Consider the following 138,709-nt stretch of genomic DNA (forward strand, 5'->3'; position numbering starts at 1 on the left):
TTTAATAACTTTACGAATATTAATCGTACGATTTAATAATTAGTACCGTTAAATCCGTTAGGTAAAGGGGAATCCAGAGGTATTTTTTACTATTTTTTATAAAATTTATTAAGCGAGATATTAAGCAATACGCTAAAGGGGCGCTAAGCAAGGATTAATTTAGCGCTTACTTTAGCGTATTGCTTAATAACTCCGCGAATATAAGTCGTAAAAGTTAGTAAGTGGTACCGTTAAATAGCTCTTTTTATTACGAATCTAATGGTACATTTTATTATTTTATACGATTAGTATTCATAGAGTTATTAAATTATCACGTGATTAGCGCACCGACGTTATTTGTATGGGCTAGGGGGGTGGTCAGGTCAATTGGGTGGCCAGGTCAAGTGGGAGATGCGTTATAAATTAAGGTTTAATTTTTTAATTAATTAAAAAGTAGTTATATCTTTATAAAAGTCCGTTATTAATATTATTATATACTTTATTTAATGTTTATAATTATTTAATTTAAAAAGGGGTAATTTAAAAATAATATTTTATATTAAAAGGCTTTTTACTTCTTTAAAAATAATAAGTTATTTTAATTATATTTATTAACTATATTAATTTTTTACCTTTTAAGGCCTTTTTATACCCTTTCCCTTTATTTCGACTTAACTTTTTCCGAATTCCTTACTTTATATAAGATTTTAAATATATATAAAAGTTGGAAAAGGCTTATAGGTGTATGGTATTTTTAAAGGATAGCCTTTCGGCCCATGGTCTAAAGATTTTAGCAATACAGCCGTACGAGGAGCATTATCAAGGGGGCATTACTATAGCTATAATTAAAAGTTCAATCTAATATACTATAATACATCTATTTAACCTTAATTAATTAATTAATTAATTATTTAATATATTATAATATATTTATTTAACCTTAATTAATTGATTAATTAATTATTTAATATATTATAATATACTTATTTAACCTTTATTAATTAATTAATTAATTATTTAATATATTATAATATACCTATTTAACCTTAATTAATTAATTAATTAATTATTTAATATATTATAATACACCTGTTTAACCTTTATTAATTAATTAATTAATTAATTAATTAATTATTTAATATATTATAATAACGCATCTCCCACTTGACCTGGCCACCCAATTGACCTGGCCACCCCACTAGCCCATACAAAAAGCATCGGTGCGTTAATCACGTGATAATTTAATAACTTTACGAATATTGGTTGTATAAAATAATAAAATATACCATTGGATTCGTAATAGAAAGAGCTATTCAACGGTACCCCTTACTAATTTTTACGATCTTTATTCGCGGAGTTATTAAGCAATACGCTAAAGTAAGCGCTAAATTAATCCTTGCTTAGCGCCCCTTTAGCGTATTGCTTAATATCTCGCTTAATAAATTTTATAAAAAATAGTAAAAAGTACCGTTGGATTCCCCTTTGAATAACGAATTTAACGGTACTAATTATTAAATCGTACGATTAATATTCGTAAAGTTATTAAAGATTGAAACAATGGGATTTTATATAGGTTATTAGAGTGGCCAGGTTAATTGGGTGGCCAGGTCAAGTGGGAGATGCGTTACACCTATTTAACTTTAATTAATTAATTAATTAATTATTTAATATATTATAATATACCTATTTAACCTTTATTAATTAATTAATTAATTATTTAATATATTATAATATATTTATTTAACCTTAATTAATTAATTAATTAATTATTTAATATATTATAATATACCTATTTAACCTTAATTAATTAATTAATTAATTAATTATTTAATATATTATAATATACCTATTTAACCTTAATTAATTAATTAATTAATTAATTATTTAATGTATTATAATATAATTATTTAACTTTAATTAATTAACCCTTATTAAATTTTAAAGATACTTTTTAACCTTTATATATATTTAAAATTAAATACTTATACTTTTAATATTAATCCTATTTCTTTTAATAGAAAGTTATACCTTAAACTATTAAGCTATTGGATTTTAAAGTATATTACTATTAATATAAATAGAAATAGGTAGGCTATTTTAGCCCTATTATTTTAAAACTATTACTTCATTATATAGCAATTATAATTTCTATTTATATATAATTGCTATATAATTTAAAATGCTTTAATTAAAGTGTTTAAATATTTATACTTAAACCTATTATATAAATATTAATATAGGTTAATCCTTTTATTTATTTAAATATATAAGTAATAATAATAAAATTTTATAGGATCTTTTAATTTAACTTTAATATTTAACATTTAATATTTAATAAAGCTATATAGCTCCTTTAATTTATAATATAAAAACATTAAGTAATGTTATAAGTTAAGCTTACTTAATTAAAGGGTTTAAAGTCCTTAAAGTAAAGATAATAGTAATAAATATATATAGTATTCCCCTTCCCTTTAACCGGTTAATAGATACACTTCGGTAGTTAACTATTTAGCTATAAGAGGTTATAACCGGGCTTAGCCCACTTTTTACTTTTTATATATTAAATAAAATTAATATACCTATAGGCCTTAAATATATTGCTAGGATTTAGCCTATAGTATAAATTATATACTATTTATATAATGTGGCTATTTTAATTCAAATGGAGTGGATGTGCGGCCAACGTAGGGTACATGTGCGGCCAACCTAGGTAGCCTGGCAAATCCAGTAGACTAAAAAGGGACTAGGTAAAGAGCAATTGTGTGTATAAGTACCAGGGTTGCGATACCTTCACATGTCAAAAACGAAGACTTCGCGACTCGGAAGTGGCAAGCTCATATTCTAGGTACTAAGCCCAGCCTACCACGAGCTTCTGCCCGAGCTATAAACTTCCTGCCAAGCCTAATTCACATTTGAGGCTCGCTCAGCCCACTGATGCGGCGAGATACTAGACCTTGCGACAAAAAAAAAAATTAAAAAAAAAATTTCTGCATCCAAATACGTGCAGCGCGTTATCACATGCCTCTCGAAACCCCCGTAGCATTTTCGCGACCGCCCCTCCAACGCCCTTGTTTCTGTTAAATGAGCCGGCGTGGCCTGACATTCCACCCTATAGTATCTTCCTCCTTGAATAGAAGCGGACGTCGATGCCACCTACATGCAGTACCTAAATATGCAGCGACGCGAGGTTACAATTAGGTGCCGTGGCAGACAATGCAACCGTAAGACGAGCCGTCTAACGGGCTTGCATGTGTTCACTCTCTCTGTTTTACCCCCTATGCCTTAAAGTGATACTTCCGCCTCGCCGCGCGTTCGATTAATGATGGCCAGATATAGTACAGGTGGTGCGCGAGGGCATACGGGATCCAAGGTAGAACTACGTTGCCGCCCGTCCCCCGGTCTACGGCATCGGCACATTTGCCGGCTACATATTCCACCGCGAGGCCCTTTTTATTCGCCGGGCCAGTCCTCATCGACGGGTCCACGTCGACGGCCGAAGATCGAAAGTTGCCCTGGATCGTGGCCGGCAGCATGCATGTGAATGAGATCTCGGGGTGCTCGATGGCGAGAGACTGGAAGAACTTCAGAGCAGCCGCTTTCGTCGCGGCGTAGAGAGCACGCGTCGGCGCTGGTATGACGGCGGCGACCGAGGACACTAGTAAGATGGCGGGCGAGGCCGAAGTGCGCTTCATCATTGGGATGAACGTCGTTGCGGCGACGAGCGGTCCGACGACGTTGCCCTGCGTTGCTTGGCCTGCGATTTCCACGGCTCGCTTGACGCCGGCAACATCGGGTCCGTCCTCGCCTGTCTGGTAACCGGCCAGCGCCATCGCAGGCTGCACCGCAGAAACGCCAGCGCAGATGTGTAATGTGTCGAGACCGTCCCATTCTTGCAGTATTTTCCTCCGTAATCTCTCCATGTCCGCCGGGGAGGTGAAATCGCCGGTGAATGGCGTACACTGACTGCCGCATTCCTTGACTAGCTCCTGAAGCAGCTCCTCTCGTCGCGCAACAGGACAGACCCTAGCACCGCGGGCGGCATAGTGTTTTGTGAGCGCCCGGCCGACGCCACTTGATGCCCCGAGAATGATGACACGCTCCTTGTCCGGATGAATCCGTGTTGTTCTCTTTCTTTTCGCCTTGGTGATATGACGTGATACGACGACGTGAAGTAGAAGGACGAGCAGAGCAACTGCACTCCACAGATGCCTAGATGTAGGCATCGTAGAGAAGGACAGCGTTTGTCGCAAGTAATCTGCAATTGATTGCGCAAATCACTGGGGTGACAGCCCTCTAGATGAAAGCTTGACTATTGAAATAGCAACTTAAAAACTAGTATAGGTATTTCCGTCAGGTTGGAATGAATGAGATCCTTCCACTTGAATCCCTCAAGCAGCTTGAAGCTCGCATCCGAGTCTTCGCTTAAAATTACCAGACTGGGCAGGCAATTGCTTTTCATGGTTAAATACATAACCCCGAGTAGTGCACACCCACACCAAACCACACCAACAAAGTCGATGGAATTCTGTGAGAAGACAGTCTCTCGTGTTAACATCCTACGGTCTTCAGCTTAACCACACATGAAAGTATACGGAAATACCTACATTAGACTTGTCCACCCCCATTAGCTGTCCTCATATTAGCAGGCTTATACAAATGAACAACGGTTGAAGAGTCATTTCTACCATCTATTGGTCTGATAGCTAGTATACATGTCATCGAAACCGATACCCAGAGGTAGCACCCGAGCTACAGCAACTCCTGCTCGGCAGAAGATTATTGTCGTCATCTTTTGTTTCCAGCGGAAAAGAAAACCGTCGTGCCAATGATATCCTCATCTTGAAAGGATCTCACGTAAGGCTCTGGGATACTGCCATAAGTACGGCTCTGTGATCCCTAATCACATGTCCATATGAGATCCTACATAAAGCAAAACCAAACATCGAAACATACCTTGGTATTATCTCTTGTATCCCACGGATACCAGTAAAACCTAGAGAGGTAACTATGCTATACCAGACACAGAGCGAAATCACATGATATACATAGTCATTGCACAGCCATGAGGGCTAGACAGACCACCTCTTGATCAAAGCTGCGCAGCACAGAGTACATCGCATGATTACCACCCTGCAGAAATCTAATTCTTCATTACAGTCCATTTTCCGCCCAAGTCATCTTATCTTCACAAGTCTCCACAGTCCAGATTACATTGGAATACTCCCGGATATAACATGCATATCAGAGCGCTTATTTCACCCACACGAAGCAAGGATGACACAACATGGCAGCAAATAGTCATAGATAGAACCGATTATATGGCGATGAACTCGGTTAGTACCTTGGAAATTTAAGAGAAACGAGTCTTCTTCTTGCTACTCCTACATAGAAAATCCTTACCAAGAGTTGCGAGAGGGGAACTGCAGCACTGTCTTTTGCTGTCTTAATCTAATACAACAGAGTAGTTGTCAGGTATCATATATAATGACTATATATTATGACTATGAATAGTGTTCTATATAACCGTAACTGGTATTAATTATATATCGTTTATCCTAAGTACTAAACCCTCCTTGACGACGAGCCGCTTAACAAAGTCCCGGAGACCCTGGCCCACGGCTCTGTTTAAATATGATATTTCAGAACAAGCACCAGTTAGACCAATTTCTCGATTAATCATGTACAGTAGTCTGGCAAACATGAACTGCAGAATCTAAGAAGGCTCAAGGCCTCATGATATATATTAATATTCTCAGTAAGAAAGCAGTGTGTCAGACCTCCGAAGTGGTCCTCAAGTTGATGACGCAGCGGCGCCTATTTTAATATTCTGCGCCCGCTGCTAGGGGTATCTTCCTGTATCCTTACTAACCGAGCCCGTCTATCCTCGGTTTCCTATCACTTTGTTTGTGACTATCAATGAAAACTATATTGCAATGCTCCTAGTCGATACGCTTTCATTACCGAAACCAGCAGGTGACCAAACGCCGTCGCATTGCAGTGTCTTAATTCACAACATAAACGAATAAACAAGAAGTAAGACAGAATCCAAGATTTAAAGCGTCCAAAGCCCACTGCGGCGTTTTCCAAGAGGGTAAATAATGAGAGCACTTAGGAAAAGGCCAAGCGTGATGCCGATGGCGATCTGGATCATCGATCCGGCCACGTTGAAGACAACATAGCTTACGTTACTAGCGGCATCATCAATGGGGACCTGACATACATGTTAATAGGAGATACATATCTGTGCCATGGGAATTTTACACTTACAGTTGATGTTCCGTTTATGGGCTGGTTGTGATTGTTAATTTGATTGGCAGCATTCAACCCGCTCAGTAGACTTCCGGTCGCTGCAAGACCACTAGGCACTTGTACAAATATTGCTGGTAGGAGCGCGGTGACCGCAACTCCATGTCTCAGTCTTGAGTATAGGTTGGCACATACACCGACCGTGAAAGCTCCAAGAGTGTTGGCAATTTGGGGAGCAGCCTGAAATTTCGGGGAACTGAAAAAGTTCACTAAATAGCCGGCAAAAGAGATGAGGACCATCACTGGAAGTTGCTTCCATTTGGCTTGGTTGACTACCGCCAAACAGATGGTAAACAGGGGTACGAATATAAATGCGAGGTGCGGGTTCATTGTGTTGGTGCAAGTGGTCGCAGATGTGGCGTTCGAATCAAAGAGCCCATATAGAACGGTGCCGACCGTGATACCGAAACCGAGGAACAATGAATAGATAATAGCATAGACTAGGCGGATTGAGCCTGGCACCAGGGCCCGCGATTGTAGCTCAAGGGCCGAGCTTACTAGATAGAAGTCAGTAAACATAAGATGTTATGGTAGTAGAAAAAGGCGACTTACAAACAAACCAACCTGGAAGAATCAGCGCTATCGAACTTTGTGCCATAGCAGAAAAGCAGAACAACTCTCCACCCCTGATACTTCCAAATGCCCTAGCAAGAAAACTCGTCAAGATGGCGGCGCTTATCTCGAATAGGTTGTTGTAGAGGGCAGACCTTGGAGCCACAATGATCTGCAAGGCTCCTACCATTGACCCGAGGAGAAAGCAAAGAGGCAAATCGATCCATCTTCCCCCAAATGCAAAAGGCGCCACAGCCGCACTAGCCAGGCCGAATACGAGCACACGAAGCCACGGGTGGAACTTATCCTTCGCGGCCATGATGGAGGAGATCCTCCCTGTCGCCTCATCAACACTGTAAACATCGTGAAGCACAGACTTGTAAATTTCGTGAATATCCTTGAGCTTGCCAAGGTCAATTCCTTGGGCTGACCTCACAATTTTCACCTCGGTTGTATGTGTTTGTTTGTCATCAAAGGATATAATCATGCAGCCTGGCAAGTAAAGGAACTGCCCATCGATTTCGAGAACTCTCGCCGTCATCGTCAGATATTCTTCGAGGCGGTGCGTCGGAGCCCCATAGATCATGAGAGCTTTACACATTTTGATGATGTACTTCTGACGGCTCAGTGTTTCGGCAATGTTGATCGTGATACGAATTTCATCCTCAACGCGCGGACGGCCCAGCTTCAAGAGGCGGGAACTAGGGCTTCGTTTGTACTTCGGTCGTTTCGGGCGTTTCGGGGGCGCTCCTGAGGCGGGCGATTCAGTGCCTGCAGTGGCACTAACTAGGCGAGCAGATGCTTCCACAAGATTCGCCAGAGTATCAGTGGATTTATTTTTGTCGTTGTTCTTGTCGTACCATTTCCGCGTGGGTGTAGCTGTTCCCGAGGAGCCTGGCGTAGTAGTTCCACTGACATCTGAATGTGGGTAGCTAGGCGGCTGGTCGTCGTTCTGTCTGTAAAGTTTCAACAGATGCGAGAGTGCGCTGCCACGAAACTGTTTAGGCGGAGGTACCCAAAGTTCCGCATCTCTTTCTTCCGTAGGCGTGACTTGAGGAGAGGACCTTGCGGTAGTATTGTGGTCCGCCTTTTCAAGGTCATAAGTATCCCTATGCCGATGGCTATAAGATTGAACAATGTCGTAGGCCTCTTTGCTGTGGGAGCGTCGCAGTTCTCCAGACGTTTTCTCGTGGTTCTCCTGGTGATTGTCTCCATGTCCAGCAAACGGCAAGTTTCCCAACTTATGAGCAAGGTCGTGAAGAAGACTGCTACGACGCCTAGGGTGATCTTCAGGATTGCCATGAACCGCATTGTGTGTGTTATCTTCCTTGCCTTCCCGATTATCCTGATCGCCGTTCAATGTTTCGTTGTCAGAATTGATCGAAGCTGTTTCAGAGTCTGCCGTGGAGTGAGACCCGAGAACCATAGCAGCGATATACTGAGCACGTTCCTGAGCAGCACGGGCCGACATTGCTTCATCAGAGTTTGGATCGTGTTCCTCACCTGCATTTGGAAAATCAAGTACCGAGTTATATGAGTTTCCACGCAAGACTGATGGCCTGGGCTTAAGTGGAGTCGCGTCTTGAGATTCTTTTGATGCTCTCAACTGTTGTAGCATCACTGGCGGCTCGATATCGGCGGTGCTGTTGAAACGTACTCGCCCCTTCTCTTTCTTGGCCGTCGTTCCATTGCTAGGGGGCGTAGTGTTCTGTACTGCGTCTGAAGAACCGCTGGAAGATGGGCGGTCATTTTCCGATGAAGATTGCTGTCCGGCTTCCATAACCACCGAAGCCCTCTAATTATGTATGAGGGGTTCGGACCAAGGTAGGGAACAAAGGACAGAGATTTGTAATCAGCGGGTAAGAGATATATAACCAATGGCCAGATGGCCAGTTAGAGCAGATCTGGGGGACGAATGTATTGTTCTATACGTTCCAGGGGTAGATCTACTCAAAATATGGTATGGTTAGGAAGTAAGAGAGGCTTTGAAGTATAACACGAAATGCAAAAGCTGAGTTAGAGGAAAGAGAGGCGCTGACGAGTAAAAGGGGTGAGGTATGGCAATGACGCAGAGACAAAGGATAGAGTTTGAATTATGACTCTGAATACGTCAAGACTTAACTGTTGACAAAAGAACGCCCACTCTCTAGACAGTGCATGGATAACAACTGGCTCTTAAACTGGAGCTCAAGCTAGAGTTAGGTGACTGGAAAACTTCGCCCAATCCTTACCTACCTAACCAACCGACCTCGCCCAGTGCTCGACTTCTCGACCATCTTGGCAATATCGTGAAAGTGGTTTGTGGGCTGACGGACGGGAAAGCTCCAAAATAGTGTGGATACAGCGACTGTGGTAGCGCCGTGATGGTCGGACCAGGATATTTGGAAGGACGATTGGCAGGCGGATGCTTCCAGGTTCCCAGATCCCATCCCGGGTCGTGGATTCTGGCCATGTTGGTGTGCTGTCTTATCTCGACTTCTCCACCAAATTGGTAGCCTACTACCTAGGTAGTTAGTAAAGGGCCGATCCAGTACAGCCAACCATCTTAAGATTACCAACCAGCTCCTGGTGGAAACGAGGGCGATACCCCCCGTGAGACATACATGTAGTGTAGAGAGTTCAGATACAGTTTGTTGTGATGATATAAGTATGCATGGGATCTGGTGTGATGTGAAGTGATTATCTAGGCTTCCCAACTCGTACTCTGCTCGTATTACCTGGGTTGATAATTCCGTGGCCATAACTACCTAGGCTATGTAGATTTACGCGTAATGTCAGGTCGCAAGAGAAGCTCTAAGAAGATGTCGAAAGATGCCGAAGGATGATGTCGACGAAGGTTGGCACGGAGTTGGCATAACGCGTAATACCTACTCTATGCCGATGCCGTCCATGTCCATGTCCATGTGCTGGATTGGTCACAGAGCCGCAGAGCGGATGCAGGGACAGGGAATCTCTTGGAACGCCACCTACCTTGGTACTACGAAGTAAGTATGTACCTATAGTACATATAGTACCTAAATGTACTACAGGTATGTACTATAAGGCATAGTAGGTACCTCTTATAGTGCACCTTCCACTGCTAGAAGTGCTACCAAATCCCGCCATTTGCCTCCCGAGGTCGTCATAGTACCCACTATTAGTATCATAGGTAGGTACTATAAGCAGGTACTATCCATGGATGCATGTACATCATGCAGCCTAATCGGCGGATCTACACTGCAAGCTCTTTGCTCGGCAGCGCTCGCCGCTCGCCTGTTCGGGTAGCACAGCAAGACACCTTTAGTGCAGGGAGCTACCTATACCTATATCTAATAGGCTTGTTATTCTAGGCTTGCTCGGCTTGCTAGGCTTCTGCTCGGGCTACCGGCATGGGTATACTATCTACAGTAGGTATGTATTATAGGTAGGTACGTAGATGGCTCGGATGGTACCTACCTACATACTTTTCTGGTTGTGGGTGACGCATGGAAGCGTCCTGGCGCCTTGACTGGCTGTTTTCCTGGTATCGAACACGGCAGTGGCGTTTCTAGCTCGCACAGACTCGCATGAAGCCATCCATCCATCCTTGGGGAGTTTCGGGCTGCAATTGGCTATCTGCATCAGCTTATATAGCTTGCACTAATGTTTCCGTTAGAGCACTTGTGGGAACAGCTATCTCGAGGTCGGCGGCACGGCAGAGTGGGTTAGCAAAAATTTATCTCTGCTGGTGTTCGATAAGACGCTCAGTTCTCTCAGGGTTTTTTCTCCTGACCTTTTTTGCTATGTCTTTCGCTGTTCAATATATACATGTACCTAGTAGTAGGCATTCGCAGCTGGCTTGGCCACATGCAAGCTGCCTGGATATGTATATACGTTGGTCAAAATCAACATACATACAGTACCTGTAGATATGTGTATATGTTTATATTTGTGCTTAGTAAATTCCAGGAGGTGCGTAAGTGGCTAAATAAGTAAGCAAGTACGCTACCTACATGCGGGATTGTGTTAATGGGTATCATTATTGTGTCAACTTCATATGCGAATTTGCAACAACCCATACCGTCTGAAGCCTTTTGAGAACAAATCGAATCAATGAGTAGGCGGCTCAAACCCAGGGAACAGGCGTGAGACATATCGTGAAATCTTTCCATCTCCTTATTAAATCTTACGGTAAACCACATCCCCAGTTCTGCAAGACTGGTTCCGTCAAAGCCTTCAAGCCGATCAAAATAGTCGGACCTAGATCTGCACTATCTTTTACGGAATACGTCTAGGCGAAATCTTCACGTCGAGTTGTGGCCCCCGGGAAACCCCAGTTTGTTCTAGTCAATCTAAATGATCTAGTTAGATAGGTACTCTACAGTACGCTATCAAGTCTCGTGTAGGCATATCAACCCACTTTGTGGGATAGCGACGATGGCTGTGCTTGGAGATTCGTAAGCTCACATCGCATCTGAGAGTGGCAATATGTCTCATCGTCGTAAAGGAAGAGAAAGGGAGGGTGAAAACCCCCCTCAGCATTCTGATACTGCGAGCTGACAGCTGTGAACCCCCACGGCTGCTCGCGGCTCGCAGGATTTGGCTCTCATCCGTGTTATTTCGGCATTTTAGCGTTTTTGCTACCTATATTTGGAAGTGCGTGTAGGGAACCGATACTCACGCCAGCTACACTAAACCGTGACCCGGTCGACTCCCTAGTGTAGGCTAGATCTGTGTGTACTACACTAGGCATCGTAGCATATAGTAAACAGACCATGGGTAGATAATAAGAGTCTCGAACAGCCTTAGTTCTTCTGGTGCCCCTCTAGGCATCAATGGCGCTCAGTCAGCTACCGGGCCTCCGGGTTGGGCTTCAACAATAAGATTGCTCAAGCAAAACTTTTCTTGCCCTCGTGCTCTGCTCGTGACCCATACTACTCCCTTTCGGAGTTGGTGATAATGAGTCCCTACCTATATAAACTACTCACTTACTACAGTAAGTAGACAAATAGGTAGCCTCTATCCACTGAGGCCATTGACCTATAGGCGTTTCGCCATAAGAACGTGAGCCAAGGAGGCTGGCGGAAAGGTCGACTAGGCTGAAAGAGGTATTCCGAGCGAAACCTGCCCCTCCTCTGCCAATAATTCTTCAGCAGACCCGTGCGCAACACTTGCTCAAGGTTGTGAATGCTTACAGCGATGGTCACAACTGGCGATGTCAATTGTCCATCGGTATTATGGCGTGGAACTCGATGGTTTCTTAGTTCACCACCATCGTCACCACCTGTGTCAAGCAGCTTCTGAACCACCTATCATGGGACCGCCTTCTTCGTTGTCGTGGGAACAGAGAGATAGGGGAAGCAGCCGAATGCGACTCCGCCGATCCAAAGCCATGCAACAAACAGAAGCAGATCACGATACTGTGTGATTCGGCTTTTCCTTCTTCTGAAACGTCACCGAGTGGCAAATAATGTAGTTGTGGGACCTGACGCTATTCCGAAAGACCTTATCTCTCCTGTATTGCAACTATCGGGCCCCATCTACACGGCGGGCTCCATGAACATGATATAATATTATGTGTGCACACGAACTCGGTCTCGGGATTTGCGCGGTGCACAGTCGTCCATGCTTCCTCTGTATCAGCATGTTTCGTTTTCTGGAACCTGATGCTCGTCGATATACAGAACAGAGACACTGTGATATCAAAGGCCACTGGAAGCAAAGCTTACCTTGCAGCTGGAGCGGACCTATAATAGGGGAAACCCACCCCTTTGCTCTGGCAAATTGTTAATCACCATAATATAAAGTTTTCTTAAGGCCCAAGAAATGATCATTGTTCTTCTACTTATCGTTTCGGACCTCAATGCTGTACAGCAGCCAGATCCCTAAGGGTGTCCCACTGTGAAAAGAGCGGTGAGCGTCCAAATTCGATCATCGTGTATGGTACAGACAAAGACACCGACTAGTTAGAAGAAATATGTGTATACTTGCAATCAAAGAATGGAATATGTAATGATGACAGATTTCTCAGCAGCAACTCATGTGCTACAGTGATAACCCCGATGGCTGCTCCGGATTTAACGGGCACGGAATTAGTAGTTTCCTGATAAGGACTGGGTTGAACCGAAAACATGAGGCCAAACAAATGTTAACTTGATATCCCAATGAAGACTACCGTCTCATGTTGAGGGAACGCTAGTAACTCGAGTTCATTTTTTTATATCTACTCTAATGTATCTAGTTGTAGATACCGCTTGGTACGCTGCACCCCAACTCACGACCGTGCCTACATCACATCACTACGTAGTGTGCTTTGGGCCGCGTATCTACATTCCATTAATTACGCCTCATCGGGTCCAACCTGTAAAACTAGTTCGTTCACCCTGTCGCATCATACTGTTCGCGTTGACCTGTTACCGGAAGATTCAGATAGACCAACGGTGAATTTTATGTAGAGTTAAGCTCTGAGCTAGATATATATCTCGGCCTGGCTTTAGACCAAAGAGGCATTTGATGTCAGATATCTGATCTTCCCGGTATGCAACCACGCGGCGCACCCACGGCCTGGACATAACTAGAAATGAACCCTCTACGCCTCTGATTGACAGCAGTCTGTGCTGGTATAGGAGCGGCTGTGAAGAGAAATAGTCTTCGGATGATTCAGGCTTGTGAACAGCTCTCTTTGCATGCTACCTTCCCCTCTCGTGCAGGGCACGGGGTAACGATATGGGGAGTATAGATTGATGCGGAGATGGTGGAGTAGCTCGCCTGGTTTTGCTCGTGGTGTTAATAAACTGACCAGCTTCCCCTCTTGACCATAGGTAACTGCCGGCAGAGCTCATGGCTCGAGAGGGGAAATAGGGCTGACGATCTTCCCCTCGGTCTAGCTACGGCGACGCAATGGGCCGACATGTAGCTTCGTGCTCGACAATATCCCGTCCACCCAGCTAGTACCATATGAACTCTCCGTGACTCTCTGCCGTTACTTATAAATAAAAGTTCCATAGATTTGTGCCCAGCGTGAGAAAAGGTCTTGGGACCGTAGTAAAATACATCATGGTCGCCAAAAAATTAGCCTTGGGCCTGCTCCCGACATGGGCATTAGGCCAAAGCAATGTGAAATGTAAGCACTCTTCCTCGAATCTTACAGTAGATTGGCAGCATGTTCAGTTACATCGCGCACCCAGTTGATATCATATTGCGCCCAATTGATAACCCAATTCTCACCAATTGACTTCAGGGATAACTGTGGAGGATGGCCCAGCACCGTCCTTCTCATTGGCTTCATCCGGTATCTCATATCAGTTCCACGTCGACCCTTACACGTTAGATCTGATTCATGATCACTGGGGCGGCTATGCCGCAGAGACCGTCCCCCAAGACACTGGTAACAGGAATGGATGGGGTGGTCCATACACCTACCGGCTTCGTGAATTTCCCGATTCCGGCCGAGGCGACTTCCGTACGCCGGCGATCCACATTCAACATGCAACCGGGGACACCGTTTCCGCCTTCGCGTACACCGGCTACGAGGTGAAAGCCGGTAAACCCGGGCTGCCCGGGCTCCCGGCCACTTATGGAAATGAAGACGACGTTTCTACACTTATAGTGCATCTATATGACGAATATTCAGCCATCTCAGCGGACCTTTACTACTCAATCTTCCCAAAGCACAATTCTATCGCACGTAGCTTCCGTCTTACAAACAAGGGGAACAACACGGCGACTGTGCAAAGGGCAAGTAGCTGGAGCATCGACATGCCTAACGAAGAACTTGATCTAATTGATCTTCGGGGAGACTGGGCTGGTGAGGCTCATATAAACAGACGCTCAGTGGGATTTGGAGAGCAAGGGTAGGCCATGTCTCATCTCATTGTTGCTAGCATATATTGATTAATTTTTTGCTTTCATAGCTTCCGGTCAACGGCTGGTTACTCGTCCCATTTCCACAATCCATTTTTTGCACTTGCTCCTCCTAGCACCACGGAATTACAAGGGCCTGCAACGGGGTACGCCCTTCTGTACACAGGTTCGTTCGCCGCAAACGTAGAACGATGGTCAACAGGCTGGGTGCGGGTACTACTTGGTCTTAACCCATTGCATTTATCATGGCCTCTCGAGCCGGGCGATACCTTCATCTCTCCGGAGGTAGTCTCTGCATACTCCTATAGAGGCTTTAGTGGAATGTCACAGTCATTGCACTCTTTGTTCAAAAACCAACTATCGCGCGCTAACCAGACGTTGGAAACCCGGCCAGCTCTCCTAAACTCCTGGGAAGGTCTCAAGTTCGATTATAACAGCACTTCCATGGTGGAACTAGCCAAAGGAGCTGCAGATCTAGGCTGTAGACTATTTGTGAACGACGATGGCTGGTTTGGTACAGACTACCCGCGTGATAATGACAGCCTCGGTTTAGGCGACTGGGTTCCTCAGGAGAAGAAGTTCCCCGAAGGCCTGGGTCCCTACGTCGACGATGTGAATGCGATCACTGTAGCTAATTCGTCTGATAAGATGATATTTGGCTTATGGTTTGAGCCAGAAATGGTGAACCCGAATTCGGATCTTTACGCTGAACACCCTGATTGGGTTCTTCATGCAGGATCCCACAATCGCACTCTACTGCGTTCCCAGCTAGTACTCAACCTCGGACTACCAGAGGTGCAGGAATACATCATCACTACGGTCGGAGGAATCCTTGATTCGGCTAATATCAAGTACGTCAAATGGGATAATAACCGCGGACAGCACGAGCTCCCGTCGCCCGCTGCTAACCACGCCTACATGTTAGGTTTGTACCGCGTGATAGACAATCTCACAAGCGCACACCCTGACGTCCTATGGGAAGGCTGCGCTTCAGGCGGAGGCCGCTTTGACGCAGGACTGCTGCACTACTGGCCACAGACCTGGACATCGGATAACACGGACGGCCTCAGCCGGCTACAGATCCAATTCGGAACATCATACGCGTACCCGCCCTCGTCAATGGGCTGTCACGTCAGCGCCGTTCCCAACGACCAGATCGGCCGCATAACACCCCTCGCTTTCCGATCAGCTGTGGCGAGTATGTGCGGCTCGTATGGTCTAGAGCTAGACCCCAAGGATCTAACGCAGGAAGAGCGGGACATGATCCCGGGCATGATCTCCCTCCAGCAAGAGATCAACCCGCTCGTGATCAACGGGGACTTTTACCGCCTTGCGCTTCCGGAGCAGTCGAACTGGCCGGCCGCTATGTTCGCGCTGCCCGACGCGAGCGCGGGCGTGCTATTTGCGTTCCGGATTCGATCCGAGACGAAACCCCTGCCACCACCGGTGAAACTGCGAGGTCTGGATGCCGATGCTAAGTATAAGCTCACCGGGGGTTCGTTCAACGCTACGTTCTCTGGATCTACGCTTATGAACACGGGGCTTAGCTTGAAGTGGCCGAATGGGGATTATCAGAGCTATATTATCAAATTAGAGAGGGTAGAGGGTGGATGATATAGGAAGAATGGAGGAATGAGATCGAAAAGGAGTTAATGACAAGATGTCGTATTAGCTGATAATAGGTAATACTAATAACGAGCTAATAAATCCAACATGTTTTCACATAATCTGGGCAGGTGAAAAGTAGTTGATGACATCGTCAATATTGCACGACTGTTATGCTACCAAGCGCCGCAAACAGTAGATGTTACTATACAATGGATTACTATTACTATACTTTACATCTTAATACATGTATGCACCAGAGGCCTATAACCGTATGTTACAGCTCCCATGATCAAATCTTTATACAAATGTTGCTTCGTCGATCGCTTAATCAAGTCTCCAGGACAGATCCCAGCACACTCCCCAACACGCCGCGGACCCTGTTCCGGTTCTCACGGACGCAGGTAAACACAACAGCCGTGCTGAACGCGAAGACAAACGTCTCCCTCCACTGCTTTTCGAGCGGATAGCGTCGAGGCAAGAGCGTAGCCAGGGCCCTCGGTGCTACGAAAAGCGCCATATCTTTCCGCCGTGACGCTGCCTCGAAGAATATGCTCCACCCGCACATGAAGCAGCCACAGCCCACACAAACGCCGGCATCGATGGTCTGACGGGTCCCGACGTCGTGTTTATCACCCAGATGAGGCCCGACTCGCGTCCGCGCGAGACAGACGCCGTAGTAGAACAGCGCGATAAAGGTCGCGAGGAACGAAGAGGAGCGCGCGGCGGAGGTGAGAGCCCGCCGGAAGCCCGTGGGGTTCTTGCTTCGGGCGAGAATGTTTAGGGGTAGATATGTTGCCATGGACCACTTGAAGGAGCGGACAAAGCGGGATAGGGCGTGGTATTCGCAGGATGGGCCGCATCCCATGTGCACCATCTCGCAGGGGAACGGCACCGTCCTCGCAGGGTCGCCCCATTCTAAGGGCCACTTGAAATCTTTGCACATGGCTTGTAAGAGCGGCGCTTGACCGGTCTCCTCGCCGTAGCGCAGCTCGCCTTTACGACACCGCCGTAGAGCCTCGATGAGTCGCGCGTCGACGGCGGCGGCGGAGCTGATCCATTTGTTGTAGGATTGGGGCAGCCCCGAGGGTGCGTAGAACCAGGCCCACATTATCAGTGCGCAGGACACTGCGAATATGGACGGGTCGGCCATGTTTGATATGAACGAGTCAAGCTGTGCGGCTTAGTGAGATGCTCGGGGTAGGGCTCGTTTAGGGGCACTCACCCACGACCATCGACCAGCGGCGACGCGGCGCTGCCGTCTTTGCGACCATAATTCGCCAACTACGACGTCGACAGCTCTGGTAGCGGCGAAGAGGGTGAGGTCAAGCGTTCGTCCTGCATACTGGATGATTCTCTGCTTGCCACTTTCTGTGGCGTTAGTTTTGGCTGCGTATGCCTCGGTTTTCTTAGATTGTAGAAGCCGCAGGCTCAGCCAGCCGGCAATGAATGATGAGACCCATATCGAAAGTCTGTAGACGGGTTAGATACGGCTGAGAATAAGCAATGATAAGAATAGTATGGTGGCATAGAATATTGAATATCCATGAAGACATCGAGATTGGAAAGTGGTGGTGCTGTTGTTGTCTTACCTTCGTCTAGCTACAGCTGACAGCTTTGTTTTCAAGCGATTTATTAGTCTTCTAACAAGAATCTATGCACACTCCATGTCAGTTATGCCTCGTTGACTTGACGTGAGGAGCAATGTCTCACATCTAAGAGTGTAGTACCGCCAACCAGGGCAGCACAAAAAGTCGGAAAGCGTTGAGGGTCGAGTCCGCTACAAAGCACATGTCTTAGGGATGCAGCAAATGAGTCTCGCTGTGGCTGGGCGTTGTCCTTCTTCAGACCCCTGCCTTTCCTCCACCTCGCTCCATGTTGTAGAATCAACGTCAGAACCCGCGGTGCGACGGCCGATGCATACCCCAGGACATAGGCTCTAAGCGCCGGCCGTAAAATCGGCGGGACAGCCTTATTCAGCCTCTCTTGGACTTGACGGGGCCTTTGGAGGAGCGGAGTGGACGATGTCATTGTTGAAAGTGATGATGGGGATAGCACGTGCCACGCGCATCCGTCTCGACGCGTGCTTTTTGGCCGAGACTTCCAGACCGTCCGGGAGAGAGAATATAGCACATAAGTAGATAATTGATGCAGGTACCAATTGTGGCTAGCCCATTGCAGGGGGAATATGCGAGTCCATGCAGGTCAACGGTCAAGTTCGAGATTCCTTGACGACGATTGAGCATCAATCGCAACCTCGGCTTCGCAAGCAGTTATTATGTACCTATTACTAGGTGCCTACATATGTAGCTTTTGGTATGTATTACAGGGCCGATATGTAGGCGCTAAACTACCCAACCTTACAGCTAGATTAGTGCACTGTAGCTCTTTAGCGTCCAGTGGTTTGGTACTGGAGATACAAGATACATATTAAAGGGGGCGGGTCTTGACAACGGGGAAGGAAAACGAGTGAGCTGTATCTCTTGATCTCTCTGTTAAACAGAGCTGCTATGTGATGATGATGATGATATAATCATAGGATAATTATTGAAATGGCGGAGAGTTTTTAAGTGCTTGAATTCGTGTTTGTCGACAGTTTAAATCGGTTGATTCGAGTACATGTAGAACATCTTAAACCATAGTAGGCACTTAATCAGCTTCAACGCTTAATACTTGGTATTGTAAACCAAGATGGAGCTATCAGAGGCGAACTAAACGAACGTTATAGTCTCATATTGCTACTGTAGATAGCAAACATGGCTGAGAATCACGACCGCCTCGCCTAGGGGATTTCAATATAGCCGGAGCAATGGACGGCTTCTTTACGAGTTCAGTTTGAAGCAGAACAGAGCAAGTTTAAAACAGCACGTTCCAATAATGTATGTTAGTATTACCCCGCATCCCACGACGGCACGTCTTGGTACAAAAGGTGGATTATGACAAAGTTATTCCCTTCTACCAATCTACTCATAGGTATTTGGTATATAGTTAGTCCTCATACGTACGTGGGGTTCTGGAAGCGTCCTGTTGGAGAAGACAGACAAGATCTCCGCCCTCCATGTGAATAGATAGTAGGTACTATAGAGATATATAAATCTAACTTGGCAGTAAATCGCGATCTGGCATACAATTTAGTACATAGCTCCAAGTGTATGTATAGTAGTAGGTAGTCTTGTGCCTGACAGTAGGAGACCCTTGCTTGTACCACGATCACGTTACGTTACGTACATACTGCGTACATATGTTGGGTGCCAACCTCCCGCATCAAGGATAGGTAGTATCTGGGGACACTGCACACTATACATGCTTGTTCATCTATCTTGACCAACTATGTAAGACAGTTTTGGTGCCCGAACATGTACATATATATAACTTACGTTGAAGGTACGGTAGCATGCTATGTAGATCTCGCACTTGATAACCCCGAAGATTGAAAATAAAGGAAGCTGAAAAAATCGGATCAACGGCTGTGGGCCCAGAGTGCTGACATGTGATTGCGCCTAGAATAAATCCCATGAGCATTCACTACCTATTTAACTGAGACCAGTATTCGCAATACACAGGTTCATATCCACTTGAGCATTTTAGATAGTTGGTTACATACTTCATCCCCACCCTTCCAAGGTATGACAATCTCGACAATGTCCCATCTAAGAGCTGATGGGGACAATTGAGAATGCCAGATGCCAAATGTACGTGCATCCTGTGGTAGCGCTGGCCTGTCTATGGAGACACTACGCCAACTTCCCTGTTTCGTGCTTCTCACTTCTTCCCCTCAATGCTGTCATAATGGAACTTTGACAACATCGACTGGTTCTACCAGTACTCCGGACCCCAATGCACAAGAAACGTGTCTAATCAGGGAGCGAAGGGGCGAGAGGTCAAGTGACAAACAAGTGCAACCCGACTCTGCCCGACACTGAAATGGATGCCTCCTTCAAGTTATCATCCATCCAGGGTCCAGCAGCCTGAGCACCTCGGCAGGTTGGTTGAGTAGGTGGCATCTTACATACTGTAGATATCGATCAACTTGCAGCGCCATTGTCTCGCGCTAAGGTATACTGCAGATGATGCTAAATGAAGATATGAGCTGAATTTGATTCGTTCTTCGCCGCCATCATGGAATGCGCCAATTTCCGGAATTAGACAGGCTTTACTTCGTAGATGATGCACGCGCCTAGATACATCAACTACCTAGCTGTAATTGCTTAAGTCGTCTCCAGCCCCGAGTTTCGAGGTTGGAACCTACAAAAGCATCGGTGGCCAGTTTCTATCCATTGCGGGGTGCATGATTACTCACATACTGTACACTACATGCCGCTATACGACTCTTTTTCTTCATTCTATTAATCCCAGGTATTAGTTATTAAGTAGTTGGCGGCAATCTTAGGAGGCTATATGACCTTTGGAATTATTGCTCTAACTAGGTACTTAAGTAGGTAGGTTGCCGAGTGCTTTTCACCTAAAGCGAAGATGTCCGCATATTACACACATGATTCTGAAAGCACAACGAAGACTGCAGCTTAACTCTATACCTTGAAGCTTAATCCAAGCACTCGGTAGGACCCGAGCTGCAAAGGCCTTCAGCTATCTATAGGTAGTAACCCGGGTAGCAATCATCTGGTTATGCGGGCTTATAATATGTCGCCTTGATGCTATCCGTCAGATCGACCTTGGGGGCATGGCAAGATCACTAACCTACTATTATACCTTGTTATACCAGGTACCAGGTAACCCACCGGTAGTATTTTATTATTCTACCGACTCAAGGCCGTAGCGCCCTTCCAAGGCAAGGTTGCGAGGTCGTTTGCCCTACAGTATGTCCTATGCTTAATGTACCGTAGATGTACGTAGGTGTCAGGTATCTGTAAACGACGTTGCAGATGGCTGCTTGCAGGTATGTACTTACTTACCTGCCTACCTACATAGGTAGGGCCGGCCTAGAGCTGGCTTGCTGGGGTTCCCTGGAGTTCGCTGGAGCTTGCTGTAGGTAGCTTGCTGGAGCTCCGTGGCATAGGTACCTGCTCAGTTAGGCTGGCACCTGCTCGGCGGTACTTTTTGGGTACAGCCTGGTGTGGCCTCGGGTCCAGCTCTGTATCCCGCACCCCACACTTACCCGGGGTCGACTGCCATGAGAATCTGTCGTCGACGATCCTTCGTCCCATCCAAACTCTACCACTCGCGCACATTCGCACTTTTGCATATTTCTACGATATACGACCCCGTCTATGTTGGCTCAAGCTGACTTCTAGCTCGCAAACGGCTGCCCATAACCGCTTCTGGCCTCCACAACCACCTTCTTCGACCTCGCTTTCAACCTCGGCATTCGCCTCGCGTTGTCCACGACCGCCAGAGATTAGCCTCAACAATATGCGCTATTCGTAGGAACAACAGCCGCTCGATTGTTTCCGTCCAGCTTGCTGCGTCACCCGTCTCTCCTCCTCGACCAACTGTCTGGATATCCATCTACGTGACCTCTTAGTACCGAAGTTTCCCGCATTGTCCGGTCAACAGAACGATCCGAGCTATATCAACAATACAGACTGTCCATGTACTTATTCGCCTGTACTATGTAGCAAGCTTGGAACGGACAAACACGCTTTTTCTCGCATTTTATACTGTACATTTGTCCTGCTACGAAGCCACAATCGCCAAAATTGCGCCATATCTAATCATTCCCGTGCTTGTATCCGTACCTGTATCTGTATCCATCACTCGAACCGCTTCGACACTCCTCGATAAACGCCTATCCACATTCCCCCGATTGCCTCGATCGCAATAACATTGTATAGAAACGCGCAGACCTGCCTCTCGTAGCTTGTGTGGGTTGTGTGGTTCTGTTGCTCCTCGACAAGGGCTCGCAGGAAACCCCGCGGCCGAGGTCCGCCTGTGTTGCGCAAATAGGTACTCACAGATGAAGCACTCATGACCGCCGTGGCGTGTATACACCGTCCCAAGATGGGTTCGCCAGAGTTTGAGGGCGACTTGCCATTCGGCTGTAAGTGCTCCAGCGCCGCTATATTAGACCTCCGCAAGCTTGTGTTTCGACTCTTCCGCGTTCATGATTATCTAATTGTGATCTGCAGACCATCTGAATTTAGATGATACTGTTCAACCTCCACCCTCGCCTCATGGTATTCCCATATTAGACCCAACTGACAGTAATGTGTTGGGGACTTTCTTCAATCGCTTGAATAACTTACAGCCTAATGACTGGCCTATGCAGTCTTACGGCAATGGGCTGCCTTTCAATGAGAGTTGGATCAATCCTGTTGCGCCTAATCTACTCGGGCATTCGACATCTTTCGGGTCACAACCTCCACCTGATTTGGCCTCGGCAGCCATAACAGGGCAGTCTCCGGTGAACTTCCAGGATGGCTTCACATTTGTACCAACCATGCCACATATGATACCGCCGCCGCCGCCTCCCGAACTCCCGTTACAACAACAACAGGCCATGGCAACTCGCATCCATCCCCATCAGCAATCCCACCTTGACCAAAGATTATTGCACGCAATGGTTGAGCAAAATGCCCATACAGACGCAGCCGCCTCCTTAACGACTTTGCAGTCTGGTCATGCATATTCCTACTCACCTAATATGGCCAGTATCAATAGATTGCAGCAGTCACCCATCACACAACCTCCAAGAGACTATAGAAACTCTCTTTCACAATCTCATCCCATGCAAGGTCAAAATGCATTTGTGCGATCAACAAGAACCAATGAGCCCGAGACATTATTTAGAGACATGATGTTCGGAACTCAAGGATCGACAGCTCAACGTACAGAGGAACGCTCGGAGTTGCAATGGGGCTCTGATACCACATTTGGTATGTCTCAAGGATTTGTGCCACCACAGCATGAATCAAGTGAAGCTCTTGTGGAAAAGCGGATGGCTACGATGAGGGAAGCGTTGCACTTAACTAGTAGTGATCCAAACACTCGAGCTTCAAGCCCGGCCATGAACGATGAAGTAGCTACTCAGGCGCTCCTCGAGAACAGCAACGGGAATAATAAAGTGCAAGGAAATCCAGCAACACATAATAAGAAGCGGAAGACCAAGCCCAAGATTGAAGAAGAGGACGAAGTGGAGGATAAAGTACCAATTCCGCAAAAGCCTATAACGAAGAAGCGTAAATCTGGAATTGATTTGAATGAGTTGCCTGGCTCATCCTTAACACAGGAAGTGGCCGGAAAACGTCGGAAGTCAGGACCGAACCAACCCAAGCCACCGCGTGAAAACTTAACCGAGGCACAGAAGAGAGAAAATCACATCAAAAGCGAGCAAAAAAGACGACTTGCTATCAAAGAGGGATTTGAAGACCTTGCCTTCATTATTCCGAACCTACAGAACGGTGGCTATAGCAAAAGCACCACGCTGAATATGGCAGGAGAATGGATTGAGTCTCTCATAGAGGGCAATCAGAAGCTGAAGCGAATATTGTCGCCTTTTGATGGCGAGGAGGAAGCGGAAGCAGGTGAGGATATTGCGCCTTGATGTATACTTAGATAACATTTCTCGCGAGACTTCTTTTATCCGCGATTACATAGGTGTTTAAGGTGTTAGATGTTGGAGGTATATTTGGCACTAGTCGTGCTGGGGATCACTGGCGAGGTGTGGTGATGATCCCAGAGCCGGTACTTTGGGTGGCCTTGTTTCAATGATACCCGTGATTTTCAGCAAGGGGAGGGAGGGCGTCATCGGCGCAAAAGGGCTACCTACAGCTTTCAAAGCGTCAAAACGTATGATTACGACGTGAACGCGTTGCGGTCTAATGAGGTAACTGATCTGTAGCATATCTCGATAATAAAGCTCAACGGATCATCCGTTACTATGAAAGACCAGTGCTACCCTGCTTACCGCGTCTGGCAGCATTTGATTTTATATGGCACAATGAGCAAAGGGGTATCTATGATTTTATAAGAAGGCAAATAAACACCGGCTTGGTACAGTTGAGTAGATCATGGTCATCTATCTATGTGGGAACTATTTCATTCATTCATAGCGTGAAATCGCTCGTGCGCCGACATTGCGAACGCAGGAACCGCGTGTCCGCAGACCTGGCATCTGTGCGACTCCGACACTGCTTGGTCTTCTTCCCAGGTATCATCACCATCTTCATCCTCATCATCACCTTGATTTTTGTCAAGCAATGGGATGTTAGTGCTACTATTGTCCATAGCGACCTGTCGTCCTTGAAATTGCGCATCACATTCTTCGTCGTCTTCTTCTTCCTCCTCTGCCATTACGAGGTCTTCTACTGCTATGTCCTCTCCGGTTGGCGTGGTGTCTTTAATTACATTAGGCGCGGGATTAATATCAATATCAATTGAAGGAGCAAGAGGAAGAGGAGATGCAGCGGTGGCGGGAATAGAAGAAGTGTCATAGACCGTCCACTCGCGCAGCTTGTCTTCCTGCGCCCGAAACATCCGACCGATATCCCGGCCTGGCGCCATGCTAGACCCAGACACGGAGCCGGAGCTGGATTCGTCTCTAGCTACGAGAACCATGTTCGTCACGCAGATGTTCAGAAGCGCTAGATTCCAACCGCCGCTGCGCGAGGGATGCAGGCGGCGGAAAAGGGGCAGGAGAGATTCTGTTACGAGACGAGAAGCGATCTCCTCGCAGGAAAGGGTTGCCGGGGATGGATATGTCGATGTGGAAGGCAGTGAAGATGTAGATGGCGACGGTGGTGAGAAATGGAATACAAAACTTGGGAGTGGCGCGCTACGCGACGAACGGCTGAAATTGGGAACATCGGCGCCGTTCGTGCTTGCGCCGTCCGTGGGGATAGGTTGTTTAGTTTTGGTCCGCGTCGATAGACGCAGGGTCTTTGGGTAAGCCAACCAGCGCGGCGTTCCAGATGAGCTTGTGGCGTTTTGAACGGTTGGATGAATATCCGCCTCAGTAAGATCCACGCGCATGCGTCGGATCAGAGAAGTTGCAAGGGCATGCAGCTCCCGATTCACTTCGGCAGGTGTCTGTAGCGGCCTGGACATGTACGTGTCTTCGATGGAGATCTGCGTCGGGACGTCGCTGGCCTCCTTCACCTCCGATGGGTCTATCCCGTGCAGAAAGTTCCAGACTTTCTCACCACTGCCGCGCTCAGCGCCGGGGCGGTCGAGGATCTGCTCGAGGAGATCGGAGGACATGCCAGGATACCGCCGGGCCTCACCTACCGTTACGTTGTTTCCTTCGCGGTCACGCAGCTCAGCGGGTCTGGAAAGGAGGTATTCTTCCATCAGCTGCGCGATGCGCGACCCGATGCCCGGAACCTTGCGAATACTATGGGCATCCATGAATGCCTCGACCGCATCAGCGCCATTGCCATCTATCGCGAGGAGCGTCGTTTGATTATCCGGCTTGTTAACGCTGCCGGCAAGCTTCGCGAGAAGCTTGTTGGTGGATATCCCGCCGCTCGAGGTGTATCCGAAGTCCCCGTCGAGTCTATGCCGTAGATACCCCGCAAGATGCGAGGCGAGCATCAAGCGGACACAAAGAGGATTCTCAACATCCACGAACCCTCCTTTGGCCTTCGACTTATCATCAGGCTGTACACAGCCGTAGAACCTCGATCCGTCGAACGCAAACCCTTTCACCGGGTCGTTACTGTCAAGCTGGAAGAAGGAGGCTCCGAGCGCGTGCACGTTCAGCAGCTCTCGGTTGTACGCGATGACATCTGTGACGTCAAGAAAGACCTCATCGAGACCTAGACGCTCAACGCGACGGTTCCATGAATGCGCACGGAGGAACGCCCACAGCTTCTTCGAGACGTCGCGGAAACGCGTTAGATCCTCACCGTTCATCAATATCAGATCAGGACAAATCTTCTGCGCCTCTGAGATGAGCATCAATTTCTTGACGCCGCGCGCCCGTGCCACGTAGTTGCATGTTGCGAGGATGCTCTTCTGCTTTATGCCTAGGGGCTGTGACTTGAGAGACGGGTTCTCGTTCTCAAAGACGCTTGCGTAGAAGCAGTCGTAGTCCTAATTGTTTTGGGTCAGAAATGAGGGATTATTAATAGGCATATTGTTGGTTGTTTCGTTGTATTCGAAATTGGGAGTAAGAGTTATAAGTAGAAGATGAACATGTCTGGGCATCTATGCGCTACCCTTAAGAGACTTTGATACTGAAGGATTACAATGCAAGGCAGGGGCGGGACGATATAAGTTTATCCACTGTCCGTGCAGGTGTAGACGGTGTAGGAGACCAAAATAACGTGATACATGTCTGCTCGCGGCATGGACAAACGAAGGCGGAACATACGAAGTGCAAGATGATACGATCATCATTTCTCTTTGGGATCTTGATTGGTTTTGCAATATTGGGCGTCAAGCTTGTCGTCCTCATGTTGTTCCATGATCAGCTACCTGGATATATCGGCAGCTGGCGGTGGCGGGCAGAGCTGTAAATCAGCTTCAACCATGCTCCTTTAGGCAGCTCAGTCGGTTTACTATTGAGTGGCACGATTACACAGCTGGATAGGGCGTTGCCAGAACACGTCGCAAAGGATGCGAAATCGTCGTAGTCGCTAAAGACATGGTCCGTGATGATCTCGGAAGTTCCGATGCTGTGACAGTGCGTAGAGACCGGACACTGTGGCAACGTCGACTGTGCAGGTTTATTTTTGTCGCTCGACCGTTTTGCAGTGTAATTAGCGAATCCTAGCCCATGCCATGAGTAAACTCCTTCAAGCTTTTCGTACATATATTTAGGTATTTTTCTTCGCCCGCCCCATAATTCCTGTCATGTTAGTCAGGCGATAGCGGGAAGCAGGAAGTTAGTCAAGGATATAACCAACATTCGTTCATGGAAACCAACAGTTACTATTTCCTTGGCTGCCTACTCTACACCTAAATACATCGTTTACTTAAGATGTTCATTGTTAGTGTAGGAGCGCCGTTCCACCTTACTCGCCCACCGTTGACCCAACAATCGATCAGCCGTTTTTCGCTTCGCCGGTACGGGCACAGAAGCATAAGTAAGCCGGCAGGCAAGGGAGCTGAGCCAAGCCACCAACAGCTTGAAGATCAAATTTAGAACCCAGCAAGCTGAGTGTAAACGCAGAGTAGACGGACAGAGAGGCAAATATTGTATTGTCTATTGCTGGAAGGTCGATCCAGCTGCCGTGGGAACCTCTCCCCTAGGATTGAGCTGGAATGACGATGCTTCACACTAGACATTCAGGTGTGTTCTAGTGCCATAAACAGCTGTTTATCGACTCTCGGACCATCCGGCTTCTTACGTGGTAGGCTTGTTAGACTGCTAGTTCCTTCGCTTGTCTTTTGCCCAGGCGCAGAGTCACAATACTCGGTTCCGAATCGGCTTCTAGTCTCGGAAGGGTGGATCGCAGCAGAAAGTGATACTACAGAGAAGACTAGGTAGACTAAACCTAGCCGGTCGTGATGTGGCTATTGCGAACATGACCGGGCCGCAGTCTTACTTGAGTCTAGAGATAAGATGTCTAAGACATGCCGAGCTTCGATGTGACTTGAAGGTGAGGTTCGGCCCATCACGATGCACAATTCGATACACCATCGTCATCTTGATCTGCACCAGGTCATTTCGTGCCACTGAACGCGGGGGATGCAGGGTAGGCCGTTGGTTGAGGCGAGGGAATAGGCGCCGTACGAGCTAGTCCTACGCCCATACACGCGGTGAGAATTGATAGCCGACAGCGTCTTGGCCATAATTGGCCGTGGCTGACTGGGGGTTGCGCATCGCGGCCAGGATTAGTCGGCGCTTGCACACTTTCAACATCGCTTCCCTTGCTCCTGTCACCTTTTTATAGCCAACCAACAGTTGGCCCACTCCCTCTCCTTCGGACTCAACGTTCGTGAAGAAGTCCTTAGCATCCGTGTTCTCTGATCATGTCCGCATCTCATAACCTCATAACTCTTGATACCTCCTCTGACCTACCGTTAGAGACCCTGATGCCCCCCGGGTTCCCGGCTTCTTTGCATTAGCGTCATCCTTCCAACTGCTGTAATTGCCTGACTATTCATCATATTACACCTCCCACTCCCAGGGCAATATTATATAATTACCCTTTCTTCCCATCCTCTCGCCTGTATTCTGTTTCGCCAAGTTTTATTTATTATCTGGTACATTTTGGTTGGCTGGTAAGCCTCCTGGGTCTTAGTCTGTTCACTACATAGACTGGGGTATCCAAGTATCTATACCATAGCAACGATTCTTACTTCCCAAGGTCAAGGTCTCATCAAGGCGTGGTCGCCTCAAGTGGAATCATGTCACAACCAACACAATCAAGGAGACCGAGGTTGACTCTCCAGACTAGGCCTGTACATGGATCGGGTGTCAAATCTAGGCACACCTATGCCAATGTTGATATCAAGTCGCCGACGGCCCTCAACACACTATCAAACGTATATGCTACTGCAATCGAGAGGTCAACTCCTACTCAGACAACTCCCTTGACAGCGGTAAAACTTCATCCGCCACTCAAATTGAGGACTGATGTAGACACACTCCGGAGTCATCAGCAAAGAGTTCGCATATCATCCGCACCTCGACCAGATACCCCTTTATCGGACAATGCCACTTCTCCCCTTCAAAAGATGGAAGTCGTGTGCCCAAGCACTATGACTCCAACTCCACCATTATCAGCTGAGCCTGTCGACTCGGAACGCAGAGCGTTTACTTTTCCTTCCATGGAGATAGATCGTCATATCGTGCCACTATCACCAGGCTTGCCTCGTCGTTCTAATACTACTCTTGGTTTTGGCTCCCTCGCGACGGCACCATATAGTCACAATAGATCCCTCCACAGCATTCTACGCAATTCTCCTTTACAGCCATTCACTGCCAAGTCTCCTAGTGCGACAAGGAGGAAGTCAGTCCGGCTTCAAGAGAGAGTCTCGAGACGAGTGGGGTACGAGTCACCTTTGACCAAGATCATAACAACTGAAAAATACACGAAGTCGCACATTGACTTATTAGCTGAGGAAGCTTCTCCATATACGCCATCGCCAAGGCCAGAAGACTCTGATAGGGTGATTGATCTTGCCATGGCTTACCCGGGGGATGAAACAAAGGATGGTGGCCAGACCCCGGGGCCATTCGAAGAGATGAGGAGGAGGATGACAAGTCTTGCCACGGAGACACCTGTCCGTTCTCCGAGATCCGGCTCAGACGGGGTCCATAAGCGGAAACGAAAGGAGAAGAGGCGGAAGTGGGTTTGGACAATTGGGAAAGAGGATGAGGAGAGTGGAAGTGGAGAAATAGCGGCTGTCCGTGCCACGGGAGAGGCTTTCACATTCGGAGCCACTCGCGCGACGCTCCCCGTGCCTGTTCGGATCGATAGGTCTGAGACACCAGAGCCCGTGACAGCTATTAAAACCAGCGCCGAATGGTCTGAGTCAATATCAGACACATCGACTGAAACGGAATGGGACTGTATGGATGTCGATATTGCAGAAACGAGCAGTTTACACCCGAGCGAAATAACATCTCATGGTGTGGATCTTGACATTCAGACCCTGGTGGCGACTCACGACCTAGACTCACCCGAGTTGTTTTCGGCGAAAAGGCAACGACTCGATCATGACGTGACAATTCCCCCAACTCCCGTAGAGAGTTCAGAGGTTCCCATCGGATTTGAAGCCGAGAATAGGGTTGTAGCCGATCACAGTGAGGATGTGGATACCTTGATAAGAGAGGCATGATTCAATATTGGGTTAAACATAGGATGGGGGTTTTACACGCATATCGACCACACGGCGAAAAAGGTTCAAACGCATTGGGATCGGTTATTTTACTAGTTGAACTTTATATAGGTCTTTGGCGTTAGGTGACTACTATTGTAGGTCAAATGCGTATCATTTGCACGGACACCGTTATCGGTTTGTCCTTTGGTTATTTCGGCATGTATTATTAGTTTTAGCCATCATTGCGGCTATTTTCGCAGCACTGACTTGAATGAGAGCACGACAGTCACGATCACAATATTTGAAACAACATTTGATATACTTCGAACGACACGGTCGAATATAACGTCCATTCTTGGCATCCACTACTATCATATACCCCGGTGCCTAGACTCTTCCATATTACCGTGCTTATACGAAGACTGTCATAAAGCACTTCATATGCACTAAACTTGTGACACTTTCCTAGACATATGGGGTAGGCAAGAAAAAGTGATAAAAGAAAGCACATTGTTAGTTCCCGTCACCGGCGGAGCTCCGAGCGGAAAAGCTAACCGCCCAAAAAACGTCTTTCCCCGACGAACTACTATGTGCTATAATTACACTAAAGTGATTATAGATTTGCATAACTATGATATTCCAGTATTTCATGATTATCTGGACTTCCTCGATCAATCCCCGAGCTGATCCGACGATCCGTGCAGTGGAGGGGTTTGATGTGATCCAAATAACATCCATCAATCGGAAAAATCAGTGGAAACCCCGATAAGCGAAAAGATGCCAAGGCTACCACCAGGGTTATGACATCGACCAGAGATCGACCAGCTGCAGGGAGCAGTGGGTGGTAGGTGAGTCTCGGTCTGTCTCGGCAAGAAAACAAAGCACAAACGACAAACCACACAGCCGGATGATCTGTAACACGTTATGACGCAAGAGAGCTTTCAAGCTTCAGGACAGGTCGCCTACCTATTAGTACTGTACCTACTATGTAACTGACTTTGTTCTCTTGGGGCTAATTTTCTTGGCAATAAACTCAATTCATAGGACATCGATATCCTTTGTTAACTTCGAAAATAAAGTTAATTTTGAATTTAATTTTGAATACTGGATATTATATCCAAGGAGCATTGATGGAACATTTCGCGTGTTGGTCGTGATGAAGTGCAAGTCCCTATCAAGCAATCGGGCATGCTGTAGTGTACCAATGGACCCCCCTCTCTGCCCCCTATCACAGGCTTGTTGGTGGTATGCGTTCAAGGACCTTAGCGATCAAGGTCCCACTCCAGCCCTGCCCAAGCCCGTTGCACGCTGCCCCACTGACGTCATCGACATTGCGAAGAACACCTCCCGCTCTTTCAGCTATCAAAATTCCATGACACGACTCCTGCTTTGGATCGCTAATTCACCACACACAAAGACGAGATGCGTCTCGGCAGGTAGACACCTATGATGCAAGGCTGTCTTAGGCCGTCTTAGATCAAACAATCCTCGTCTAGGCTAGCCCACTAGTCGTCTGCCTACCAAGAGATACCGATAATCTTGCTCATCCATCCCTACCTCGAGTAATAAGCTAAGGTAGGACTGCATCATAGGCAAACCAGATCGCCAGAGGCCTGTCTGTATGCCAGTCTAGGCCCAAACATCGTCTATGTCTAGATAGAAGTTTAATAAACCTGATATATTGTCCCACTCTTCCCCCTTCTTCTTCTTATAGCCCATTGTTTCATTCCTATCCCGCCCGGTCTACATACGGGGAATACTCCTACGTCTCAACCTCCCCAAAGGACGGGGCTATTACAGGGCTGATACTTACTGCTATCCGTCCCTCGCCGTAGTCAACCATATCATCTCAAACACCCGGTTCACCGAGCAGGCCGTGTGCACGAGCGTGCGCTTCAAATCATGTCCGCCGAGCAAGAACACCATCACCCTGGTGGCCACTACTCAGGGCTTAACCGAATTCCCAACATTAAAGAATTCGCCGCTTCGCTTGATAGGGACAAGAAAGAACGTGATGCCAAGATCGACGCTGATCTCAGGGGAAACAAACACAATAATGAAATTACACAGCATGAAGTCGAAAAAGGCCATCTTGCCGGCCATGGGAGGGTCGTGACTGATCCCGTCACTGGTAAAGAAGTCCAGATAGATGATGTCAACAGCGACTTCAAGAAGGCCGTCGAGAACCCAACGGTATGTTCACTGAGCCCCAATTTCGTATCGCGTCTACTAATCGTGGGCTTCTCGTAGTTGTCCATACCAAATGCTAATCTAGGCAAAGACACACCAGTAAAGACCGAGGCAACTCAGTCTGGGGAGGAGTATCGGAAAAATCAAGACATCACGGCCCCGCCTGATCCCATAGTCGAAGGTGCTACATCAGATGTGCCAATTCACGGCGAGAAAACCAACGTTTTATTTCATCCAACCCCTTCTGTCAGCTATGAGCCCATGTACAATGTCATCGAGCAGCGCGCCAGTATACTATGCATTGCAATTTTCTTTTCAATCATCTTTTTTGGAAAAACGTTTGGAGGCAGACTACTCGGTCTTATTCCACTGTCCATATGCGTTACGTCCGGTGTCTTCCTCTGGATGAAGGATTTGGTTCGCCGCGGTCGTGACATAGAATGGTCAAGCGAGCAGAAGCGAGGTGAAACTGCCGTTGTGAATCTTATCCCCGAATCGGTTGAGTGGATGAACTCGCTACTTAGCATTATATGGGGCCTGATAAACCCTGAGATGTTTGCTTCAGTAGCTGATACCCTAGAGGTATGTTACGCCTAAACTGATTCATTGGCTGCAAGTCTAATTAGATTAGGATGTCATGCAAGCTTCGGTCCCTGGCATTATCGAGAACGTAAAAGTCGCCGACATTTCACAAGGGAACAACCCACTACGCATACTAAGCCTACGGGCCCTTCCCGATGGGCATATGAAAGAAATCAAAGATGAGATGCGCAAGAAGAACGAGAAAGATCAGGATCCACAAGAAATCGCCGCAAACGAAGAAGGTGGTGACTATTACAACCTTGAAGCTTCATTTGCGTATCATGCCAAACCGTCTTCACAAGCCGTGTCTTCCAAGGCTTCCAATATGGGCATGCAGTTGATCTTCTTCCTGGGTATCAAGGGACTCTTTGGTGTTCCATTGCCCATTTGTAAGTTTTAACGCGAGAATCAGTTACGATTGTACTTCAGACTAAACAATCCTAGGGGTGGAACTCAATGGTCTTGTTGGTACGGTGAGACTTAGGTTGCAGATGTCCCCTGAACCGCCCTTCCTCAAAGCCGTCACATTTACTTTGATGGGGGTTCCCAAAGTCGAAGCTAGCTGCACACCCATGATTGAGCGAGGTGTCAATATTCTTAACTTGCCTCTGATTTCGAACTTTGTCAACTGGGCTATCAAGACCGCTGCTAGTATGTATGTGGCCCCGAAGAGTATGACTCTTGATCTTGGTAAGATGCTTCAGGGCGACGATATTCTGAAAGAGACTGAGGCCTTGGGAATCCTCTTCATTCGTATCCACAAGGCTACTGGTCTATCAAAGCAGGATCGACGTGGATCCGAAGGTGGTGGTTCCGACCCCTACATCACCGTTAGCTTCTCTAAATTCGGCAAGCCTATGTATTGCACTCGCGTCATTCAAGATGACTTGAATCCGGTCTTTGAGGAGACCTGTGCTCTCATGGTTAATGCAGACCTCATCAAAGCTGATGAACAACTATCTATGGAACTTTGGGACAGTGATCGCTCAAGCGCAGACGATGTTGTCGGCAAGGTCGAGCTGTCGCTACAGAAGCTGATCCAGCATCCTGGAAAGATGTACCCACAGGTTTCTAAGCTCCGCGGTGTCAAGGCAGGAAGTGAAATGCCTGGTGAGCTGCACTGGGAAGTTGGATTTTTCGGTAAAACCCAATTCCGAAGTGCGTTGCGAACTGATGGTAAAAACGTCAACTTGCCCAAGGAACTCCGGGACAAGAAGGAGCTACAGGATGATAAGGGTGCTATTGAAAACGAGCAAGAAGATGCTGTCACCCATACGCCTCCCGACCCACTCTTCCCTTCGGGTATCCTGAGCATTGTGGTCCATCAGATAGTCGGCCTAGAACTGGCCAATGTGAAAGGTTCTCAGGGTGGAAAACGTAAAGGAGGCAAAGAATATGAACCCGCTAGAGATGCTGGCGAGATCAAGGAAGAATCTGCCAAAACTTTACCAAGTGCTTATTGCACCATCTGCTTGAATGACGAATTGGTTCGTGCACTCGACTCTATCCTACATGGTACAGATTTTGACTAATGAGACATACAGGCCTACAAGACAAGAACTAAGGTAGTTTCTTCCAAGCCAATTTTCAACGCTGGAACGGAACGATTTGTTCGTGACTGGCGATCTTCTATTGTTACAGTCACCGTTCGTGACTCCAGGAACAGGCAGCACGACCCAATTATCGGAGTAGTCCCTCTCAAGCTCTCGGATATCTTACAAACTAGCAGTCAGGTAAGTAAAATCCATTCCCTATATCTTACGGTCAAACAATTAACAGGTTGTAGTCGACTCGCTGGTACCCATTAGATGGAGGCATTGGTTATGGCCGTATTCGGATTTCACTCCTGTTCCGCTCTGTTGATCTGAAGTTACCCCCTCCACAGCTGGGCTGGGATGTCGGCACGTTCGAATTCAAGTCAGATAATCTCACGGCTACTGCTTTCACTGGGACAGGAAAGGGCAAAGTCAAACTTTCAATGAGAACCGGGGGTAGCTCCGCAACAATCAAGCGCGACCAGTGCGCTGTAGAAGGGGATATTGTGCGTTGGGATATCAGCGGCGTCACCAATAACCCCAGACCTCGGTTGCCTGTCAGATATCGCTACCGCTCGCCAATCTTCATCGAGTTCCATCTTCCCGGAAAGCGCCACGTCGAGTATTTCGCCGCTTTATGGCTGCTAGAGCTGATCGATAACGAGGAGCAAGACTTTGACATCCCCATCTGGAAGTGCAACCATGCCACACGGCTGTCGCAGAATTACATCACGGAAGAGAATTTCAAAGAAATCCCCGACATTCAGATGGAAGAAGTTGGTCGTCTGCGCTTCCGTGGCAGGTTCAAAGCTGGCACAGATCTTGACCATCTCCGTTTTGTGAGCGACAACAACTCGCGCGAGACAATAGAGACTTGGGAGGCTTGTTTCGCCGAGGGCGTCCGACAAGAAGAAGTTTCCAATGCCCTGCCCCCAACGATCCAGAAACTACACGATGAGTCAATGAACCAAGGTCGGGACGTACTGGCCGCCGCGCCAGCTGAGGAGAAGGAGAAGTGGCTCGCGAGGGACGGCACAGATTGGTCTGGCGCCTTCGGCAAAGACCCCGCTGAAAACATGGGCGGTGAGCGAGGAGCAGACGAGTCCACCGACCACTACGACGACTCCGACAGTGATGCAGACTCTCCTGTCGAGGGCATCGGGCACCAGTCCTCAGACTTAGGCGTCAAGGACGCTACTACATCTGGCGACGCCCACGGAGACGACCTCCATAAGGCCAGGACATCCTCCACGGGAGAGTCCGACTCGGGCGTCTCGGTCGATTCCAAGAGCAGCAAGAACCCCATTGCGCAGTACAAGGACTACAAGTCGCGCAGCCGCGACCTGCACCGCCAGCACCGTGGGCTCATGCAGTGGCGTCCCATGCGCAATGTGCAGTTCGCCAAGGACGAGGCCAAGTTCGCAGTCCGTCGGCTGACGAAGGTTGGCTCGTTGAGCGGACGGCAGCCGGATGTCGAGACTGAGATCTAGGGGATACAACCACATTGTGGTTGCTGATCAACTAATACTTGGAGACGAGGAATAATCAAAATAAGGATTCATGAATAGGATGGTATTGAATCATATATTTTTTTTGTGTAGTAGATAATTGGGTATTTGTAATTTTGTATTGATATGTGTATCACAGAATGAGATATGAAATATAGTCAATGTTTAATGAACAACCTTCTCTTACCGGATAGTACATTTGGACATGAAGATCATTCAGGCTACGCTTCATGTTACTACTTGCCATTCTCCCTGGCTAAGTGTTATGCTAGGCACACTTAAGAAGTAAGTAAAGAAATGATGAACCCTGGGAAACATGAAAGTAGATATGTCGACCTTAGAGAGAGTTGGAATAACCGGGTATATATCCCGCAGTCATCTGCAACTCCCCTGCTGGTCGTAAACATAGATGAAGACGTATGTTTACCGTCTTTCGGACGTTTTTCTTTTCCTTGACTTAAAATAGAAATAGGCCGTGGAGGAAATAGCCGGCTTATCTCAGAGTGTTGCAAGGGTGGGAAGATGTTTATGAGTTTTGAAGATTGGGTAATATGGATGGAAATGGAGGAGGACCTGGGGTGATTGGGGGCTCGGGGATTCTGAACATGAACTCTTGAAGAAAAAGAAAGGAACAAGTGTTAAAAAAAATACAAGTTATGCAAAGGAAAAAGAGCATGTCTTTGTATCTTATTAGCTGACCATATCCTGAATAGTTGGGGAAGAAAAACATACCAGAATTTATATGGAGCTCCCAGCGCAGAGTTTACTGCCTCAAAGCTCACACCATATTGCCAACGACTTCCTGTTGGAGTATTCGCTTATTTTCATTCATATCAGGCAGTGGTATATGTTTTATGTACAGAGCCACTTAGATCGTGCACCCTCGTCTTCCACGTCTATACAATACATGTATTTGTACAGACAAGCTCTTTGTTTCGGAAACCCTTCTTTAGGGCAGCTTGTTCGTCCTGGTAGGTCCTTCTGCCGGCTATTATGCTCGTACAGTTCGTGGCTTCGTAACGACCATTTCTTCTTTTCCTTACCCGGTAACTATTGCATGTTATAATTCTTTTTTTTACTGGTTCGCAGCCTTGATGGCTTCAGCTTCTTGCTTAGCGAGCGATAACATGCGCTCCTCGGACCGCTTGTCATCAATGTATTTCTTGACAATGGCGCGATCGATGGCTCCCCGCTCCTTGCGCTCTTCGACTTGTTTCATTTCGACTAACTCGTCAGGAGTAGGGTGGATGACTGTCGCATTGGTCTTTTCTAGGAATTCGCTGAGGATCACGTCTGAGTGCACGTTCTTCATGTCGATCGTCACGACTCGCTCGCCTTCCTCGGGCGGTGGGGCTGGATGTTCGTTTTCTATGCTCGAATGTGGTTGTTGAGCTAGAGGCAGCATGTTACGGACGAGTTCGGTCGTAGATATAGGATCTGAGGATGAGGAGTTTTGACGGAAGTAGATGGACATTGTCGCGGGGCCAGCTTGATTTTCGGACCGGTTCACTAGCATTGGAATCGCTGGGTTCCAGAATTTGAGACGCGGTAGACATGATCTCCAAAACTTCCTATGATGTGTTAGGGTATTCTTCTTTGCGCCTCGGGTATGGCTCGTTCGAATTGCTGGCATGGGCCATCGCTTGGGCCCCGCAGGTTGACAAGATGCATACCTTGGTCCTAAGTGTCCGTCATTCCATTTTGTCGCAAAATCCATATGTATCCTCGTTATCTCGGGTGGGAGTATCGCAGCGCCGGGGCCATGCCTTAATGCCAAAAGCTATCGGGGTTCGTCACGTCAGACCTTGTTTCGTCATCACTTGAAACAATTTGCGAATCGGAGGGTAGATAAAATGTACCTTCTGCTTCGATATTAGTCATTGGACCGGCCACTCAGCATGGTAGAAGACCTACGGCTTGTAATATGTTCATACGCTTTCCTGGGTTCACCATCTTGACGTAGCGCGAGCGTTGATGCTCGCTGTGGCGTCAAAAGGGATTCCTGCTGGTAGACTTCTGAGCTTAATTGAAGCCATCCTCATCCAGGTCCATGCTTCGATAAATTTCAAGTGGACCCTGGAGCGGCGGCCCGACGATGGCTCCGACGTACAGGACCCACTTGCTCTCAGCTGGCTGAGAGCTCCTCGCTCTTATTGGATTTTGGACACTCACCTAATGATCATTGATCACCAAATTGAAGGTCGGACTTCGTGAATACGTACAATATTTCCAATAATCAAGACTCACGAGGTACATTGGTCGTTGTGGCAGCTCGGCAGCGTCCTGTATACAAAAAAAAAAAAACACTTCCTCACAGCCTATGATCGGTATATTTTATATCGTACTATTTTCTACCAGTGTAAAGAGACCAATGATCTCAAAACTGCACCGAAGGCACTAGACTAGATATATGTAGGCATAAATTATAATTATAATTGAGGAGCAAAAGCGCTCAGCATCTACCTTTGATTGTCCGGCAACCACTGCGAACTGTTTCTTGGATACCTCTGACAATATACTAGACACCTATAGCCTCTCCGAACTCTGGCAAAGTCATGAAACGCGGCCTAGGTACCACCCGTTCCCCGCTACGGTCACACCAGCTGCGCCAGTCCTGCCAGTTCATCAACCGGCCTACAGCATATTTGAAGGGAAATAGATTCATAAGTTGAAGATACCCCTCCCAGCCCTTTTCAGCGATGACCGTGATATCTATTGTTGAATTGCATATGCGCGCAAAACTGCCGAACCTACCAAGGTACTCCGCTGGTATATATACTTCAAACAAATGTTGAGCATTAGGAAAAACTTTCCGGTGCTGTAGAAACACACTGAGATCATCCCGTGAAGGATTACCAAATCGTAGATTTTGAGGGCTGTATCCTTGGCCCTGATAGCTCCAAGAGGTCCTGTCTTCGCTTTCGGGTCTGTAATATGATATAATGCAGGCCTTTCGAACGCTTGGGGCTAGTTCGTATAGAATCTCAGGAGCGGTACCGCAAAACGAAACGCCTCGCCATCTAGCCTTCATTTCTGCAAATTCGCGCTGAGGATACTTAGCCTGATCTACGAAGTCAGGCCACTTGAATCCCCCACAGAAGGTATCGTATTCCGCGCTCAGGTAAACGTTCCCTACCGGAGAGCCGAATAGGAGACTATTTGTTATGAAACTGTCTCTCTTGGTAACCTCGTTTACATCAACTCGGTAAGAATAGAAGCGCTTCGCTCGCTCACGGCTTTCATGACTGACTAGCAAAAATGGCGAAACCAGAAGTTTCGTAGGGTATATCGCGCTGAAATTTGAATCAACGAGGACAACCCGGTTTTTTCCCTCATCAAGTAACGCGGCATCCCAAACAAATTGACGCAGCTCTGCCGGCAATTTGTTGAATGGTAACGCTGGCATCTTCGACAGTGGGTGAGCCAGCGTGCAACAAACCCTATGGGAAATAGATGCTACCGTTCAAGAGTGTGGTGGGAATAGTCGAAGTGAGTGGGTGAGCGTACCACAGTGGGGTTGCTTCTCATGGAATTCAGTTGCCCACGAAATCAACGGCGGAGGAAGGGTCTTGAGTAAGAAGGAAAAAGAAAGAAGAATAAAAGAGAAAAAGAGTACGAAATTGAGAAGATATACTGCCTGCCTAGTCACATCGTACTACCTAAAAGTACTATGCCCTTTCCACAGAGTTTGCTTCGTAAAACATCCATCCCTAGACAAACGATTAAATGGCCCATCGTAGTGCTACCGAGAACATGCAACAGAGCTCTCATTGGGAAACTGATTGGTCGGCGGATAGGGCAGTGGCCTTCATCAATAAGCGCCCCTAAATGATCAAAGCGCTCTGTGCACTCATTCATCACTTGTAATTCCATGCTCACACATTAAAAAGATAATGGTAGGTTATTAAACCGGCTGCAAGACGGTGCATTATAGTTGACCTGTATGGTTATCTTAAGGTTAAATCATCATCAAAAAGGGCATATGTCAATAGCAAGCGCACATGATTGGCAACATGTCTAATTGCTGGCTGGACCCAAGACCTAATTCTACATCGTGAGGTTGTCCCAGCCTCTCCTGTTTATTGGTAGCGCCACCCCTCAGTCTTCGTGTATAACTTAGGCATCGAGCTTCACCGGGAAGTTTCCAGCTTCTGCGATATAATCGGTCAGTCCTGTCATAGCCCATATAACTAGCGCGGGTCTGCACGAACCTCGCTGGTCATCCCACCGCTGATACCATCCACTAGGGCATAGGGATCGGTAGGCAAGGAAGAACTGGCGGCAAGGGGCAAAGTCCTCGCCCTTAGCGTTGATGCACTTGTGGTAGTCGACGTAGTTCTGCCAGCAGTGCTTGGTCTGGTTTTGGTTGGGGAATCGGGCATCGACACCTGGAAGATCTGTGGTCAGAGTCGTTGCATAGCAGCTATACGAACATGTAATTCGGGGACATTGTTCATTCGCTTCATGCGGTCGGTCGTGTTGGCGCAGAGGAGTTGCTTACCAGCTAGATAGAAAACAGTCAGCGTTCAATGGTCCTCGGCTAATGATGACGGATGAGGCAAATTCCGGGATGAACTTACCAGTGACGAACTTGAAAGGCTTGGTTTCGCGCTCCTCGTCAGACATCTTGGGCGGTTATCGGGCAACGATAGCTTCGGAGAGGTAGAGGAGACGGTGGGTTGCTCCGGGTCGAATTGCAGGAAGGACGATGATGATGTCGAGGAGCAAGAGGGCGTGAGTGAGCTCTCGAACAATTGTCGAATCATGGCAGGGCCGTTATGGACTGGTGGCATGCCAAATTTGGGATAGCTTACAGCATCCCCCACTCTTTCGTAAATACAGTGCGTTCAGTGGCCGAGGCGGCCGTTCCCACGCCCACGGACCACTGGAACTTGCTGCTGGCTGTTGCTGCTGCTGCTACTGCGGGCGCTGTCCAGCTCACAGCCTACCTAGGTAGCTAGCGCCGGGTCGGTTGAGTTCTCTCCTCAAACATCCAATTGCCAAAGAAAGACAGTCTGCTCTCGAGCTCACCTCCCAGCTTCACATCGCACCGAACGTAGACCGACCGTACCTCCCGGACCAATCTCCCCTCAATTCCTTCAAGATGTACGCCACTCGAGCTCTTCGCATGGCACCCACGAAGCGCCTGATGCGCGTTCCCGTCAGTAATCCCCACGGCGCTGTGGATGATGCAATGACGTTACTAACAGTCTGAACAGCACGAGGACCAGGGCGGTATGTCCATGCCTTCATTTCAGGCGCCTAGCACCCCGAATGTGTTTTACTCTCAATTCCACCATGAGATCAATGGACCGCCGAATACAGACAACATACGAACCTTAGCTAACACAGTTGGGACTATATAGCGCACACTATTTCCCAGCGTCTACGAAAGCTCCGACAGATCCCCGCTGAATTGATTCCCCTCGGTTAGTTAGTACTCGGTCGGAAGCTATCATCAGAGACTAATGGCAATGAAATAGGCGCCGTCGTTGTATTCGCCGTTGGTGCCGCCATCTACTCGAGCGGCCGCAAGTTCGTCGTGGACAAGAACCTTCGCCTTAGCCGTCAAGGCCGCAGACCCGAGCCTATCGAGCATGACGAGCACCACTAAGCCAGGGGGTTGTATCTGTTGCATGAAGGAACGTGGACGAGGTTAGACGAAGCTGGGTGATGCAGAATATTATTCCCTTTGTCAAGACAACGGCACATTGTATATGATAAGAACCCTCGAAGCTTAGCGGAAGAAAATGTTAAGATTGTGATATCAATTATGGTATAGACCACAGGGGAGGCAAATCCTGGACGTATTTTGGTCTCCCTTGAGCCTAATTGACCCCAACGACTACCCAGAAAACGCCAACGCTATGCGAGAAATATTACACGTTGCCCTAAGTCAGTCCCCAGCACTCTGTAGAGCTTCCCTTCATTCAGGTTTAGGACCCGCCACATCCAATCCCTCGAGACCTTGCATGGGATCATCTGGTCTCTCATCTTGAGCTCCCCTGTCGGCTCCGGAAGCTGCCAAGCGGTCTTCCTCACTGACAGCATGTTTGGCAAGCCACCCCTCCTAATCGAATCGTAAGCATACATGGACTTTTATGTACGGGTATTGTCATTAAGAACGAAAATTCTCTCACCTGTTCCCAGACTGCGGTTTTGCTTCCCAAACCTTCTTCTGCACTCTTGGGCGCCTTGGCGGCCGAAACTTTCAATATCCGGCCGAAGAATTCTGACTGATCCATGTTGTCGATGGCTTCCTTGGCGTCTTCGGCATCCTCAAATTCAACGTACGCAAACCCCCGGTGAGGTTCCGTAGCGTTGGGGGCATCGTTCTTGGGCATGGATATATCGGCAATCTCCCCAAACGGTATAAATGCGTCATGAAGATTTGCAGTCGTGGCCACCGGTGCAAGTCCACCGACGTAGACGGTGGCTTTCCAACGGGCGGCGTCGGTCATGGTTCCGACTCTGATCTCTCCCACAGCCCCTTAGCGATAGAGAGAGGTGATGAAAGAAAATATATCTATATGGCGCCTCACACAGCACAGCACAGCCCAGCCCAGGTTCGACACTTAAAATGTATTGACAGGTACCGTTTACTTGCGCGATAGTCTAGAGATGTCACGTGGTGGGGTGATTTACTCTTCGATTTGCATACGTATCGTATAACTTGTGTACCTGTGTGTACCTGTGCCTATCGAAGAAAGGTTGATGTGACATGACTCGGAGTTGGCTATGTCATGTTCGTCAGAGGTGAGCCGCAGGTGTCAGGTGGCTCGTGCCCCAATCAGTTTTCCGCCAGGCGAGGTATCTAAGAGGTACAGTTAACATGCAGAGCGAGTCTAATGATACCTAGATAGTACTACTGGTCCGGACCCCCCACAAATCAGAGCTTGAAAGAATGCCAATTGGATTTGCCTTGGCCGCACCAGGTCGATCGGGTCAAGTCAAGGTCTGTCTGTCAGTCTGTTTGAGGGAGCTCATACTAGTAGTTATAACGGGGCAATTCATCGCCTTGGTACTGCGTTATCTGGCATCAACTACCTACTTGGAAGCCTACGCCTAAGCTTACAGCGACGTAGCCTCCGACCAATGTTGTCATGGTCCTGTGTCCTGTGTCCTGATTTATGCTTCTGTGACTCTACCGCTTGTCTCGCAACATACCGCCTCTCGTCTGGGTTCTGAACCACTCAAGTTTCATCCCTAGCTGGCCTAGAGCGCTCAATGCCAGTTGGCATTCTGGCTCGCCCTCTTTAAACCCCCCTCTACCTCCATTTCCCTAGGTCACATTCTTCCTCGTCCAGTGTCTATCCACATTATACAATTATGGTCAGGCTACGCGAGATTCCTCGGACGGCGGCCTTCGCATGGTCGCCTGTTCCTGCGAGGCCTTTCCTCGTCACGGGAACAAGAGCTGGCGCTGTCGACGCCGACTTCTCCGATGAGACCAAACTGGAGCTCTGGGATCTGGACCTTGACGACCAAGAGCAGGGGCTCGAGCTCCAGCCCATTGCTAGCATCGCCGCTGATTCGAGGTAACTCATACTGCTGCCACCGTATCTTGTTCAGTATCGCTGACGACATCACCCCAGATTTTACGACATTGCTTGGGGCAAACCCTCCGAAGATTACCCCAAAGGCATCATTGCCGGCGCTCTCGAAAATGGATCCCTTGACCTTTGGGATGTCGACAAGCTTCTCAGGAACGACCCCGATGCCCTTATTTCGAGAACCACAAAACACACTGGTCCCATCAAGTCTTTGCAATTTAATCCCCTGCGCCCCCAGATTCTAGCCACGGCTGGCGCTAAAGGCGAGCTTTACATCTACGATGTCAATGATCCCTCAAACGCTTTCCGATTAGGTACAGCTGCTGCGAGGTCTGATGATTTAGAATGCGTGGCCTGGAACACCAAGGTCTCACACATTCTGGCGACTGGTGGAAGTGGGGGCTTTGTTACTGTATGGGATTTGAAGACCAAGAAGGCGTCACTAACACTCAATAACAATCGAAAGCCCGTCAGCTCCATTGCGTGGGACCCAAATAACTCCACTAAACTACTGACTGCCACGCCCGACGATATAACTCCCGTAATTCTCTTATGGGACTTGCGCAACTCCAATGCGCCTGAGAGAACTCTTCAGGGCCATGAGCAGGGTGTACTATCCGTTTCATGGTGTGAACAAGACAGCGATATTCTTCTCTCTTCTGGCAAGGATAATAAAACCCTGATTTGGAACCCGCAGACTGGGGAACGCTATGGAGAATTTCCCGAGGTTACGAACTGGACCTTCCTGACGCGGTTCCATCCTCATAACCCCAACCTTTCGGCTACAGCTGCATTTGACGGCAAGATCACTATTCAGACATTCCAAAACACCAATCCTGAAGCAGTGCAGAATACCACGCAGAGTAATCTTGATGGCGAGGACTTCTTTCGACAGGCTCAAACCCAACCACAAGGCGCTGCCTTCACGTTGAAGAAAGCGCCTAAGTGGTTTGAGACGCCTGTGGGCGTTTCCTTTGGTTTTGGCGGGAAACTAGTGATTTTCAAACAAAACCCCTCCCAGCCTGGTCAAAATCGTTCATCTCAAGTTCAAATATCTCAGTTCTCCGTAGATTCTGATATCACCTCAGCCACTGAGAAATTCGAGGAGTCCCTTAAGTCTGGAGACTTGGCCACTATTTGCGAGTCGCATAAAGAACAAGCCGACTCAGAGGAAGAGAAAGCTGACTGGCGTGTCATTGAGACACTTCTGGCTGATAACCCACGAAAGGGAATTGTCGATTATCTAGGCTTCAGCGACAAGGACATTGCTAACGGTACTATACCCGAAGAAAAGAAGGAAGAAAATGAGCCCAAAAAGCCCGCTTCTAATGTGAAAACTCACAAAAAGCGCATCTCGACTTTCTTTGCAGACGGCCCAGATGCCGATGAGGAGGATTTCCTAGCCAACCTATCGGCCACAAAGGGTGCAAAAACAGATAATCCTTTCCACCTGCTTGGTGAAAGCGATTCGCCCATAGAAAAACAGATTACCATGGCTCTGATGCTAGGCAATTTCGAGAAAGCTACCGAGATTTGCCTTGACGAGGGCCGCATGGCGGATGCTTTTATAATTGCCAACTGCGGAGGGAAAGACTTAGTAGACAGGGTACAATCGGCTTATTTGTCTCAAAAAACCGGCATGCCGAGCTATCTCCGTCTTCTAGGCTCGGTGATCGTAAAGAATCTCTGGGATGTTGTTTATAACGCGGACCTGGCTGACTGGAAAGAGACCATGGCGACTCTCTGCACATTTGCCGATCCAGCTGAATTCTCCGACCTCTGTGAAGCGCTAGGCGACCGGATTTATGAGGCGGGCGACCGAAAAGATGCTTCATTTTGTTATTTGGTCGGCTCCAAATTGGAGAAGGTCGTGGATATCTGGGTTACGGAGCTTGCAGAAGTGGAAAAGGCTGGTCTAGCTGAAAGCAGTGACTCTACGTTCTCTGTTCATGCCAGGGCGCTCCAACATTTCATCGAGAAGGTTACGGTGTTTCGCCACGTCGCGAAGTTCCGGGACACTGAGACTGATCTCACATCCGGGTGGAAGTTAGCGCTCCTATACGACAAGTATGTTGAATACGCCGACATCGTTGCCGCTCATGGTCAGCTAGATGTTGCCCAGAAGTATCTTAACCTCCTACCTACAAGCTACCCTGCTGCTGATATGGCTCGGGCCCGGGTCCAACGGGCTACTAAGAAAATTCCTGCCCAGCCCGCGCCGCGGCAGCCTGCCCAACACTCAGCACCATCTGGACGTGCTGCCTCTCGAACGCAGCAACCACCTATTGGAGGATATCAGCCATTCCAACCAGCGCCGATAAATTCAAACAACCCATATGGGCCCCCATCTACTCAGGCTCCTCCTGCTAACCCATATGGGCCGCCAGCCGGTACTACCCCTGTTCAGCCTGTGCCCAGTCCATATGCCCCTTCGACCGGAGCGAATATCTATACTCCCCAGGGATATCAGCCACCTCTATCCCAAATTTCACAGGTGCCTCCTCCCACCCAGTCATTTGGCCCCCCCCGATCTTCGACTCCATCGACAAGGCCTCCCCCGCCTAGGAATGCGGATGTAGGTAATTGGAACGATGTGCCGATGGTGACAAGACCTCCTCCTAGAAAGAATACACCAAGCGTGCAGCCTGTTGCGTCTCCTTTCCAGAATCAGGCCAGTCAACCACCTCCACCTCCTAAGGGCCCTCCAACGGCTCGCATGATGTCTCCCTTGGGTGGCCAAGCTCAACCTGGTCTGCCACCACCCCCACGTCCTGGATCATCAGCCTCTAGTTCATATGCACCGCCGGCTGCTATACCAACTCCAAGTGGTGGACCCGGTCTGCCACCTCCGCCCGCAGCGGGAAACTTCGTTCCAAGAACAGCTTCACCATATAACCCACCCCCGGCGGCAGGCCCCCCTTCGAACCGGTATGCTCCAGCTCCCGCACCACAACAAAGCAGCCAGCCACCTCATCCTGGGATGGCACCGCCGCCAGGTGTTAATCGGGTCGCACCTCCGCCCAATCCTTACGCCCCTCCGCCACAAGCGGCCCCGGTCCAGAATCAGTTCACACCCTCTCCATATGGAGCACCTCCAGTTCAACAGGGACCGCCACCCCCAGCCAGCGGAGCACCTCCAGCAGCAACAGGGTCTTCTGCGCCTCCACCAACACAGGCCACGCCGCCGCCACCAAAGCCCAAACACCCATCAGGAGATCGCTCTCACATCCCTGCCAGTGCTCAACAAATGGTCGACGTTTTCAGCCGTGACATGCAGAGAGTCGCGGCAAAAGCCCCAGCTTCATTTGCACCACAAGTAAAAGATACACAAAAGCGGTTGGGATTACTCTTCGACCATCTCAACAACGAAGAGCTTGTAAAACCAGATACGATTGAGCAGCTGACCAAGTTAGCCCTGGCACTAGAAGCCAAGGATTACCCAGAAGCTCAAAGACTCCAAGTGGAGATTCAGCGAGATAAGACAGACGAGTGTGGCAACTGGATGGTGAGTCAGGTACAGTTTCCTCCGTGTGGATCTTTCTGCTAACAGACCTTAGGTTGGTGTGAAGCGCTTAGTACAAATGAGCAAGGTTACGAACTAATTGACGTACTGGTCCCGCGCCACAACTAACCTGAAAGGCATTCGAAAAGTGGTCGCCTGTGTAGTCGTAGAACATGGAGTGAAGGCATAGCCTATATCAGAAGTATCCATCACATTACCATCAAAAATTATGATCTAAATAAATGAAAGTAATGGAATTTCACAACCGCGCAACCACCTTTGTGACTTAACGATATAAAGCTACCCGGGTACTTCTCGAGGATAAAGGCTCATATACATTAAAGCTATGCATGCTATTGAGCACTATGCGTTGATTTGCATGAGTAGACATAAGTGGCGTCAGCATCTCTTATTCTCGTGTGCCATAAAGCTGTGGAAAGTTATGATTGCGGATATTGCGGGGTTTAGAGGGAATTAGGTCGCAGATAAGCCACTAACGAACATGAACCTGTTCATCCTACAGCCTCATCTGCATCAGCCCTCTCCATAACTTTTTCTAGTTGATCCTTTGTATGATTTAGTCCATATGAGAGAATAGTAACTGCATCTCCCTTAGGAATTAATAGCCTGCCATGGAAACAGGGACTTCGCATTTACGCAATTTCCGTCCGGTGAACATGTCGTGGAACTAACCGGCAGAATGGGAAGGCTCACGGGGAAGGACACAGTTGTTTGAGAGTTTGAGACAGATATAAAGAAGTCTTCTGCTTCACTCAGTGTTAGTATCGTTAATGGTAGAAACATATCACAAGAGAGATATCAGTTGGCTCACTATTACACTCTTGGAGATCAAACAGAAACGTCTGTGAAGTACAATTTTATCTCAATTAACGCAGCTGTTCAATAACGATGGAGGCCAAGGATCTTTATACGCTCCCACCTGATGCGGTCTGGTTGAGTGAGTCTATCGTCAAGTTATCCCTGCTATATTATCCCATCCCCGATCTTCTTGCTCCACTCGGCCCCGGATCGGAGCTTTTAACCCAACGTCAGCGGACTATAGGTACTTAATACTAGAACTAACGTTTACTTTCGAAGTCACCGGCTGCTCGTCCGGCATTGGAGCAGGTCTCGCCGCACGGCTGGCCAAGCAGACGATGAACCGCGTCGTCGCAACAGCACGACAGGTCTCTGCGCTCTCGTACCTCGAGGACGACTCGCAGAAGGTGCTCAAGCTTGCTCTTGACGTCACGTCGCCTGCGGCCATCGATGAGGCATTCAGGAAAGCCGTGGAGCACTTCGGGCGTGTCGACGTGGTTGTGAACAATGCTGGGTACACTATCATGGGTGATACCGAGACTTCAACGCCGCTAGAAGCACGGACGCTTTTCGACACCAATTGTAAGTTTTAAGATACCCTCTTCTGTCAGGGGCCAGGGCCGGTTAATAGCAGATTCATGTACAATTTGTCTGGTAATTAACACGTATCGATGTAGTCTGGGGCGCAGTCGAAGTGACCAAGCGCGCGCTCGGAGTCATGCGGGACGAGAATCCGAAGACAGGGCAACGCGGCGGCGTGGTTTTCTTCGTGAGCTCTATGGGTGGCTTCGTCTCGACGCCGGGAAGCGCGTTCTACCACGCTTCCAAGTTCGCCATGGAAGGCTTCGCGGAGAGCGTGGCGAAGGAGGTGCATCCGGACTGGAATACACACTTCTGCATCCTCGAGCCCGGCGGCACGAGGACGGAGTACCTCGGGCGCAGCTTCAAGATGATGGGGACACGACACCCGGCGTATGCGGCGCCGGATATGCCGACGAATCAGATGCTGGCGCTCTTCGATAATAAGGAGATCAGGAAGGATTTTAGCTCCGCTGATGATATTGCTAGGGGTATGTGGGAGCTCGTTACGCGCGGGGAGAAGATCCCGATTAGAGTCCCGCTTGGGAATGATGCGTGGGCGGCCGTTGTTGATGAGGCTGGAAAAGTGAAGGAGGAACTTGAGGCATTGGGTCCGTTTAGCACTTCTTTTGGGGGCGCTTTGGGAGCTGAGGCGAGGGCGACTTTGGGACAATGGACGCAGTAAGACCATATGTGATATAGTCGATAGAGACCTTATGTTGGCGATATAGGTTCCTCGTCTAATGAAAGTAGCTTATACTGTGGCCATCCTGAAAAGTCGTGCGTCCAGACATCTGTTGCTCTCAAAGGAAAGACCCCTTAATATAAGGGTAAAAGCGACCTCAGCGTTCAGAATAACTGAACCTGCTCAGGCCAAATCTGATTGTATCGGAATAAGCACTTAGCTTCCACAGCCTGAGGACGATTGAGGCTATTAGCATTGTTTGAAATATAATATCCAGAATCAGTCGAATGTTCTCGCTGGATACTCTCGAGTATGACCATATGACGCATGAGTAGCATAGAACATTGGGTAGTCGAGGTGGTAAATTACGAACCGGTGAATTGTGAGAGAGTTGCTTAGATGGCAATTCTCTGTCTAAAGCACATTGTACCGTGCTGGTTGTTTAACGTAGAAGACTGTAACTTAACATATATGCCTGTGTCATACGGCCAAAGAGCCCTTGTCACAGCCTGTGTAGATAAACTAACTAAACCCGCGACCTAAAGGCTTTTACATGCCCTGGTAGCAGGATAACAACTTCTCATGCAATAAATTACCGACCTCTAGGCCATTCACCCGCCCCTTTATTGGTAATATGGGGTGTGACGTCGTCCTTTTGACCGTACAATGCGAAATACCTACCTAAGGAGCGAGGAAGAAGTCTATAGGAGTACATTACAAGGCAAAAGCAGTCAACGAGGTACATCACCGGAGCTCCAGGGGTACGTAGCTACTAGATGAAGCCGAAGTGGCAGCAAACTTGTACCTATTGCCACGGGAGACCAGAACATTGCTGCCCCCCTTATATATGACATTAACTACCCAGACCGTCAACCGGACCCCGCAACATAGGACGTACCCTGGGTGACTTGACGGTATGAACAAACTGCAGAGGTGTTTTCCGAATTGGAGCGGCGTCGTGCTTGCACTTGACAATCTAGAATTCACTGACGGTGTGGTTTTTCGTAAGACTTGGGATTCAATTCCAGGTCTAGCTTTTTTTTGTTTTTGTTTTTGTTTTTCTTTTCGTTTTTATACACGTATTCAGCAACACCTAACCCCTATCCTGATCTATCATGATCGAATGTCTTTTATCTTTCCAACTTAACGGATCCTCTTATGTGTCTCTTTTATTTCCTCCATCTTTTTTTCTAGCTCTTGTATATCTTGTTGGATCAGAGTGAAGGAAGTGCGCGTTGGTCACTGGTCATGATATGTTGGTGTGCGTGCCTGTGGCAGTTGGTACTTAGGTACATGTCAACCATAGCATTCTCTACCACTACCTTGTATTACAGGCGATCGAGGTACTATGGATGAAGCCCATAGATACGAAGAGGTTGATGTTCTGAGCGTGCCCTGAAACTATCAGATTATCACACCCCCAGGGTCGTGACAAGAAGACTCACTGTATATAGAGCTCAGACACCAAGGGAATGAAGCGACCTTGTACAACAACAAAAAACTGGATAGCATCCCCTATGGTAATAGCTCTGGTACAGCGAATCTACCTAGGTTTACCATACCCTCGCGGGAGGTAGGGAGTAAGATTCTAGAACTGAACTAGAATATATGGCAAGCCATCTTATCTTGGTCACATTATCCCTTGAAGTCGTCTCTATTTACACAGCACCTCTGCTCTCATACCGGCCGGGTACATACAAGAACTTGAGGAATTATCGAGGATGTCCCGTACCAAATGTTAATGGGCAAGGGTCAGAGACATAAATTCAGAGTTACACATTCTTTTGTGTGCACCAGAGAATTCAAAGTGGATTCCATGTAATATTTGCCAGTTGTTGCTGGACATTTTAGGAGACTGCCAGGGACCTCAAATAAATATTCAGAATTACAACGCTGGAAAGTTGAATCACTGGGACACTGGGACGCTCGATCCTTGCTAACTGTACATTGTGTATCACCGGTAATAGCCCAAATATATGGACTTATGAGCTCATTCTCGAACCCTATAGGACTGGACGCTGTCTATGTAAATAGTCCGCTAGATATGATGATGTGCACTAGAAATCTACTTCACTTGGTGAGGTGGGATACTCAGCCTGAAACGAGCCTCTGCGTTGTAATACTACAATGAGTAAGCGAAACAGCACAGTTGAGATAGGAGTATGCAATAAATTGACGTCACGGTCGGACACTGAGAGCACGCTTGGGTAGATAATTTCAAGTGAGTATTATTGCTATATGAACCCAAATCAACCCTCGTACTCGGCGCTGTGATATGGAAGTAGTGAGCATCGTTTTGTAGGGTCACAACGGCGGAGCGCCTACTGCCATTTCCTAGTAGCGTATGCCACTTGCAGAGATACTAATCCTGCGCAACGCGGTTTCCCTTATGTTTCCATTGCGCTTTTGACTTTTATAGCCTCGTTGCTTTTTGGTCCGGGGCGTGGGCTTACTACAACCGTCGCCTAAAGGATATACGATCCGGCAATGAAGGTGCATTACGCCTTGCAATTCACCCATAGGGCTACAATGACGACAGAGCCCTGTCTATGTAGAGAGAGTAAAGTTGGCTTTACTGATCTGGCTCCATCCAGTCTTTGGAACGAGCCATAGCCGCATTGATATACAAGTGCTGTGCTCCCGTTCTCACTTAGCATCATCGGTCTCGTCCTCATCCGACGAACTCATGAATTCGTCATCTTCGTCGAAACCCACGAAAGCGCGCGATGGTGGTTTTTTTGTCGGCACCTTCGTTGTAGGCGACGGCGACTTTGATTTGTCCGAATCTTTGACCGTATCATCGTCCCCACTTGTAGAATCGTCCTCAACTCCCTCAGTTGAAGTCGAGCTGTGAGATGTGCCAAGGAGGTTGTCTTTGTAATTTCCCCTTTTTATCGCGGCAAGGACAGCTTCTCGCGTGCGCTCACCGGCCTCCTCTTTATCCTCAACCCATTTGCCACTAAGCCGACCCTTGGTGTTATTCCTGATCTCATGCTCCTTCTCTTCCGCGGCGTTAACGATCTGTTGCCAACGTTCGCGACGTTTCTCCTTCTCCTTCTGCTCCATATCGGGTTTAATGGCGAGGTACTCAGCGAGTGCCTTGGCCTCGTTAATGGTCCTTAGTCGTCGTCCATCAAGATTCCTGCTGGAGCCGTTCTCATCGCCCTGATTCCTTTTTTTCTTTGAAGACATGCGACCACCAGCTGCTCGGAGCTGTGATCCAAAACCACCCTTGCCACCGCACAAGGGCAAGGATAAGCGTAGAGAAACGAAGTCATCGTTGACGTTGCAAAGATCGGAAAGGTATTTAGGTGAGCCAGCGGCAAGTTGCTTGTTCGAGATAGTCGTTAAAACGAGCCTCGAATCAGTCTGCGGCAACCTTTTAAAGACATGATCGCGTAGATCTGAAGTAGTTGATGTTGATGGGAAAGGAAAGGACAGTGTTGGAGGCAGACCCAATCCAGGGAACGTCGACACAAAGACGTTGAGGTTTTTTGTCGTCATCGCGTCGCAGGCTGTATCTAGATACCCGATAGCCCTTTGGATATTGCGATGATCAGGCAGGGTGACGGATCTTGATGATAAAATGAAGTATGTCTCTGAAGAATGGCGATGGCGGGAATGTTGCTAGCGTACAAGAGCCTCTAACTCCGATGCGCCTGGACGATGACAAGACAATCCCTGTTGCGCGGCTGTGTGGGGATCCAGATACCCACTCGGTACTGTTGGGGGTGATTTTGGCAGATGATTAGATAGCCGATAAGATAAGCCTAGGGGGGGTAGTGATCTTGCCGTTGGCCTGGTTATCCACCTACCTGACTTACTTATCTACATCCTTATCAAAATCTGACCACTCTGGATTGAACTCATACTGTTTCAGTACCTCTGTACAGACTCTGTACCTCGATCGGCTCACGGTTCGTTATCTTATCGGTATCCATGTGCTTATCGCTTATCGAGAAATCTCCCATCAGCCACACTGGAGAGAGAATCACAGCCACAGAGAGCCCACCCCCACTTGCTTTGTCAATTCACCTTATCAAGCCACTCGCGTAGGGTTTTTGCACACACCAAAAAATTGACTGGATCTCTCATTCATTGCAATCCCGGATCTTGAAGAGTGCCAGCGCCAGCCAACTTCACAATACACCACGCCCATCATCCCACTCCTCCCAACGTCTTGTCGCCCAACAACAAACCGCCAAGATGTTGATTCCCAAGGCTGACCGCAAGAAGATCCACGAGGTTAGAACAATTCACATCCATGCCTTATTTCATATGGCCGCCCGGCGAACACTGGTCAAATGCCGGCCCCCCGCGAAGTTGCCATGAATTCACGAAATATCTATCTCGGTCGCGCATTAGCTAACATTGTTTGTCCTAATCGTAGTACCTCTTCCGTGAGGGCGTGATGGTCGCAAAGAAGGACTACAACCTTCCCAAGCACCCCGATATCGACACCAAGAACCTCTACGTCGTTAAGGCCGCCCAATCCCTCACCTCGCGCGGTTACGTCAAGACCCAGTTCTCCTGGCAATACTACTACTACACCCTGACCCCCGAGGGTCTCGACTACCTCCGCGAGTGGCTACACCTCCCTGCCGAGATTGTCCCGGCTACACACATCAAGCAGCAGCGATCGCATGCTCCTCCCCGTGGAATGATGGGCGGCGAGGGCGAGCGTGAGCGCAGACCGTTCGGCCGTGGCCGTGGTGGTGACCGTGGTGACCGTGAGGGTGGATACCGACGACGGGATGCTGGAGAGGGCAAGGAGGGTGGTGCTCCTGGTGAATTCAACCCTCAATTGTGAGTTATGCCCCCTATCGATATGCTCGTCTCGACGATCGAATTACAGTATGCTGATACTTGCTGCTAGCCGTGGTGGATTCGGTCGTGGCCGTGGCGCTCCTCCTTCGTAAAATATAAGGAGGCTAAGTATCTTTTCTCTGAACGATTCCTTCGATGCACATGGTAGCCGGCATGGACATGTACTCTAGGGAATGGAGCTCCTGCATAATCACGCGATTTTGCATGCGTGATAGGACATGCGTGGTAGAAAATCAATAGGGCACAACCTCGGATGCACGGGTGGGAGTTATAAGGAGACCAAATCTCGGTACCGTCTTCTACGAATTTAAGGGTCATGTTTTTGCGCCAAACAAACGAATGATTGCAAAAAAAGAGTAATACGCGTTCTACCAAGCTGTGAGGCCCTTGTCGTGTTGTAAATGCGACCACGAAGGAATGACTGAGCTGGCATGAGAAACCATGTCAACCAAAACCGGAGATCTCCAGTAGCTCTGAAAAGCCAATTTAGACTTCAAATTCATGCTGAAATCATCTAAAGGGAAGTAAACTTGTCATTGTTCTGAAAGGGGACTATGGAGTTTCGACTTAGCGAATACACGCGCCCTTAAGTCCTCTGGTGAATAAGCTTTCCAAACTCCGTACAATAGGAAGGGGGCAAAGGGTTTCAAGGAGAGAGGAGTAACTCCGATTGGCAACCTGGGTTCCTGAGACCCTCACATACCTAGGCAACTGAACGGCGCAGCTGTGAATAGCTTACCCTTGGCTGACCGCTTCGTCAAATTGGGCATCTTTCCAGTTGTTTCGAACGCGGAGCCGGAGTCGGCATTTGCTTCGAGTCAATTGATGTAAAATCGAGTTGGTTTTTGTAAGCCTAACCTCCCCCTGGTGCCTTTTCAGACCGAACAGGAATTATAGCACGTTTAGGTAAGAAGACTTGGCCTTTATACCTGTCATCTAGAAGCTGATCGGGGGTTTTATTCCCCTCAATATTTCCCCAGCCCTTCCGGGGCGTAGATGAGGCTTATTTTCTGCTGGGGCCTTATGCTACAATAAAAAAAAAATCGTGGTGTCGTGCGGGCGTTCTAGCCAGAAAGCCGCACGCATGACGTCGCTTAGAAGAAGTACGGGTCAAATCTCGACCGTTACATTACCACAACTCCGGGCACGTCACACTGCATCTATACACTTTCAACTGCGTGATTAAAATTTTGATTGTCTCGTTTATGGATGATCACCTTTAACTTGTATGTAAGCAGTTTGGAAAAACGGCGCAGCCGTAATCGCGGGACAACGAATGCCCCCCAAACAGCGAGGTAAGGCTACAGCCCAAAGACCGCCCATTGGTCAGCATCAAGGCGTCCGGTGTCAGGACAATGCGCCTGGCTGAAGCTGAGTATTGGTCACCTTTTCTGCTGAATTGATATCGCACAACTAGCTTGATCAATGCCTTATGGCTTTCGTGGGTGGGGGCTGCAAGGGTTAGAAAGCAGCCATCCCAGTTTCCCCGTTGCTCACCTTCGAGAAGCCCACACAAGCAGCCTCTTAGCGTGCTCTCGTCATCCACTCTGGCTCTCGAACGCTGCGAAATGCTCGTGCTAGTTCAACATCGCGCGTCTGCACGGTGACTAAACCGGCGGGGCAACAGGTGAATGCCCCTCCCTTCCATCGACTTGGGCGTCCGAGGGCGTCATAGTCGTGGGTGATTCTTGGAAAGGTCACCAGTCCTAGGGCCAGCTTCTTTGTCTTTCTATGGGATGAATGATGCATTCTCTGGGGTCCTGGTCTTGGTGTAACATGCTGAGCATATAAGTATCTCATAGCCCGCCTAGTGTGCCTTTTCTTTGTCTCTCTTGTCTCATTGATTCCCGTGCAGCCCTGTTTTCCTATCCTTAGACAACTTCTTCCTGTTTCACAAGCTAGTATTCCCAAACGACACCATGGCTTCTCTTCCTAAGACGATGAAGGCTCTCAGGTGAGTGCCCGGGTTTCTCCGTTCCCTGCCAATGCCAGCCGCTGCCAGCTATTGGACCCCGCGTGGCTTACGAAAATGGACGCTTATCTGACTGTCTTGCTATTGTAGATATGAGAAGCCGGAAGTGTGGGATATCGTTAATGTCCCTCTTCCTACTCTTCGACCTGGTGATGTTCTCATCAAAGTCAAAGTAAGTCAATTGGAATTGCGACAGCCACCCCACGGTTAATTAACCAACTGGCTCACAGGCCTGCGGAGTCTGCGGCACCGATCTGCATATCCACGAAGGAGAATTCATTGCTGAATTCCCTCTTATCCCCGGACACGAGACAATTGGCGAAGTCGTCGGTAGGTGCATTGAGATCTTCCAAGTGAACTGCATCACTGAACAAGTCTAGGATTCTCGGACGATGTAAAGGGCTTCAAGATTGGTGATCGTGTTGCTGCTGATAACTCAGAACTTTGCGGCCATTGGTGCGTAGTGTGATCCTAGCAATGTGAAGTTACGTCGCTGACTCTTGTTCCAACAGCTTCTACTGCCGGAGAGGTGAAGAGTTGCTTTGCGAAGACTTCAAGGCTCACGGTGTGCTCGGTCTCGATGGTGGATTCGCCGAATACGTTCGTCCTGTCAATGACTCCTCGCTGCTTCTACCTCACTAACCAGCACTGTAGTGCTCATATCCACAAGGTCGTTTGTTTAAGATCGAAAACTTGAGCGACGTCGATGCGACATTAATCGAGCCCGCTTCCTGCGCTATGCATGGTTTGGAGAAGATCGCACCGAAACCTGGTTCACACGCCCTCCTCATCGGTGCTGGCCCTACTGGTCTTATGATGGCTCAGTTTTTGTACGTGGGAATATATTGTTTTTGATGACAACGGCTTACCGTGCTTCACAGGAAACACAGTGGTGTCTCTCGCCTTACCATCGCCGCCCCCGGTGGTCCCAAGATGGACCTTGCCAAGTCATTAGACGCTGCCGATTACTATGTTGCTCTTGATCGGAAGGACGCCACCCCACAGTGGGAACAGATCAAGAAGGACAACCCCTATGGCTTCGATATTGGTATTTAGAGCGTTCTCCTTGAGTGTTAATTTGTAGTTGATGCTAACGACGGGGGAACAGTTGTCGAGGCTTCCGGAAGTGCTAAGGTCCTCGAGGACGCTATCAACTATGTCCGCCGTGGTGGTAAGCTTGTGTGCTATGGTGTATACCCAAGTGCAGCTCGTGTGTCATGGCCTCCATCCAAGATCTTCGGTGATGGTAAGTTGAAAGCACTCCTCGCATATATCCACCGAGTCCCGCTAATCGTTACTAGAAATCACCATCATCGGCTCGTTCTCGGAGACGTTTATGTTCCCAGCCACCGTTGACTACCTCGACAGCGGCAAAGTCAAGACGAAGGGCATCGTTAACAAGACGTTCAAGCTTGAGCAGTGGGGCGAAGCTCTCGAGAGCATCCGAAACAAGTCTGCCATTAAGGCTGCCATTGTCTTCGACTAAAGAGAGAGAAGGGTTGGTGAAACGTTACAGTACGACTATTGAGCAAGGATGAAAAAGAGATCCCAGCGCATACGCGGAGAGGAAGCCTCAAGACTCACATCAACAAGGCGGAGTTGATTGGATATCAAGTGGCATAGAAGGCGGAAGATGTATACCTATTTTTTCCCTGCATTAAGCGAAACAAAACCTATACGACATCAATAGATAATCGAGTAGTATTTCCAAACCTGATGTGGAGTGACGTTGGTTTAAGACGTGCTGTGCCCCTTCCGCGCTTCCCCATTCGGTCTGCGAAACCACGGATGCTGCATGCAGTATGTGCGCAATTGAGCATGACTAGTCAATAAGCGAAAACTCGACCCTGAACCTGGGGTAACCTTGATATTTATGCAAACGAGAGATTCGAGAACGCAATCGTGACGCATTGTAAGGGCTGGGCGGAGCGGGCGGGTATCTCCTTTACTGATTGGGATCTTGACCCACGACCTTGATGGCTATACCTCTAACTCATCACGTCATGAGCGTTATGGCGGGATGGAGTTCTGGTAGATTGGCAGCTTGTCAGAAGCTTACCTCAGGCATGCTTGATGGCTGCATAGTTTAAACACTATATTCAAGTCAAGATAATAATTGCAATAAGACTACCTACTAGTACACAGACGTATTACGCAAAAGAGCGCTAGTATTGTACATTTTGAATTGCGTTTGCCCACTTACTATCCTATTGTTATTCCAGTGCGAACTTATCAATGGTGTAAGGTTTTACTTAAGAGCACATCCACATTCATCGTGTGTTAGACTTTCAGGATTGCCGTCTGTCTATGATAGTTAGAGCCGTAACGCTGGTATCTGTCGACCTAAACACTTGAATCGCAAAGGGAACGCGTTGATGGTTTCAGATTTATTGCTGCATGCCTATTAAATAGGTACTCAAGTCGGAGAGCTTGGGAGTCGTGTCTAAAGAATGCCCATCTCTAGCCCTGCAAATACGCAGAGATATTTATGCTACACAGAATATGGCACGTCTAGCTCGTGCAGGAACTATTCGATGCATATTTACCAATCAATTCGAGACAAATCTGATTGAATCTAGTTTGATCGGCCGCGTTCCGGAGCCTTACCCGGCGAAGCATGCGAGGCCCAGCCAGAACCCAGGTATCTGGTTAAAATCCACCCATCCCGCTGTCCAAATCCTACCCAAGACGAAGTGAGTAAGCCTCTATTTTAAGCAACCGTTACTATTAAGCGAGCACTTGAGCAATGCTGGATCAACTTCTGCATTACTGAGATACTAAAGCTTGGTGTTGCTCCTAGCGCAGAACTAGTTGAAGATGATGAGCTGAATTCATCAATCAATGCCTCTCGTCTCTGTGTAGCGCACGGTCCAGAAACACGAAGTCAGAGACGCGCCATTGCAGGCGTTAGGGCCAATAGTTAGAGTTGGTGGTTTGAGAATGCCACCTAACCTACCTTGTCAGTTGAGCCGGATCAGCGCTTGTACGACATTGCACTCTGCTTACAGGAAGGTGTGCTGACACTGTGTTATAAATACGCATTGTTTGCTTATGAAACAGGATTAGCAGAGAAGGGAGAATGTAGACATTGAGGAGAAAGACGGGAATCTTTTGAATCGTGGCAAGTCAAGACGCGATTGTCCATCTAGAAAACACCGAAACATTGACGGTTTATTTGAACTAGTGATGACGACTCATTGCCTGTTTTACGCTACGTAATTGAACTAGGGAGGAGAAACAGCAAATCCAGCTGTAGCCTGTAGATCGTTCGATCGACTATAATACGAACGAACCACTTCCCTGTAAGCCTTGGCGTCGAATGAAGGGTCTAGCATTGATAGAAAGGGAAGGGCTAATACTACCGTAGGTAGCGAGATACCGTAACCTCCGCTTAAAGATTTCTCCAAATCTTCATCAAGTCGCGTGCATCTGTGCATCTACACTCTTCAGATATTGGGTTCAGTTTGTGCTCGAATTTCTACTATTAACCTCACTGCCTTAGGGCATCTTGACCTAGGTCAAGGCTAAAAAAGAAGAGAAAAGTTTGTACAAAAACTGGGTTCGGTTTGGGTATTAGGATCAGCATCATAGGTTTGCTGGCGACGCAGAATCCTCACCGGGATGGAATGGGTCCATTGAGGATTTGACGACACCCGAAGACAGCAGCACCCTTACCAGAGCCGACTCTCATCTTTACTCTCCCTTTTAGACCCCAACGTAGCCTATTCAAACATATTCACCATTTTCTTTCCTTTACAATTAAATTTATCCGGCAGCACATTCGGAGAATGGGGCTAAAACCAGGCTTGCCGAGGAACCGACGGCAGCTTCTGAACTATATTGGAGCGCTGTTTCTGGTCATTGGTGGATATCATCTGCTGTCCGGATCCCATCATACTTCATCATTAATCAGCAGCAATTCCTTAACGCAACCATATGTTGGTGGTGAAAAAACTCCTCATGAAGACCCCTGTGCATCACTCAAAGGGCTTGAAGATGTCTTCGTCATCGTGAGGACGGGTTCAAATGAAGTCGGCGAGAAGATACCGCCACTTCTAAATACCACGTTGCCGTGCTTCCGGCATTACGGCATCTGGTCCGATATGGAAGAAAAATTTGCTGGACTTCATATCGCGGACGCCCTCGACGAGATCGACCCTGATCTCCTGGAAAAGCATTCTGATTTTGCGTACTACCGCCACCTGCGAGAAAAGGGCAAAGGCGGGCTCTCGGAGGACGAGCTTTCCGCCTGGGCAGACGCCCCCAACACCGCTTTTGGTCGTGACACGCCTGCTTGGAAGTTGGATAAGTGGAAGTTCCTCGAGGTAGCGAGCAAAGCCTATCGCCAGCACTCCACGAGCAAGTGGTATATCTTCCTCGAGGGCGACACGTATATCTTCTGGACTAGTCTTCTACCATGGTTGTCAGGCATCGACGCTTCGCGCGATTTGTATGTCGGTCGCCAGATGAATATCGGATCCGACGTGTTCGCCTATGGCGGTGCAGGCATCATTATTTCCAATACGGCAATGGAAAGGCTCATACAACAGCGCGATTCTGACGTCAAGGGTTACAACGAATTGACGCTGAATCAATGGGCCGGCGACTTCATCATGTCGAAAGTCATGTCCGATGCCGGCATAGACCTCTCAGCCGTCTGGCCGACTCTCGAAGGCGAGATGCCTTCGATGATGGACATGAAGACTATATCCACCAACGGCCGCCATCTCTGGTGTTACAATGCTGCTACATACCATCACATGACTGCCGACGATATCTACACGTACTACGATTTCGAGCGGAAGTGGAATGCAGAGGTAAGCTACAGAATCACGCTCGCCAAAACAATGAAAATGGGATAAGACGGCTAATTTAGAGATTGATCCTCAGAACTCCAAGTTCCCGCGTCATGGGGATATCTTCCGGGAGCTCGTCTATCCTCGCATCAAGTCCCAGATATCCAACTGGGACAATCTCTCGCAAGACGTGGTTGACGAGGACTTCTCGTTCGGGCAGTGTCGAGACTGGTGCGAGAAGCACGACGACTGTATACAGTTCTCCCTCACCGGCAGCACCTGTAAAACGATGAAGTCGGTCAAGCTAGGAAAGGAGCATCCGCTGACACACCAGTCTGACCATGTGCGGATCGACTCAGGTTGGATTCTGAGCCGCGTTCAGTCTTGGATGGAGGAAATGGAGTCGTCTTGTAACGGCCAGGACTGGATTACACCGTAATCTTGGGGCACATGTACTGCCGCTTCTTTTAAGGATATCTATCTAGCATATGCATTGGGGCGTTCGGGGGTACATCGGTATAACTTGTATAATCAAAAATAGAGGGCAATAGAGGAGAACAAGGGAGCACTTAGTCGTAGGCAGAACAGGCGTTGAATCGAAAGTTTGGGACTGGTGGAGTCGTCTATCTCTATCTATCCCTTTGGAACCAGATGGGGTATCTATCTTCCTGTCCTAACTCCCCAAATGCAGATAACCACTACAGCTGGACGTTGGCACCATGATACAACTCGTCCGGTTTATGAACTACGCTCCTTCTCTCACGGCGATACTATGCCATCGTCTACACCCAGCGCACGAAAGAGGCCTTCCGCGTTCTGGAGTGGCACATCAAGCCCCTTTATGGTCTCGTCGCACCACCCCGCACCAGGACAACGTTTACCCACCAGTCTAACTTGAGGGCAATGGCCGGTATTCTTGCCGGCCCTGCCTCTACTCCTCGCTGCCTCTCTCATATCAGCAGCTAACATCGCCATAGCCGCTTTATTCACGGTCCCTCGAAACGTGACCTCGAACTGACCGCGACGAATATCGAGACGGCCCTTGAGTTCCGCGAGGAGCTTGCCTTGGTGGTCTTGGATGTCGAAGGAGCACGTACCGAAGCTAATCTCAAGAGGGCTCGGATTTACTACCTGGAAAGTCACCGAAACAGTGTTCCCGCTGCTAGTGCTTAGGACGCTGGCTGTAGTAGCGCTGTGCGTGACGCCAGCGAGGCTTGCTGTGGTCGGCGACTCTGCTACGCCAGGGGGCGCACTGGGGATAAAGCTTGCCGCGTGGAAACTAATGGCTGGCCCGTTCACGCCTGGAAGAAAGATGTCCTTTTCGTAGACGATATCTCGTGGGCCGATGCCGAAGGCGGCTATGGCGGTCTGTCCGTCACGCAGAGAGAGCATCACGCCATCGCGAATCAGGGGTTGGATGAAAGCTTTGAGCGCTTTCTGGTCAATGATCTCAACTAGTTGGTTTGTCACAACGACGTCGGTGCCATTCCTCTGCGTCGTTACCGCGGGTAGCGTCACGTTGCCGAAGTGGCCTGACGGACCGCACAGCTTTACCGTCATGGCTGTGATGCCGGCGCTGGCAAGTCCCGTCTTGGTTATGCGCGCCTCGAGGGAGACGTGAAAGGAGCTGTGTGGGGGGTTAGTTAGTGAGATGGTGTGAAAGAGGCTTGTTGGCGGAGTGCCTGGTGGCTTACTCTTCCGTGACATTGGTGATGCGGAGCATGGATATGCTCAACTGGCTATACCGTATTATGGTGTCGACGAGGCTGCGGAAGGCGAAATCCATCTCGGAGGCGTGCTGCGTGACTAAGCCGAGAAAGCTGAAATCCATCGTACTAGGTCGTGGGCGGACGCCAGCGTTGCATGGCTGGGTATTTCAATCATGGATTTCCCACTTGATGAGGGTGGGGGAGGAGGAAGATTCGGGGTGCTGCCTGAGTATGTACCTACCAAGCTCGGCTAGCGATGACGAGGCCTGTGGATGTCGAGACGAGGCTACCTAAGGTAATGTCAGAATCGGGGTTGGGTGAGTTGTGAGTTGGGAGTTGAAGACAGGCAGGCAGGTAGTTAGTTGGCAATCGTTTCATGTCACATTAAGTTTGAAACACCAACTCTACTGCACCTAAGGAAATTGTGATACAAAGTCGTAATCGTATCCGAGCCGCAGTCTTCATGATAGTTCAAATACGATTAATGTACATAAAAAGACGTGCAAGAACGGCCGTGACTCAATAGTTGAGAGCAAGTACGTGAGTAAAATAGTGTTTCTTAAACCGGCTTGTAGCTACTTTCATCTTCACGGGGACGCAAACACAGCCGTGTGTGTGCCGGTTGATTCGGCTGCAGAGAGCCTCCGGATTGTGCACGAACAAAACAATCGGATGACACTGAAACACCTTCGGTCACGGTTGCCCAATGTTGCACATGTTTCGTAGGTACGAAGCTGTCCTCCTCCCCGGCACGAATTGGGCCGTGTAGAAATATGTCTTGAGCCAATCTAGACATGACAATTGTTCAATATTCTTGTACGCTTTTTTTCAGCTTGTTTGGAGGTGTGACTGAAGAAACTGGTGAGTGCCAAGACACCATCACATGCTCAATACTTAAGAAGTAGTTACTAGGTATGTAAGTAGCTAAACTACCTAAACTACCTAAACTACCTAAACTACCTAAACGGTTAGGTAATACACCCACGGCATGGCATAGTGATGGTGATCCCAATACCTACTCTGACCTACCTACTTTTAAACTGCTGCCTGCCAACACGGATTGATGCATGGTTCACAACATAAGGAAACAGTGGTTCAATTGGTTAGGTATTGTCCATGCTAGCTAGACTCGTGGCTCATCATCTCTCAGCCATGCACCACAGCATTTCGCAGCTTAGAAGGGATGAGTATATTTGGTAAAGCGTACTCACGAATACGAATACTTGCCGCGAGGAAACCATCTCCGGTTTTTCCCATCCAGAGAAAATGAGATTGAATGTTCCACCCCCGCAATTGATGGGGCTGTTCGGCCACGTTCGACAGTACGGTAGACTAGAGTTAGACCGCCGGCTTGCCCACAAGACTTCATGGCAAACTTTCGTTGACTAATCCGCACCAGATATGTCGCCGGTAGATATGTAGGATACGTGGCGTGGCTGGTAGAGGTGAGCCCACGCAAAGACCACAAATAGATTCATGTTCGAACGGAGATGGCATAAACCTAGGACTAACATTCAAGTGACAAATGACTGGTTATACTACATAAAGTCCATGAGCTCTTGCTTGCCAGTGACTTCTTCACACTAGGGCTGATGGCTGAGAGCTGAGGATAGACGCATAGTTAGTGAAAGATACTAATGGCTGGGGACCGGTTTGAGGGATAGATCGCATGAAAAGGCGGAGTGAAGCTGAGGAGAGCTGAGGTTAGCTCAGTCATTGCTAGGTAGGTCACCTATATCTTTGACAATCGTAGTGCACTCAGCTTCTACTAATGTAGGAGTCCTAGGTATACTACCAAATACTAAGTAAGCGGCCATCTACACGCTGTACGGTACCTAGATACATCAGAGGCTGAGAGACTCCTTGGCATTTCGATGACGAGAATATGCGTAAGGTTATTTCTGGCTGCTCGAGGTGCGTCACCACAGGCTCACGACCTGGGCTATATCCGCAAGTGTAGGGACGTTTCAATTCTTGCCGATCTAGCTTCAGTACCTTCGGTAGGTAGGTAGGTAGGTAGATCTTCAGTAGCAAGTGATTTTTGGGTTGCTAAAAGATCGGACTTCGGTGGTAGAGCTATGTTTGATTTATGCCGAATTTCGCACAAGAGCCGGGCCGCGACACGGCGAGGGCGGGACAGTGTGCGGGAAGATGTCCTTGACTCCTTGATGCTATTTCTTTCTTTCCGCCCTTTCTAAACAGCGTTGTTTGTCTACCTACCCTCGACCCCTGGGATAAGACGGCATGATCAATAGGCTGTCGGGAGAGCGCCCCCATACCTATATCAACTTTACCTCGTTGTCCCCTGCATTGTCCGCTCGAGCATTCTGATGCCGGTGTCAGATCTTTCCATTTACACCCCCCTGGCCTTCGACTGAGAACGGGACCCATTGCAAACCGAATGCCACCTGATCTATGCTGTACAACATAGCTACCTAAGCTACCTAGGTAAGCATGCAGCTGCTGGCAGTCTCCAAAGCGTGAGGGAGATAGACTGCACACCGTGGCATGAAGTAGTATCGAGATACAACTGGCTCTACATATACCTACCCACGATTCCCAATGACCGATCAGCTGGACTGAAGATGCTGGGGCGCATTTGAAGACGTAGTCCAGGTACAAGTTCAAATCTTTGAAGAGGGGGTTCAGGTTCGAGTTCGGTCCCTGGATCCAATGTCAAGTCTTGGGAAAAGGGCAATACCGCGATTGGCCATCGCAGCCGACACTTGCGAATAGCGTGGCCTGGTGTACCTACATGGTACCTACCTAAACCTTACCTAGCGCAACTGCTATGCAGCCCACCCCTCCATTACCCCCAAAAGGTACCTACGTTCTAACAGGGGGGTAGGATACGCTATCCCGGTACCTACCTCGCCTACATATAGGTACCTAGATATGTACTTAAGTACCCACCAGGCAGGCACTTACTTACTGTAGGTAGGTAGGGCTCGGTAGGTACACCAACTGAATCCTTTCCAAACAGCACAGTTGCTGGCGCTGTTGGTTGAGCAGAAACCACCCACATGTACCTACATATGTACTACGAAGTATGGACTGTAAGTACTTTGGTACTTTAAGCAGACAAAAGCAATTCAGTCGCCGAATACTTTTTGGCTTGCAACTTTACTTTCATGATTAGAAAGGCTGCCCATTCTGTTTCATGATATTTGCCATACCTACTTAGCATTCGCTGATGCTGATGCGGCTGTATCCATCTCCCCATCTCCCCCCAGATCCCCCTAACCTACCCTGCTACTAACTTTGTCGTGTCTGTCTGACCCTGTATGTACGTTATCTGCACCTAGCAGCGAAGATCAATTCCCCCCCAACCTCAACTCCACCCGTTTTCGGATCCCACGAGATAGCTCGCTCGCTCGTTCTTTTTATTAGTCTTATAATTCTAAACTCGTCATCCCACAAACATTTCTTCTTCTACGTCATAGCAACTCTTTGTAGCCTCCCGTAATCGTCGTCTTGGGCCGGCTGCGGCTCTGTCCTCGGGGCCTCATCTCCTGTCTTGCCTGGCTCTGCCTGGCTCCGTCCTGTCCCATACTGTCGGCCCCTTACTGTCTTGTGCTTGTTGTCAATTCGAGAAGCCGCGATCGCCAGTAGTGATATAACGTCCTTGCAACTCGCCAGTCAGCGTTGCAGATGTCCAGTCAATCACGACCCGCCTTTTCTGGCTGTTCCGTCTTCCAGTTTCCATCCCCGTGCAAGCCTATGCCACCGCAATGTTCGGCCGTTCAAACAGACCTTCCCTGGGCCAATATGATTTCACCATGCTCGATCCCGTTCTAAATGAGCCACCTACCCGATCGAGAGCGAATTCGAGATATCGTGAAGCCCAGCCCGCCCTCCGCAATCTTCAGCTCCTCCAAGGAGATTCGAGTAGTTCCGAAGACGACATCATTTCGAAACCGAAACCATTGAGCAAACACTCACGGTCAATGAGCCATCCATTCCCCTCTTTATTCTCTAGCAAGAAGAAAAAGAATGCAGCGGCCGACAGCGAGCACGGCTATGTCGATGATGTTGGTGACCGTGATTTTCACTCCAAAGTATATTCGAACTCGTCTCAAACCACCAACACCAGCAGGATAGCCACTGGGCCCGCCGAACTCGCCACAGGGAACTGTATGACATGTGCTGGCCTTGTACGGTGGCCCAAGGATCTTCAAGTCTTCAGATGCACTAAATGCTTGACGATAAACGACCTCAAGGTCTTTGCTCCCACTCCGCGTCCTACTATTCGAGCAGTCTCTCGTCCCGCTTCCAGAGTGCAATCAACTGCAGCCTCTCCGCTGGCGGCACCCATGAACACACGTTTGTAATTCGAGTTAATGCATCATTTGTGCAAAATGCTAACTTCTCCCTCAGCGAGTCTTATTTCTATCGAGCATACCAAAAGCCTAATCAGGACTTGTTTGCATTCTGCTTTGCAGCAATGGGGGTCAACAAATTCTGGTCAACAACCGAATATTGCGGAGGACTATTTCACTCTTCAAGACTTTTCGAATAAGCCTGACAGCTCGCCCTCTTCAGTCAACACACCGCCGACATCTCGTTTTAATGCAACCTTGGATGATTTTTCAAATCTAGACTTGGAGCCAAATCCCTTGAAATCTGGTTCGCATCACCCAAGGTCTTATTCGACGTCGTACCCTGAAGCTACGACTTCTTCGCGTGTTCCAACATTACAACCCGGGGAGAACAGTTCCTACACGAGCCCAAAGAAGTCTATTCTTGATGCTAAAGGGATGTTCAAGAAAGTGGAAGACTATCTCGTTCTGTGTTTTGGGACAAACTCAACATGTGTAAACAATTCGTTTATTCCTCGGCGAGTTAGTGTCAGTGGCAAGCCACTCCCTGACATTGTGAGACGACCGCCTGTGGAGACTAGAAGAGAGGTAACCTGCGAAGATGCGCCAATATCCGAGCTCGACCCAAAACTACTGCTACTTGGCGATTTCGCCGAGAACGGTTCATGGTGGACTGGTGGACAAGAGGAGGTCAATGTTTCAAGAACATCATCTCGGCGTTACGAGGATAAAACCTCAATCGTCACCTCTAGAACACCCCGGATTGACTGGGGTGCAGTGATGGAATGGTATCATATTGTGAACAATTCTGCGGAGACATGGACGCAGGTCTACGAAGAGCTACTCCAAGCTGAGGCAATGCAGAAGCTAGACGAAGCAGAATCGCAGCAATTCGAGCAGCTAGCTCTCCAAGCCCAGGAACATATACAGAGGTCCCTTTTCAAATGTACTGAGATGCTCTTAAAGAGACCTGGGCGCTTGATGGCTGAGCCTCAGGATGTACGTTTCTTGTTGGTCCTACTCGCGAATCCTCTGCTTGCCCCTGGATCTCAGTCGTATGCAGGACACCTTCCGCAATCAAACAAAGGGAAACACCAGGCCAATGCGGCTGATGCAGAAGAGCGACCATCTATTGGACGACATTCAGGAATTCTCAAAAGGGCGTTCGGTCTTTTAGCCAATTCATCTGAAGCTTGCCATCACCATCTGATAACCTGGCTGTCGAGACTTCCTGAACATATACTACTCCAGATGAAAGACCTGGCCAGCACATTCGTGACGCACAGGCTGACTCGACAGAACGAGAAAACGGTAGAGCCACGGGTTGATTTTACGGATGGCTTGATCCCACGGATGCCAAATGCACGCGCTAGCAACACTCCAGCTACACTACATGCGGCTCTAGAAGCTTCCAAATCACCAAGAAAGCAGAAACAGCCTGCTGAACCAAATCGTACGACATACACCGATGATTGGCAGATTAAAGTGGCTGCTAGGTTTATGGCTCTCATCTTTGCGGCAAATCGTTACACCTACGTCCGGCGGCATCACCCAAGTGACGGACGAATGTATGGGCCTCTATTCTTGACAAGCGATTTCTACAATACATTGGTCGATACCATTGATTTCAAGTCTGATTTTGAGCTTTGGGAATCGAAAAGGGGCAAGTTTACGTTTTGCCAGTATCCATTCTTCCTCAGCATCTGGGCGAAGATTCAGATCCTGGAATTCGATGCCAAACGCCAGATGGCGGGGAAAGCAAGGGAAGCATTTTTCGATAGCATCTTGACGCATAAGAACTACACACAGCATCTCCAGTTCAATGTGCGCCGAGAGTGTCTAGTGGACGACAGCCTTCAGCAAGTAAGCGAGGTTGTTGGAAGTGGCAGCGAGGACATCAAGAAAGCTTTGCGTATCGAATTTCGGGGAGAAGAAGGCGTAGATGGCGGTGGGCTTCGAAAGGAATGGTTCCTTCTTCTCGTGCGGGAAGTCTTCAACCCAGATCACGGTACGTGTAATCTCATTTGCTTTACGATAGCACGCTAACCTTGGTCCCTATCCAGGTCTCTTCGTTTACGACGAGGATTCGCAGTTTTGCTATTTCAACCCTCACACATTTGAAACGTCCGATCAATACTTTCTAGTTGGCGTTGTTTTAGGGCTCGCCATTTATAATTCCACAATCCTAGATGTTGCGTTCCCTCCATTTGCTTTTCGTAAACTGCTCGCAGCTGCTCCCGCTCCAGCAGCTGGCGCACCTGGCCACTCAAGGCCAATCATGAATTATACCCTGGACGACCTAGCCGAGTTTCGACCCGCTCTCGCGAGGGGTCTACGCCAGTTGCTCAATTTTGACGGCGACGTACAATCAACGTTTTGCCTAGACTTTGTGGTAGACGTTGAACGATACGGGACACGTGTTCGTGTACCTCTATGTCCAGGCGGGGAGGCAAAGATGGTGACAAACACCAACCGTAAGGAATACGTCGACCTCTATGTCAGATACCTGCTTGATACCTCTGTCGCTCGCCAATTCGAGCCCTTCAAAAGAGGCTTCTTCACGGTGTGTGCCGGCAACGCTTTGACGTTGTTCAAACCCGAAGAGATTGAATTACTGGTGCGAGGTTCGGATGAGCCTCTTGATATAGCATCTCTAAAAGCTGTCGCGGCCTACACCAACTGGCCCAGAGGAAGTAGTCCAAAAACTGAGCCTACTATTCTCTGGTTTTGGGAGGCGTTCGAAAATGCACTGCCCAAAGACCAGCGTAGGCTTTTATCTTTCATCACTGGTAGTGATCGAATTCCTGCCATGGGCGCGACATCCTTGGTTATCAAAATCAATTGCCTGGGCAACGATGAAGGAAGGTTCCCCTCAGCCAGGACCTGTTTTAATATCCTATCACTATACCGCTACCGCTCGCAGGAGAGGCTAGAGAACTGTCTCTGGCGGGCGGTGAATGAGAGTGAAGGATTTGGGCTGAAATAATGATCATGATAATGACGTGTGGGAACACAAACCAATTTAAGCAGGCATCGCATGGCGTTTTGGAAGGCCTTGAAGGATTATTATACCAAAGACAGTCTCATGTTACATAATCAAAACAAATCTCCGAAATGGAGCTTCGGAGGTATCTAGAATATATTAATCTTACCGCGACAAGATGTAACGGGTGCTGGTCTCCATGGTGCCCCCGTCGAGATTCGCGGATTTATGACAGTAAATAACATGTGTCCAAGGGGCAATAATCGTTGCGGGCAATTGCTTCACATAGGAATCGAGGATGAATTACAACATACTATCACTGAACGTCAGCGATATCATGGTCATGGCTATGGGTTGGAACAGCAGGGTGGCAAGCCCTGACTATGCACAAAGACTCTTAGGGGCTGTGGTAATCATTTCCTACCAAGTCCGATATCATCTTTGAGTTGCGTATATACTGATTATTTCACATTTGAAGATGGATGAGACCAAAGTGTAGAACATATTCAATATACTATACCGGTTATCTAGCGCCAGCGCTTGATACCCCGGAGTAAAAGCTATCAATTCGAAATTTAAACCCATTTCTTCCTCTTAACGCCTTTGATACCGTACCCCAGAACACAAACCCAATCGCTATAAAGTCATTTAGTTCCAGCGAGGCTGATCGCTCTATTTGGCTGTCACGATTGATTGTATGATGTTCGCAGCCTTATGGAAACACTCCTCATAGCTTCCGACCTTGTGTGCCTCGCCGACGATGGAGAGCGCCACACTGACACAAGAAGTTAATAAAATTTTCTTAGATGTAGGCGATGAAAGTGGGCAGGTTAGGACTTACTAGTTCTCTCGCACACGATTGCTGATCCAGATGCAGTCATTGCCCATGACATACCCCGCGGCATCCACAAATTCTCCTTCGTTGCGCACCTGGTACAAGTTTCCAGGGTACACTCTGTTGAAGACCTTGTTGGTGAACACGGCCGGCAGCTTCGCGTCCGGTCCCATGATCCTTGCCAGGGAGTCGGACCATTTCCAGTTTGCTAGCTGTTTCTCCGTGTAATGAACCACCTCGGTGCTTTGCTCCGGGGCAGGGCTGAGCTTCGCCAGTATGCCTAGCAAGGCCTCGGTACGCCGCAGGAAGCCCGATCCGTCCTGGGTGCGCCTTGTCGCGGCATCCCATTCTGTTGCTGCTTCGGCCAGAAGACGTCTCTTCTCGGCGACGGGCACATTCTCGTCGAGCGCTGCTTCACAGAATGTCACGACACTGCTTGAGACAGGCTGCCTTGGATCAGGCCGCCCACGGTGGAAGTGCTGCACGGATATCGGCTCCCATGCGGCTGGGTTATATCCGAAGTGCAGTCGCGCTGCAAGTTGTAGAGTGAAGTCGAGGCAATTCTTCGACGAGAAGCCGGTGCCTGCCGCCAGGCTCTGGCTCAGCGCCGTGGTCTTGATGTAGCGGTAGCCTCGGGTTGAGGTGATTTGTCGATACCGCTTGCGCACTTGATGTGCGTACTCATCTACCGCGGCAAATGTTTGAAGCGGGAAGTACTCTGGTAAGGCGGCTGCAGGTTTACTGCCCGCTCCACCTGGCCGATGAGAGATAATCGCATCATGAATGAATTCGGTCAAGCGCAGAGGCGTGGTACCGTCAATCATGGTATGGTCGGAGATGTGTGCGGAGCGGCCATTGGCATAGACAACAAACTGCATGGTCTTGTCGAACCAACGGTTGAAGCCATCGCCGGCGATACCCTGCGCTATTCTTTCTTCGTTCGTCTCGGGTACGCCTTGGTCTAGACAGACGACGAATGTTGCCTCTTCCACGGTCTTAAAGTAGGCAGAGTTGGCATCACTGAGCGCTATAATCTTCTCTCGGTTCTGCACGACTGTTAGTTAAGAAAAAGTTTACTTATTAGCTAGTACTCACTGAAGCCCAGATGTCACGGAAATCGGTTGTCAAAATGCTTGTCCAGGAATCCTCTCCCACATCGGCATCCAATATCGCCTGGAACATCCCTGTCAACTGCTCAAGTGACACATCGCCATGTTCGTCTTGCAGCGGTATCTTGAAGACGTGTCCCTTACGAAGCACGGCAACGTGTCTGCTCTCAGCGTATATCTTCATCTCATCGCAATGTAGACGAGGTCGGCGAACAGCGTTGAACATCCATTTCCAGTAGTACGAGCATAGCGGCCGCGGGCCCAACCAGTCATTACCGATCTCATTTCTTTCCATGCCCAGCAGAAACTGGAATGCCACGCTAGACAGCAGAGCAGCTCGCTCCGCCTGAGAATGGGGACTTGGGCTATCGTGATGTGTATGCATGAAGGCGTTCCACGGCGCAATGGGATGTCGGAAGTGCAAGAAGACGCTATTGGTTTGCGTGTCTGCTAGCCAACATTCGATATTCTCGTCGTTCGCTCGCTCGATCAAAGAGGAATATATTTTTGTTCCGAGGCTTCCAGGGGTCCGGAACTCCTCTAACGCCGTAGCCAGGCTCTCCCTTTCAGCATCGTTATGTGCGAATACTGCCACTGTCTGCCAGTAGCAGTCTAGGTAGTCCTCCATCGAGAACATTGGGAGTTTCGGAGGCGGTGTAACAACACAGCACTTGAAGTTGTCGAGACCAGCAACGTGAGTTTCATGGCCATTGACGCCATTCGTGCCATTTGCACCATTTGCGCCATTTGTGGTGGCCTCGCCACTCTTTCTTTTAGGCTTGTCTTGTGCATTCACTATTCGTGAGCGGTCCGTGGTCATGGCGGCCAAGGCAATGATGCTGGGTGCACCGGAGATCTCCGCCGTCTGCACTGGTGCGTCGAAGGTGCGCAAAAGCCAGTTCTTCAGTTCAATAGAGACTAGGGAGTCGAATCCTATTTCAGACAGCGGCTGGTTTTGCGAGATCTCCTCTACACCACAGCCCAAGAACGAGGCGCACTTGGCGATAACAGCCTCGGTGATGAGGGCATGGGCCTCTTCCACGGTCGAGCATTCACCAATGCGAGAAGTGATATCAGTGCTTCCTCCGTTACCTGTGCCAGCCTCGTCTTGAGCAGCTGGAAGGTGGCTGAAGATCGTGTTTTTCAACGAGCTTACATCACCTGCGTCGGCAAGTCCTTGTCTGGAAATGCCCATGATTGCGTGCGACAGCATATCCTGGTGAGCCTGAGGGCCCATGGCGTACTCTGCGCCGAGCAACAACTCGTCCATGGTGATGGATATACTCTTAAGCCGATTGCTCTGGGCTTCGGAAGTCGCTGCAACAGCTCGTGAGCCTTCAACAGCTCCTAGGTTGAGAGCGACGTATGTTGTCCCGTTGGCATTACCAGTCTTGGCATTCGCAAACCCATCTTGGAAGGCATTTGCTGCCGCGTAGTTTGCTTGGCTTCCATTGCCGATAATTGTGGCTGACGATGACAGCATGATGAAGAATTCGAGGTCTGGCGATGCGAAGGCCTTGTCTAGGTTCATTGTACCGTATACCTTCGGACCAAGAGGAGTAGTAAATTCTTCAAGTGTCATCTGGGCGAAAGGTCGATCACTGAGAACCATTCCACTATGTATCACACCCTTTACCAGTAATTGGTTCTTTTGGCAATATTCGGCACAGGTGGCGACATCTGACTCTTTGGTTATGTCACATTTGACGACATGAATGGTGCAGCCGAATGAAGCAACACTGAGGTCTATCTCCTGTTTGAGTTCTGGTTCCGCCGCACGACGAGAAAGAAGCACAACATGTTTTGCGCCACGCGATGCTAGTAGGACCGCAAGTCTCCTCCCGATATCTCCTAGACCGCCAGCAATAACGTAGGCTGCGTGTGCCGGTAGAACAAGCTGTGACCTCTCAGGAAGAGTAGCCCTAACGACTGATTGTTCTGGAGACTCCAAGACGATTTTGCCCGTGTGCTTTCGAGCTGCAATCAATCGGAACGCATCTTCAATTTGACCAATTGGATATGTGTTTATAGGATTCATTGGACGAAGTCGACCCTGCCCGAACATCTCAACAATGCTCTCGAGATGCGAATATACAGTCTCCGGTCGGCCCTGAGCGACGGCGACGAGGTCAACTGCAGCAAATGTAACACTTCGGTCGAAAGGATTCAGCCGGAGATGGCTCCCCTTGTAGATGTCTCCTTTTCCAATTTCGCAGAATGTTCCCAGCTTCGCAACACAGTCGAAAGCATCGATAAGCATGTCACCAGTCAGTGAGTTGAGGACTACATCCACGCCTCGCCCTTTGGTCAGACGAAGGATGCCCTGTTTGAAATCTAGCTTTCGGGACGAGAAGACGTGGCTCGCGGGAATACCATACGTGTCCATGACCAACTGCTTCTTTGATTTGGAACCCAGGGTGACGAAAATGTCACTTGCTCCTGCGTGCTGTGCTAGCTGAATCGCAGCTTGGCCGACACCTCCTGAGGCAGCCGTGATAAGAACTGATTGCCCTTTCCTCAGGCGAGCGACTTCGAAAAGACAATGGTATGCTGTTGTATAGACGCACGGGATTGTGGCCGCAATACTGAACTCCATGTCATTTGGTATCTTATGAGCGAGATTGCCATTGATGCGAGCGTTGCTGGCGAATGGTTTGGCGAAAAAGCCCATGACATGGTCACCGATAGTGTATCTATCCGCCATCTCTCGCCCGACGGCGGTGACGACACCGCTCATCTCTCCCACCATGGTAACAGAAGGCGGCATTTGGCCAAGTGATATGAAGACGTCCTTGAAGTTGATACCATGCGCTCGCGTCGAGACCTGGATTTCACATGGCTCCAGTTCCGCGGCTAATGGGTCATCAGTAAAGCGGATGCTATTGAGAAGGCCGGGTGTTTCGACCTCCAGCTGCAATGATCGACCTTGGTCATGATAGCTGACTTCGACGAGATTATCTTGTCCCTTGAGAGGAGCGCCAACACCTCTTAAGAATTTTTGGTCAACCTGCAAACGGGGTATCATGACATGCCCGTTACGATAGATGTACTCATTCTCTTGCTCTATATCCCTCTGACCGGCGCTCTTGGCGACAATGAGCTTTGAGAGGTGCTGGCAAATATCACTTGCGCTAGTGAGGGTGACTTGATCACCCACTTCAAAGGTTATCAGCGATGTGGTACCTTCGTTTTCTCGGCGGATAACTCTCGAAGCTCCCTGTATCATAGATCTCATTGACGTTGCTATCGGAGTGAACGTATCCTGGAGGGCGACCCAAATGATGTTGACATTCGCGTTGAGCAGCTCCCTAAGCCGTATAAAGACTTGAGGATCTTGGTTCAACAGCAATGTGTTTTCTGCAGTATCCAACACGATGTACGTCTCATTTGGATTGATAATGGTATTCTCGAGGATGTTGCAGGACCAGGTCCAATGTTGGCCATTTGGAGGTGTGGCTCCCATCAACCCTGATGCGATTGCCCGAGACGCGAGAGAATCCGATCCTTTGACTATATGCAAAGCCGTAGATGCGGCACTGCTCGAGGCGCTACTGGTGGTCTTTGTGGTGACTAGTATGAATGGAGTTTGTGCTTCTACCTGAAGACCATCGACTCTAATATCAGTACCACTGAATGAGTGCCCGTAGAAAACACTTTCTAGTTGCTCTACTGAAGGACTCGAGCCTGATGTGTTGATGAAAATCAATTTGCCGCCATCGCGCAACAGGCTGTGGAAGTTAGTCAGTTCAGTGCCGGCTGCTGTTGGAGTCAAGACATCCGTGGATACGACAATAGCATCATATTTCTTCTCTAGTTCCTCGGAAGAGAGATCGTTCGTGACGTCGAGTGGTCTCATGTTGATGTGCTTAAGCCACGGCTCCAACGCTTTATCTGTCTGTGCCGAGCTTGCGATGTCATAACAGTCTGGCCAGCAGTCTCTACCTTCCTTCATCAACGAGGAAAGGAGGGGTAGTGTAACGGTCTCTATTGTGCATCCTAGATCTTGTTAGATTCGATCTGAGCGAGGAACCATTGCAAACAAAACCTACCTATTTCAAGCAACTTCATGTGGGGGTTCTTGAATGCCACCAAATCTAGATACTCCGTTAATATGTCCTGAATACTTTTCGCTTCGCCTCCTTGGACTTCAATAGGATAGTTGTCGGAACGAAGGAAATCAACATCTGGTTGGCGGATAAGTGAGTAGACCTTCTTGTTCGAGAAAGGGCCGTCGTCTTTGCCGTCCGAGAAGACACTGAAAGCTCGATATGTAAAGGACGCGGACAATGCCGGCACCATATGGCCCTGCGCATTTTTCTGGAAAACGACAGACTGCGACTTAACTGCACGTGTACCCTCAGGCTGTTGGGTTGTTGCAAGGCATAGCTCGTTCCCGGCGACTTTGGTGAAGTCTGAAGAGATTATCATCTCGTTGATCTCTCCGACAACGATTGAAGCACCACGACAAGGTCTCTTAGCGAGGAAGGCGCCTATGTGGCAGAATGAATCAAGCAAAGAGGGATGAACAATGTGTGGTTGCATTTGGTGTCCAGGTAGTAGCTCTGCATAGTCGGGCATGACAACCTGGGACCACCCATGATCTTGACCCGTGTGGACGTCACCTAGCAGCGAGAAAGACTTGCCGTAGTTATTCCCTGAGGATGCGAGCTGAGTATAGAAGGTATCGCGATCCAACTCTTCCTCGGACTCGGACATGACAACCTTGAGCATCTCGAGCTGCTCTTCAGCTCGTAGGCTATCTTCGCTATTATCTTCAACTTCGTCGTTATCGGCTCCGGTCTCGCCTGCAATACGGCCATTGCAGTTCTCATACCATCGCTTGCTTGCTTTGTCGAATGATAATATCTTAAACTCACGCCAGCGCAACCCTGCTTTGCTCGGGCTTATAATTAACTGAAGCTCAGCCTCTGCATCTTGCTCCTCAAGTGATAGTGATACCGCTTGTGTAATTGTCATATCACGAATCACAAATCTCTTCACATCTGTTTTCGACTGTTGAATCTCAAGTAACTGCTTCATGGCTTCCACAACCATGCCGACAAAGCCTGACGCAGGAAATACGGCATCTCCATCTATGGCGTGATCCTTAAGCCAAGGGATAGCATCAAGGTTGAGGACATGGCGCCACCGTGGCTCATAAACACTGCTAGCAGGGTCTAAAAGGCCGCAAAGATCGTTGTAAGGGAATTTTCGGAAACGATGCGCCGCGCTAATGCGTGACTCGAACCAATGTGAAGATTCATCGAATGCATAGCCAGGTAAGTCTGATAGAACCTGGGGGCTATCGTGACTCGAGTTCGGTACAAGCTCAGAAATTAAGCCTAGATCGAGAGTGTGTCCAAGTTCGAATAGTTGTCCTATCATTGACAGGAAAGACTTGGAGGCGTCCGTTTTTCTGTTCAAGACTGATAAACAAGTATGTTTAAAATCAATAGCCGACAAGGTCTGTTTTGTAGGGCCCGCGAGTGCTCCTGTTGGGCCGATCTCCAGAAAGGTGAACTGAGGGTCGCCACTTGGTAAGGATTTCTTCATCTCCTGGGAAATAAGATGTAAACCATCTACGAATTGAACCTTTGACACAAGATTTTGCACCCAGTAGTCTGCCGTAAAACCATCTAGTTTTGGAGACCCTGTGACTGTAGAGCAGAATACGATATTGCTCTCCGTACTGCCAGTTTGGATATTAACCAGCGACTCTCGGTAGTCATCGGCTACGACTTGCATGTGGTGAGAGTGATATGCAGTGTCGACCCTAAGCCTTCTGGCAAATATGGATTCGGCGTCCAGCATTTGTTTCAGCTCGTCTAGAGCTTGTACGTCTCCTGATATAGTTGTGCTTTGAGGACTATTGACACATGCCACGCAGAGTCTCCCGCTTCTAATCTGCTTGATATACGGTTTAACACCGTCTTCACCAAGACCGACAGCAAGCATGGATCCTGGGGTTGTGTTTCTACGTTTGGCTCCTCCGGAGTGAACTCCACGTCGGTATGCCCTATTGTGCTGTTAGATAAGGATACTAAAGAGAACTCGGAGCACCTACGCCTCTATGGCAGACTCATGTGATAGAGCTCCAGCGGCATAAGCAGCTGCTATCTCTCCTGAGCTATGGCCGACTACACATGTCGGGCGTATTTTTAGACTTGACAATAGATCAACCAAGGCAATTTGCAAAGCAGTCGTTGCCGGTTGTGCCACTTCAGCTTCGTTGAGTCTTGAAGTTTGCTCGTCCGTGAATATCTCGTTCTTCAGATGCCAGTCGCAGCCCATTTCCAGGAGGAGGTTCTCCGATTTTGAGATAGAACGGTTAAAAGCCGAAAATTGGACAAGCTCTCTGCCCATTCCAATCCATTGAGCTCCCTGGCCAGTGAATATGAACGCAAGCCGACTGGTTTGTGCCGTTCTGACTGCGCGAGCGGTACGCAGCTTATCGGCTAAGTCGTTGGTGTCGGATGCTACTATGGTGTGACGCCAGGGCAGAAGTGACCTTCGGGTTAGAAGGGTGTGAGATATGTTAGCGAGACTTCTCTCAGACGGGTTGTGCTTAGCAATCCACGCGGATAATTTCTGTGCGTATGTTTTCAACGACACCTCCGTGTTGGCGCTCAAGGCAAACATCCGCAAAGGAGAGTGTGTAGCATGGCTGCCGTTTACGCCGTTAACTCCATTGGCTCCGTTCGTTCGATTGACTCCATTTACGCCATTGACTCCATTTACGCTATTTACGCCGTTTGTGCCATTTGCGCCATTTGTGCCATTTGTGCCATTTGTGCCATTTGTGCCATTTGTGCCATTTGTGTGGTTTATATGCGCGAGGGCGTTTCCGTTTACCTCGCCGTTGAGTCCGTTGGGCCGCCTATGAGATGTGCGGAGTCCTGCCGTCGGCCAATTTGAATTCTCCAAGAAGGAAGACAGCGATTCAATAATCACATGTGAGTTGGTACCTATTCGCGCCGTTCTGTCAGAGCGTTCGGTGAGTGTGATTACATCTTTCAGAACTCACCTCCATATCCAAAGCTGTTCACAGAAGCTCGGCAAGGCCCAGGTGGCAATTTGAATAGTTCTGTAGCGACCTGAAGATTACAGTGAGTGCATGATAGATAGTTAATGAAGAAGATTTGCTACCTTTATGTGTCTCTCGTCGAGTTTTAATTGCGGCTTAGGTTCGACGAAATGCAATTGTGGTGGGATTAACTTTGAGTTCAGTACGTTTATAGACTTTATCAAGCCAGCAAGGCCGGCTACAGCCTCAAGATGTCCTATGTTAGCTTTGACAGACCCAACGATGAGGTCGCTTTGCCGCTGCTTTCCTTCACAGAATACCTGATAGATGGACGATATCTCGTTCGTGTCACCTACCAACGATTGTCAGCTGACGAAAGGACAGGTCATTGTACAGAGAAAGTTGATAGGCACTCACCAGCTACTGTTCCCTATTTTCAATAAGTCAGTATTTGATATTTGAAATGCTTGTGGATCACAACTCACAGTGCCATGTGCCTCAACATATGGAGTTTCGTTAGGTTGTAACCCTACTTGACTATATACAGATCGCATCAAGTCCCTTTGCGCTTCACCACTTGGGGACATGAGGCTACCTGCTGATCTGCCATCTTGGTTAAGACCGGAATTAACAATCACTGTGTGAACCGGGTCACCATCGGCCAATGCTTCATCGAGACGCTTCAATATCAAAGTCGCAACGCCTTCGCCACGCCCGTAACCATGGCCACGGGAGTCAAACGCGTAGCAGTGGCCGTCGGCATTTAGCATTCTATACATCATCAGCCATCGAGGTGAAACATGTCTTAGAGTTGGTGAGACTATATGTACCCAAGAGTAGACATGTTTGTTGATTGATCCGGATCAATCAGAAGTTGCGCGCCTCCAACAATCGCCATGTCTGATTCACCAAGTCTCAAACTCTGGCAAGCTTGGTGAAGGGCGACGAGACCACCAGACTATTGGAAATAATTAGGGTTAGTCTCATTCCGACGGCACTTGTAATAGAAGTCAACTTACACAACCAGTGTCAAGGGTAAACGATGGCCCCTTGAGATCAAAAAAATATGAAAGCCGATTGGCCAAAATTGCAGGGCCAACGCTGGTGGTGTGAAATCCAGATAATACTTGCATATCCCTAAAACCCATGCGCTCGTAGTCATAGGTAAAGGTGCTCACGTACACAGAGGTCTTGCTACCTCGGACTCGCTCCATGGGAATGCCAGCATTCTCAAGAGCTTCGTACGTTGTCTGAAGCAATATCCTTTGCTTCGGATCAATAGTAGCAGCTTCCTGGCGAGATATCTGGAAGAAACGGGCATCGAAATGGGAAATGTCTTGTTGTAAGAAGTATCCATGTTTCGATGGTATCCCGCCTTTTGCATTTTGTTGAGTCGAATAGAATCCATCACGATTCCACCTATCTTCAGGGACAGGTACGAACCCGGAGCCTCCATTGTTGAGCAGGTGCTCGAGGTCTTCGAGATTTTCGGCACCTCCAGGTAGGCGGAAAGCAACACCAATAACAGCAATGGGGGTTGGTTGATACATGCTTCTCCCGCCTAAGCTGATGTGAGGTTTAAAAAATAAAATAAATATTAAGATGACTTGCAAGCCCACATTGACTTTAGTTGCAGGGCCTTGTACGTGACTAGGAGCGGATGGGTTTCTTATTTTACATATATGCCCACGATAACTGCAGCCCTCGCATTTTTATTTCCAGACTACCGGCATTTTTCAGATCGACAAAGATACACCAAGCACCAACACGATACTACTTGATACAAGACATAGATAGCACTGGACCACCTTACGCAACTAGTATATCGTGGTAAGTAGCCGGGCTACCTAGTACTTTCCTGGTATTATGGATCCATATTGAGGGTCATGTTCTAGCATGGTTCCTGGTGACTCTCAAATCCCTCGAGCCAAGACTACCAGAACGAGACATGAAGGATTCTCCGATTTGATAACCCTACCTCGCCTACCTACCTACTCCATACAGGCTGTCTTCCCTATGTGGGTGGTACTAGAGAACTATCGAATCGAGCTGTGACAAATATTGGGGGGGAAAGAGGATACCAGCTTATGCAGCCACACCACTCGGCGTAAGAATGACACGATGTCTTATCACAGACGCATGAAAAGTGAGAAGAAAAACAAGATTCGCGAGTCAGAGAATTACTAAATCTAAAGAAAATCTTGTTATACATGTTCACTATACTTGGTTGCACAGGCGTTCTCACGAGATACTACACTATGGCTGGGAAATCTTGTTATACACATGGGGGAATACTTGGTTACACAGATGCCTGCGCGGAATACTACACTACCTGTATGCCATTTCTCTCTGCCAGGAACGTCGTAGTCGATATTAAGATCTTCGCCCGAAAGGGACATGATCGACAGGGAAGACTATTTTAGCCCAGGAACCGTCAATCTCGGTATGTACCTCGCCGTCATTTCGGTACCCATTGCCTTGCTCTTGACGTTCACGTACTTAACCGAGGGGCCTGAGCTACCAGGTCTGAGCTACAGTGCAAGCCATACAGTGATCCGAAGTCACTCCTCGACCCGATTTACTGGTAAGTACCGGGGTCCACTCACGATCCTACTCAAGGCCAGGATCCATCCCTCCCTGGTAGTCTGTAGATCCTGTTACCAGCTTCGTGGCACTAAGCGAGCTAGATAGTGACAGGGAAGTGCGAATACGCTAGTACAGGGCCAATGTTGACTACTAGTCCACGACAGACAATATGCAATGTATCACCGTTTGACTCAACCATGCTGTGCCCTAAGAATGTGTGCAGATGCAGATATGAACATAGCACTTCCAGTCTGCTTGCACACGACCATCTCCTAGAATACAATGAAGCCATTCCATGTTGAACCACTTACAGCACTGATTTCCAACGTCCAATAACTTTCGTTGCTCTCGAATAAGCTTCGCAATGGTTGTTGTTCCTACCGAAAGGGTCTCCCCGCCCACGGTTCCTCCAGAAGAATACTGGCGAGAATCCTTAGCAGGCTGCGAGCATACACCATACCCTTCGCTCCCCTCGTTCATCGAATGCCCACAAGCAACGCAGATAGTGCAATACAGACTTCCTAATCTTGAGCGGCGCTCAAAGGGAATCAACACATCCACACTCATTCATGCAGCATGGGCACTGATTATTGGTCGTATGACTGATTCGGAAGATGTTGTCTTCGGCTCTATAGCACCTGAAGCAGGTGAACCCATTCCTTTCCGTATCCGATTGCAAGGCGGTGAGACTGTTGAACAATACTTGATGGCGATACAACAGCAAACAGTTGAAGCGGTCTCCTTTGCATCAATAGGGCTAGCCAGGATAGCCAAATTATCATCTGACTGCAGGGAAGCCTGCTCATTCCAAAGCGTACTAGATGTCACTGCAAAATCGGACCATGGCGGCCAGCTACGGAAACTCGAAAAGTACGGTCTTGCTATTCAGTTGGAAGTGAACGGTAGCCAAATGGACGCATCGGCCTCACTAGATCCGAGAATGATTGAGCCGGAGCTTGTTTATAAGCTTCTATATCGACTCGGATATTTCATACAACAGCTCGACTCCGCGAAGTCTGAAGCGGAGTTAGCAGATGTTGAGATGATTCCACCCCTAGAGTTGAGCTTAATCCAGGAATGGAACAGCGTTCTCCCGCCTGTCACCGAGGGGCGCATTCACGACGTTATCAAGCGTAACATGTTAGCTAGACCAACTGCGCCAGCAGTATGTGCTTGGGATGGGGAAATGAGTTATCAGGAGTTGGAAGACCTGTCCACGAGTGTTGCGCATCGTCTAATTGACGCGGGACTCGGCCCTGAGAAGGTTGTACCACTATGTTTTGAGAAATCAAAATGGACAGTTGTGGCGATGCTGTCTGTTCTCAAAGCTGGCGGTGCATTCATTCTGCTTGACGCAAGCTTACCTGCGGCTCGCATGCAGACTATATGCCAAAAAGTCAACGCAGAAATGTGCATAACATCTATTTCGTGCGAGTCTCAGTTGTCTCCCTTCGTGCGTCGAACTATAGTACTTTGCGACAAGACAGCTGAATATTCGGCATCAGATAGCCAGGTAGATCTTCTGCACACTGCAACCGTCGGCCCACGCAACGCTGCCTATATCATCTTCACTTCCGGCAGTACAGGCGAACCGAAAGGGTGCGTAGTTGAGCATCAGTCATATTGCTCGGCCGCCTCTGGGCACGGCAAGATTCTTGGCATGACCTCGGATACACGCGCTTTGCAGTTCGGCTCTTATAACTTTGCTGGAGCAATTATGGAGACACTAATGACACTGATGTACGGAGGCTGTGTGTGTATCCCGTCTGACGAGGATCGGACCACTGCCTTGGCCCAGGCTATTTGCAAGTTGGGCGCCAATTGGGCCTTTTTGACATCGACGGTACTGGCTCTCATCCACCCTGAGGACGTCCCAACTCTGCGGACAATTTGTGTCGGGGGCGAGCCGATTCGCAACTCTCAGATCAAGCAATGGGCGCCTAAGGTTCAACTGCGCCAGACCTATGGCAGTGCGGAAACGGCTGCTGTTGTCGCTTCCGCGGGCTTGGCAACATCATCTACAGTCAGCAGTGTCGGGAAGCCGACTACTGCAAGGTGCTGGCTTACTCACCCGACAGATGTCAATCGCCTTGTACCTATAGGCGCACCAGGAGAAGTAGTTTTCGAAGGGCCAACGATTGGTCGTGAATATATCGGTAATCCGGAGAAATCGGCGCAAGCCTTCATCAGTGCCCCAGCATGGCGCGCAGCCCTAGGGACACCAGCTGCGTCCGCGCGATTCTATCGAACAGGTGACATAGCAGTGTATAGAAGTGACGGGTCCCTCGAGCTTCAAGGGCGAAAAGACACCCAAGTCAAGATCAGGGGGCAGCGTGTTGAGCTTGGCGAGATCGAACACCAAGCACGGCTGGCCTCTTCAGAGTTAAAGGAAGTCGCAGTGGACATTTCAGTCGTTGACGGTTCACGCCCAACACTGATCTGCTTCCTGGTGACAACGTCTGACGTGGGTTCAGAAATCAAAGACACTATACAGACTGTTCGCACTCGACTTGATAGCATTCTTCCGCATTATATGGTTCCCTCATTGTTCTTGCCGCTTCCTGCGTTTCCACATACAATTTCTGGAAAGTTGGATCGGAAACGGTTACGAGAGCTGGGCTCGACGATGGCCACACAGGAACTCCAAAGATCACGTGCCATGGCTGGAAAACAACTGACGCAGCCATCAACGGAGATTGAAAGACAGTTACAGGAGATATGGTCAAAGGCGTTAAAGATAGAAAAGAGTTCCATTGGCGTTGAAACTAGCTTTTTTCAACTCGGCGGCGACTCTCTTACCGCCATGAAAGTTGTAGCAGAGACTAGAAACTCCGGCATGCGCTTGACAATGGCAGATATATTCCGGAGCGACACGATTGCAGGCTTGGCTCGTGAGCAATCACTGCGTGCCGAGTCTATTCCAGCACAGCCTCAAGGTGAGGTTCTCGACGAGTCGTCTGCCATATCCGTTCTTGACCAGATTGATCTGAAAGATACTGATCTTCAACGAAATGACGTCGAGGCTATTTATCCTCTCACAGGTGTGCAGGATCTTCTTGTAACTACTACCAAAGCCACGGGGATTTTGGCCGACTATTTTGTGCTTGATCTTGACCCCGAATTGGATATCACCAAATTGGAGAATGGTTGCAAGAAAGCCTTCCAAAATTTCCCCGTGTTGCGCGCGTGCTGGTTACGCCTTGAGGAGAAGTATTGGCAGGTTGTCTTGCATCAGGTTGATCAGCCATTCCGCGTCGTTGAAGCCTCAGGAAACATTGCGGAGTTCTGCCAGAGCTTCTGTCTTGCGAATATGCAGAGTCTTTTGCCTACTCAACCCACTGCAGCATGGTTCCTCCTTAAACATGAGACTGAAGGCATGAAGCTGATTCTTCGCATGTCCCACGCTCAATATGATGCCTTTAGCATGCCACTAATCTTTGAATCGGTCTTCGATGCTTACAATGGACGGAAATCTCCAAGTCAGCCAAATTTCCCGACTTACCTGTCTCGTATCTCGCGTTTACGTTCTCAATCCATCGAATACTGGAGTCAGGCGCTGAAAGGCTCTCGACTAACTCGAATCGTGCCCCATATAGCTCCATCTCTTGGGACTGTCGAGTCTACACCCAGTTTCGTTGCCAGTCAGGCCGAGGCTCATGTACCATCACGTCCCAAGAAGATTACCCCAGCAACGCTTGTGCGGGCTGCCTGGGCTATTCTTTTATCGGCGGTGACTAGTCTTAAGGACATTACATTCGGCCAAGTTATTGCTGGCCGTAACGCTGATATTCCGCAGATTGAGAAGATTGTGGGATGCTGTCTCAATATCGTACCTGAACGGGTCAACTTGTCATCATTCACCACGGTCACTGACTTGCTAAGCGGCAATCAAGAAGAGTTGCTGAAGATGGGTGATGCAGATTCACTGGATTCTAGAGATATTCTCAAGTGCTGTACGGATTGGCCATCTGAAGCGGCCTTTGATTCTATCCTTCATCACCGAGACGTAGATGCTGAGCCTGAGGTCCAAACCCCGAAGGGTGCTTCACATATCAAGACCCTGGCCATCCCACTCGTACCGCCGTTTCTGTTCATCGTCTCTGTATCGAAAGGCACCACAATGGGCCTTGAGGTTATTGGCAATACTCATCTGTTGACACAAGAAACAGCGCAAACCCTTGTTGATAAGCTTGCGTACATCACCGAAAAACTAAGCGCTCACCCGGACATGACGATAGCGTCATTGATAGATGAAGTGGGGTCAGTTGTATGATTTATTATTACCTAATGTATATCACATGGAGTTTTAGTCAGATAGTTTTCCATAATGAAGGTTCATCAAAAACAAACCGATTTGCATCGCAAGATATTCTCATAGCCTGTGATGGCGCACACCGCCATGTAGACTAACCACCATGCTTGGATCAATTTCGTGCTCGTGATATTTTCTCTAAAATTAGGCTCTGACGTCATCTGACAGAGAACCATAGCGGTGTGGGTTGATTCTATTATTCACATGCCAGTCCAGTCGGAAAATAGTTGGGAATATACATGAAGAACGGGCGCTCGCTTCTGCTCGCTCCTGTGGAAAGGTCACATCTCAGAGCTACGAAGTAAGGCTAGCTCTTACAGGAACGGAACCCCTATGCGTAAACGCCTATCAACCAATCATAGAAAATAGGGCTAATTTACACAAGTATCAGGCCATATCTCATGCCCTTGTTATCCCGCTTACAGTCCTAGCTGCCCCATCGGTTGCGCAGTTGCGTCGGCTTCCGGACAGCCTATCGTGTTTTAGTAATCCCTTTGACAAGAGTAGTTAGCTGCCCTGGTTGTGAGTTACGGGACCTGCCTGAATGGATTCATGGAGTTTGACAATGAAAGCTTGCACTGAAACCCTGCCGCATATGACGGCGAAAGTCAACTTCGCCTAAGTATGCGAACGGGCCTCCTATGACTCTGCTAACCTTGGAACTGCGCTACTACTCAGCTGGCAGCCCCAATGCCTGCCCCGGTTTTCAGGCTACGTGACTACCTTACAGGAGTCGGGAAAAGTGGATAGGAGTGGAATTATCTTGAATTCTGTTCTTTTTGTCGACCTTCGCACTTAATCTGGTACTACCTTGGCAGAGCTTGAAGCTGCTAGGATTGCTACGGCGATCAAGACCATGTGAGCAATAATTGCCGATGTGTAGAGCTGATAACCCTAGACCTGGGCGGTGCTCATTGAATCAGGGTTTAAATCCTCTTACATAGAAGACATTCAAGTTAAGGCATGCGGTTGAATCCTGGTAAGTGAATTACATTACAAGATCAGCAGCCAACAGAATCCTTTATCGCGATCTACCGAGAGGGACCTCCCAAAACGGCAAATCATTGTATGCATGGGTCTCTTGCGATTCAGAATCAGTGGAGGGCCAGTTCTAAGTATGTACTTAACTTCTCGGGCACCGGTAGTGTTCCCGATTAGGCATGGAAACGTAACAGAACTAGAGGTACTTACTATCACAGTGCGCTCTTTTCTCGCGTGTCATCCCTAAAAAGGTCTCCGAAGACAGGGCACCCAACCCAGCCAAGGGGTACGCTTACCTCTTCCAGCAATAGGATCGATGATCACAGATGCCCATCGACGTACTTTTACTTGAATACCAATGAAGAGCATCTCTCTACAACAGCTAGTATAATCAAGCTTAGATGATGTTGGCTTTGGTAAAGTCGCTCCATTCGTATCACATTGCCATGTCAGTGCGCCATCGGTGATCGTGACTCCAGTTTGCTCCTAGTTGCAGCGTGGCGTATTAGTAGGGGGCGATAGCATGTCTTACCAATTTCAAAAGCTAAACAATCAATGACTCTACTACATTCACCAAATGCCTACAGAATAACCTAGCATGGGAAGAGTCATCCTCGAGAATCTGGCCAAAGTGCCTGGATGTCTACGCGAATCCATAGCACGGTCTAAAGCGGAATATCGCAGGCTTGGAGATTCAGGCCTGAGGGTTTCAAATCCCATTTTGGGAGGATTGAGTCTGGGGAGCTCACGCTGGCTTCCTTGGGTCTTAGATGAGGACAAGGTACGTACATAATAAGTGATCAGTGATAACAATGATAACCATACCGCCGGCAATGATTGTGGATTTTTACTTATCTTGGCTAGGCACTTGGTATCCTCAAAACGGCTTATGACAACGGGATAAACACGGTATGTGCCCTCAACACCCACATCACTTGTTGTACCTAAAGCCTGACATTGTATAGTGGGATACAGCAAATGTCTACTCCAACGGTGAATCCGAAAGGGTCATGGGGAAGGCATTGAAGAAGTATAATATTCCACGTCAGAAGGTGGTTATCATGACGAAATGTTTCCGTGTCTTATGCGATCCCGAAAATTTTCATCATGAGTCTACCGTGACAATGCACCACGAAGCGGCAGACCGGAGCAAGGATTATGTAAATCAATGGGGTACGTGTTTCCACGCGTAAGGATCGGCCATACCTAATCATATATCAGGTCTTTCCCGTAAAGCGATTTTCAGTGCTGTCGAGGGATCTCTGGAGCGTCTCAATACTAGTTACATTGACGTTCTCCAGATACATCGCTTCGACCCGACTGTTTCCCCAAAAGAAACAATGCGCGCTCTGGACGACTTAGTGAGGGCCGGTATGATCCACTATATCGGTGCCAGCTCTATGTGGGCGCATGAGTTTGCCATGCTGCAAACTGTTGCTAAAGAAAACGGCTGGACACAGTTTATTTCGATGCAAAACCACTATAACCTGATATATCGCGAGGAAGAGCGTGAGATGAATCCCTATTGTAGGTTGACCGGCGTCGGCCTCATCCCGGTATTTCTACCACCATCTCTTATCCGGAGCTTAAAACATTAGTACTAACAAAAGGCCAATGTACTGTAGTGGGCTCCGTTGGCGTCAGGTAGATTGGCCCGAGATCCAACAGAGTCGAGCACAACTTCGAAGCGCGCTGGAACTAGCAAACTTGGGTCAATATACGACACAGGCGAGGATGTTATTCCCGATAAGATCATCATGCGAGTTAAGGAAGTCGCAATGAAACGCGGGTGGCCGATGAGCCATGTAGGCCTCGCTTGGCTCAACAAGCGAGTAACTGCCCCTGTTCTCGGTTTCAGCTCCGAAGAACGCATACTTGAGGCACTATCAGCCCGGGGTAAGGTACTATCAGATGAGGAAGAACGGTATTTAGAGGAACTTTATCGCCCTAGAGCTATTCAGGGCCATTCGTAATTCCAACCTCATATGCGTTGGATCAGTACAAAGCCGATTATTCCTGCTAATAAAGGACACTTAGTTTATAGGTCATTCAACTATGTTTTATATTAATGTTATCTAGGCGAAGATAGAAAACAATTAAATCGATGCACCACATGCTCTCATACGTTGTACGTGGGGTAAATAGATGAGTCATTCAGTTAACAGGCGTAAGTGATACAGAAGGATAAAGACCTGTCAATCTGGCTGTTAAGATTACAGGAGGTAGTCTGTCAATATATCAACCTATCTAGCGTCCCAGACTTTCCGCTATAGCTAGGAATGAACCCTATAGGTCACTACCCTACATCACTATTATTCATTAGGTAGTAAGTGAATAGCATGTGAACAGCCTGACTGACAAAGGAAACTGTATTTGATGACACTTGGATAGTGTCACTCACAACTGATGACCTTTCTGTGGTGGTGACCTTAAACAGTTGAGGCTCAGAACCCCAATTCTACTTGAATACTAGGCACACTGCTTGGATATCGGCGAGCATGGCCTATCAGACTCTTTCAATGACGCTCGACGATGATTATCAGAGCTACCATTCTGGCTGTAGTTTCACCATCAAAACAACAGCAATCTACCGGGCTTTCGTATTGCTACAATGTCACAAAAACCTATGAGCATAATATTTCCTTATCGCAATGAAGTAATGAGTCTTGAAGATCGCGGGGTTGCATCAAACTCTGGCACATAAAGTGTGACGAAGTAATGTCACGCAAAAGTCGAGAAACCTTCATATCACTATCAAATGCGCTGGGTAAGAATCGAACTGATGCATTGAGGAACCGTAAGTGAATTTCAAAGATACGGGTTTCTCTGCAGTATTCCATCGGAGTTATGATATTCAAAATACTTGAATCCAAAACAAACCAGAGAGGGGAAGTGTTACCCAGGGCGTAGGATGAAGGCAACCAAGCAATATATGAGACTAGGTAAGGAACAAGGTGGCCTTGAGGATAGGTTTCTAACTATCGGCCACGGGCGGTTATGAAGGCTGCCAGCGTGTCTCATCATAATAGCGGGGACTAAAAAGCATTAGCTGAGATAGTCTCGTATATTGCCGAGACCTGTGGTGTGATCGTCTCCCTGATAGCGAGTATTGAATATTGTCTGAGACTAGTGGACATGTATATCGGTACCGTCAATTGCCATTCGCATAGTAACTTTCATGTAGTCCTCGTCATACGTACAATGGGAGATAGATGACAGCCTACGATTCTAGAAGCAATACATCAGGTAGCACGGTTGATGTTACATGTCACAATTGAGCGAAGCTAAAGTGCGGCTCAACTGAGGTTCGAAGTTCGTGTATTCAAAACATACAACACACATTTGCCCATTATAGGCGAACTTCGATGGCTGGAGCATATAAAACCGCTTGAGGTGATACTGTAAGCGCTCCTGGTGGAGATACTGGTTATCACATTAAACGGAACATGATATTGAGAAATGTGGAATAACCAATTAGTTATTTCACTTAAATTTCCCTGTCTTCCCTATGAAACTATGACTACCATGTTTGCAAACTTCGTTATCCTAGTCAATGCCTCGAGTCTAGTAGTCCGCATATGACTTGGAAGGTCCCAAACACGTCGCTAATCATAGCGCCAATTACGGCGATACAATTCCAGGAAACAAGTCATTGAATGCTGCCCGAGAACGAAGAATTATTGAACACATACAGTTTCCATCTCGATATAAGGATTCCTAAACTATATGATGAGCAAAATCCGAGTAAATGCTGAAAAGTATTTGAACTTTGAACCTTCTAAGGCGGTATCGAATAATCTCTCTAGTCTTCTTGAGCATGAGAATTTCCACGTTAGAGGTGAGACTACCAACTCAAGTCTCACTTACAAGCCGCTATAGTTGTTGGCTTGCACTTAGGCATTTGATCACAGATCTTTTTGTTTGCTCCAGAGTACCACCTTAGATCTCTGTTGTAGTAGCTTACAATTCGTACAAAGAGTACAAAAGAACAAAGCCATTATAGCAGCCCCTTTCATACGCGCAACCACCTCTTTCAATGTTAACATTTGAGAATTTTCCCCTGCTTACACATCTATCTGGGCTTGATGACATGCATACTGTTTCGAAAACAGGTAATTGATGAAAAACTGAAGTTACAAAATCACTCGCTGTATAAGTTGCTAACGACTTTTCGTGACAACCCTCCTTTCGTCATTGTGTACACACTACGTTATCAAACCCTTCATAACACACTAACCAAGTCTCAAAGAAAATACGCCTAAAGAAAACCAAGCTCGAAATGTTCACAGATCCCAAGATGCATAACACGTATAGAGTTCAGGTGCTGATTGATCAGCCAATGATCATTCCCGAACCATGTGACATGGGAAGAAAGTGGCGTTGCTGTGCCTGTTCCAAGGAGAACCGCTACGAAGATACCTGTTGTGCTTCTTGTACCCATGGCCGATGTTGCAATTGCGTCATTGATTCTATCGAGTCCATTGCTTCCATCAAACATGATTTTGAAAGCGTTCCCCAGCCAAACTCTGCGCCTAAATGGTTATGCTGCGTTTGTTATGCTGCGAACAACCTTTCACAGAGGAGGTGTCAAACCTGCTACCACCCATCTTGTACACAGTGCAGATTTCGCGCGTAAGAGTGCCAAAACTTTGAATATGTATATTGAAGTAACCCTAGTCCCACGAATCCAGCGTGAGAAAAGGGGAGCTGTAGCTTATGTAGCTAAAAGACATCTAAGTAGTAACCAGATAGTAATATAACCCTTCTATAGACAAACGCCCGCTTAAATGCTGTTACGCTCTGGTGGTTCAATCCAAGTGCAAGGGAAAGGGTATCATATAGAACCCGTAGGTGTGATGTTAAATCTAGTCGCGAATGGGTCAAAGGTCTGAGGGTTTGGCACATACTCCTCGCGTCCCGTTACTGCGAAATATGAATTAGTTTGCTTTCTCAACCTGGAAAGAGCAGAGACTGTATCTTTCAAGGGACTTACCCAAATCAACCGCTTCCTGGCCCCAAATATGCTTGATCCAAGCAAAGGTAAGATCCATTCCCGCAGTAACCTAGAGATATTGTTAGCTTCTTAGACAAATATGATGTTGGGCCTGGAGAGAATCAAGAGAACAAAAGGCGGGAAAGGAGGTTGATTTGAGCAGAAAGGTTGTCAACTTACGCCAGAAGAACTCCAAATGTTCCCATCAACGACCCAGCGCGCAGGGCTCACCCATGTCGTATTCGGGCCATAGGATGTAATGGTAGCCCAAGATCCCTTATTTGTAGTCGCCTTTCTACCATCGAGCACACCAGATTTCGCGGCTAAGCCGGCTCCGGTGCACACCGTCAGGAGGTACTTCAGCTTTGGGTATCTGTCCCGGATGAAATCGGTGATGTGGGTGACATTCGGGGCGCGCACTCCAGGGCCACCTGGGACAATCAACACTTCAATATCATCGGGCGCATTATCGAAGGTATGCGTCGGGTTGATTGTGGGAAAGAAGGACGAATTGAATTTGTTCATTGAAGCCATCGCCGGCTCGGGGGTAACGGGATCCATGGTCTCGGCGAGAATATACAAGTTCATTGGGTTCTCAAGCGCCAGCACTTGGAGAGGGTCTATCACGCCAACCATGTCCTGCAGGAGCATGGCTCGAAACGTTACCACGGCAAAGTTCTTGGGGATGGTCTCGTTTGCGCCTGCTTAGTAAAAAATGTCAACCAGATTGAACAAAAAATGAAAAAAAATAAAAATAAAAATTAAAAAAATAGTTCGGATTGCAAGTCCTGTGATGATACACTTACATCTGGGCTTGATAGGAGGGTAACCGGGAGTGTGTCTAAGTGATCTAAGCGGGCCAGCCGCGTCGGCAACCAAGGCGGTGGCTAGCACCCATTGTAGGAAGTAAGGAACGAATGTTTTAAACATGGTGACTTTGATTTTGGATTTGATTGTGCGATCTGCGGTCCAGCCTTTGCGCGCGTGTATTGTTACCTAGGTAGGTAGGTAGGTAGGGAGGAGGAGAGGGAGTTGTGGTTGTTGCTGTCTAAGACTGCAGACGGGAGTCTTTATCCAATTTATATTGCGAGTAGATTCATCAAGATGGCGGACTCACCGCATCCCTGCATTGGGCGAAGCGGCCTCCCTGGATGCATAGATACCTATCCCATACCTATCCCATGTCCATCCCATGCCCATCCCATACCCATCCCATACCCATCCCATACCTCTGCGCTGGTTGCACGTTGCGGTGCACATCGCGGTCCACAGCCGTTGTGGGTGATCTTCCACCTTACACAGATTCCAAATCACGTGACTCCCCTTGACCCAATCAAGTGGCCAAGCTGGCGACAAGATAAAACATGCTGTTCGGATGTTTGTTTCAACCGGCTCCATAGCACGTGACCACGCCCCAATCCAGCAGTGATAGCCCATGATAGCCCACGATCGACCGGCACGGTTGGAACGATTGGCTCCGGCGAGCAAACAAATGAGCAAGTTCCCCATGTACGCCCAGGTACGCCTTACCCTGTGAGCGGCTACGGAACCAGGCCTCCGCCTCCGCACATAGCATGTCTGGCCCTTTGCGCCAATCGATCGTTGCATGTACCTGTCCAGCCCAGCCAGCGTAGCTTTCCGTGAAACAGGGGCCGGACGGCCGGCGCGAATCCAACGTCGGCCAACATCATCACGGAAGCAGATACTCCCCCCAAGTGAGGGGGCCATAGGCCACCGACGGAAGAATGGTCAAACGGGCTATTTGAGATTACCTTCAATGCGCGCCACATTCATTTCAACCGCTCTTTTATTTTTATTTTTTATTTTAGTTATATTATTTTATTTTTGATCTTATTTTTTTATGAGCTAGGCGTCAGCCCCAAGTTACTATATACATCCTGTTGCAACTTCCCTTGGCAGCGGTATCGTGATGAGGGGATGTCTCGCTTGTCCTGGAAGCCAATACACTTCCAGCACGTCAGTATGTTGTCGGGGTCGTATTTGGCCTTGATTTTGACAAGTTTTTCGTAATTCTCCCGTCCGTAATACGACTCCTGCCAGCCCGTCATGAAGGGGTTGGCTTCGTTGAAGTGCGAACCGGCGTCGGGACCTGCAAGAGCCTCGAGCTGCACAGTAGAGTTAGTTAGATTTGTGACAAAGTTGACACGATCCTCATATGAGCTGTTCCACGCCATCGATCCAATCGTCTGCAAATGCCACAACGAGCGGTACCAAGCTGGCGTGAGCGAGGTACCAAAAGTTCTTGTCGCAAAGCTCTCCGGATCCTGTAACCGCTGGTACGTGAAAGGCGTCGTCACGGGGGTGTAGAAGTTGACGGGGTTGAACCCGATCTCGGCAATTGATCGAAAGTAAGACATTATCTTCTCTTTACCTTCCTCCGTTGCGAATAGGTTATCGGGCAGCAAACGACTAGACCCCATGCCCATGTTCCCACCCTGCATCGTATCAAGAGGCAACAAGAATGCGTTCCAGATGTACAGCCAGTTCGGGTACACGGCTACATTGCTTGTGCCTCCGTGAGACAGCGCGAAACCCGTCACTCGTTGGAACGACGCCCGGGCCTTAGTCCCGTTGTCCGAGATGTAGTCTGAGGTGGGATTGAAGTGCGTCACGTATGTGCCGGCAACGTGACCGCCCCAGCCTTGGCGGCCCCATTCCAGGGATTCGTCGACCAGAAGCTTAATCCATTCCAGCGCAGTCTCGGAAGAGATGTTGGAAGGTAGATGCACGTCCGCGAAAGCAATAGGCTCGCGAGGTATGACGCTGTGGGTGGCGCTGAGGATAACACCAAAGCTACTACCGCCCCCTCCTCGCAGAGCAAAAAACAGGTCAGGATTCTGACACGCATTAACAGTGCGCTCTTTCTCATCAGGCGTCACAATCTGAAATTCGACGACGCGATCGGCCCCCATTCCATACACAGGGCCGAGAACGCCGTGGCCGCCTCCTACCAACCACCCACCAGAAACCGCTACAGTCGGTGAGTACGGGCCCAAGATGACGCTGTCGTGCATGTCGGCGAATACGTGTGCATCGCCGCTGGGTGCGCCAGCGCCGACGATCATGACTCTGCCGACATCTTCCTTGCACCCTTGAGGAACAAATGACTCGCGATATTCCATGTCTTGCAAGTTATGAGTCCAAAGACTAAGCGTGCCCTTTCCTGAGTTGCGCGTCATGTAATCATGGCTATAAAAGCGTGAGCGACCGCGTTTTCCGAACAGATGAGTCAAAGCTGAAGCTTCAACGTCTGTGAAGTGTAAACTTACCCAGAATTCTTGACGGAAAGCTTTACATTGTGTGCTCGCGCGAACTTGAGGGCTGCCGTGACATCCGAGCCGTTGGTGATCTCAATGTAATATGATGGTACGCTTCCCTGATTACAGGTGGCGTTGCTCGCGGGGATGCCGGCTGGAGTAACGGTATTGTCGATGAGGCATTGATCCAAGGGGTCCGACAAGCACGTTTCACTTTGCAAATTCATGAAAGCGCCTGGGAAATTTGTTCGCAACTGCCCTGTCTTCCAATCGTCCCTGACAATGCTACATCTCGGCTCGTCGACTGAATTCGCTCTGCCACTGTAGGATGAGAAACACGGCAAGGCTATCGGCTTCGAAGCCCTCAATCGACCCTCAACGGTGGCATTCAAAATGTGCCATGGCTGCGAGATGCATGATGCGCCCACCCCGACGAGAAGGCCCGCGATAGAAACAAGAGACTTCATGGCGACGGCATAAACGAATCTCGTCCACCCATGGAGAAAGGGTTCTTTAGGAACCGAAAACACTAGGTCGCTTCACTTAATATCGCTGGATGTCATGCCCGAGCCGGAGGCTGGGATGGAAGCTCAAAATGCTGCTATCCTCATTCTCGGCCTTGCTTACGCATATCATGATGCGATGTCTTGATGCCCTAGGCCAGATTAAGAAAGTGCCATTACTAAACATGTGCATGCTTAGGGCGTTAGCGGCGAAAATTACGATACTATGTTCTGTAGATCGAGAAGCGGTAAAGGGTAACTGTTAACTGCCCATGGACTCTTTCATAACGGGAGTGTAGCCCTGTTAGAGAGGGCAGTTGGTACATGTAATTAAGACAATGAGCGCCAAGCTCACCATTTTAACTAAACGTTTGTTGGGCATTGGTTTGGTAGCCAACGTTCATAACACACAGTCTAAACTGATTTCAACAAGTTAATGTCGTATTTTCTCTTGACAGCCAGCCAATCGAATGGGGGTATGGTTTGATTGGCTATTGGCAAGACTGGGTTTGAGTTCTCAACTCCGCATTACACATAGTAATGTGAGGTGCTAATACATACCTGCTAATTCAAGCGTACTCATCTAAAATATATGACAATAATTAATGGGTGATATACTAGTAAGCGTAGACTCGATATTCACCTTATTGAGCCCCTAGATAAGTGCGATGCGGTAAGATACAAGGGCCTAGGTACGTAGGCAAGCGATAATATTGTTGATGAACCGCCAGATCTGGCTCGGGGTGTGTATAGTAGCTCATTTACTTAAATCACTAAAAGCGGCATATGTGAAGGATAATTGCAATTTTGTCTTTCCTGGGAGGATACTCTTTGCCTATCAATTCCGATAGGTACTAAACGCGGAAGACCATATGTATATGTTAAGCCCTTAATATACGGGGGCCCGTTGTCAGCTGTCAACGCCCTGTCAGCAATATAGCTCATCAGCCACATTCAAGCGCACACCAAGCCATGTGCTTAGCCACCCCCTTTTAGCCACTCGAGTACCTAGATGAAGATATCATGAACAAAAAGGACAATTATAGGCAGAATTCTGTATTCTCAATTAAAATAAGAAGTTCTACCTGGGTTTCAATATAAAGGTACTTCATGTAATGAAATTCGAAACACTTACAATATACTGGAAGAACGCCACCACAAGAGCACGGTGCTTGTGGGCATCTCTCTGGACTGATAGTTGGCTCGTTAGCATTGCATTGAAACCTAGTTGAATAGAGGCCTTCAATGTAATGGCATTAATATTTCCCGAGCAATAGGTCAGCTTCCATGTCCCACGTTGGATTGATTTCATCACTTCCTAGGGTGACCTTTTCGCATCACGTGATAATAGAGTATTCAGTCACTGAATGAGACGCGACTCTGAATGCTTGGGGTAACAATCTCATCGCGATGAGGGTCGCTTTGGTGATTCCGGGGAAGATTTAGCTGGAATTATCAGATTATGCTAACGCACTCTGCGTCTTTGAGCCGCGGGTTTGACTCACAGCGCGACTGTCGGCCACGTTATACCGCTTCTCAGATAGAGGCTACTCTCTGTTGATGCAAGGAGTTTAGTTAACAGATTTCCAACTTCCAGGCAACAGGTGCTCATTTACAGATCAAAGTAGATCCTCGACTTAAGAAATGCCGGATGCAGCTAATGAAAGGACCTTGTATGGTAGAATATTTCTATCGATGCTAGAAGGGCTGACTCTAGGCAATCATATCAATCATGTTTCTTATTCATTTTTCATGAAATTGCGCCTGATATACGTTCCCTGATAATTAACGAGTCTCCATCCGCGATATTGGGATTAACCATATCCCGAAGGAAAAACACCGATCCTTGATGCTTATACCTATCATGATCACATTACAGTGATCTGTACCAGCCCGAAAACGCTGTGGCTAGGAAAATGATAAACTCATTCCTAGAAAATGGTATCTTTAGCCGCATACCGCAAATATTGAAGCTAGATATCCCTGTATGCGGATCATCTATTACCGTTTAGGTGAAAACCTCATACATCAGCTTTGATGGCGAGTTGAAATTAGATCATAACCAGTATTGGAGAAGATCGTGGTACCTTCGCCGAGCAGCTTTCTCTTCTTTAATTTCAGATTTCTCTCAGTGAGACTAGTACCGTAGCCTATAAAACTGCAGGCATTTGAGTTTTGTGAACAATGCACATTGATGTACTTGTAAATCTGCTGTTACTGTCAGCTTGGTTTCCGTATCTGATACTTTGTTCCTACGCCTGTGAGCTACCCTCTGAATTATCATTGGCCAGATCTTACGTTACTGACTGGGGTATTGCACTCTTAAGATCCTCTCACTGCCTGTCTATCCAGACAGAATAACGCCGCTGGCGCTTCATGTACTTCAGTCTTTAGCACTTCCCCCTCGAATTACTGCGCTTTTCGCATTAATCTCCTCTGAATACGCTTATGCAGGACTCAACTATACGTGCATCAGACTCTACCATCTCTGTCACGCTATATTTACGCTCCTTCAATCCAAATACTAGAAGCGAAAAAAACCTACTGCCCTGTAGATAGCCCTCCGAAGTCTCTATATCTAGACGCACACACTAGCTATACCTCTAGTGTTTCCAGTGCTCTTACGGAATTTCTAACTGCGAGGGTGGATGAATCAATGGCCAGAATGATTGAAACCAGTTCGGTCACACTCTTTAGCACTCACAGCTCGCTTTTCCCAGTGGGCACGGCTGCCCCCTTATCCGCCGGCGGTATAACTCTCTTAGTCGATACAACTTCGGCTCCAGATACTCCGGCAAATGTCACATATGACCAGTCATATAGCACAGTAACTACACGCGAGGGCTTGTCTCTTCTTGCGTGTGTCCCAGATGCCGTTCTTATCTGGCTTATGATGTTCGTTGCGGCATTAATAGCCTCATTATGAAGTCTGGTCCATCTACAAGAAGGGATATAGATGCAGCTTAGATCTATAGGCTATAGGAAATAACCTAGGCAATTATTTAATACACACTACTCACAAGGGTTGAATTCCAGGCTATTCACAATATAATAATCCGCTAGATCTGCAAAGGCCTCTGGGCCGCTAGGTCTCCTTCTTGCCTTTAGTTCCTGACTTTGACTCTATATACAATCGGTACGGCATTTCCCAACCTCGGTGATCCGTAGTCTCACGCCACCGAAGTCTATATAATCTCAGTCTTCGCAATACAGGCGCCGGTAGCCGTAGGGATCTGCATGATCGATCGTACGAGAGTGCAACACTTGGTGAAAATGCGAAGGACTTAGTTGAAATTCTTGATAATATATCAGAAAAGGGATGATTGCAGGATGGAACTATAGACTACACTAAACATTCTATTCTTATATCAATTCCGATTATCATTTGAATCATCGTTTGACATTATCTGTGCTCTTCCTGACCTGACGTCATTAGCTTGCAGATTTCGAGCTTCCTTCGTCCTATACTGCTTTGGTCTTTGGGACGTGAGGTAGGGGTCACAGCTAAGGAATTTCTCGTGAGGCACGAATGATTCGCGAGATAAGCTTTTTTTTCTAGCCCAACTTCCAGCCTTGAAAGGTTTTAATCAGAATAACCACCTTATTACGAGGCTACAAGACACCTACAAGACTGTAACAAAGAAGACTCCTCCTGTATATAGCTTCAGCTTTGCCCGCAAGAAGGTTGGGGGGGCCTGTGCGCAACAATAGAAGCCATTAGCCAGTATACCGGGTCCTGACACACCTCTCCGCAATATGTTGGAATAGGTATTCCACCCTGCTTCGAAAAGAGCAAAACAGACGTGCGGCTTAGTGCTAGTGTTGGATTACGTGAGAGCTCGCACATTGAGGTCGATCTGAACGTGAAGATGTTTCCCGCCATGAAGTATCACGAGGGCTAGTTGAGCGAGCGCCTTGTATCCCGTGACCGTATTGATCGGCAGCGTAGCTACACGGGCAAACTACCCCATTGTCTACCGCTGTACACGTCACGTACTAATTGGCTACATTCAGTTCTCATGCTGACTTGCTATATTGGGGTCACCGTGCCCAGAATTCTGCTGTTCTCGACACATATTTCTTTCGACATCTCCGTTGCGATGTCATCCTAGACGGCCTTCGACACCATACAACCTTCTTGCCCATAATAATAGAGATGATGAGATATGCCACTTATTGAACCTGTAAATGCTCGTGGGACGTCGACGATATCCTCGCTACCCTCTTAACTATTGTTGTTAATAGATAATGCGTGATAATACAACTTAACCATGACCTGACTCATTCCATTGGTATGTAGGTACCTGTATACCTAGTCAATCGTAGATTAGATAGTATGGACGAACAGTAAGTATACCGTGTATGTTCATATACGTCTAGGTACTAGATGATGGGCTAATTATCACTCTCGTTGCAGGTAATACTGTGCAAGTGGGGAGAAGAGTAGCTCAACAACAGATATTTCTGTCCCCGGATTTCAATACATGCTGTACGATTCCTGGGTACACAAGCTACTACAATAGTGTATTGTATTTAGATATCAAGCAACGCGTCACTTAAGGGCTCCGAGATCAGTATCAGCATAGGCAAAATATATTCAGATAATACATAACGCATATATAGTAACCATTGACAGCATTGATATAGCCATCGTTACATGATACGTTATCTCAAGTATATCATCTCAATCTTCAGATCCATCCACTCCAACTTCCTATTACACTCCAATCTGTCAATAGCGTAGAGTAGATCTAGCTTAGATCCTTTCACGCCCAATACATGCATAACTCCAAATCCATGCGAAAACCATGACAAAGGAAAACTAGAATACATGAAACCTCCCATACATAAGAAAAGTACCGTTACAGTCCAAGTTGCAATAATTCTGACAATCTGTTCTTAGCAGTGGACTGCACAGCTCGACGACTCTCATAGACATTAGTGCATGCGTGAGAGACGTTACTGTCGATCATTCACGCTTAGGGTCCGAATAAAACTCGGTCCAAGTCATCGTTGCCTTGCTCGAACAAGACCGCGCTGAAATCAACATGATCGAAGTCGAAGAAAGCCAATGGGTCGTCCTCATTATTGTTGAGGCTATTGTCGACGAACTGACTAGGAAGGTCATGGTCAATCGGACCTGCGAGGAAATCAAGTCAGCAAACTATACCACTTGCGCAATGAAATTAGGAGGACTAACCTGCATCGGACACGTTGGAGTGGTTACCATTCGCGACCGAGGATGCCTCAGCGCCCTGGATGATGGGGCTAGAAGCGACCTCTGGATTAAACCAGTTGTTGAAAAGCTCAGCGCCGTCCTCATCAGATACCGCCGCAATAGCTGTGGAAACTTCGTCTTGCTGGACGACATCTGGCATATCGTTTCTTGACACGGGGCTTTGTACGAGTGGCTCTTCTCGGTCGACGTTGTTAATAGCAGGATTTGCTACTGCGAATTGTGGTGAAGGGATAATAATGAGCTGCTCTTCTCGGTCGGCGTTGTCAACAGCAGGACTTGCTACTGCGGATTGTGGTGAACGGATAGGAATGAGCTGTTCTTCTTGGTTGGCGTTGTTAACAGCAGGATTTGCTACTGCGGATTGTGGTGAACGGATAAGAATGAGCTGTTCTTCTCGGTCGGCGTTGTTAACAGCAGGATTTGCTACTGCGGATTGTGGTGAACGGATAGGAGTGAGCTGTTCTTCACCACGTCGGAGCCTGGCAGCCTGATCGATGTATGGCTGTTTTTCCGCATCACTCAGTTTCTTCCACCAGTCGCTAGCAACTCTCGCTATTTACGCACATTAGGTTAGTTTTCCTCACACAAAATCGTGGGTGAAGAAGCTGGGACACTTACAAATCTGCCCGTTTTCGATGCCAGGGTGCGTGTTTTTGATTTGTGCTACCATAGCTCTGCGATAGCACATGAAGCAGTTTGGCTTTCCCACCTTTTTAGGGTCCTTTTGCTTCTTAGCCCTCTTGCGGGGATTCTCAACCTCTGGGGAGTCAACCTCTCGGGAGAGTTTTCGCTTGTTGTTGGCTGCTCCGTGGTTCTGTGCAGGCACACTCTGTGAGTGAACGTCGGGATTCTAGCCCAGGGCGTTCTGTCCCACATACGCGCCATACAGAACCGGAAACTGTGCAGCAGGAGGTGGAGGAATTGCTCGGAAAGGAGGATACGGCTGTTTCCAAATCCTAAATTAGCACTCATACAGTATGGTGGTAACATGAAGAAACAACAGGGTTAATACTGAATATGCAAAGCCATTCGTGGCCTCAAAACAAGGCAAAGTTCGGTAGTAACAAACACATAATACTCACCTGCATTGTGTATCCTGTTTGAAAGTAATCCCCATGGGGGAAGGCCGGTTGCGGCATCATGCCCATCGGATCATGGGCCATTGGCGCCATAAATGTAGGCCGATGACCTTGGTATAGATCCTGACGATCCAGAGGCGCAAAGTCGTATGGGAGGGCATTTACGTTGAGAGGGTTCTGAACAGGCATGGCAGTGGAATTCATATCAGCAGGTACCCTGAAATTGTCGTATTCATAGCCGACAGGGACACTTGCAGCCGGCATGGGAGCCACACTACACGGTTATGATTAGTATGACCACAAAAGAGGACGAAAAGCAAAGAAGCGTGACGTCTAGAAGCAATTGAAGGAAACTGGTCTGGCGTCGAAATCGGAGCATTCAGGTGGATGGATGATCGTGATACATGTAGAGAAGTGATCTTGATGTGAAGGTTCTGGGTTACTCACTTAAATTGATATTCGGCGTTTAGATCCATTGGTACATGGGCTGTGAAGCTTGACGAAGAGCTTGCAAGCGTTGTAGAATCGCTTCTGGTTCAAGGGGTTGCGAATCAAGCGACAGATGATGTTAAATGTAAGTACAGCGTAGTTGAGGCAGTATCTCGTGCAAAGGTGTGCAAAGTTGTGTGCAAGTAAGAAGCTGAAGAAGAGAGAAAAGAGAAACTCAAGTTGGTTGAGGAGGGGGAAGGTTTTATACCTTTTGGGTTGAGGCGGTGGGAGGTGGTGGGATGCGCACCGCACCCCGGCAACAGTTACCCGGCCATAGAATGTAACCCTCAATTGAAACCTCAATGGGCTTTCTAAGTGTTGTAGGAAGGTGGGAGGTCGGGTATTGTCGACATTGTTACCTAGGTACCGCCCAGACCGTTGCCCAGCCACCAGAGCGATGCACACACAAATTCTCTCGGTGAAAACCTAGAATTATATTATGAACCATCAGCGGAGATTGGAAGATAAAAATTAGTAACTCTTTTCTCATCAATGGCGTCAGGTGATAGAGTGACATGCAAATTCCTGTTTATTCACAGTGGGCGCCCAGACCGCGTACCATGTGATCGGTGGCAAATTTGAGCAACAGGTCCTTTGGTATTAATGAATATTCACTGATCGAAATTGACCAGGCTCTATATTTCTCGAGGTAACCATCATGTCAGTACATGGCCATGGCTGGAAGCGCGGTGATAAACGTTCTGTCTTATCTTCACAACTAATGACAGAGTTATCGGCATCTTTACTGACTTGAAATCTTTAGTATGGATAGCTTTTAATTAATTCTTTGTGATAACTAAACAACTACTCTGTTTCGTATACTATTGATATGCTGATATACATTATCAGTGTAACTCTACACCTCCTACATGTGATATGTTATTTCACGATATTACTTGGATCTAGCACCTCTATTCTAAGTGAGGATTATTGCACTACTATCTCACATATTATCAACAATTTGAAATTCTCCTAAGCTTCGCACAGATGCTAATCACATGAGATAATGATAGCTAGGAACGCTCGCTTTGGTTGACGAAGATAATAGACTTTTAGTGTAGGTGCGATTAATATGTTGTGAAGAAAGAATTCGTATATGTCAGATGTTGAGTGTTAAAGTACATGAGATTTATCGGCTCTTTCATTCTCCTTTTCTGTTCTTATACACTACTTCCACCAAATTACGCTGATTTGCTAGGAAGGAAACGATCTTAGACCGCGATTAGGACACAACGGCTTTAAGTCTTGTATTCCACAAATCCAGGTAACTAGTTTGACATGCTTGAAACGCAGCTGTTGAATGAATGTGTTCAATTAGAGGCTCCAAGGTTCGAAGCCGGCGTGCCGCGGTATGGAACGGGGCTGGGTACTATAATGCTCACACCGAAAACGCACAGACCCAATATATGCCAACCAGTTATTCCGCAGATGACCAACCTTTTCAATAAAAAGAAGTGCACAGACCAATGGCCTACGCGATAAACAATAGAATCATTAACTCATAGAAAACAAAGCGGAAGAGGATTTCCATTACGCGCCTGCATGAAAGCGGAGACACCATTGGGCCTTTGAGAACCATAACAATGCCATTCAAGTTTCTTTCAACAACATTAATCATTACAGCTAAAAATTAGTTTATTATATACATGACAAGCCCTCGCCAGTCGTAGCTTTGGACATCATCTCTCATGCGTTCGCCGCCTGCCGTATATCGAGGTGGCCCAGGTACCGAGTCAGCATGGCGAGCTTGACACTTCACGCCAAAAGAGCGAAACCCAAGGTAGGATTGTGATTCATCTTGTTGATTGGAAAGCCAACCGCCGCTGCAGTGGTAAAAATATTGTTGCAATACACCTCTACCCTGGACTAACCCGACAGAAGAGGTCTGACAATCTTCATTGGTTTTGTGATCGATTACGCGGGAAAACTTGACAGAAGGTAATAGCGGATGTGTAAAATCATCAAGATTCTTGTTAGAGCAGGAGCTCGAATTGACGTTCTATGTATGTAACGGCTCACTATGATCCGGAGGGGAAACAAAATAAGCCTAAGTCTGAGATAATTCAGAATTTGTTAGAGTTAGGTGCTTCACCACTGGTTAACTCTAGGGGTACCACCAAAGGAACGACGCTTTACGATCTTTTTTGAATAACTTGAAATAGGGCTGGTGTGTTCGGAATGAGGATTGGGCTATCATGCGTTTGAGATGGGACGAAAGGATGTGACATGTGCTTGAATCAATTAAATTGCTTCTTGACTGTGGTTCCAATATCAAACCAGAAAATGTGCTTTCTAATGTCGTGTTTTTATGCCCTGAGCTACAGACTGACTCGAAGGAGCTCTGGTGTACTCTTATTGCAAGGTGCTTGGTACCCACCATCGCAATGAATTCGCTCAGGCTTTCTTAGCCTATGTTATTTCACGTCAATTTGGAGAACAATCGCTTCAAGTTCAGTGCTGTAATCCTAGTCTATCAAAGGAGCAGAGCTAAATGGGCAGTTAGCCGTTTGTTTCCTGCTGTCAGTCATCTGCAGCTATGTTACACTATAAATTATACCGCTAAAATTAGTATGGCACGCTATGTAGCACCTATGTTGTTCGATGATCCTGGCTTGTTTTTGGCCCCTTTTTCACGAAAGTTGAAGGCGCGTGGAGTGGTTGATGGCAGAAAAGGTGAAGGTGTTGAAGTTAGAAGTGTGTGTGGGGCTGGTGATAGCTTCAAGGGACAGGTGCTGAACTCGAATCTGTTCATGATAGCGGCTTGACGCCTTCTCGCTACACTATTCTATATGGCGACTTCGATTCTTTCCAACTTTCAATTGAACTTGGTGCCATCGCGGCTAACCACGGTTTTGGCAAAGCTTTTAATTGCAGCGGGACCGTTCTACCGCGTGTAATAAGCGCAATTCTCACCACCTGGCCGAGTACTTGGCACGATTTGATGAATGGAACTCCCAAATTCTATAATCTCCCGACTCAAATCTCATCTTAATCTATCTGCTCGAATCAATGCATATTAAGAGATGAGCACGGAGTCTTAGTCAAGATTGCTGAGGCCCGGATGTTCTCTGTTAAAGGTTCTAATTCTGTCACACGGCCAAGACTTCAGAACCGAAGATAACCGATACTACCCCTAGAGGAAAGTGAGGCTATAAGCGATTGGATAAAGATAATCTGTTAGCTACAAAAAGACCAACAGTTAAGGCATGAATGCCTAACAGACAGAAGGGAGTCATAAATTGTATAAGGCCTAAATAAGCATAAATAGCTAAAAAATCTCCCATTCCAGGATAGGAGAAAGAAAAAGAAAGATTAAAGCTTTAAAAACCCCCTAATAAATTATTAATAAATATAATTAAGTTTTAAACCCTTTATAAAAGCTTTTATTATAAATAATTTATTATCCCCTTTAAAATATTTTAATATAGTTTAAACCTTTATATAATAAATAAGCTTTAATATTTTTATATAATATTATTTTAAACCTAAATCTTTATAAATATAGGATTACTTTAATAATCCCTTTATTTTAAATAAAAAGGTATTATAAACTTTAAGTTTTATATTTAATAATTTAAATGCTATATAATATAACCCTAATACCTTTATTTAAAGAATTAAAAGTAATTATTAAATATAATAAAAACTTAAAGCTTTAAATCTTTAATAAATAATAAATATACCTTAGCTTTAAAACTTTAATTTTATTTCCTATTATTTTAATAATAATAATTTTCCTTTATTATATAATAATTATTTTAAAAATAAATAATAAATAAATTATTCCCCTTTATTTTAATATATTTTTAAATCCTATTAATTTTTTATTAAGGATATTTTATCCTTTAATAATTTATAAATGGAGTTAAAATAAGTTAAATCTTTATTTAACATTTTTATTAATTTTAAATAAAACTTAATCTTTATTTTTAAATAAGCTTTAATTTTATTATTACCTATTATATTTAAACTTATTTATTTTAGCTAAATTATATTTCCTTTTTTAAAAGGATTACCTTTTTTAAAAAACCTTTTTTAATTTATTAATTAATTAACCTTATAATAAATACCTTTTATTATAATACTTAAATTACTATTTAATATTATAAAAATTACTTTTTATAATTTAATTATTTATAATAATATTAAAAAAGTAAAAATAAAATATATAAATATAATAATTTAAAACCCTTTATAATAAATTATAAATATTTATAATTATATAAATAAAACCTTTTAAATTGCTTAATCCTTATAAAAATATAAATAAAGAATACCCTTTAAATAAAAAGAAATATTTTAAAATATATATATTACTATTTATAATATATATAATATTTTAATTAATTTATATTATAATAGGGTTAAGAATAAGGGTATAAACATTATAGAAGAAAGAGTATAACGGACGCTTCACTTTAATTTTTTTTATTGCTTTTATATATATAAAATATAGGTTGCCCTAACGTAAGCTAAATAAAGGAGACCTAATAGATAAACTATAATATACCTTAAAAAATATATATTACTTTACCTTTTATATTTATTAATTAAAGCTTTTTATATATTATTTTATAATTTTTAATAAAAGGGTATAGGTTTATTAATTTATTATTATTACTTATTAATTATCCCCTTAGCTCCCTTTATATTAATGTTTTCAATAAAGCAAATAAAATTAAAACGTTTAATATTCCTTAAAATACAACTTATAATTAAAAGATTAATATTTTAACTAATAAAGCTTATAAAGATAAAATATTAAACATTTGCTTTTAAAAAGTTTATTACCTCCTTTTTTATTCTTTAAATCTTATTATCCGGATATAATACCCTATTAATTATTTTAATTCTTATTATATAAAATTATTTAAAATATAAAAACTAAAGAAATAATATAAAGTATTAAGCTAATATAAGCTTATTAAAATGGCCTATAAATTAAAAACAACTTAAAGAAAAATTATTAATTAAACTATTAATAAATATTAACTTAAAAATAATAAATTATAACTTATATTTCTTTTCTTTATTTTATTAAGTTCTTTTAATTAGTTTAATCATTTATAAAACATTATATAAACCTTTATAAATAAAGCTAAGTAAACTTTTACCTTATTATATAAATAAATAAAAGAATAAAAAATAAATAATAAAAGATAAAATAATTAAACCTTTATATTTAATTTTAAAAGTCTTTATTACTTTTATTTCTTTAAACTATTATAAAAGATATTTTTATAATATTATAAACTTATAATTAAAACTATTTCATTTATTTAATTTTTTTATATTATTAAATAAAAATCCTTAAATTTAAATAATATTATTTATATTAATATTTATTAATAATTATTTAATTAATAAACCTAATAATACTACTTTAAATAACTTAGAAATTAAAGGATCTACTTTTTTAAATTTATTATTTTATAAAATAATAGCTTTATAAAAGTTTATTTCTATAATTATTTATATTATTAGCTTTTTTATCCTTAACCTTATTTTATACTTTTAAAACCTTTTTAATAATAATAAGGTTATAAAATAGTTTAAAGGATTAAAATAGCTCTTTAAGTTTTATTAACTTCCTTTTAAAAAATAGGTTAATTAACTTCCTTATTAAATAAAAATAATAATTAAAAAGTATATAATTTAATACTTAATTAGTTTTATAATAAATTAAAATAAAATAAAAAGGATTTTTAAAAATAAATATAAAGTTAATAATTTAAAATAAACTTAATTTAAATAAAGATAACTTATATAATTATTTATTTAAGGATATATAACCTTATAGGATTATACTTATTTCTTTTTTTAATATATTATTATAGTTATTAAATTAAAGGAAGAAATCCCCTTTATTTTAAAGGTTTTTTATATATATAATTTAATTAAAGCTATCTTTATTAATTAATTATAATAAATCCTAATCTATAATATAATTATTAAGGATAAATTATAAAGTAAAGATTATAAGGAAGTTTTAATAATATTAAAGGAATAGGTTAATATTAAAGTATTTTTTTAATTTTAAAATAGCTTTATTATATTAATAGTTATTTTAAATATTAATTATTAATTGTTAAATGCTTTTATATACCCTCCTATATTTTTAACTATTAAAAGTTATTAAGCCCCTCCCCTTATAGTAGTATTATTATTAAACCTTATAAATAGTAATATTATAGCATTAGCCTTAATAACTTAAGGAAATTTATATATTAATTAATTAATTATATAAATCTAAAGCTTATTTATTAATTCTATATAAATAATAAAGTTTATTAATAAATTATTATAATTATTAATAAATTAAATTTAATATTATATACCTTTTAATTAATTATTATAATAGGAAGCAAATTAATAATAAAGCTAAAATATTAATAATTAATAAATATATATATATATTATTTAAATCTATTAACCTAAGCCCTATAAAAGAAATAATACTTAGAATAATAATAGGTATACCGGCCTTATTAATCTTAATAAATATAATACCGGATATAATTCCACCGGTAATAATAGGCCTAATAACTTTAACTATTATAAATATAAAAATATTATTTATTAAATATAAAATTGCTTAATTATATATAACGCATATTTATATAAAGCCTTTTATACTATAAATGGAAAAAAGGCTTTATATATTAAATCCTTTAATATATTATTATATATTTAATACTTTATAATTAATTAGGATAAAATAATAAAAGGAATTAATAAAAAAGGCTATATTATACTTATATTATTTTAAATCTTTTATAACTTTGCTAATAGCTACTTTCCTATTATTAAAGGCGCCTATTAAGCTTTATATAGGTATAAATTCCTTATAAAAAACCCTACTTTTAAATAAAAAATAATATAGGTAAACTTTAAATCTATTAAAAATATAAGGTTATTAAGGATAACTTAACTATAAAAACTAATATTAATTTTTAAATAATTAATGTAAAAAAAATAACTTATTAAATTAATTATAGCTTTTTAAATAAATTCCATTAATATAAAATAAAAAGGTATAAAAATCCTAAAATATAAGAATTATTTTAAATTTAAATAATGCATTTCCCATTTAACCTGGCTACCTAATTAACCTGGCTACATTTTTGACCTTTGTATACGTATTTAAAAATATCTTAATAACTATTTATACGATTGACTTAAATTAATTTAAATTTAAATTATTAAACGTTTTTATAACATTTTTGTAAGTTTATACATTATAGCTGGGTTTGCTATAAGTTCTATAACGCTAGGTATAAATTTCCTTTTTCCTTATATAACGATTACTTTAACGTACGATGCGATTTTCTGCCTTAAAAATACCCCGTACCTTTATTTAATCCCTAATATCTTTAATAATAAAAGATCCTTTACTTTATAATTTAGTTTTTTTTATATAATAACATTTATTAAACTTATAATTTACTTTATAAAAGCTTTTAACCTTTCCTTTTAATAATATAAAATAATATATAATATTAGTTATACTATACGTAATTTAGCTTAACCTTTTAATAATAAATATAGAAAAGCTATTTTAATATTATACAATCCTTTATTTAATATATTTGGAAAGGGAATTAACTTTAGTTAGGTTATTTAAAGTTATAATTATATAAGGATTAAATGGTACCAAGGATAAAGGGTTAATTTAAAGTATAACCGGATAATTTAGCTAATTAATAATATAATCTGGATCGTATAGCATTAAACCTATTCCTTTAAATCCCTTTTATACATTATTTGGAATAATTGCTTTATTAAATATATAGAAAAATACAGTTATAAAATCTTTCTTTTAAATATAGGTAATATACACTTATATAAAGCTTTCGATTTATTTTCTATATAACCGTTTTAAAGGGCTAAATACCCTAACATTAAATAGTTAAAAGTAGTAAAAGGAATGGGAAGGTATATAAAGGGTAATAATATTGTTTTTTTTATAATACAATTTAAATTTATATAAATAATAGCTTTTATAGCTATTAAAGAGGAAAAGGCAATAATATCCTTTTATATAAAGCTTTATATACTTATTAAAATGCTTAATCCAATTTATAGCTTATTTATTTATTATTTAACTATTTTTTATAGTTATAATCTTTTAATTGTTTAATATATTATTATTTTTATATTAAAGCATAAAGTAGTTTTTCCCTATTAAAATAATATATAGTAGGATAATTTAATTATATAATGAAATTATTTAAATAACTATAAACTATTTTAAATTATTTAGTTAAATAGCTTATAGTTTTTATTTACGTTTAATTAAAGTTATAATTATTTTAAATATAATTTTATTTATTATAAACTTAGTTTTATTAAAGTTATAAATATTTTCTTTTTAAATGTTATTTTTATTTATTATCTTTTATATAAAGATAAATTAAATATGGTATTTAATTGGATTTTTATTTAATACCTATTAATAATCGATTTTTCGATTAAAATATATTTAAATATTTAAAATTCGTTATATAAAGTTTAATATCCAATTCTTTCCAATTAACTTTTAACCCTATAATACTATTAATTAATTAGCTATATCTTTTATATAACTATATAAAGGCGGAAATAATTTTACTATAAGATTAAAGATATATTATATAATTGATTTTTTTTTATCCGGAATTAATCGGGCTTTTAAAGGTAGTATTTTACTTATTAGTTTAAAACCTTTCGTTCGAAGGGTAAGTATTATATAAGGAACATTATAAATAGTAGCAACGCATCGGATAAATAATTTCAAGTTTTATTCGATAGTTTAGAGTATAAGTTATAAATTGCTTTCTTTACGAAGGGTTTCTATAATTATTAGTAGAGAAATGAGGGATTTTTTTCATATGTGTACAAAGGTTAAAAATATAGCCAGGTCAATTGGGTGGCCAGGTCAAGTGGGAGATGCGTTATATTAAACAAATAAAATTCTAGGATAAAAAAAGGTATATTATATTAAAAGCAATAAATAAATAATTTATTAAAGATAACTTAGGGCTATTTATATTAATACTTATAAAGATTTTTAATATTAACCTAATTATTAATATTATAGCTATAAAATAATAATAAATTAATAAAATGGAAAATATTTATAAAGAAAATATTAAAAAGGATATTTAATAATTAATATTTAAAGGAAAGAGTAACCTATAAAGTATAATAATAGAAACGTTTAAACCTATCCAAAAAATTAAATAGTAATAAGTATTTTTAAATTAGATTTAAAATTTAATAAAGGCTAAAGTAGAATTAACTTAAGGAGAACTTTTAAGTTTATTCTTTAATGCATTTTAATTTATAGCTTCCTAAGCCTTTAAAATAGGAAAAATATTTAAAAAAAAATATTTAAATATAACTAAATATATAAACCTTTTAAATTAATAATTAAAATAAGCTAAAAAAGCTTAATAGTTAAATAATATTAAAATTTATATTTTTATTAATCTTTATTAATAATATATATATAGGAATTTAAAAATTAACATAAAGAATTTATAAAACTTTAAATATAAGAATTAACTTACTTTAAATAAAAGATTATATAAAAGGGACCTTTAAAATAGCTATATAAATTAAAAAAACCCTATATAATACTATAATTATTAAGCTATTTAATATCACGATTAGGTATTTAGGGCATAGCTATATTAATACTATAAACGAAGATTCTAAATTAAGGAAGAAAGAAAGGAAAAATAAAACTAAAATATAAGTATATATAGAAATATACGTATACCAATAGCTGTTATAGGTTATATAACCTTATTAATATAGGTCTTATATATCTTTATAATATCCTTTTATAATATATATAATATTCCAATATAATATATATTTAATATATTTATTATACTTCCCCCTATTAAAATTAAAACACAGGTATAAAATAGGTTAAAAAATTACTTATAACGTTTAATTTTAATTACAATACTATTTCGTACGGCAACATTATTATTAGGGTAGTTAATAGTAAATTTATTAACTATTATAGCTTTTATCTATTTGTTTAACTATTTAAACAGTCTTAATATATTAAATTATCTTTTATAAAACTTTTATATTTTAATTAGTAAATTTTTAAAATTTTTTATTAAATATTAAATATTATTAGAATTATAACCTTTTTAAGTAATTTAATATTATAGTATTTTATTATGCCTTATTACTTATAACCTAAATAGCTGCTTAACTTTTTACTCTAATCTTTCTTTAATATTTTTAAGTTTTAATAATAGTTAGGTTTATTAAAGTAATAGGTCTTCGTTTACTTTATATAATTAATTTATATAAAAAAGGTTAACTATTTTTATTAGCTTTAAAAGGTTTAATATATAGCTATATCCTTTTTCTTTAAATATTTTAAAGGGTCCAACCTATTAGGAGTTTAATTGGATAATTAAGCTATTAGTTATAAAGCCTTTTTTTTTTAAGAAGACCTTATTTCTTATATAAAAGTCTACCGGGCGTTACTTTTTATTTACCTATACTTTTTATCTCTTTTATATAGCTTTCGCTGCTTTATAAGCTACCTTTTATACTTTATAGGTTTATTATATTAATTATTGGGCTAGCCTTTTAAGTACTATTTTTTTAACGGTATTTAATAAGGGTAGTAATAAAGGATTCCTTATATTAGTTCCTATTAAAACCTTTAATAGTACTATATTAATAGTTAAATGCTAAAAGGTATTATATATAAAATTTAATATAGGTAAATAGGGGCTTTAATTATTTTAATATTTATTAATATAAAAGTATAACTATTAATCTAGCTTTTAATTTATAAACTTTATAGCTTTTTATATTTAAGGGTAAAGGGTACTTCTATATTAATATTTAATATAGGTTAACTTATTAATCTTTACTAAAAAGTATAAAATAAAGGGTTTTACGTTATTTAAAATCTATACCTTTAAAAAACCTAAGAAATAATAGGTATACTTATAATATTAATATATTATATCCTTTATTATATTGTTTTTTTTATTAAATATTATAATTAATAAACAGTTAAATTTATTAATAAACGCCTATATATAATTATAGCTATACTTATTTAAAAGTATATCCTTTTTATTAATTATAATATAACGTTAAATAATTATAAGGATTAATAATAAATATAATAATTTAAATATTTTATTTTAAAAAATCTTATTTTATTAATAATTATAATAATTATAAATATATATTTAAATATTTTCTTTTAATAAAGGTTAATAATAATCCTATTTAATTATTTTAATATATTTATTTTAATTAAGGTAAATAATAATTATTAAATAGTAAGCTTCCTTAATTAAAGCTATTTAAAAATAAACCTTTAAATTAAAAGTTTACTTTAAAACAATTAATTAATAATCTTTATATTTTAAACTTTATTTTTTGATTTTTTGTTAGATTAAGTTTATTAGGTTAGAGCTATATAATATTATTACCTTTTTTTCTATAATAACTATTAGCCCTTTTAAAGCTTTAAATAGGATTAAAGCTATATTATATTTTTTAGCCTTATAGGCTTTAATAGTTAATAGATTAACTATTTTATAAAATAATATATTTATTATTATATTCTTTTAGTTAAATTGGTATTAAAAGGTAATATTAAAGTAGGATAAAAAATCTATCTATTTTATTTATTTTATAAAAAGAATTCTTTTAATAATAAAATATAATAAAGCTTAATAATTAATAATTATAAAGAACTTTATATTTAATAGCTTTAAATAATTATACTTTATAATTTAAACTATAGTTAATAATTCTTTATTTTATATAGGATAAGTTTATTTAATTAGTAATATAGTTTTTAAAAAGTATCCTATAGGCTTTTAAGTGCTATCTTTTTATTGCTGTTAAATAACCTTACCGGTAGTATTTTAAAAAATATCGGTTTTAATTTTAATAGGTTAGCTAAACTAAAAGAAGGTTAATATTAATACTTTATAAGTTAGCTTCTTTATTAATTTAAAAGCTTTTTATTATTTATTACCTATTTTAAACAATATACCCTTTTTAAATAAATGGTTTAAAGGTTTAATTATATTATTAATATAATATATAAATATTTAAATAAAGTTATATAGCTTTAAAAATAAACGGATAGCTTAAATATTAGTTAGGTTTTTAAATTTCTAATTAATAATAATATTTATCTTTTTAAAGTTTATTTAAATACTTTATTTAGCTTTTAAAATTATACCTAAGTAATTTATAAAAGTTATATTAAAGTAGAACTTTTTTATATCTCCTTAAAGTTTAATATTATAAAGGTAATATATTACCTTTTTATATTATTCCTAATATTCTTTTTTATTATTTATAAAAATTAAAACATTATTAATATAAATGTTAATAAAAAGGTTAAATAATTTATATAGTTAGAAATTAATAAAGTTTTACTATTAGGTAGGGCTAATCTTTAATTTAAAAGGTAGGATTAACTATTAAAATACTTCTTATTAAATTTAAAATACCGTTAAATATTAAAATTTTAAAGCTATTCTTAATTTATAAAAGGCTTTAATAATATTAAACTTAATATAATGTTTAACTTTTTAATTATTATATATAATATTATTTAAATTTAATGTTAAAATAATATAGTTTTTTAAATATTTATTCCTTTATTAATAATTAATATAAAACTGTTTTTTAGTTAAATTTAATTTAAAGGTAAAAAGGATAAGGGAAGTATTTACTTTTATATAGGGTTTAATAAAGCTATAAATTAACAATTTATTTATTACTTCTTTTTCTAATAGTAGGTATTAAATTGGAGTTTAATACCAAGGGGGGCTATTTAAAGGGTTATTAATAATAGTTTTAAAAACTATATTATATCCCGGTTATAATAAAAATAATTTATTAACTTCTACTTTTAAAAAAAACCCTTTTAAATAAGCTAGCTCTTTAAGGATTAAATAACGGATTAGCTTAATATATTTAAGGTTTTTATTTTATAGGAAGAAAATATACTTATTATTAAAAGTCTTTTAAATCTTTTCCAATATTATTATAATTACCTTTAAAGTAGCTTTAATAAATTTAATAGGTATTAGTTTATTTAAAAATACCTTTTTCTTTTATTATTTCTATTTAGGGTTTAATTTAATCTTTTTAATAAATTATTAAATAATCTTTTTATTTTAAAATCGCTTTATCTTTAAGCTTTTTAGTTAAATATTTTTTTAAAGGTATACAGCTAATTACTTTAGGATAATATATTTCTTTTTTAAAGCAGTATTTTTTTGATTAATATCCTATTAAATAATAGGGTTAATTTATTAATTGTTAAGAAATTTCTATATAATTTCAATTATAGGTAAAAATAAAGTAAGGGGGAATAAATCTTTTAATTAATATAATATTTAACAAATATAATTTAAAGTAACCTTATTTTTAATTAATTATTTTAAACTAATTATAATATTATATTTAATATTAATAATTTAAAAGGTTTAATCCTTAAACCTTTATCCATTTATTTTTAAAGTAATAGTAAAGTATTAATTAACTATATTAATAAATTATCCTTAATAGTTATTTAATTATTATAATTATTTTAAAATAGTTAACCTAGCTTTTAATTAATAGTTAATGTAGTAAGTTAATTTATAATTAATTATTAAATATATTTAAGCTTTAATATTATATAACGTAATAGCTTTTATTTTAAAATTATTTATTTATATTTAAATAAGGTATATAAATTAAATAATATTTTAATTACTTTTTATATAGGTTAAAAATAATCTATAAACTATTAAAGAATTTTTTAATAGTTTAGTTAATTTTTTAACTTAAATTTAATAAAAAAGGAATTAATAGGCTTTTCTTTACTTTTCTTATTTTATATTTAAGCTACATTTTTATTCTTTTTAAGGTAATTTATAATATAATATTTTGTTTTATTATAGTTAAAGTAGGTATTATTTTTTTAATAAATCTTTTTCTTTTCCTTTAAAAGCTTTATTCCTTTAAGCTTTATTATAATATTCCCCTTATTTATATTCCTTTTATTATTAAAGTTATAATTAATAATATTAATAGTTTATCTTTTCTTTTAATAATTATAATAATAATTATAGTTATATATTACCTTTATTACTTTATTATAAAAGTATTTATATAGTATTAATAAATTAATATTAACTTTAAATACCTTAGTTTTAAAATTAAAGTTAATATATTTTTATAAGAATTAAAACTATTTAAACTTAAGTAACTTTAACTTTAATATTAAGTTATTAAATCGAAAAATAAATTAATACATATTAAAATTTAGCTTAAAGTAAAATTTATTTAAAGTATTTTATACTTAGGTAGTTTAATTTAAGTTATAATAGGCTATTTTTAACATTTATACTATTTTAACTAAATTGCTATATAGTTGGATAATAGAATAGAAGTAAATGTTAATTACTTTTTTAGCATCCTTCTTTAAAAGGAATATAATATAACATATTTAGCTTTTTTTAATATAGTATATTATTATATTTTTTTTAAGTTTATTAGTTAACTTTTCTAGCTAATTATTAAATAAATCTTTATTTTTAAAAAAGGTGCTTAGATTAGCTTTATAAATTTTACCCTTTTTTATATATTTTAAGTTTAAGCTTATAAAGTTACCTATTAAGTTAATTATTTTAAAGATAATTTATATAACTATATTAATTAGCTTAAAGTTAATTTTATTAAAGGTATTTTTAATTATACTTTTTTATAGCATTAGGATTAAGCTACCTTTTTTTATTTAAATTTAAAAAGTAATAATTTATTTTTATAGTTATTAAATTAAGGTAGCTTAATTAATAATGTTTATTTTATTTATTAATTAAAGTAGTTTTATTAATCCTTTATTTAAACTAAGGTTTAATAGTAAAAGTGTTATATCTTTTAATTTAAGGTTTAAAAAGTTTTAAAAGCTATTTTTAAACTTAATATTAATCTTTTCTTCTTTAATAAAAGGGATAGGGTTTTAGGTCGATTATTTATTAACTATAGGAACGTTAGGTATAGTATATAATAATAGTTATTAAAATTATTTTAGGTTATCTATTTTAATTAAGGTCTTTTTAATTTTAAGAAGTATAGGGTTTAATTCTATTAGTTGGGTTTATTATAAGGTTATATTCATTTATTGTTAAATATAGGATATAATAATAAAAAGGAAAGGTTTAATTTATAAATTGCAAATAATAACGATTAAATATAAATAACATATTTATATAATATTTATTAGCAAAAAGGAGGAGCTTAAAATAATATTATAATTGAATATTTAAAGCATAGCTATATTAATGCTATAAATAAAGATTTTAAATTAAAAAAGAAAAAAAGGGAAGATAAAATTAAAATATAAGTGTATATAGAAATATATATATACTAATAGCTATTATAGGTTATATAACCTTATTAGTATAAGTTTTATATATCTTTACAATATCCCTTTATAGTGTATACAATGTTCCAGTATAATATATGTTTAATATATTCGTTACATTTAATATTAAAACTTAAATATCTTTTATTATTAAAAGCTATATTAAAAAGAATAATATATTAATAATTAATATAATAATAATATAAAATAAATATTTTAATAAAAAGATAACCCCTTTTAATAACTATTATAAATTAATTATTTAATTAATATAGCTAATAAGGAAGTATATACCTTAAATACCTATATATATTATATTAGATAAATTTATTATAACCTCTTTATTTTTAAAAATAAACTTTTTAAAAATTATAAATTATATTTTATACTTTAAAAAAGGAATATTAATAATAACTATTATAATTAATAATATATACTGTAATAGGGCTAGGAATAGGGGCATGAACATTATAGAAGAAAGAGTATGGCGGACGCTTTACTTTGATTTCTTTCGTTGCTTTTATATATATAAGATATAGGTTACCCCAGCGTAAGCTAGATAAAGGAAACCTAGTAAATAAACTATAACGTACCTTATAGAATATATATTGCTTTACCTTTTACATTTATTAATTAAAGCTTTTTACGTATTATTTTATAATTTTTAATAAAAGGTTGTAGGTTTATTGGTTTATTATTATTGCTTATTAACTATCCTCCTTCCTTTAGCTTCCTTTACATTGGTATCCTTGGTGAGGCAGATAAAACTAAAATGCTTAATACTCCCTGGAGTATAACCTATAATTGGAAGACTAATATTCTAACTAATAAAGCTTATAAAGATAAAATATTAAACATTTACTTTTAAGAAGTTTATTGCTTCCTTTTTTATTTTTTAAATTTTACCATCCGGATATAGTACCTTATTAATCATTTTAATCCTTATTATATAAAATTACTTAAAATATAGGAATTAAAGAAATAATATAAAGTATTAAGCTAATATAAGCTTATTAAAATAGCTTATAAATTAAAGATAATTTAAAGAAAAATTATTAATTAAACTATTAATATATATTAATTTAAAAATAATAAATTATAACTTATATTTCCTTTTTTTATTTTATTAAGTTCTTTTAACTAGTTTAACTATTTATAAAATATTATATAAGCCTTTATAAATAAAGCTAAGTAAACTTTTACCTTATTATATAAATAAACGAAAAAATAAAGAACGAATAGTAAAAGATAAAATAATTGGACCTTTATATTTAATTTTAAAAGTTTTTATTATTTCTATTTTTTTAAATTATTATAAAAGATATTTTTATAATATTATAAACTTATAACTAAGATTATTTCGTTTATTTAATTTCCCTATATTATTAAATAAGAATCCTTAAATTTAAATAATACTACTTATATTAATACCTATTAATAATTATTTAATTAATAAACCTAGTAATACTACTTTAAATAATTTAAGAATTAAAGGATCTGCTTTTTTAGATTTATTATTTTATAAAATAATAACTTTATAAAAGTTTGCTTTTATAGTTATTTATATTATTAGCTTTCCTATTCTTAACTTTGCTTTATACCCTTAAAACCTTTTTAATGGTAATAAGGTTATAAAATAGCTTAAAGGATTAAAATAGCTTTTTAAATCTTATTAACTTCCTTTTAAAGAATGGGTTAATTAATTTCCTTATTAGATAAAAATAACAATTAAAAAGTATATAATTTAATATTTAATTAATTTTATAATAAATTAAAATAAAGTAAAAAGGATCTTTAAAAGTAAATATAAAGTTAATAACTTAAAATAAATTTAATTTAAATAAGGATAACTTATATAATTATTTACTTAAGGATATATAACCCTATAGGATTATACCTGTTTTTTCCTTTAATATACTATTATAATTATTAAGTTAAAAGAAGAAATCCCCTTTATTCCAAAGGTTTTTTATATATATAATTTAATTAAGGCTATCTTTATTAATTAATTATAATAAATTTTAATTTATAATATAATTATTAAGGATAAATTATAAAATAAAAGTTATAAGGAAGTTTTAATAATATTAAAGGGATGGATTAATATTAAAGCATTTTTTTAACCTTAAAATAGCCCTATTATATTAATAGTTATTTTAAATGCTAATTATTAATTGTTAAATGCTCCTATATACCCTCCTATATTTTTAATTATTAAAAGCTATTAAGCCCCTCCCTTTATAGTAGTATTATTATTAAACCTTATAAATAGTAATATTATAGCGTTAGCCTTAATAACTTAAGGAAACCTATATATTAATTAATTAATTATATAAGTTTAAAGCTTATTTATTAATTTTATATAAATAATAAAGTTTATTAATAAACTATTATAACTATTAATAGATTAAATTTAATATTATATACCTTTTAATTAATTATTATAATAGGAAGTAAATTAATAATAAAGTTAAAATATTAATAATTAATAAATATATATATATACTATTTAAATCTATTAATTTAAGCCTTATAAAAGAAATAATACTTAAAGTAATAATAGGTATATTAGCTTTATTAATCTTAATAAGTATAATATTAGATATAATTCTATTAATAATAATAGGCCTAATAACTTTAATTATTATAAATATAAAAATATTAATTATTAAATATAAAACTGCTTAATTATATATAATATTTATTTATATAAAGCCTTTTATATTATAAATAAAAAAAGGGCTTTATATATTAAATCCTTTAATATATTATTATATATTTAATGCCTTATAGTTAATTAGGATAAAATAGTAAAAGAAGTTAATGGAAAAGGCTATATTATACTTATATTATTTTAAATCTTTTATAACTTTATTAATAGCTACTTTCCTACTATTAAAGGTGTTTATTAAGTCCTATATAAATATAATTTTTTATAAAAAACCTTACTTTTAAATAAAAAATAGCATAAGTAAACTTTAAACCTATTAAAGATATAAGGTTATTAAGGATAACTTAACTATAAAGACTAATATTAATTTTTAAATGGTTAATGTAAAAAGAATAGCTGCTTAAATCAGCTATAGCCTTTTAAATAAATTCCATCTATATAGGATAAAGAAATATAAAAATCCTAAAATATAAGGATTATTTTAAATTTAAATATATTAAATAAATAAAATTTTAGGATAAAGAAAGGTATATTATAGTAAAAGCAATAAATAAATAATTTATTAAAGATAACCTAAAGCTATTTATATTAATACCTATAAAGATTTTTAATATTAACCTAGTTATTAATGCTATAGTTATAAAATAATAATAAGTTAATAAAATAGAAAATATTTATACAGAAAATATTAAAAAGGATATTTAATAGTTAATACCTAAAGGAAAAAGCAACCTATAAAGTATAATAATAGAAATACCTAAACCTATTTAAAAAATTAAACAGTAATAAGTATTTTTAAATTAAATCTAAAATTTAATAAAGGTTAAAGTAGGACTAACTTAAGGAGAACTTTTAAATCTATTTTTAAATATATCCTAATTTATAGCTTTTTAAGCTTTTAAAATAGGAAAGATATTTAAAAAAAAATATCCAAATATAACTAAATATATAAACCTTTTAAATTAATAACCAAAATAAGCTAAATAAGCTTAATAATTAAACAATATTAAAATCTATATCTTTATTAATCTTTATTAATAATATATATATAGGAATTTAAAAATTAATATAAAGAATTTATAAAACTTTAAATATAAAAATTAACTTACTTTAAATAAAAGATTATATAAAAGGGACCTTTAAAATAGCTATATAAATTAAGGAAACCTTATATAATGCTATAATTATTAAACTATTTAACATTAAAGCTTAAGTATCTTTTATTATTAAAAGCTATATTAAAAAGAATAGTATATTAATAATTAATATAATAATAATATAAAGTGGATATTTTAATAAAAAAATAGCCCCTTTTAATAATTATTATAGATTAATCGTTTAACTAATATAGCTAATAGGGAAGTGTATACTTTAAATACCTATATATATTATATTAAATAAATTTACTATAACCCCCTTACTTTTAAGAATAAACTTTTTAAAAATTATAAATTATATTTTATACTTTAAAAAAGGAGTATTAATAATAATTATTATAATTAATAATATATATATTATTATATTAACTATTACCTTTATTTTAAATAAGCTATATAATAAGAATGCTTTATAAGCTATAAAAAATTAATAGCTATTTACTTTTAAAGAGGTATAATAAATAGCTATTAAAAGCCTTTATTAAATAATTAAATATTACTATCATTATATATTATTAAAGTTACCTTTAATATAATAATTAACTTTAATAATTAAATAAATATTAATTAATAAAGAATTATATTATTATAAGGATAAGTTATTAATTAATATAATTATTTAGAATTTAATAATGGAAATAAAATAGTTAGTTTATTTTTAAACGATAAATTCCTATAAATATTTGGAAAGATTTTTAATAAAGCTATATATAATATAAAGGAAAGAAAACTTATAATAATAAAGAAAACAACTTTATAAATATTAAATATTTCTATAAATATAATATATAAGTTAAAAGTTTAAAAAGTATACCCTATTAATAATGCTAAATATAACGGAAGTACTTTATTAAGAATAATATATTAAAAAGAAAAAGCTTTAAGAAAAATAAAGAATTAAAAGAAGGAAACCAAAATAGGAAATAGTAAAGTATTTAATAATATTTACCTATAATTTATATAGCAATTAAAAGGAACTAGGTTAACGGTTATATAGTTAGAAAAAATATAGTAATAATTAAGCAATATAAAATTAAGTAATTAAAAAAAAGACTTACTTATTAAAGTATTATATTAATAAAAAATAGCCCTATTATAGGATTTTAATAAAATAAAAAGGGTAAGGGAAAAAATAGCCCCTTTTTATAAAATTAAAATTATAAAATATAATATATAATAAATAAAAGGGATATTAATTTTAATACCACTATAGTTAAAAATTTTAAAGGTTTTAAAGATTTAAATAATAAATGGGGTCCTTAAGGAAAGTTATAAACCTTATTAAAATGCTTAATTTATAATAAAAAAAAACAACAATTTATAGTTAATTAATTTAATAATTAAACTTAATATTATTATTATTTAAAATACCTTTTTATTATAAAGCTATAATAAGTTTATTAAAGAATTTATAATATATTAAATCCTATTAATAATAAATCTCTTTTTAAAATATAATTAATTACCTTTAATATTAAAATATAAAGCAATAATTACTTTTTAAACCTTATTAAGAATCCTTTAAATAATAAACATTTTATAAAGAGCTATTAATTTTATTACTTATTTTTTAAAAATAATGGGCTAAATTTTATATAATATAGTACTATAATACTATAAACCCTTTTTTAATAATATTAATATAAAAGGATTAACTTTCCGTTATAATAATTAAAAGATTAACTTAGGAATTTAGAAATTTATATATAAATATATTAAAAATATTAACGCTATATTATTAAATTTCGAACTTTTAAAAGTAATAGCTAATAAAAAAAAGAATAAATGGTATAAATTATTAACAATATTAATAGAATATATATATAATATTTATAAGCGGTAACCTATAGGTATTAAAGTGGTTAAAATTATAAAATAGCAATTATATAAGGATAAAATTAAAATTTAAGCATTTTTAGGAATTATTAGCTATTATAGGGCATAGGTTTAAAATTACGCTATTATTACATTACCCTTTATATAATTATTATATTAAAATATAAAGTTTATTTAGGAAATTAATCAACGGATAGTTATAAAAAACTTATAAATAATAATTATAAATATATTATATTTAATTACTTTAAATTATAGGAAAGATAAAATATAGCTTAAGGTAAATGCTTTAAGAAAAGGTTAAAAATATATCCTTTATTAAAAAATATATAGAAAATAAAAACCCATAAAATATAAATTAGGAATATAGTAAGGAGGAAAATTAATTTATAATACTATTAAGAAAGAATATTTAAGGGTTGTTAAATTATTCCAGCACCTTTAAAATTACTTATATAGCGTTAAATTCTACCTTAAAACGGATATAAAAGTTTTAATCGTTTAATTTAATAATAGGTTTTTAACATTATTAGGAGCCCTTCTTATTAAATGGGTTATATATATTAAGATGTTTAACTTTAAATTATATTACATTTTAAGGAAGAAATATATAACTATTAATAAATTCTTTAAAAAGCTTAAAGGATTATTAAACAAATTAAATAATTAATAAAAGGGTAATATAAAGAACTTTATTAATTTTTAACTTTTTATAATAATAATTAACCTATTATTAATTTAAAAGATAAAACTATTTAAGCTTAAAAATAAATGGTTATTAAATTCTTAAAACTTTATAAAATACCTTACTATAGGGGTATTGTTAAAGCATTTATAAATTATAAAGTAAAGAATATCCTATTAAAACTATATATTTAATTTCTTTATTTATAAAAAAAGCTTATAGAAAAGAGCTATTAAATTATTTTAAATTTAATAATATATTAATAACCTAACCAATTAAAAGCGTTTATTATAAAATTGCTACAAATGCCTTAAATATTATAAAAAAGATGCAATATATTACTAAATTTCCATTTAGTACTATTAGAAAAATATATATAAATATATTTATAATACTTTAAAAAGCTATATACTCTATTAAAAAGTATAATTTAGCTAATTTAAAAAAGAATATAAATATAATAAAGTAAAAAATATCTTTATAAATTAAGTATTAAATATTTAATATATATTTAATAATAATAAATATAAAGCTATTATTAAAGTATACTATAAAATAAATATATATTTAAAGGTTATACCTTTTAAAACTATTAATTTATAATAAATTAAAACCTTTATTAGGAAATAAATTATTTTTTAATATAGATAGCTATTAAAAATTAAGTATAATAATAGTTTTAAAAATAAAAAAAAGGTAATAAAAGTAATAGAAAACTTAAGTTATTATATTTAATTTAATTTAATATATTACCCTTAAGGCTAAGTATTAATAGAAGGTAATTATTAATTAATTATTAATAGTCTTTTAAAAGCTATTAATAAAATAGGGAAGAGTTGGATAAAAATATTAAACGAAATAATATAAGCTAATAAAACGGTAATTAAATATTATAGTTATAGCTTATATAAAATAATATATAAATAATTATTAATATTCCTAATTAAAAACGTAATATTAACCTAATAAATGATTAATTAAACTAGATCCGTTAATTATATTAACCTACTTTTTAACAAAATATATTAATATACCTAAAAAAAAAAGATATTATAAAAATATAGTAAATTATTATTAAAAAAAGATAATATATAGTAAAGAAAGCTAATTAATATTATATATATAAGGTATAGCTAAAAGCTTTAAAGGTTAACGATTTAGTTTTAATATTTAATACCCTATTAAATAATAATAAGTTAAAAAGTATAAAGCTTTTTTATAAATGGAAAGGTTTATACCTAATTATAATATAAATAAAAAATAGAAAATATAAGGTAAAGGAATTAAATAGGTATATAAAGAATAGTATATATATATTAAATAGTTTATAACTATTTGTAAAAGATAAAGCTGGATTTTGGAAGCCCTTAAACCCCTTAAAGGATAAATGGACTATTGGATAATTAAAAGTAAAACTCTTTAATTAATTAATTAATAGTTAAAAAAACTAAAATGCTATTAATAAAATAAAAAATAAGCAATGGAAAATAATTAAGGAAAAGATAACATTATAAAGGATTAAAATCCTAATTATAATATAAAAAAAAGAAGGTTTTATAAAAGTTAATAATAATTAATTAATAATATTAATAAATAGATTATTAAGGTAATAAAATAAATATATTATATTCCCCCCCCCCCCCTTCTTCTTTAAAAAGATCTAGCTATTTATAAGTAATATTTATACCCTTACTATATCTAATAATTAATCCCCCATTATTCCCTACCCTATAAAAAAAGGAAAAAATCTTAAAAGAAAATTTAATAAAACTAAGAAAGCATTAAAGGTATAGGAAGCTTAACTATTAAGTTCCTAATTATAAATATAAAATAACTACGCTTTAAGATATACTTTTTTAAAGAATTTTTTAAATTTATATCCTTAATCCTTTTATAATAACTATATAAATATTAAAGATAATAATATTTAACGTTAATATTAAAATATTTATATTTAGATTATTTTATTATATAAATATAAAGGTTATAGGTACCTTTATAGGTAGAAGATAATCGATAGTTAAAAAATAGCTATATTTTATATTAGTTTATATTATTAGATTTAAAGAATTAACGTTTATATGCTTAGTAAAGAATTAGATTTAGGTAACCTAATTATTAAATAATAAAAGCTTAAGTTTAAAAAGGACGAAATAAAATGGATAAAAGGTATTTACCTATAAGACCGCTATTTTAAAATTTAATATAAAGTAATATTAATTGCCCTTTATTATAAGTAGTAATATATTTTTAAAGGTAATTAGGATATAAAGGCTATAGGGCGTTAAAAAAGCTAGGATAAATAATCTACCGTATATATTAACCTTTAGCTATATTATTTAAAATCTAAATAGCTATATATTTAAGGACCTATATAAAAGATTAAACTGTTAAATATTAATAAAGCTATTAAAATTAAAGGGATAAGAAGAAATGGATTACTTATTTATATTAATTATTAAAAACCTAAATAAAGTAATAAAATAACTTTTGGAAAACGTTTCCCTAATAAAAGGCTATTACTTTTTAACTTTTAAATATAATTAAAAGCTTTATTAATTAATCTATTTATAGATTTAATAAATGTAAGGAATTAGAGTTAAATGTTTATATCTTTTTAAACTTAAGATAAATAAGGTAAAGATAAGCTGGAATAATATTATATAAGTTAAAGGAATAAGATATATAAAATAATTAATAATCTAAAGAAGCGGCCCTATTATTTAATATAGAAAAAGAACGGTTAATATTTTTAATAAGCTAGCTTAAGCTGGATTAAATAGATTTAATTAGTTAAAGTATACTATAATTTACTTTAAAATTAAAATCTTCCTTAATTAATTAAAGCGGAATATTAAAAGATTATAACTTAGTTAAACATTAAGCCTTAAGTAAATAATAATAGTTTAAAGGAATTAAAGGATAAATTAAGGGAAGTTATATAAATATATACCTTGGATAAATATAATATAAAGTAATATTAAATTAATAAATCTTATTTAATAGTAAAGGTATTTTAAAAGTATTATATTTAATAATAGCTACTACCTACTTTATCTTTATAATTTAACTATTTATACTATAAATAAAGATAGCTTAAATCTATAAATGTATATTTATTATTATATTAAATATATTTACTTTAAACTAATATAAAGAAAAACTAGTATAAAATGTATAGCTATATAAAGGAGGAATTAGTATAGCTATAATAAGTAATAATAAAAGATAATTAATAAGGTATAAGAGAAATAGTAAACTATTAAACTTATAAACTATTATATAAAGTATAATAAAGGAAAAAGGTATTAATAGGTAAGGTTAATAAAAAAATATAAAAAGGAAAAGAGGAAGGGAAATATTAGTAAAAATAATTTAATTTATTTAAAGAAGAATTAGTAACTTATTAATATAAATACCTTCCTTAATAAAACGGAAGGAGCTAACCTATTAGAAAAAACATTGCCCCCCTTACCTTTAAAGCTAATACTTCTAATACTTATTATACTCTTACTCCGTTAATTATTTTAGCTAGAGGGCCTTATACCTATTAATATAAGGCTAAAAATTAAATACTTAAATCATTATTATTGTTATATTAATTACCCTTTACTACTTAAACATTAGTAATAAAATAAAAGAAATAATATATAAGTAGATTAAATAATAACCTTATATATAATAAATTAAAAAAGCTATTATTTATAACTACATTTTTTTATATTAATTATCCTACTCTTCCCCCCTTATTATAAGTTAATACCTTATTATTAATAAGCATTATACTTTATAAATATTTTATAATAATAAAAAGTTATACCTTTATATTTACCTTTATAATAGTTATTAGCTTTTATTTATTTTAATAACCTAATTATTAAAGAAGTAATAGGTAATAATTAATATATTATTTATAAAGGAGATATAATAGATTATTAGTTTCTATAAAGATCTAAATACCCTTTTATTAAATATATATAATAATTTAAGTTAAAGCTTTTATTCCTTTTTTAAAAGTCCTTTAAAATTATATAACTTAAGAAGTATTAATAAAAATATTAACTATAACAATATAAAAGGAATTAAAAAAACTTTAAAAGATTAGCAAGCTCCTTTAAATATATTTAACTATTGGTTTTTTAATAAAATAGCTTTAATAATAATTATTATTATATATAAACTATAAAAGCTTAATATAAGTAATTAAATGTTAATTACTTTTAAACTTAATAGGATTATTTATATTATTGTTTACCAATTTAGCCTTAAAGTTATATTTGAAATATTATACGCTTTAACTATTAAAACTTTTATATTAAGCTTAAATGTAACCTTTACCTTTTATAAATTCTTTATAAATAATATTATTAAAGCTACCCGCTTTATAATAATTAGGTATATATATATATTAATTCTTAAATTTAAATTTAAAAACTATTAACTATTTATAATATATAATATTAATAATTAATACCTTTACTTCTTTAACTTAATAAATATTATAGTTAAGGATTCCTATTTAAAACTTACTACCCTATATTAAAAAGTATAGTTAATAATTTTAAAATTAAAAGCTATTGCCCTAATTAAAGTAATAACTACTTTAACATTTTAATAAGCTTTAGGTTAAAAATATAATTATTATTATACGCTTTATATATTATTTATTTTTATAGGATTAAAGAACTTTAAGGAATTTATAAAAAGGGAAAAGCTTATTATTATTAATTAAGACTTTATTTAATATAATTTAATTATAAAATATAAACCCTATTTAAGCATTTATTATAATATAAATATTTAAATACCTTTTATATAGCTTAAGTTATTAATTAAATAAAATAAGCTTATTTTAAATATACGGTAAGACCTTTAAGAATTAATTTATTAAATCTATTATATTAAATCCTAGTTTAAAAATATAAATATTTCCCGATATAATATTATAAAGTATATTTAAATACCCTTTTAATGCTTAATAAAAGCTAAAAAGACCAACTAATTATATATAAAGAATTAGCCTCTATTATTTATAATTAAAAGTTATAAATAGGAAATTAATAATATAGGATATAATATAATTAATAGTTTAATAAAATATATATAATAATAATAAGTAGATTTAAAGGAATTAGGAGCTTTCCTTTAAATATTCCTTATTAATAAGTTTAAAGTTATATAAAAATCTAGCTTTAAATAGTTCTTTAATACAATTAATATATAAATAAAATTTAAAGAATAAATACTATCCTTAATTAAAGTATATATAATTATATAAGTTATCCTAAAAGGAATATATTTATATAACTTTAAAGTCCCTATATAAAACTACTTTTATACTATTATTATAAATAAATAAAAGTTTTAAATATATATAATTAATATAATCCTTAAGAATATAACTAAATATAGTAATATAATAATTAATTATTAAAAAAAGGTATTCGAAATAATTTATAAAATATAACGTATTATAATATTTAATAATATTCCTTACCTATAAGAATTAATTAGCCTATTATTATATATTTAAAATAATGCTTAAAGCTATAGGGTATTAAGTATCTTATAAGTAATTACCCTATTTTTTAGCTTTTAGTCCTATTATACAACTTAAATATTAATGTAATAGTTTTAATTAATTATTTATATAATAAATTGCTCTTCCTTTACCTAATTAAAACCGTTACCGGATTTTTATTTAAAATAAACCTATTAGTAAAAGATTAAAATATTAAAAAAATGATTATTAAATATACCTAAATTCTATTATTTATAAAAAAATTAATAAGTAGTTAAGTAGATATTAATAAAATAGTATATAATTTATTAAAAGCTTTTATTAATAAAGTATTAAGCTACTTTATAAAAATAGGAAGTTAAAGATTATTAAGATTATAAATAAGTTAAAAATTTAATACTTTTAAAGGCGATCAATTAAATAATTAAAGCAGCCTTAATAATTATTTAGCTTTAAGTTATAAATAAGGTATTATATATAAGGATATCCTTTAATTTAAACTATATTTAATGTTAAAACTAGGTATTAGTTATATTTAATACTTAATTAATTAATAATCCTTTAGTTTATAAGTACTACTTATATTTTAAAAAGGAGATTTATTTAATATTGTTAAATATAGGTTAATGCTTAATATACCTTATAGATAAAAAGGGTGGAAAAATTACAAATCCTACATAAATAAAGTTAATTAAATAAATATAGGAAAAAGTATTAATTATAAAAAGCAACGTTAAGCCTTAAATAAAAGATAAAGAAAAGGGATTAAATTAATAGAATTAAATATAACTATTAAATAAGCTAAAAAATAAAGGGATAAGGATTAAATATATAAAGTATTATAAACTAATAAGTAGGAAAGAGAAGGTATAAAGTTATTATCTATTAAGAATAATAGGAAAATAATTAGGGAAGATTATAATAAGGTTAGAAATAGGGGTATAAATATTATAAAAGAAAGAGTATAACGAACGCTTTACTTTAATTTCTTTCGTTACTTTTATATATATAAAATATAGGTTGCCCTAATACGAGCTAGATAAAGGAAACCTAGCAAATAAACCATAACGTACCTTATAAAATATATATTGCCTTACCTTCTACATTCATTGATTAAAGCTTTTTATATATTATTTTATAATTTTTAATAAGAGGTTATAGGTTTATTGGTTTATTATTGTTGCCTATTAGCTGTCCCCCTTCCCTTAGCTCCCTTTATAATACATTATTATATTAATTACTATTTTTATTTTAAATAGGTTATATAATAAAAATGCTTTATAAGTTATAAAAAACTAATAGCTATTTACTTTTAAAGAAGTATAATAAATAGCTATAAAAAGCCTTTATTAAATAATTAAATATTATTATCTTTATATATTATTAAAGTTACCTTTAATATAATAATTAACTTTAATAATTAAATAAATATTAATTAATAAACAATTATATTATTATAAAGATAGGTTATTAATTAATATAATTATTTAAAACTTAATAATGGAAATAAAGTAATTAGTTTATTCTTAAATAATAAATTCCTATAAATATTTAAAAAGATTTTTAATAAAGCTATATATAATATAAAGGAAAAAAAACTTATAATAATAAAGAAAATAACTTTATAAATATTAAATATTTTTATAAATATAATATATAAGTTAAAAGTTTAAAAAGTATACTTTATTAATAATGTTAAATATAATAAAAACACCTTATTAAGAATAATATATTAAAAAGAAAAAGCCCTAAAAGAAATAAAGAATTAAAAGAAGGAAATTAAAATAGAAGATAGTAGAATATTTAATAATATTTATTTACAATTTGTACAATAATTAAAAGGAACCAGGTTAACAGCTGTACGGTTAAAAAAAATATAAAAATAATTAAGCAATATAAAATTAAATAATTAAAAGAAAGACTTATTTATTAAAGTATTATATTAATAAGAAATGGCCCTATTATAGGATTTTAATAAAATAAAAAGGGTAAGGAAAAAAATAACCCCTATTTATAAAATTAAAACTATAAAATATAATATATAATAAATAAAGGGGATATTAATTCTAATACTATTATAGTTAAAAGTTTTAAAGGTTTTAAAGATTTAAATAATAAATAAGGTTTTTAAGAAAAGTTATAAACCTTATTAAAATGCTTAATTTATAATAAAAAAAAGAATAGCAACCTATAGCTAATTAATTTAATAATTAAACTTAATACTATTATTATTTAAAATATCTTCTTATTATAAAGTTATAATAAATTTATTAAAAAATTTATAATATATTAAATCCTATTAATAGTAAATCTTTTTTTAAAATATAATTAGTTACCTTTAATATTAAAATATAAAGCAATAACTGCTTTTTAAACCCTATTAAAAATCCTTTAAATAATAAATATCCTATAAGGAACTATTAACTTTATTACCTATTTTTTAAAAATAATAGGTTAAATCCTATATAATATAATACTATAATGCTATAAACCGTTCTTTAATAATATTAATATAAAAGAATTAACTTCCTATTATAATAATTAAAGATTAATTTAAATATTTAGAAATTTATATATAAATATATTAAAAATATTAATATTATATTATTAAATTTTAAACTTTTAAAAGCAATAGTTAATAGAAAAAAAACTAAATAATATAAATTATTAATAATATTAATAAAATATATATATATAATATTTATAAGTAATAATTTATAAATATTAAAGTAATTAAAATTATAAAATGGTAATTATATAAAAATAAAACTAAAGTTTAAATATTTTTAAAAATTATTAACTATTATAAGATATAGGTTTAAAATTATACTATTATTATATTACCCTTTATATAACTATTATATTAAAATATAAAGTTCATTTAAAAAATTAATTAATAAATAGTTATAAAAAACTTATAAATAATAATTATAAATACGCTATACTTAATTACCTTAAATTATAAGGAAAATAAAATATAGCTTAAGGTAAATGCTTTAAAAAAAGGTTAAGGATATATCCTTTATTAAAAAGTATATAAAAAATAAAAACCTATAAAATATAAATTAGGAATATAATAAAAAGAAGAATTAATTTATAATATTATTAAAAAAGAATATTTAAAGGTTATTAAATTATTCTAATACCTTTAAAATTATTTATATAACGTTAAATTTTATCTTAAAATAAATATAAAAGTCCTAATTATTTAACTTAATAATAAGTTTTTAATACTATTAAAAGCCCTCTTTATTAAATAAGTTATATATATTAAAATGTTTAACTTTAAATTATATTATATTTTAGGAAAGAAATATATAATTATTAATAAACTTTTTAAAAAGCTTAAAGGACTATTAAATAAATTAAATAATTAATAGGAAGGTAATATAAAGGACTTTATTAATTTTTAACTCTTTATAATAATAATTAACCTATTATTAATTTAAAAGATAAAACTATTAAAACTTAAAAATAAATAGTTATTAAATTTCTAAAACCTTATAAAATACTTTACTATAAGGGTATTATTAAAGCATTTATAAACTATAAAGTAAAGAATATCCTATTAAAACTATACATTTAATTTCTTTATTTATAAAAAAAGCTTATAAAAAAAAGCTATTAAATTATTTTAAATTTAATAATATATTAATAACTTAATTAATTAAAAGCGCTTATTATAAAACTATTATAAACGTTTTAAATACTATAAAAGAAACGTAATATATTATTAAATTTCTATTTAATACTATTGGAAAAATATATATAAATATATTTATAATATCTTAAAAAGCTATATACCTTATTAAAAAGTATAATTTAACCAATTTAAAAAAAAATATAAATATAATAAAGTAAAAGATATTCTTATAAATTAAATATTAAATATTTAATATATACCTAATAATAATAAATATAAAGCTATTATTAAAGTATATTATAAAATAAATATATATTTAAAAGCTATACCTTTTAAAACTATTAATTTATAATAAATTAAAGCTTTTATTAAGAAATAAATTATTTTTTAATATAAATAGCTATTAAGAATTAAATATAATAATAGTTTTAAAAATAAAAAAAAGGTAGTAAAAGTAATAAAAAACTTAAGCTATTATATTTAATTTAACCTAATATATTACCCCTAAAGCTAAAAATTAATAAAAGGTGGTTATTAATTAATTATTAATAATCTTTTAAAAGTTATTAATAAAATAGGAAAGGGTTAAATAAAAATGCTAAATAAAATAGTATAAGTTAATAAAATAGTAATTAAATATTATAGTTATAGCTTATATAAAATAATATATAAATAATTATTAATATTTTTAATTAAAAAGATAATATTAACTTAATAAATAATTAATTAAATTAAATTTATTAATTATATTAACCTACTTTTTAATAAAATATATTAATATATTTAAAAAAAAGAAAATATTATAAAAATATAATAAATTATTATTAAAAAAAATAATATATAATAAAAAAAGCTAATTAACGTTATATATATAAAGTATAGCTAAAAGCCTTAAAGGTTAACAATTTAATTCTAATATTTAATACCTTATTAAACACTAATAAGTTAAAAAGTATAAAGCTTCTTTATAAATAAAAAGGTTTATACCTAATTATAATATAAATAGGAAATAAGAAATATAAGGTAAAGGAATTAAATAAATATATAAAAAATAATATATATTACGATTAAGTGTTTAAAGCATAATTATATTAATGCTATAAACGAAGATTCTAAGCTAAAGAAGAAAGGAAGGGAAGATGAAATTAAAATATAAGTGTATATAGAGATATATATATACTAATAGCTATTATAGGTTATATGACCTTATTGGTATAGGTTTTATATATCTTTATAGTATCCCTTTATAGTGCGTATAATATTCCGGTATAATATATATTTAATACGTTTATTATACTTTCCTTTATTAAAATTAAAATATAGGCGTAAAATGGGTTAAGGAATTACTTATAGCGTTTGGTTTTAATTATAATGCTATTTTATATAGCAATATTGTTATTGGGGTAGTTAATAGTGAATTTGTTTACTATTATAGCTTTTATTTATTTGTTTAGCTGTTTAAGTAATCCTAATATATTAAGCTATCTTTTATAAAACTTTTATATTTTAATTAATAAGTTTTTAAAATTCTTTATTAGGTATTAAGTATTATTAGGGTTATAACCTTTTTAGGTAATTTAATATTATAGTATTTTATTATGCCCTATTATTTATAATTTAAATAATTATTTAACTTCCTATTCCAGTTTTCCTTTAATATTTTTAAGTTTTAATAATAGTTAAGTTTATTAAAGTAATAGGTTTTTGCTTACTTTATATAGTTAATTTATATAAAAGAGGTTAGTTATTTTTATTAGCTTTAAAAGGTTTAATATATAGCTATATCCTTTTTTTTCGAATATTTTAAAGGGTTTAACCTATTAGGAGTTTAATTAAGTAATTAGGTTATTAGTTATAAAGCTTTTCTTTTTTAAAAAAACCTTATTTCCTATATAGAAGTTTATTAAATATTGCTTTTTATTTATTTATACTTTTTATCTTTTTTATATAGCCTTTACTGCTTTATAAATTGCCTTTTATACTTTATAGGTTTATTATATTAATTATTAAGTTAACCTTTTAAGTGCTATTTTCTTAACGGTATTTGGTAAGGGTAGCGATAGAGGGTTCCTTACGTTAGTTCCTATTAGGACCTTTAATAATGCTATATTGATAGTTAAATACTAGGAGGCATTATATATAAAATTTAATATAGGTAGATAGGGGCTTTAATTATTTTAATACTTATTAATGTAAAAGTGTAACCATTAATTTAACTTTTAATTTATAAATTCTATAGCTTTTTACGTTTGGGGGTAAAGGGTACTTCTATGCTGGTATTTAGTACGGGTTAACTTATTAATCTTTGCTAGAAAGTGCGAAATAAAGGGTTCTACGTTATTTAAAATTTATACCTTTAGGAAACCTAAGAAATAGTAGGTATATTTATAATATTAATATATTATATTCTTTATTATATTGTTTTTTTTATTAGGTATTATAATTAATAAGCGGTTAAATTTATTAATAAATGCTTATATATAATTATAGCTATATTTATTTAAAGGTATATCCTTCCTATTAATTATAATATAGCGTTAAATAATTATAAGGATTAATAATAGGTATAATAATTTAGATGTTTTATTTTAAAAAATCTTATTCTATTAATAATTATAATAATTATAAATATATATTTAAATATTTTATTTTAATAAGGGCTAATAATAATCCTATTTAATTATTTTAATATATTTATTTTAATTAGGGTAAATAGCAATTATTAAATAGTAGGCTTTTTTAATTAGGGTTATTTAAAGATAAACCTTTAGGTTAAAGGTTTGTTTTAAAATAATTAATTAATAGTTTTTATATCTTAAAGTTTATTTTTCGTTTTTTTTTATTAAATTAAGTTTATTAAGTTAAAGCTATATAATATTATTGCTTTTTTCTTTATAGCGGTTATTAGCCTCCCTAAAGCTTTAAATAAAATTAAGGCTATATTATATTTTTTAGCTTTATAGGCTTTAATGGTTAATAGATTAATTGTTTTATAGGATAACGTATTTATTATTACGTTCTTTTAATTAGGTTGGTATTAAAAGGTAATATCGAAGTTGGATAAAAAGTTTACCCATTTTATTTATTTTATAAAAAGGATTCTTTTAATAGTAAAATATAATAAAGCTTAATAATTAATAATTATAAAGAACTTTATACCTAATAGCTTTAAGTAATTATACTTTATAGTTTAAACTATAATTAATAGTTTTTTATTTTATATAAGATAAACTTGTTTAATTAATAATATAGTTTTTAAAAAGTATCCTATAAGCTTTTAAATGCTATTTTTTTATTATTATTAAATAGCTTTACCAGTAGTATTCCGGAAAGCGTTGGTCTTAATTCTAATAGGTTGGTTAAACTAAAAGAAGGTTAATATTAATACTTTATAAACTAGCTTTTTTATTAATTTAAAAGCTTTTTATTATTTATTGCTTATTTTAAACAATATATTCTTTTTAAATAAATAGTTTAAAGGTTTAACTATATTATTAATATAGTATATAAATATTTAAATAAAGTTATATAGCTTTAGGAATAAATAAATAATTTAAATATTAATTAAGTTTTTAAATTTCTAATTAATAATAGTATTTATCTTTTTAAGGTTTATTTGGATACCCTATTTAACCTTTAAAATTATACCTAAGTAATCTATAAAAATTATATTAAAGTGGGATTTTTTTATATCTTCCTAAAGTTTAGCATTATAAAAGCAATATATTACCTCCTTATATTATTCCTAATATTCTTTTTTATTATTTATAAAAATTAAAATATTATTAATATAAATATTAATAAAAAGGTTAAATAATTTATATAGTTAAGAATTAATAAAGTTTTACCACTAGGTAGGGCTAATTTTTAATTTAAAGGGTAAAACTAACTATTGGAACATTTTTTATTAGGTCCGGAATGCTATTAAATATTAAAATTCTAAAGCTATTTTTAATTTATAAAAAGCTTTAATAACATTAAGTTTAATATAACGTTTAGCTTTTTAGCTATTATATATAGTACTATTTAAATTTAGCATTAGAATAATATAGTTTTTTAGGTATTTATTCCTTTATTAATAATTAATATAAAACTATTTTTTAATTAAATTTGGTTTAAGGGCAAAAAGGATAAGGGAGGCATTTATTTTTATATAAGGTTTAATAAAGCTATAAATTAATAATTTATTTATTATTTTTTTTTAATAGTAGGTATTAAATTGGAGCTTGGTACTAAGGGGGGCTATTTAAGGGGTTATTAATAATAGTTTTAAGGATTATATTATATCCCGGTTATAATAGGGATAACCTATTAATTTCCACTTTTAAAAAAAAACCCTTTTAAATAAGCTAGCTTTTTAAAAATTAAATAATAAATTAATTTAATATATTTAAGATTTTTATTTTATAAAAAGGGAATATATTTATTATTAAAGGTTTTTTAAGTTTTTTTTAGTATTATTATAGCTATTTTTAAGGCCGCTTTAATAAATTTAATAAATATTAATTCATTTAGGAATACCCTTTTCTTTTATTGTTTCTATTTAAGGTTTAACTTAGTCTTTTTAATAAGTTGTTAAATAATCCTTTTGTTTTAAAATTGCTTTATTTTTAGGCTTTCCGGTTAAATGTTTTTTTAAAAATGTATAGCTGGTCGTTTTAAAATAATATATTTCTTTTTTAAAGTAGTATCCTTTTAGTTAATATCCCGTTAAATAGTAGGGTTAACTTATTAATTATTAGGAAACTTTTATATAATTTTAATTATAAATAAAAATAAGGTAAAGGGGAATAAGTTTTTTAATTAATATAATATTTAATAAGTATAATTTAAAGTAATTTTATTTTTAATTAGCTATTTTAAATTAATTATAACATTATATTTAATATTAATAATTTAAAAGGTTTAATCTTTAAACTTTTATCCGTTTACTTTTAAAATAGCAATAAGGTATTAATTAACTATATTAATAGGTTATCTTTAATAGTTATTTAATCGTTATAATTATTTTAAGGTAGTTAACCTAGCTTTTAATTAATAATTAATATAATAAGTTAATTTATAATTAATTATTAAATATACTTAAGCTTTAATATTATATAGCGTAATAGCTTTTATTTTAAAATTATTTATTTATATTTAAATAAGGTATATAAATCGAATAGTATTTCGATTACTTTTTATATAGGTTAAGAATAGTTTATAAATTATTAAGGAATTTTTTAATAGTTTAATTAGTTTTCCAATTTAGATTTAATAAAAAAGGAATTAATAAGCTTTTCTTTATTCTTTTTATTTTATATTTAAGCTATATTCTTACTTTTTTTAAAGTAATCTATAATGTAGTATTCTGTTTTATTATAGTTAAAATAGGTATTATTCTTTTAATAGGTTTTTTTCTTTTCCTTTAAAAGCTTTATCCCTTTAAGCTTTATTATAATGCTCCCTTTATTTATGTTCCTTTTATTATTAAAGTTATAATTAATAGTATTAATAGCTTATTTCTTCTTTTAACAATTATAATAATAATTATAGTTATATATTACTTTTATTACCTTATTATAAAAGCGTTTATATAGTATTAATAGATTAATATTAGCTTTAAATACTTTAATTTTAAGGTTAAAGCTAATATATTTCTATAAGAATTAAAATTATTTAAATTTAGATAATTTTAACTTTAATGCTAGGTTGTTAAATTGAAAAATAAACTAGTAAATATTAAAACCTAACTTAAAGTAGAACTTATTTAAGGTATTTTATATCCGGGTAGTTTAATTTAAGTTATAATAAGCTATTTTTAACGTTTATATTATTTTAATTAAATTGTTATATAGTTAAGTAATAAAATAGAAATAAATTT

General features: G+C 40.3%; 28 protein-coding genes across 28 annotated transcripts; 13 read left to right on the top strand and 15 right to left on the bottom strand.

Annotated features, from left to right (window-relative positions):
• Positions 1-3,254: 3,254 nt before the first annotated feature.
• F5B22DRAFT_648185 (short-chain dehydrogenase) lies at positions 3,255-4,202 on the bottom strand (the record flags this gene model as incomplete). The annotated part of the gene is made up of 1 exon (XM_047978986.1): positions 3,255-4,202. The coding sequence occupies one exon, from the start codon at positions 4,200-4,202 to the stop codon at positions 3,255-3,257; it is 948 nt and encodes a 315-aa protein (XP_047829124.1).
• A 1,410-nt stretch (positions 4,203-5,612) lies between these two features.
• F5B22DRAFT_613428 (uncharacterized protein) lies at positions 5,613-9,333 on the bottom strand. Its single transcript, XM_047975406.1, has 4 exons — positions 8,960-9,333; positions 6,838-8,783; positions 6,247-6,782; positions 5,613-6,190 (listed from the first exon to the last, which is right to left on the bottom strand). Exons 2-4 carry the CDS (start codon positions 8,615-8,617, stop codon positions 6,032-6,034), a joined length of 2,475 nt encoding a protein of 824 aa, XP_047829125.1. The 5' UTR covers positions 8,618-8,783; positions 8,960-9,333; the 3' UTR covers positions 5,613-6,031.
• Positions 9,334-13,851: 4,518 nt separating this feature from the next.
• F5B22DRAFT_648187 (putative alpha-galactosidase C) lies at positions 13,852-16,272 on the top strand (the record flags this gene model as incomplete). The annotated part of the gene is made up of 3 exons (XM_047978987.1): positions 13,852-13,918; positions 14,036-14,648; positions 14,709-16,272. 3 exons carry the CDS (start codon positions 13,852-13,854, stop codon positions 16,270-16,272), a joined length of 2,244 nt encoding a protein of 747 aa, XP_047829126.1.
• Positions 16,273-16,398: 126 nt separating this feature from the next.
• On the bottom strand, positions 16,399-18,807 carry F5B22DRAFT_286514 (uncharacterized protein). Its single transcript, XM_047970357.1, has 4 exons — positions 17,977-18,807; positions 17,856-17,917; positions 17,489-17,735; positions 16,399-17,437 (listed from the first exon to the last, which is right to left on the bottom strand). Exons 1-4 carry the CDS (start codon positions 18,292-18,294, stop codon positions 16,595-16,597), a joined length of 1,470 nt encoding a protein of 489 aa, XP_047829127.1. The 5' UTR covers positions 18,295-18,807; the 3' UTR covers positions 16,399-16,594.
• A 3,414-nt stretch (positions 18,808-22,221) lies between these two features.
• On the top strand, positions 22,222-23,764 carry F5B22DRAFT_648189 (uncharacterized protein; the record flags this gene model as incomplete). The annotated part of the gene is made up of 2 exons (XM_047978988.1): positions 22,222-22,261; positions 22,350-23,764. The coding sequence occupies 2 exons, from the start codon at positions 22,222-22,224 to the stop codon at positions 23,762-23,764; spliced, it is 1,455 nt and encodes a 484-aa protein (XP_047829128.1).
• Positions 23,765-24,155: 391 nt separating this feature from the next.
• F5B22DRAFT_286646 (uncharacterized protein) lies at positions 24,156-27,153 on the bottom strand. Its single transcript, XM_047970359.1, has 2 exons — positions 26,534-27,153; positions 24,156-26,253 (listed from the first exon to the last, which is right to left on the bottom strand). Exons 1-2 carry the CDS (start codon positions 26,615-26,617, stop codon positions 24,259-24,261), a joined length of 2,079 nt encoding a protein of 692 aa, XP_047829129.1. The 5' UTR covers positions 26,618-27,153; the 3' UTR covers positions 24,156-24,258.
• Positions 27,154-28,515: 1,362 nt separating this feature from the next.
• F5B22DRAFT_637449 (uncharacterized protein) lies at positions 28,516-30,081 on the top strand (the record flags this gene model as incomplete). The annotated part of the gene is made up of 2 exons (XM_047977440.1): positions 28,516-29,871; positions 30,064-30,081. 2 exons carry the CDS (start codon positions 28,516-28,518, stop codon positions 30,079-30,081), a joined length of 1,374 nt encoding a protein of 457 aa, XP_047829130.1.
• Positions 30,082-31,610: 1,529 nt separating this feature from the next.
• F5B22DRAFT_286677 (uncharacterized protein) lies at positions 31,611-35,889 on the top strand. The gene is made up of 6 exons (XM_047970360.1): positions 31,611-32,127; positions 32,185-32,706; positions 32,756-33,095; positions 33,151-34,193; positions 34,251-34,439; positions 34,493-35,889. Exons 1-6 carry the CDS (start codon positions 31,837-31,839, stop codon positions 35,729-35,731), a joined length of 3,624 nt encoding a protein of 1,207 aa, XP_047829131.1. The 5' UTR covers positions 31,611-31,836; the 3' UTR covers positions 35,732-35,889.
• A 935-nt stretch (positions 35,890-36,824) lies between these two features.
• Positions 36,825-37,702, bottom strand: F5B22DRAFT_637451 (mitochondrial ribosomal protein L51; the record flags this gene model as incomplete). The annotated part of the gene is made up of 3 exons (XM_047977441.1): positions 36,825-37,320; positions 37,423-37,529; positions 37,664-37,702. 3 exons carry the CDS (start codon positions 37,700-37,702, stop codon positions 36,825-36,827), a joined length of 642 nt encoding a protein of 213 aa, XP_047829132.1.
• Positions 37,703-37,942: 240 nt separating this feature from the next.
• Positions 37,943-39,287, bottom strand: F5B22DRAFT_286724 (uncharacterized protein). The gene has a single exon (XM_047970362.1). The coding sequence runs from the start codon at positions 39,153-39,155 to the stop codon at positions 38,268-38,270; it is 888 nt and encodes a 295-aa protein (XP_047829133.1). The 5' UTR covers positions 39,156-39,287; the 3' UTR covers positions 37,943-38,267.
• A 461-nt stretch (positions 39,288-39,748) lies between these two features.
• F5B22DRAFT_613456 (cytochrome c oxidase polypeptide vib-like protein) lies at positions 39,749-40,535 on the bottom strand. The gene is made up of 3 exons (XM_047975407.1): positions 40,330-40,535; positions 40,306-40,307; positions 39,749-40,138 (listed from the first exon to the last, which is right to left on the bottom strand). Exons 1-3 carry the CDS (start codon positions 40,373-40,375, stop codon positions 39,866-39,868), a joined length of 321 nt encoding a protein of 106 aa, XP_047829134.1. The 5' UTR covers positions 40,376-40,535; the 3' UTR covers positions 39,749-39,865.
• Positions 40,536-40,853: 318 nt separating this feature from the next.
• F5B22DRAFT_648195 (uncharacterized protein) lies at positions 40,854-41,363 on the top strand (the record flags this gene model as incomplete). Its single annotated transcript, XM_047978989.1, has 4 exons — positions 40,854-40,910; positions 40,969-40,984; positions 41,116-41,178; positions 41,233-41,363. The coding sequence occupies 4 exons, from the start codon at positions 40,854-40,856 to the stop codon at positions 41,361-41,363; spliced, it is 267 nt and encodes an 88-aa protein (XP_047829135.1).
• A 312-nt stretch (positions 41,364-41,675) lies between these two features.
• Positions 41,676-42,210, bottom strand: F5B22DRAFT_648196 (nuclear cap-binding protein; the record flags this gene model as incomplete). Its single annotated transcript, XM_047978990.1, has 2 exons — positions 41,676-41,819; positions 41,890-42,210. The coding sequence occupies 2 exons, from the start codon at positions 42,208-42,210 to the stop codon at positions 41,676-41,678; spliced, it is 465 nt and encodes a 154-aa protein (XP_047829136.1).
• Positions 42,211-42,691: 481 nt separating this feature from the next.
• Positions 42,692-47,304, top strand: F5B22DRAFT_613464 (uncharacterized protein). The gene is made up of 3 exons (XM_047975408.1): positions 42,692-43,287; positions 43,345-46,807; positions 46,860-47,304. The coding sequence occupies exons 1-3, from the start codon at positions 43,079-43,081 to the stop codon at positions 46,902-46,904; spliced, it is 3,717 nt and encodes a 1,238-aa protein (XP_047829137.1). The 5' UTR covers positions 42,692-43,078; the 3' UTR covers positions 46,905-47,304.
• On the top strand, positions 47,305-49,133 carry F5B22DRAFT_613468 (retinol dehydrogenase 8). Its single transcript, XM_047975409.1, has 3 exons — positions 47,305-47,762; positions 47,903-48,205; positions 48,301-49,133. The coding sequence occupies exons 1-3, from the start codon at positions 47,714-47,716 to the stop codon at positions 48,885-48,887; spliced, it is 939 nt and encodes a 312-aa protein (XP_047829138.1). The 5' UTR covers positions 47,305-47,713; the 3' UTR covers positions 48,888-49,133.
• Positions 49,134-51,092: 1,959 nt separating this feature from the next.
• Positions 51,093-52,570, bottom strand: F5B22DRAFT_286953 (telomere stability and silencing-domain-containing protein). Its single transcript, XM_047970363.1, has one exon. The coding sequence runs from the start codon at positions 52,389-52,391 to the stop codon at positions 51,534-51,536; it is 858 nt and encodes a 285-aa protein (XP_047829139.1). The 5' UTR covers positions 52,392-52,570; the 3' UTR covers positions 51,093-51,533.
• Positions 52,571-52,730: 160 nt separating this feature from the next.
• On the top strand, positions 52,731-53,728 carry F5B22DRAFT_287002 (Plectin/S10 domain-containing protein). Its single transcript, XM_047970365.1, has 2 exons — positions 52,731-53,132; positions 53,278-53,728. The coding sequence occupies exons 1-2, from the start codon at positions 53,094-53,096 to the stop codon at positions 53,695-53,697; spliced, it is 459 nt and encodes a 152-aa protein (XP_047829140.1). The 5' UTR covers positions 52,731-53,093; the 3' UTR covers positions 53,698-53,728.
• Positions 53,729-55,552: 1,824 nt separating this feature from the next.
• On the top strand, positions 55,553-57,429 carry F5B22DRAFT_286975 (GroES-like protein). The gene is made up of 9 exons (XM_047970364.1): positions 55,553-55,668; positions 55,777-55,858; positions 55,917-56,016; positions 56,067-56,142; positions 56,199-56,286; positions 56,341-56,516; positions 56,568-56,734; positions 56,795-56,932; positions 56,988-57,429. The coding sequence occupies exons 1-9, from the start codon at positions 55,634-55,636 to the stop codon at positions 57,170-57,172; spliced, it is 1,047 nt and encodes a 348-aa protein (XP_047829141.1). The 5' UTR covers positions 55,553-55,633; the 3' UTR covers positions 57,173-57,429.
• Positions 57,430-58,896: 1,467 nt separating this feature from the next.
• On the top strand, positions 58,897-61,081 carry F5B22DRAFT_287079 (uncharacterized protein). Its single transcript, XM_047970367.1, has 3 exons — positions 58,897-58,988; positions 59,054-60,503; positions 60,577-61,081. The coding sequence occupies exons 2-3, from the start codon at positions 59,475-59,477 to the stop codon at positions 60,919-60,921; spliced, it is 1,374 nt and encodes a 457-aa protein (XP_047829142.1). The 5' UTR covers positions 58,897-58,988; positions 59,054-59,474; the 3' UTR covers positions 60,922-61,081.
• Positions 60,895-62,531, bottom strand: F5B22DRAFT_287073 (uncharacterized protein). The gene is made up of 2 exons (XM_047970366.1): positions 62,177-62,531; positions 60,895-62,109 (listed from the first exon to the last, which is right to left on the bottom strand). The coding sequence occupies exons 1-2, from the start codon at positions 62,311-62,313 to the stop codon at positions 61,242-61,244; spliced, it is 1,005 nt and encodes a 334-aa protein (XP_047829143.1). The 5' UTR covers positions 62,314-62,531; the 3' UTR covers positions 60,895-61,241.
• Positions 62,532-65,626: 3,095 nt separating this feature from the next.
• On the top strand, positions 65,627-69,915 carry F5B22DRAFT_287128 (uncharacterized protein). The gene is made up of 3 exons (XM_047970368.1): positions 65,627-66,514; positions 66,569-68,518; positions 68,574-69,915. Exons 1-3 carry the CDS (start codon positions 65,923-65,925, stop codon positions 69,494-69,496), a joined length of 3,465 nt encoding a protein of 1,154 aa, XP_047829144.1. The 5' UTR covers positions 65,627-65,922; the 3' UTR covers positions 69,497-69,915.
• Positions 69,916-70,165: 250 nt separating this feature from the next.
• Positions 70,166-80,011, bottom strand: F5B22DRAFT_657498 (beta-ketoacyl synthase domain-containing protein; the record flags this gene model as incomplete). The annotated part of the gene is made up of 11 exons (XM_047980050.1): positions 70,166-70,268; positions 70,335-71,374; positions 71,424-75,433; positions 75,487-77,453; positions 77,502-78,402; positions 78,462-78,531; positions 78,584-78,813; positions 78,879-78,891; positions 78,947-79,232; positions 79,292-79,419; positions 79,481-80,011. The coding sequence occupies 11 exons, from the start codon at positions 80,009-80,011 to the stop codon at positions 70,166-70,168; spliced, it is 9,279 nt and encodes a 3,092-aa protein (XP_047829145.1).
• A 1,173-nt stretch (positions 80,012-81,184) lies between these two features.
• F5B22DRAFT_613497 (uncharacterized protein) lies at positions 81,185-85,397 on the top strand. The gene has a single exon (XM_047975410.1). It carries the CDS (start codon positions 81,412-81,414, stop codon positions 85,318-85,320), a length of 3,909 nt encoding a protein of 1,302 aa, XP_047829146.1. The 5' UTR covers positions 81,185-81,411; the 3' UTR covers positions 85,321-85,397.
• A 1,445-nt stretch (positions 85,398-86,842) lies between these two features.
• Positions 86,843-88,451, top strand: F5B22DRAFT_287189 (NADP-dependent oxidoreductase domain-containing protein). The gene is made up of 5 exons (XM_047970369.1): positions 86,843-87,121; positions 87,205-87,249; positions 87,306-87,513; positions 87,562-87,896; positions 87,966-88,451. Exons 1-5 carry the CDS (start codon positions 86,939-86,941, stop codon positions 88,311-88,313), a joined length of 1,119 nt encoding a protein of 372 aa, XP_047829147.1. The 5' UTR covers positions 86,843-86,938; the 3' UTR covers positions 88,314-88,451.
• Positions 88,452-90,979: 2,528 nt separating this feature from the next.
• On the bottom strand, positions 90,980-92,580 carry F5B22DRAFT_613501 (DJ-1/PfpI family protein). Its single transcript, XM_047975411.1, has 4 exons — positions 92,140-92,580; positions 91,514-92,034; positions 91,334-91,403; positions 90,980-91,263 (listed from the first exon to the last, which is right to left on the bottom strand). Exons 1-4 carry the CDS (start codon positions 92,261-92,263, stop codon positions 91,175-91,177), a joined length of 804 nt encoding a protein of 267 aa, XP_047829148.1. The 5' UTR covers positions 92,264-92,580; the 3' UTR covers positions 90,980-91,174.
• On the bottom strand, positions 92,062-93,283 carry F5B22DRAFT_287261 (uncharacterized protein). The gene has a single exon (XM_047970370.1). The coding sequence runs from the start codon at positions 93,059-93,061 to the stop codon at positions 92,447-92,449; it is 615 nt and encodes a 204-aa protein (XP_047829149.1). The 5' UTR covers positions 93,062-93,283; the 3' UTR covers positions 92,062-92,446.
• Positions 92,562-95,689, bottom strand: F5B22DRAFT_613502 (uncharacterized protein). Its single transcript, XM_047975412.1, has 2 exons — positions 94,624-95,689; positions 92,562-94,543 (listed from the first exon to the last, which is right to left on the bottom strand). Exons 1-2 carry the CDS (start codon positions 95,076-95,078, stop codon positions 93,193-93,195), a joined length of 1,806 nt encoding a protein of 601 aa, XP_047829150.1. The 5' UTR covers positions 95,079-95,689; the 3' UTR covers positions 92,562-93,192.
• Positions 95,690-99,957: 4,268 nt separating this feature from the next.
• F5B22DRAFT_657500 (uncharacterized protein) lies at positions 99,958-101,696 on the bottom strand (the record flags this gene model as incomplete). Its single annotated transcript, XM_047980051.1, has 5 exons — positions 99,958-100,254; positions 100,315-100,905; positions 100,972-101,167; positions 101,228-101,296; positions 101,436-101,696. The coding sequence occupies 5 exons, from the start codon at positions 101,694-101,696 to the stop codon at positions 100,094-100,096; spliced, it is 1,278 nt and encodes a 425-aa protein (XP_047829151.1). The 3' UTR covers positions 99,958-100,093.
• Positions 101,697-138,709: the final 37,013 nt, after the last annotated feature.

The sequence above is a fragment of the Xylaria bambusicola genome, assembly GCF_022495145.1.
Source record: "Xylaria bambusicola strain CBS 139988 unplaced genomic scaffold F5B22scaffold_32, whole genome shotgun sequence".
In the NCBI taxonomy this organism is placed as follows: Eukaryota; Fungi; Ascomycota; class Sordariomycetes; order Xylariales; family Xylariaceae; genus Xylaria; species Xylaria bambusicola.

Bases quoted from the DNA above. Each gene is read 5' to 3' on its own strand.
- F5B22DRAFT_613428 (XM_047975406.1), bottom strand. From the start codon at position 8,617: ATGGAAGCCGGACAGCAATCTTCATCGGAAAATGACCGCCCATCTTCC. The intron at 6,783-6,837 runs GTAAGTCGCCTT...ACTTCTATCTAG, and splicing joins TCTTCCAGGTTGGTTTGTTT to TAAGCTCGGCCCTTGAGCTA. The intron at 6,191-6,246 runs GTAAGTGTAAAA...CATGTATGTCAG, and splicing joins CCATAAACGGAACATCAACT to GTCCCCATTGATGATGCCGC.
- F5B22DRAFT_286514 (XM_047970357.1), bottom strand. From the start codon at position 18,294: ATGACATCGTCCACTCCGCTCCTCCAAAGGCCCCGTCAAGTCCAAGAG. The intron at 17,918-17,976 runs GTGAGACATTGC...GAGTGTGCATAG, and splicing joins GCGGTACTACACTCTTAGAT to ATTCTTGTTAGAAGACTAAT. The intron at 17,438-17,488 runs GTGAGTGCCCCT...TAAGCCGCACAG, and splicing joins CCGCTGGTCGATGGTCGTGG to CTTGACTCGTTCATATCAAA.
- F5B22DRAFT_286646 (XM_047970359.1), bottom strand. From the start codon at position 26,617: ATGAGGACGACAAGCTTGACGCCCAATATTGCAAAACCAATCAAGATC. The intron at 26,254-26,533 runs GTATGTTCCGCC...CAAAACAATTAG, and splicing joins ATCGTATCATCTTGCACTTC to GACTACGACTGCTTCTACGC.
- F5B22DRAFT_286677 (XM_047970360.1), top strand. From the start codon at position 31,837: ATGTCCGCCGAGCAAGAACACCATCACCCTGGTGGCCACTACTCAGGG. The intron at 34,194-34,250 runs GTTCGTGCACTC...TGAGACATACAG, and splicing joins TCTGCTTGAATGACGAATTG to GCCTACAAGACAAGAACTAA. The intron at 34,440-34,492 runs GTAAGTAAAATC...AACAGGTTGTAG, and splicing joins TCTTACAAACTAGCAGTCAG to TCGACTCGCTGGTACCCATT.
- F5B22DRAFT_286724 (XM_047970362.1), bottom strand. From the start codon at position 39,155: ATGCCAGCGTTACCATTCAACAAATTGCCGGCAGAGCTGCGTCAATTT.
- F5B22DRAFT_613456 (XM_047975407.1), bottom strand. From the start codon at position 40,375: ATGTCTGACGAGGAGCGCGAAACCAAGCCTTTCAAGTTCGTCACTG.
- F5B22DRAFT_613464 (XM_047975408.1), top strand. From the start codon at position 43,079: ATGGTCAGGCTACGCGAGATTCCTCGGACGGCGGCCTTCGCATGGTCG. The intron at 43,288-43,344 runs GTAACTCATACT...ACATCACCCCAG, and splicing joins AGCATCGCCGCTGATTCGAG to ATTTTACGACATTGCTTGGG. The intron at 46,808-46,859 runs GTGAGTCAGGTA...AACAGACCTTAG, and splicing joins ACGAGTGTGGCAACTGGATG to GTTGGTGTGAAGCGCTTAGT.
- F5B22DRAFT_613468 (XM_047975409.1), top strand. From the start codon at position 47,714: ATGGAGGCCAAGGATCTTTATACGCTCCCACCTGATGCGGTCTGGTTG. The intron at 47,763-47,902 runs GTGAGTCTATCG...TTACTTTCGAAG, and splicing joins ACCTGATGCGGTCTGGTTGA to TCACCGGCTGCTCGTCCGGC. The intron at 48,206-48,300 runs GTAAGTTTTAAG...GTATCGATGTAG, and splicing joins GACGCTTTTCGACACCAATT to TCTGGGGCGCAGTCGAAGTG.
- F5B22DRAFT_286953 (XM_047970363.1), bottom strand. From the start codon at position 52,391: ATGACGACAAAAAACCTCAACGTCTTTGTGTCGACGTTCCCTGGATTG.
- F5B22DRAFT_287002 (XM_047970365.1), top strand. From the start codon at position 53,094: ATGTTGATTCCCAAGGCTGACCGCAAGAAGATCCACGAG. The intron at 53,133-53,277 runs GTTAGAACAATT...TCCTAATCGTAG, and splicing joins ACCGCAAGAAGATCCACGAG to TACCTCTTCCGTGAGGGCGT.
- F5B22DRAFT_286975 (XM_047970364.1), top strand. From the start codon at position 55,634: ATGGCTTCTCTTCCTAAGACGATGAAGGCTCTCAG. The intron at 56,517-56,567 runs GTACGTGGGAAT...CGTGCTTCACAG, and splicing joins CTTATGATGGCTCAGTTTTT to GAAACACAGTGGTGTCTCTC. The intron at 56,735-56,794 runs GTATTTAGAGCG...ACGGGGGAACAG, and splicing joins CCCCTATGGCTTCGATATTG to TTGTCGAGGCTTCCGGAAGT.
- F5B22DRAFT_287079 (XM_047970367.1), top strand. From the start codon at position 59,475: ATGGGGCTAAAACCAGGCTTGCCGAGGAACCGACGGCAGCTTCTGAAC. The intron at 60,504-60,576 runs GTAAGCTACAGA...ATTGATCCTCAG, and splicing joins AGCGGAAGTGGAATGCAGAG to AACTCCAAGTTCCCGCGTCA.
- F5B22DRAFT_287073 (XM_047970366.1), bottom strand. From the start codon at position 62,313: ATGGATTTCAGCTTTCTCGGCTTAGTCACGCAGCACGCCTCCGAGATG. The intron at 62,110-62,176 runs GTAAGCCACCAG...CCCCCCACACAG, and splicing joins ATCACCAATGTCACGGAAGA to CTCCTTTCACGTCTCCCTCG.
- F5B22DRAFT_287128 (XM_047970368.1), top strand. From the start codon at position 65,923: ATGTTCGGCCGTTCAAACAGACCTTCCCTGGGCCAATATGATTTCACC. The intron at 66,515-66,568 runs GTTTGTAATTCG...CTTCTCCCTCAG, and splicing joins GGCGGCACCCATGAACACAC to CGAGTCTTATTTCTATCGAG. The intron at 68,519-68,573 runs GTACGTGTAATC...GTCCCTATCCAG, and splicing joins AGTCTTCAACCCAGATCACG to GTCTCTTCGTTTACGACGAG.
- F5B22DRAFT_613497 (XM_047975410.1), top strand. From the start codon at position 81,412: ATGGTTGTTGTTCCTACCGAAAGGGTCTCCCCGCCCACGGTTCCTCCA.
- F5B22DRAFT_287189 (XM_047970369.1), top strand. From the start codon at position 86,939: ATGGGAAGAGTCATCCTCGAGAATCTGGCCAAAGTGCCTGGATGTCTA. The intron at 87,250-87,305 runs GTATGTGCCCTC...GACATTGTATAG, and splicing joins ATGACAACGGGATAAACACG to TGGGATACAGCAAATGTCTA. The intron at 87,514-87,561 runs GTACGTGTTTCC...ATCATATATCAG, and splicing joins GGATTATGTAAATCAATGGG to GTCTTTCCCGTAAAGCGATT.
- F5B22DRAFT_613501 (XM_047975411.1), bottom strand. From the start codon at position 92,263: ATGTTTAAAACATTCGTTCCTTACTTCCTACAATGGGTGCTAGCCACC. The intron at 92,035-92,139 runs GTAAGTGTATCA...TTTACTAAGCAG, and splicing joins CCCTCCTATCAAGCCCAGAT to GCGCAAACGAGACCATCCCC. The intron at 91,404-91,513 runs GTAAGTTGACAA...CAATATCTCTAG, and splicing joins ACATTTGGAGTTCTTCTGGC to GTTACTGCGGGAATGGATCT.
- F5B22DRAFT_287261 (XM_047970370.1), bottom strand. From the start codon at position 93,061: ATGGCCCCCTCACTTGGGGGGAGTATCTGCTTCCGTGATGATGTTGGC.
- F5B22DRAFT_613502 (XM_047975412.1), bottom strand. From the start codon at position 95,078: ATGAAGTCTCTTGTTTCTATCGCGGGCCTTCTCGTCGGGGTGGGCGCA. The intron at 94,544-94,623 runs GTAAGTTTACAC...ACGCTTTTATAG, and splicing joins CTTTCCGTCAAGAATTCTGG to CCATGATTACATGACGCGCA.